Raw genomic sequence first — 144179 nt, forward strand, 5'->3', positions numbered from 1 at the left:
TAGCCAATATGAATCCATTGAATAAAGAACCTAATGGTTTTCATAGTGATTATGACTACCCTTAAGGGATACCTCTTAAACAGATCCAAAATAATATGTAATTAGCTATAAATCTTTTCAATGTTTATAAAATCAAAGATTTCAAACCTTCATGTGCTACCATGTCTATCATGCAAAGACAAGATTTTCCATCATCCTTATAAGTGGCTCCATGTCAAGAGGACTATTCAAATGTTGAAGAACCAAGTATCAATAAATATAAAGACCAAGATCCCTCCATCCCCTTTCATTTTTTCCAATATGTTACCCATCCATCTCAATAACAACATATCTTTCTATGTCCTATATCTTATTCACCTTCCAAGCAAGATCAAGATATTGTTTCTAGTGATATTATTTAAATTAAAGCAGAAAGTACTCTTCCTATGCTATCCCAAGATCAAAGTATCCCCTCATTATATTTTTATACCCCACTCCACATCAATCTAAAAATCCCCTATTCTCCCTTACCATTGGCATAAGAATAAATACCCCCAAGCTTCAACTAATCCTATGTAAGCTATTCATGAGCCTATTGAAATATATATGTTTCCTAAAGATGAGAGCCTTGGTTATGTTTCCCTCTCTAAATATGTTGATATACCTATCCATTATCCATTTGTATCTTTTGAATCCACCCTAGGTCCTTATATCTCAAATCTAGAACTTTCAAAGCTTCCATCTATACTGTGACCTTATATCCCTCCATCTCCTACACCTCAAGTTCAACAAATACATTTAACTATGAAAAATATTCATCCAACCATCCATTTAAATTCATCATATGAACCACGTCCACCCTCAAATCCCAAGTCTTGTAGAAGCAATTTGGATGTACAACATAAAATGAAGAAATACAAGAATCTATTTATAAATGAAGATCATCATTTCCTATCTAACCAACATGTGAATATAAATAGAAAATAAATATTCAAGAGACCACAAAGATCCACTAAGAAAAGAAGAAAATCAAAGAAAATATGGGTTTCTAAATCCATCATTGAAGAAATGATTCCTAAAGCATCCAAAAGATAATAAAAATCAAAAGCTATATTGATTCCCAAATCTCTATTGAAGGACTTTCATATTAAGTACAAATAGTAGTTTCCATACAAGCATCCAAAGGATTTCATTCCATCTTCTTCCAAAAATATTCCATTACCTCATGTGTCAAAACCTTGAGCTATTCTATCTATTGTTCCTCCATCATTTCACCACCCTTCAAAGCGTATGCCAATTTTGATCTTGCCTACTTTCCCATATACCCTTGAAAAATCCTTTCAATACCTTATTCACTATCCTACACTTACCTATTAGCCTTCTACCCTCTATCCTTTCATCCCATTTATCTCATCCAATGCATAAAATCTTGTCCCCCATATACCTTTAGCATCTTCTTTCCATCACCTTTTCAGCATCTTTGAGCATACCTTTTAGTCCTCTCAGCCCATTATAACATATCCTTTCAAGAGGAGCATTATAAAAGGATAAAAAGGCTTGAAGTCCTTCCAAAAATCATTAAAAAAATGAAAGATTTGAAAAAGAGAGAGAGAAAATATCTTGGTGAAAACCTAGTAAACATGCACCTTGGTAGAAAAAGTAAAGAGAAATGAATATATCATGTGGAAAAACCACTTCTATGGAACCTTGGATAAGTACCATGATGAAAACTTGGTAAAAAGGCATCACTTTTAATCCTCCATCATCCAAATATTCCCTCTTTCATCTTTGATCTTGAAAAAGTTAAGTATTTGAGAGTATTGGCTATCTTATCTATCAACTACCCTATCATGATCTTGCTTATTCCAAATTATTCACTCATAGCCTCCATAACTAGCTCCATCCTAATCTATTTATCCTATTCCAATTGACCCATTGGTCTTGATTATAAAGAACAAGAAAGAAGAAGAAGAAAAATATGGTTTTTAGAAGCCTCATCACATGACCACATTTTTGGACCACATGTTTGCATAACATCAGGTAATTCTCCTATACATTATCTAGCTCCTTGACTTCCATTGCCTATCAAAAACATGCTTCATACGACTATAGTTTACCTTTCCCTAGCTTGGATAGTCTTGAGGAGATGGTCCTTAAGGACCACATCCTGCTTCATGCATCATTGCATGTCCATCTCACCCTCTAACTTGTTAATCCATCATTTCCTACACCTTACTAGACACTAGGGAGAAATAATGTGATTGTTCTTGAGAATCGGTAATCTCTAAAAAATTAGAAAAAATATGGAAAATATTCTTCAAGAGATTCAAAAATATGTAAATATCTTAGAAATCCAAAAAAATATAAGATATCTAAAAAACCAAACAAACTAGGAATTCTAAAAGCTCAAAAAATGCAAATCTCTAGGTTAGTCTTGAATTTATTAGTTGTGTTAGACCTTTTATAAACCTACATCTCATCCTTTGGACAATCATATCTTGCTAGTGACAAGTTTCTAGTCAGTCTAGAGAGGTTGACTCTATTCAACAACTCATTAGTCATCCTATTAAGGTTGACTCTAATCCAAAACTTTCTAGTCATCTTATAGAGCTTGACTCTAATTGTCAATAATCATTACCTTGATGCAAGTCAATCAAGTCTCACATGTTAGTATTTTCACCAAACTTTGTCAACCTAGGTCATTTTCTTATGCCAACCCAGTTACCAGGAAAATTGAGACACCACTGAGCTTAACATAAATTTTGAAATGTATTATTCAGATAGTCTAGAATATTTATATAGCTAAGTCCTAGGATGGTCATGCCTCATTGGGGAACCTCCCCTAGAAAGTCTAGTTATCAAATCTATTATATTATTTTTGGTTGATCCAACAAACTTTTTTAGCCTAAGTTGTGGTCTAGGGAAGTTTACCACTAACATTAAACAAGTGTTTCTTAACACTCAAATAAAATTGTCGTAACTAATATCAAAACTAAAGGTGTTTCTTAACACCACCTACTTATAATGGATATCAAAATTAGTGTTTCACAACACTTTAATCAAAAAAAAAAAATCTTAACACTCTAATCAGATTGTAATTGACATTGAACCTAAACAAAAGTTTTTCTCAAAACTACTTACAAACAAATATTCACAATCAGACAAACAAACCTAAGACATGTCCAAATCATAATACAAAAAGTTGACACAAATTGAAATAATGATTTGTTTATATCTATTTGCTTGTCTCAACAATGTCTAATAGCCTTGAGAAATGAGATTGAACTTTTAAACTTTCTTTGTAGCATTGGTGATTTTTCCTTATCATAAACCATAAGAAATCTAAGTATGTCTAGATGACTAGAGTTGTAAAGATATGGAACATGATGCTTTCTTTTTTGTTTTTTTCTATGGTAATTGTTCCAATAATCCTAATGTTCCATACAATTTGGGTGTCTATTGTAAGTGCCTCCATCACTATTAGATGACCTCATGTACCTCAACCCTTTTTATGTAGAATATTTAGTGAGGCTAGATCATTCTCCCCATCTATTTGTTTTCTTGAAATCAACTTCCTAGTAAATGTGTCCATGTGATTATGATATGAACATAGAAATAAGGGTCATTACAGGTTACTGGTCATATTTTACACATGAACAAAAGGAGATTACTATATCAAAATTAATTAACCTACAAGTCATCCTAGCCTACATGCCTTGATGCTTAGGTTCACTTTTGAAATTGCATTTGATAAGGGGTACTCATATCTTTGTGATTTCTAAATCTATCAGTGAATATTGTACTTACCTATGGTGTCCATTACCAAAATTCTCTTTGAGGAAAATTTTATCCACTTTGGATAATCATTCACATGTCCTAGAGGTCTTAATTTAGCTGCATTCATAGTTAATCTAGCTACATACATTACTCACTTGCATAGGTTAATTGAGCTTCAAACTACTCCTATCATAAATGAGGGTTGAAAAAATCTAAAATTTAAAATTTAAAATCCAAGTTTGATGATTTTATCAAAGTCTAAATCAAACTATAAACAATGGCTAAATACTAAGCTCATTGATATTACCTACATAAGAGTGTCAGTACCATCATAATCATTTACATATACATAATAAAGGTTGCATTCATAGCATCACATTGCATATACATATATGAGAAATCTAAAAATCCTATTTATGCATTCACATAGATATGAATCTATACATACATTGTATACAAAAAGTATAAAACCATTCATTACATGTACACAATTAAATAGAGCCATACATTGCTTACATCTACATATCACTGAATCAAAACTTAACAAGATGTGAAGACAAGGAAAGCCATCTCAAAATCAAAATCTTCAAATATGATTAAGATAAATATCACAATGAGTGGAATCAAATCATATATATTGATATATAAAAATGGTAATATCAATGCAATAATATTAGTGAAATATCAATGGATTAATACACAAAAAAAACCATGATAGTAGAGTACATCAAAAGAAAATGAAAGTATCAAAATACATTAATAGATATTAGAGATAAAATAGTGAAAGGTCATATAAGAACATTAGGAGAAAGATCATATTTGACTTCCTCTCTCATCACCAAGAGGAGGAGGAGGTAGGACATCTTCTCTAGTAGGCATTGGTGGGGAAATGACTCTCTTTGAATGTTCTTCTACTATTGGCTAGGAAGGAGCTCTCTAATATAAATCAATAGCTACATTACACAAAGTAAAATAGTATGTATCCCACTAACTTTGATGAGTAGAAGTCCTTAGATGATAGTCTCTCTATAAGCATGACACCAAGCTCATAACATGCTCTGATCTCATGGAACCAATCTCATGCATATGCTCTACCCATAATGTTTCCAAATCTCTAACATGTTTTATATCTCTCTCAACAAGGATAGCCTCTAAAGAAGTAATTTAAGCTATTAACTAATTTTTCTCATGAAAATATCCACATGAAGACTCACTAGTCCTAACTCTTTCTCTAGGAGGCTCATGTGGACCATAACTTTCTCCACCTATACTACTCTCACTAGGATGTATCTAATACTACCTCTATGGCTTTTATCTGAAAGTAGGTCTAATTAGCATCTCTGGATGCACTAGACACATAGGTATTGCTCTTATCCTAGTATGGAATCCACTATGCCCACCACCATCTCCACCCTCATACTTATCATCATCATCATATCCTCTATCTTTACCAACATTATACCCAACTACACTCAATCCTCCAACCTCACCTCTCATACAATTTGTAGAATGACTCCTACTGTCACCTCTATCACCATGACCTTCATGTACTCTACCTCTAGTAGGTGAAGGGCCACCGTGTGTAGGATTATAGTCCAATACATCCTCAATACATGGTGTCAACTCATCAAGAGCAGTAAACCAAGGGAGTGGATGTCAAGCAAGGTGATCTTTGTAAGTAATTGTAACCCCACCATCCTCTACCTTTTGGAGTAAATCCCATGCAACATGCACCATCTATGTTATCTCTCCATGGGCAAGGCCATATGGTAAATAACAACCCCACTGCATCTCCTCCTCTTAAGTAAGAGCATACACTAGTACATCCTAGAGAATGCCCTAACATCTACCAAACTAATGTTGCTACCAAGTCACTGTGAATCTCTAAATAATATATGGAGTTTGACTAGTAAGCTAATAACTTTGAAAGAAGAAAGGTATATGTTGAGCACTGGTATAATATACATCGCAGTCCAAATAGGGTCTCCACACTACCTCAGTGAGGTCATTTAATACCCTCCTCCAATAGTAAACCTTGTCCATGTGAGGCTGCTAAATGGGTCCATAATATGGGTAGATATATGGCTCATTAGAATCCCTCTACTGCTCTACAATAAGTCTCGTAACAAGGAGAGGATCCTAATCCCGTACCTAAAGAATGATGATACCAAAAAACATACTACATGAATGGTGATATACAATCTCATGGAGCTCTTGATATATATGTGTCATTCACACACCCTACGCATTATGATGGAGATGGTCTAATATATGTCCCAAAGTATGCACCCAACCATAGTGGAAACTATGCTAACCATAGTTCTACATCATAATAAATCCCATGAGTTTTGCAAAGAGAGAGGGTAATTTTTCATAATGAGTAAGTATATAGTCCTAACTATTGAACTTATGGGATATAGTTGAATCCCAAAATAGTCTACATGTATATGTAATAGATCTACTAGAACTTTTCTCAAAGGCAACTCTATGTTCCAACAAGGGAATATGGGTGAATCTTCACGCAACCTTAGGGGTAATAGTAATCTCCCTAGTCATCAAATGGAATGTGTTGTGTTTTGAATGCCAACACACTACTAGAGATGTCAGGAGACCTGACGCAGGAGCATCCTGGGCATAAGGACAATCTTGCATCACCCAAAAATATTTATGTTTTTATCTTTTAAATAATGGTTATTTCAATTCAAATTGACTATTTTTGGAACTTACTATTTTTACTAAGTTGGTCATAAAAGCTTACAATGTTTTGATTTCATAGGTGGAGGTCCATCATAGATATATCAACCTACTAGTTGAGTTGAGTTTCCATAACATATGTATTGGTGAAGTTATTCAGGATTTTTAGTATAAATTATTCATATAAAACATAGAGCTCAATTTTGAAGGCCTTAGAGTCTCCAAAATGAAGTCAAACCCTAACTAACAATTTCTTGTACCATCAAGAGCTATCATTTTCAAAAAGTGGTTGTAATAGCCAATCGGGTCTATGGTTAAAATGTTATGCCCTCTAGAAGTTGGGTTACCTAAAAATATAATTTGTGATTGTTTTGAGCTGACTCAAATGTAATAAATATGATAATTTTAGGGCTAATTTCTATAATCTTCTTGGGTAGTTGAAAATTTCCTATATAAGAAAGACCAGTAGGGTTGTTTAGGATAGTTCTGAGTGGTTATTGGTAGCTTTGTCTTACAAAATATTGTAAGGAAAATGCACATGTGGCTTTGCATATTATATTTTTGAAATCTCTAATTCCATACTTTTGCAGATAATAAGAAGCCAATTTTTTATTCTTGCAAATGATTGTTGTTTCTTTATTTAAGTTATGTGTTTGTGGTATTAAGGTGATGAGGGCACAACCCAAGACAAAATGAACACAATAGGAAAAGAAGAATCTTATTATCATAAACGGTATGCTATTATATTCAATATAGTAAAAACAGAATCAACTACATGCCCTATGGGCTTATATTGTTATCAAATTATGGGAAAAACCCTTCTCACAGTACCTTCTCCCAAACTCTGCAAAAATTGTCTTCACAATCCAAGAAATGACCTTAAGTGACCTGAATTAGGTTTAGGGTTAGGAATATGTTTTATAATATGCCATTTGGCATCCACTTCCAAAGAAAAAAGTTCTAGAAGACATGTCAAAAGTCAGTGTAAAATTAGAAGAATCCAAAAATGGTAGTCCAACTTTCGAGAGGCATAACTTTTGATCTAAGACTCTGATTGACAAATCGTTTACATTTTTGGAAATATCTCCAAGCACTCTATAGTCTAATGAACCATATTTCCTCGTCCCCCATTTTTTGGACCTGTATGAGGTTATTTAGTGCCTCAAATATGACTTTGAAGCATTCTTAGGGGGTTTCTAGGCAACTTAAAACTATAATAACTTTCAAACTGTAAAGCCTTTTGATCTAATTTTTTTTTTCTAGAATGCTTTAAATTACAAGTACAAACATCCCTCCAACTTGCAACCTCTAACTTATAATTATGGCTCAATTAAAAAATAACCTATTTTCTACATTGGTGCATATCCCAAGGTGCTCGAAAACACTAACCTAGAAAGCCAATAGTGGAAATATGAGAGTTGGAATCTCTATTTTGTCCAAATGGATATCTAGAAATACAAACACATTAAATAGAAATTAACACTAAGAATTTTTTTGGGTGATACAAGATTGTCCTTACACCACTGGATGCTCCTACATCATAAGGGAGCACCTTGTTAGGATTAAAGAGACATAAATAATAATTACATGAAACTATAACCAATATCAAAAAATAATAAAGCACTCAAAATAAATATTTAATGTGGTTCACCCAATCTCTAGGCTATGTCCACCAAACATATAGTCCAATATTCTTATTTTCAATTATTACAAGTTGATTTCAATCTGTAATCTCTTGCATCTCAATATTGTCGCAAGAAGCTACTAAATCATCATACATCATAAAATCCCTAACCTTAAGCCATTTTATACAAGTTTTTTCTGCTTACAAAATTAGAGCTGGAATAAGTTGTCCAATAGAAAAATTAACTCAAAACACCTTTTGCAATAGTAAATTCATTTCCAGCTTTGGGGGTGTTGCCCCTCAACCCCACCCTATATCATGACAAAGAGTGTGCCTAGGGCCACTAAACCCAAGACCTCACAAGAGGCTCTGCCTCTTGACCCATCCCAAGGCACTACCTTAAGATCCTACAAGGGGTGTTGACCCTTGACCCCTAGCATGGGATTGCTGACCCCAAACCCCCCATAGTAAAAAGATGGTTGGAAACTATGTCAAATGAAGTGGGGAAAATCAACTTATGAGTCTAATTAGGCTCCACAAAATAGCACACTTATCAAGAACCTAACTCACCTGAATATATAGCATATCAAGGATGTATGAAAACCATAATTGGGCTATAAATATTCTCCCATCCTCATAAAGATGACACACAAGTGCATAGATACATGTAGGACGTACCTCCTAAAATTAAAAAACTCCTAACTCAACCTATAAACATAAAATAATACTCAATCAAGGATTAGGCAAGGAGTATTGACTTTAGCCTTCATGAAGACTACAAACCCTTGAAGACCTATTCAATTTGCAATTGAAAAGTGTCAAAATCTAAGAGAATAAGTTTTTTTGGTCCAAAAAATGAGTCAGTTCCCATAAATGACCTTCTAGGTTCATTGAAACAAGCTTATTCCTAGAAATGAGCTTACTAGGAATGATTAAGTCCCCAAAAATGACTTTCTAGATCCCTAGAAATGATCAAATCCTCTTGGAAATGAGAAAATCCTAGAAAGTGCCCAAAAAAAATGAAAAAATACATAAACAAAAGTATAGCAAAAAAACTTGAGAAGGATATCATATACTCCCCAGGGGGTATAATATGTTGATTTTTGATAATACCTATTGAGATAAAAATAATGATCATGGATTGGGACTACATCTTTAGCTCTAGAATAAAAAAGTAGAAAAGTTCAAATGACAAGGAATTTTCCTTTTAGGGCTTTTCTGACCTAAAACTGCAAATGAACTCAAAATGTAGAATCAAGCTCATAATCACACGTCAAGATCAAAATAGAAATGAGAATACATCAAACAAATCACATATTAATTTGTCTACTAAAAGTCAAACCATAATCAAGACAAGTCAACTTTGGTCAAATAGTTGACTAGGGGCAAAATGAAGGAGTAGAAATGCAAAATTGATTCAAAAACATATCAAAAGGTTTTAAAATATCATAATGTCATTGAAAGTCACCTAACACATAATATTGAGTCAACCCATGGTTAGAGATGGTCAATGCTAGTCAAAATAGCATGAATAAGCTACAAAAGTTTACTGGAAGGTGTTAGTTTGTGGTGACTAATCAGGGAAGTACTATACTTACTCTATTTTTTGGGGGCTATTTTATCAACATTTTTGGGCTGACATGTTGTAACTAATTTTAACCCTAACAGGGAAAAAATACTTGTATAAAAAGGGCTTTGGGTTAGGGATTTTTATAAGGTGTGATACGATAATTACTTATTGTAGTGATATTGAGTTGTAGGGGATTACATATTGTAATCAAGTTGTAATCATTAGATTGTAATAATATTGGACTCTTTGTTTGGTGGACATAGCCCAGGGATTGGGTGAACTATGTTAAATCTTGGTGTCTTGTGTTCTCTTCTATGTGATTTATTATTTTATGATATTGGCTATATTTACATGTAATTTTTATTTCTATCTGTGGTTAATCCTAACAAGTGGTATCAGAGCAAGGTTATTTTTTTCAATTATCCTCTACAGTAAAGTCTCACGGTTGAGTGAGAGTCTCATGGTTGAGTGGAAGAAATGGAAGATGAGGGTAAGCTAAAGGTGGATAAGTTTAATGGGTAGAACTTTCAGTTATGAAAAATGCAAATAGAGGACTATCTTTATCAGAATGATTTATGGAATCCATTAGAAGAAAAAACCAAGAAATGGGAAACTATGACAGATGAGGACTAAGAGATTTTAGACAAAAAGGCACTTGGAAGAATTTGATTATGCATGTTACCATCGATGACATTTAACATTACAAAAGAAAAGATGATGGAAGATTTGATGCAAACCCTAGTGAAATCGTATAAAAAAACCCTCCACTCAAATAAAGTATTTCTCATGAAGCATTTATTTAATATAAAGATGCTAGAAGGTGGATCTATTAAAGATTATTTAAATGAGTTTAATACTATTACTAGTCAATTATCTTCTTAAATGTCAATTTTGATAAAGAAATCAGGGCTCTCTTGGATTTGTGTTCTTTGTCAGAAAGTTGAAATGACTTGGTAATGATTGTGAGTAATTATGTTTCTAGATCTAACATCCTAAATTTTAATGATGTGATTAGTGTTATTCTAAGAGAGGAAACTCATAGGAAAACCTCAAGTGGGTCTACATCAGGAAGTTCTTTAAATGCACAAAGTAGAGGTAAAACAAATGAGAGAGGAAGTAATTTTGGAAATCATGAAAAATCAAGAGGAAATTCAAAGGGAAAGAGGTCTCAATTCAGAGGACCAAAAGATTGTTGGTAATGTGGGAAGCCAGGGCATAAGAAGAAAGATTGTTGGACTTGAAAGAATAATGAAGGAGATAAACCAAAAGGGAACAAGGAGGCAAATGTGGTAAGTAACAAATCTGAAGAGGATGCTTTGCTTCTTTCTTTAGAAAGTGTTGATGACTCTTGGGTTTTAGATTATGGAGCTTCATTTCATGCTACACCTTATAGAGATTATTTTATTGATTATGTCCAAGGGGATATTGGGGTTGTTTATTTGGGGGATAATGAACCCTGTGAGATTGTTGAAAAGAGAAAAGTTAAGATAAAGTTGCAGAATGGGAATCATTGGCTGCTGCATAAGGTAAGACATGTTCCAAGGCTGAGTGGGAATTTAATTTTAGAAGGGAAACTTGCTGATGAGGGTCATGTAGTTACTTTTAATGAAAAAAATTGGAAGATTTCAAAAGGTTCTCTTGTAGTAGAAAAGGGTGTGAAAGTAGGCACCTTATATCTTTGTAAACCTCACACTGTTCCTTCTACTTTAATTATTTTAGAGAAAAATTAATGTTTAGGAATAGTTGCTACAGTTGAGCAAGGAGAACAAGTAGTTGTTATAGATTCTGATACAGTGATGTGGTGCTACAAACTTGGGTACATGAGTGAGAAAGGTATGAAATTAATTCATTCAAAGAAAGTTTTATCAGGTCTGGAATATGTCAATATGGATTTTTGTGAAAGTTGTGTGTATGGAAAACAAAAGAGAGTGAGTTTTGTGAAGAGTGGGAAAGAAAAGAAAATTGAGAAATTAGAGCTTGTGTATATAGATGTATGGAAATGAATGTCTAGAAATAGTTGTTGTAGTTGAGTAGGGAGAACAAGTAGTTGTTGTAGATTCTGATACAGTCATGTGGCACAATAGACTTGGGCACATGAGTGAGAAAGGTATGAATTAATTCATTCAAAGAAATTTTTATCAGGTTTGGAATATGTCAATATGGATTTCTGTGAAAGTTGTGTGTATGGAAAACAAAAGAGAGTGAGTTTTGTGAAGAGTGGGAAGGAAAAGAAAAATGAGAAATTAGAGCTTGTGTATATAGATGTATGGGGACCAGCTCAGGTATCTTCCCTTGGTGGCTCTCATTATTATGTTACATTTATTGATGATGAAACTAGAAAAGTATGAGTCTATTTCCTTAGACATAAATCTAATGTATTTCAAACTTTTAAGAAATGGAAATGCTTGTTTGAAAATGAGACTCTTAAGAAATTAAAATGTCACATATCTTATAATAGTGGTGAGTATTGTAGTCATGAATTTGAAGATTATTTCTCCACTAATGGTATTTATGGATAGAAAATTGTTCCAGGGACTCCACAAGAAAATGAAGTGGTCAAACGCATGAACATGAAATTAATGGAGTGTACAAGGAGCACAAGGTTGCATGTTGGGTTACCCTTAAACATGTGGGTGGAGACTATCAATATTGTTGTATATTTGATTAATAGAGGTCCCTCTACTCCTTTGGGTCATGGTATTCTAGAGGAAGCATGGAATGGTAAGAATGTGAGTTATTCTTTTCTCAAAACCCTCAGTTGTGAAGCACTTGCACATATAGATTTTGAAAATAGAACCAAGCTGGAAACTAAGTCAAAAAAATGTATATTGATTGCATATGACATTGATGAATTTGATTATAAGCTTTGGGAATTTAAAAATCCTAAAATTGTAAGAAGTATGGATGTCATATTCAATGAGAAAGTGTTGTACAAAGATCTACTGTAGCAACATGAGAAGAAAGAAGATGATTATGTAGTGCTAGATGATACTCCAAAAGATGATGTTATAGAAATTTCTAATGATTTGCACAACCACAACAACAAATACCATACCCCCCAGGGAATGTTAGATGGTCAACAAGGCTAAGTAGACCTCCAAACAGATCTTCTCCCTCTTTGTACTCTATTTTACTAACAGATGCTGGTGAACCCAAATATTATGATGAAGTTGTGTAGGTGGATACTAAGATTTAGTGAGAGCCTACAATGAAAGAAGAAATGGGCTCCTTTATGAAAAATAAGACTTGGGATTAAAATATTTAAAGCTAGGTTAGTTGTAAAAGGATTTTTACTGAAAGGGGCATTGATCTTGATGAGATATTTTCTCTTATTGTTAAAATGACTTTTATTTGCACTATTTTACGTATTATGGTTGTTGAAGGTTTTCATTTAGAGCAACTTGATGTTAAAACAACCTTTCTTCATGGTGATTTGGATGAAGAGATATATATGGCAGAACCAAAGGAATTTGAGGTCTAAGGTAAGGAGAGCTTAGTGTGCATATTGAAGAAAAGTCTATATGGCTTGAAGCAAGCACCTCAACAATGGTATCTGGAATTTGATAGTTTTATGCATGATCATGGATATAATAGGTGTCATTTGGATCATTTTGTTTAGTTTAAGAGGTTGGATGATGATAACTACATTATTCTATGTTTATATGTTGATGATATCCTTGTAGTTGGGTTTAACATAGATCACATTAAGGGGTTGAAAAACCAGTTAGCACATTCATTTTCTATGAATGATTTGGTGGCAACAAAACAAATCCTTGGTATGAAAATTTGCAGAGATAAGAAGAACCAAAAATTGACATTATCTCAGGTTGATTATATTGTGAAGGTGTTGCAAAGTTTCTCTATGGAGAATGCTAAAGTTGTAGCACACATTTACTTGGCCTTTTGAAGTTGACTAAGGAGATGTGTCCAAAGACACAAGAAGAGGAGGATAAGATGTCCAAGGTAGCTTATGCTTCATCTATAGGAAGCTTGATGTATGTTATGCTATGTACAAGGTTAGATATTACACATGCACTGGGAGTCATTAGCAGGTATATGATTCATACAAGGCTTGAGCATTGGAATGTGGTTAAATAGATTCTCAGATATTTGAGAGGAACATCTAGTAAGTGTTTACATCTTGGGGGCTTTACTAATTTATAGGGCTATGTTGAATCATATTTGGCAAGGGATATTGATACCATGTGAAGTACTACAAGTTATGTATTTATTGTTGGTGGGGCAATAGTGAGCTAGGTTTCTATTGGGCAGTCATTTTACACAAGGTCAACGGCAGGAATCCATTGCACAATTCCTCTCTTGAAAAGCTAATCCTTTTGGGATCAAATCCAAGGTTCAGTATTTGTCTTGCGACATACCAAAATCCACTCAGTTGAAGATAAATGTGATTGTTCACAAAGAGGCCTTTGCTGGTTCTACTATGATCTCAAAATGAAGTAAATCTATTTTTTGTCTCAAAATAACACACAAAAGAACAATATTTTTTGTGTTTTCTAGTTTTTCAATGAATGCAATTCTAATAGTGCAACTAAAATGAGTTCTTATTCTAACAAGGGGTTAGCAAAGAAAATAACTAAAGTAAAAGAAAATAACTTGAAATTGAAATCCTAAATGGACATAAGATATAGAAAAAAATATGCTATGAGTTAAACTTTCGAAGAAATCAGTAGGAAACCAATGAAAATAGGAGTAGCGCTTCCTAGAATCCACTGATGCAATCGTCGGTGAGAAACTTTAATAATTGAATGATGTTTCACTCTTCATCAAATTGCAAGGCCACAGAAAGTGTGCTCATGTAAGACAAAGAGTTATGCAAGCACAATTAGATGATCTCTTCTCAAGCTCGTTACGTTAGTGGAATTTGTAAATCTGTAGCAAACACCAAAACTAAAAGATCACACAACCAAAAACAACACAATAAACCTTTGTCTCAATCACAATTCCATGAATAAAATTCACAAAACAATGACACATTTAGGCAAGAATCACTACACTCCAAATGTGAGCACCAAAAGCATAATTTTATTGCATAATAACGGCAACCCTTGTTACATTTTACAATGGGGTATTTATAAGAAATTGTCTCCTCAATTTGTGTTGAGAGTGAGAGATATCTTCATGCAATAAAATCTTTTTAAAACAAACTAAATATATCTACAGACTAATAATTAATCTGGTGCTTAGAGGGACTCCATCCATATTTTATTCATTAATTGGATGCATGAACCAAAGAAAGCATGAGAGAGAAAGTAGGAGGAAACCATTAGTTAAAGTGGAAGTGCATGGAGGCACCAAAAATAGAAGCTGGTCCTTCACTAGGTATGTGTTATAGTTAAACTGTCGTCAGAATGTGCACCCGATGCATGGAAGGCATTATTTTTGGAACTGGTAGTTAACTGTCGACACACCTTTGAATTGTAGAGCTGCGTACCTATGAACTTGCAAACCTACATGAAAATGTAAATTTGCATACCTACGGAGCTGCGGACCTCGACTGGGTGAAAAAACTCAAAATTTTAATGAGTGTCAAAATTGAAATTTTGGCATCTGGGTTTTGTTCTTCTTCATCCCAAAGCTATGTTTGGGTGTTTTCCCTTGAATTTCTCTATCATCTCAATAATTTTAGCCCCATATAGAAGATATAAAGCCTCATATTTATCCTTCACCTCCTGTCTATAGTTGTCCACCTCAATTCAAGTCTCTGCAAAGTCTCTGAGCTTGGTGTCCAACTCTAACAGTGCTTCTTTTGTTATGAAGGCTTGTCTAATATCTTCATCACTAGATGCTTCCTCTAATGTCTTCTTGAAATTCTCTACTAATACCTCAACTGGCAATAGCTTCTCTCATTCTTCATCTTTAAAAATGTTCAAGCATGCATCACTGTACAACTTTTCTACTTCCAAAATTCACTCTCAGGCTCAGTCCTTGAGCCGATGGATCTCCTCGTGTAATGTTTCCATCACTTTATTGACATTCGCTATCTTCTCTATCCAATCATCAATCAAGTCTAGCTCTTCTCTAGTATATACGTCGATCAAAGTGCGGTATCTTTGCCCTTTTATGGCTTGTAGAGTCTGCAAATCCTTGCTCCATGCTCATACTTCATCCATGATACTGAAGTCCTGCCTCAAAATTTCTATGATCTTATTCACGTTCTCTTGCATAGCATGTAGTAACTTCAAATTCCCTATGATTGTAGTAACACCTCTATCCTTAAGGCTTTCTCGCCATTCCTGACAAGCTCTCAAAAATGGATTGGGTCGTACACCTTCCCATTCTCTAAGAATGGTATTTAGAGTCTCCTTGGGGTGCTCAAGATCAAGAGGACCAACAACATTGGCTAGATATCCCTTTAAGATCTCAACTTGCCTTCGAAGTGTTCAGAGTTCAATCTCATCTTGCTCCATGTGCTTGAGAACCTCTTTGACTCCCATAGTCATCATTTGTCAGGCTGAATCCCATGTAGGCCTTCCTAACATAACATCCTTTACTTCATAATCCTCAAGGCTAATGACTTCTGCATCTGTACCTTTAGGAGGGAGAGGCACTTGTGCAAATAAACCTTGGTTCTATATGGTAGTGACAAATGCGAATGGCATTACATCATGTAATGGAGACTCAGGTTTGTTCAATATCTCTACAATATCACAAATATCATCTTCCAAAGCATGAAACTGAGGTTTAACACTCCTCATTATCTCCTTTCAGAACCATCTCAAAATGTATCTCTCTACGACCTTGGCCCTTGATGATGAAGGGTTGTGTTCAACTACCATCTTCCCTTTATCGCTCTTGCTTGGAGTCATCTCCTATAGTGAGGACTCTTTTTCTATAACTTCAGTCTTCGTAGACCCTGTAGCTTGCTCCTTAGCATCTTGGGAAGGTTTTTATGCCTATTCTACCATTTTTCCCTCCTTTGATGCTTCATCAATAGCCCTCAACTCTGGTTGATCTTATCATGATGGTTCCTTTTGAACTTGTTCCTCTTTTGAACTCAGAAGGTGGGGGAGTTACTGAACCCTTATCAACCACCATAATTTGTGGTGGGGATGGGGGAGTAAGATCAGGACCCTATGTATCTAGCAGTATCTACATCCAGTCTTCTTGTTGGAGTTCACCTATAGGGGTGTCTCTGATCTTATCTCCAACCAACTCTATACCCACAGGCATGAAATCAAAATCTGTCATGGAGAAAACATCCTCACCTCCTTCCCTTTGCTCATTCACCTAGTGTTGCACTTCATCTTCTGAAGAAGAGAGTTCTAATGGTTCTACTTGAGTGGATGGCAGGGTTCTTGTGGCACTCTTTCTTCTTTCTAACTCTACAACTTTTGCTAACTGAGTTCTTCTTTGTTGGGGTACCTATTCCTCCTCCTCTTCTAACTTTGTTTCTTCCTCATCTTCTTCTTCCTCTAGGATATTTTTAGGAATAGATGGATTAGGTACTAATCTCTTACTAATTATTTTCCTTTTCTTCATCTTAATCTTGATCCTCTTATGTTTCTTGGAGATAGAAGGAGAAGGGGACTCTTCTTGTATAGGAGGAATGGAGGCTTCTAGAATCTCTCCCTCTTCTAATTGGCTTGGCACAATAGGAGGAAACTAAGGTTCATCCTAGATTTGAGTAGCTCTAATAGCTTGGGGCTCTTGTGAGCTCTATTCCTACTGCTAAGGAGACACATGTTCTGCAACCTGTTCTATCTGAATCCTCTGAGGAGATGTTTTCTTCCTCTTTCCCTTCCTTTCTAGAGGGTGATAATATCCAACTAGGTGATCAAGCTGGTTGACTCTCTCTAGCCTAATAGAAGACTAGAGTGCAAAGATAGGAACTATGACTTACCTTCCTTTACCCCTTTCTAGATGAGCCTATGCATGGAAGATTACAGTATCAAGAATTGGATCAAGTGGAAAAGGTTTCTTGATCTAATCCTTTGTCATTCTAATGACATGTCTAGTTTGATGATTGATGTCATCTCCTTCCTCTCTATCAACCTCTGCATTCAGAATGAGTCTTTCATTAACTTTATCTACATTGAATAGGGGATCCAGTAATTCTTTAGAGTCTTGTAGCCTTATCTCATTAGGGATATTCAAATGGAGAGCCTTTTTTGCTAGATACAAAGTCATCCTACAATAGTTCCTGATGTGAACATCATAGTCATTTGTGGTGTTCATCCAATGATCTTCAATGGCATCCTCATGATGAAAGTCCTCTCCTACCAGGCTTTCCACTTTACTAACATTGTCAAAGTATGGCCAAGGAGAGTTGTATTCTTCAAGAGGATAGTTCTCCCATTCCCACTTGAAGGTCATAATATCTTGTTTCTACTTCACCTGATACGACCCAATGACCAATGGCCATTCCTAATAGGGTCTTCATTGCCCCTTTATCTTCTCATAGGCCAACTCAATTTGCCTAAAGATCTCTAATAGTACCAACTTGCCACTTGGGTATCTTGAAAGCTTCTTAGGATTGATGGATGCACCACCTACCTAAAGATACCTGAATGTCTTGAACTAAATCAAGTAGGTTCCGAGAGCCATGATCTGTGCTTTTGCTTCATCAGATAACCTCTTCTCATAGTCTCCCTCATATGATCGCAAAGATAAATGCATCATTCATGATTCTATACTCCTTGCTTTGTGCTAAGAGTTTCTTCTTCACCAACTAAGGGTAGACTATGTATGGCCAAGCATTGGGGTCTTGCATACTGCCTTTCTTGTACAAACCAGGATAGTTTTTTGCATTCACTATAAGTAGGTACACCATATAAGAAGTCATATAAAACTTCTTCTTGTTCTTCACCATCCTCAGTTTCTCACACGAGTTTTCACTTAGTGTGGTGGCCCAATCCAATAGTTTCCTTGCATGTTTGATGGTCTCAATGAAGTTGACCATGAATGTAGTGAGATGACCCACTGTAGGTAAGCCCATGACTTTTCTTAGGAGAATGATAAAGTATCTAATTTCATCCTTCATGTATCCTCGAATCATATCCACTTTGTTGGTTATCTTTCCCTAATGAGGCTTCTCAATGAGGTACAAGGATTGTATAATGTCAATGGCATCTTTCTGATGCTCCCTGTACCATCTCTCAGCCACTTCATAGGAAATTTAGATGAACTGGTCTTCTTTTGGTAGGTGGAAAACCTTCTCAATGTTATTAGGTCACAAATCCAATACCAATTCCCTTGTGACGCTTTTGACCACCCTCTCATCAGACACAAAGTGTTGTGATAGGGCCATGATTAATTCAGCTGACTGTATTGGCACGAGATGTGACGCTTCCATAGATAGCATAAAAAGTTTAAACAAAAACATAAGTAAACAAAAGGTCCCCTTTGGTTTTTTTTTTTTTTTTTTAATTTAAATTTTTTTTTTTAAATTTATATTATCATTTTTTTAACATTTCATATTTTTTTTCATTTTTAAACACATTTAACAAAATAAAATAACAAAAATAAAAAATCGCGCGCGCACGGCACGTGGTGCCAAGGCTCATGCGCAGAGGCGTGCGCAACACCGAGGGCATGCGCAGGTGTGCGGCGCCTGCAGCGTCGAGTGCACGGCCTAGCCGCAAAGACATGAAGGGGAGGGATGAGGGGCTCACCACGTCACGAGAAGAAGTGAAAAAAAAAATGATGGAGGGAAGGGGGAAAGAGGGGTTTTATAACCCCTCCCTCTCTGCGCACCAAGTAAAAAGGGCGCGATGCCTTGCTCGCATGTGTGCGGGGTTGAGCACACACACATTTTCTTTTTTTTTTCTTTTTTTTTGAAATTTGCATTTCAAATTTTTGAGTTTTCTAATTTTTTGATTTTTCAATTTCTAATTTTTTGTGATTTTTCAATTTTATTTTTTTTTTTGTGTGTTTTCAATTTTTGACTCTAAAATTCTAACTTTTAACCAAATTTTCTTCTTCTGACTCTCGAACTATGAGTCCATGAATTGAAAAAATAGGGGTTCCCCATTCCTAGTGAGGAATGGGGCCTGTGTTGTGGACACTACAACAGTTTCTAGGTTATAGAAGTGAATGCATTATCCACTACAGAGGCAAACTATGTTACTACTACAAAGGTAGCCAAGGAGATGATATGGCTTCAATTCTTGGAAGAATTGGGACATCCACAAAAGGATAATTATTTGTTTATAGATAGTCAAAGTGTCATTCATCTTGTGAAGAATTCTACTCTGCATTCAAAGACAAAACACATATAGTTGTGGTACCATTTCATCTGGTCAGTTTTGGATGATGAACAGTTACAACTAGACAAGATACATACAAATGAAATTCCAAAAAATATGTTTACAAAGGTAGTGACAAGGGAGAAGCTGAACTCCTCTTCAACTTTGGTTGGTCTTCTAGACTAAACAAAATAAAAGAATAGCAGAGTCCTGGGTGATTTGATCTAGTGGGAGCCTCATGGAGTAGCAGAATAGTTACAAGATTAGTCTCCAAGTGGGAGATTGTTGTCTAGTATGGAGCCTGATTAGTCCCCAACTGGGAGATTGTTAGTTTGCGGTGAATGATAAGGGAAGTACTATACATACACCATTTTTGGGGGCTATTTTGTCAATATTTTTGAGCTGACATGTTGTAACTAATTTTATCCCTAAAGAGACAAAAATACTTGTATAAAAGGGCTTAGGGTTAGGGATATTTATGAGCTATGATGTGATAATTATTTCTTGTGGCAATATTGAGCTATAAGGGATTACAGATTGTAACCAAGTTGTAATCATTGCATCATAATAATATTGGACTCGTTGTTTGGTGGACATAGCCCAAGGATTGGCTAAACCATGTTAAATCTTAGTGTCTTGTGTTCTCTTATGTGTGATTTATTATTTTATGATATTGTTTATATTTGCATGTATTTGTTATTTATGTATGTGTTTAATCCTAACAGAAGGTAGAAAATGATATATCTCATGAAATGAAGTTGGTGAACTCACTAAAATCATGGTTAACCATTAACAAGTCACACTATTTAAGTGATCGAACTTGGTCAAGTGTTATTTTATCAACACTAGATCAATTCAAAATAGATTCTAATTGATTCAAAACATCTCTAATGGATCTTCAAAGCATCTTCAAATGATTAAAAACATCTTTTAGGTTATTCTAATCATCCTCAAATCAATCATAATCACATTTATATCAATTGCATATCATAAAATTTGTTTGAAATTAGGACTTCATCGAGTTTTAATTTTGATTTTGCTTTGGAGGGGGCATGATCATACTGAAATCAAATAAAGTTTTGAGCAATTCACTTAAGGATTGTATCAAGATCTATAAATCAGTTAGATTTTGAGAAATTCAATCAAAGATGGTATCAAGATCTATGAATCAAATCATTTATCAACACTAGGGACATGTTAATTCTCTTCGAACAAGTTGGCATTGTCAAGCAATTGACTTCATCACATCATATCAAGTTGATTATCTATGTCTAAATCAAATAAATGTTATAGTTGATCAATTTCATTGCACCACATGAAACTATTGGTTTTGTCATATCAAACATCATTTCTTTTGATATCTTTTGACTTTGCTCAATTTTAACACTATGACTCAAGTTGGTTATTTGTCAATAAATCATGATATCATATATTTAGTTTCAACACTGTGAATCCAATGAGATTATTAAGTTAAACTCTTATTGGCCTTCATTCTATCAAATTTTGAGTTAGTATGGTACTTGATGCAAAATAAAGTTAAAGTTATTGATAAAGATGATAAAACAGAGGGGAATTACAATGACCTCTTTAAATTCCTCTAAAATGAGTGGAGTGTGACATTCCTTAGCCACTACTTCACTAGCTACTATTTTTTGGTTTTAAAATATATATTCTAAAGAATTTCTATATTAAGTTTTGATATTATGATCTCTTACTTTTAGTGTATTGTTAATGCTCCATTAATAACTTGTTAAAGCTACAGTCAAATGTTTTTCTAAATATCAACGACCAAGTTTTAGTACTTTCATTTAATGTCTAGAAAATATTTTAACCTCATTGGCAATGTTTTCATGACAAACCCTCCACCTCCACCTCAAACAATATTGACTCAAAAATATGAGTAGGTGTGAATAGGAATAGAGAACCTCATCACCATATTTCACTTGTTCAAACCCACAAGCTCAATGATCTAGATGCTCTCAATGACCTAACATAAATTTAACCCTAGGATAAGAACTTAAAATATTAAAATATTAGGATAACAACATTTTTGCTCTGCAATTCTTTCACTCATTTCTTGCTCCTTTGAAATTTTGAATTTAGATGTGTGGGAATAGTCCCCAGGGTTCAAGCCTAGTCTAGGATTCCTTCCTAGATGTACAACTTGTTTTGACCTCGTCTGGGGTAACCCAAGGAAGTGTTAATGTTGGTAGTGTTGATGGTGGGGTGTGGGTGGAGTCAACAGTGGCACCAATTGTGGGCCAGGAGGATAAAACGAGTCCTTCCATAGCTCATGGATGGAAGGATGTGGTGCCTAGTGAGAAGATAGCTCATGTCCCACTGGAAGCCCCCAAGGTGATCAGTGGTGATGAGGGAGTGGAAATCATTGTTTTGGATAGCCTGGTTTATAGTGTGCTTGCCAACTTGAAACTTTTTCTGATTGGTAGGTTCGTAGCCTTTTGCCCATCAATTGAGATGGTCAGGAAGTGGGTAAACCAAAGATGGAAGTTAAAGGGGAGTGTGACAACTTCAAAAATGTTAGGGGGTCTATTTTACTTTAAATTCATGGTTGCTAAAGACATGACAATGGTGATGGTCGGGTCTCGGACATATGGAAAACATAGTTTGGAAATGGCTAAGTGGCACCCAATTTTGGATTCAGCAAAAGAATTGAACAAGATGACTCTAGTTTGGGTTAGATTTCTGAGACTGCCCTAGAGTTTTGGGATGAAAGGATCCTGAAATCTATTGGGAACTTTTTTGAACATTTTGTTCTTGCAGATGCAGTTACACTTCAAAAGTCTAGGTTGGTGTTTGCCAAATTTAGTGTGAATGTGGTTGTGGGTATTTCCTTACCTGAGTCCATTACTCTGAACTCAAATTGGGGTAAAAAAGTGCAACCCATCATTTATCAAAATGTGGGGTTGTTTTTCGATAAATGTTAATCGTTCGAGTGTTTGATCGTTGACTGCAAAAAAAATTAATAAGGTAGTTGAGGAGGAGATGTCAAGGGAGAAGGAAGTTGTGATTGTCCCTTTGGACATGGGGGAGGAGGGAGTTGTGGCTTTGGAAAAAGGGAGTAGAGAACAGGAAGAGAACGTGAAGATTTCTTCACTTAGGAAGGAGCTAGAGGATAAGAAAGCCACCCATCTAGGTGAGGTGGAGAGTTGTAGGATAGACAATATTAACATGTCTGGTGTTAGTGACGCCATCTGTTGCAACATGCTTTTTTTTGTTCCAATACCTAGACTTATCATTGGAATGTGATTGATTTTGGTTGGCTTCCTTGTAAATCTTGACCACACCATCTTTAATGAGTCCTTGCTCAAGGATCATTCCTTTCTCTTTGATATCTTTATAGGTTTGCAAACAATTCATGGTCATGTGGTGAGCCAAGCTGGGATGGGCATTATCAATAAACATTTTCACCACATGGCGCTCTGGCAAGGTGCAGGATATGTGGGTGGTAAGGGTTTTCCATCTTTGCGGGTATTCAGCAAGGCTTTCTCCACCTTTTTGCTTAGTGTGGACAAGGTCAACTATTGATAGCTCTGTTTCAACAAGATGGGCATATTGGGCTACGAATGCCTCAAATAATTCAGCAAAGTTTTTAATTGTGCCATAGGGGATTCTGTAAAACCATTCAAGAGCTGGTCCAGCCAAGATTTTGGGAAAAAGGCGCAAGAGGAAGACATCATTGTATGCCACGTCCTGGCAGTGCATGTAAAATTCTTTGATATGTGTGGCAGGGTCTCCTTTTCCTCTAAATTTGTCAAATTTGGGTACCTCAAAGTGTTTGGGAAATGGTGTCATGGTAATGGCTCTGTCAAATGGGTAAGGACACACATTCTCAAACTTGAATGTCTTCGGATCATTCCCTTCTTGGATGGCTTTCAGAGCTGTCTTCATTTCCTCCCATTCTGAATTGATAGGTGATGGCTGGGGTGCCCCCAATGTAGGAGTGCCTTGAGGTAGGTATGCGCTAGATGGGGCCACTGAATATGGATGGCTGTGATGGATTTGCTTATAGGGATTGTACATTGTTTGGGCAGCTGCATGGTGGATGACAAGTTGTTGAGGGGGATGTGGCGCATATTGTTGCATGTGCTGCGAGGCTTGCTGTTGATATGGGATTTGAGGTTGGGATTGAGGAACATAAGTTGGTTGTGGGATAAATGAATGGCTTTGTGGAGATAAGGTATAAGATGGTTGTGAAGCTTGGGGAAAGGATCGTGGGGCTTGTGGGGTTTGACCAAGGTATGTGGGCTGCGCCCCCATTTGGGATGGTACCTACAAATAATTGGTGGTTGGCTGGATTGGTGGGTTACCTCCTAGAAGTGGCATTGAAAAGTAGTTGGTAAGAGGAGGTAATGGATTAGTTGGTGGTGGAGGTGGTGGGAAAATAAAGCTAGGAAATGGAATTGATGGGGTTTGATAGCTTGGTGGCTAGATTTGGAAGCTTGGTAGAGTGGTGGTGGGAGCTTGGGTCACTTGAGAGCTAGGCAGAACATTGGTAGTAGCTTGTGGGGTTTAATAGCTTTGTGGAGTGAGGGTAGTAGCTTGTGGATTTGTGGCTAATGGCATTGAGCTTCCAAGGCCTAATAGAAATGATGGGATTGTACTTTGGGCTGTAGTGAACAAGCTGGGGTGATGAAAGGTTGATTACTTGGCCCCATGGGTGGCATCCCTGTTGTATATTGTTGAGATTGGCCAAAGATGCTAGCACTGATTTGGGAGATGGGTGGTTTTGGAAGGCTGGGTTGGGGAGCAGCAGCAGCAATAGTGAAGGGGGTGAATGGTGAGCTGTTTTGGGTAAAGGGGGTTTGGAGCGAAGAGGTATGAACCAAGGATGGAGTGGTGGTGGCTGGGTTGTCTTGCGGCAAGGAGATTTCAACTTGGGTGGATGATGGTATGTTTGGGTCTGTTGGATCATATGGATTGGCTGGAGGCTCTTCTTTTGGCATATATTGAGGATAATTTGGATCATAAGAGCCTATGGGTGGTGGTAGCTGCCCAAACAATGGGTGAGATGGATCTGATAATGGAGGGGGTCTTCCAAAGTCATAGGTTCCTACATTGTCCCTTCAAAAATTAGCCATGATTGTCTCTTTGTTCTTGTCTATAATGGCATTTACCAATACTGCATTTTCTGGTTGGTTCATGAAAGCTTCAATGTCAGTACATGATGGCATAGCTTTCTCTGGGCTGAAGGATGGCTGAGTGCTCAAGGGGGGTGAGGTTGTTCGATCCAAATGATAGGGCTCCATTGTTTCTTTCTTCTTGGCTAAGCGAGTGACGGGTGGCATGAAAAATGCTCCTAGGGATGAGATACAATAATGCTGATGGATGCAAAAGGGGGAAGGCTTCTCTATGAAAATGATTTCCTAGGTTAAGGCAAAGCTATATGAAAAAACCTAAGGAGGATTGGGTTGGAGATTCTAACTTCAAAGTTATGTTGCCAAAGCACGAAAGGATCTGCTTTCCTATGTGCAAGCTTGGTGGTGATTGTGTCAACTTAAGGATAGACTGATGATCCTTTAGGAAGAACACGAGATTGACCACTTGTGGATCCCAACCTTTAGCTCAAGGTGATGAGGGATAACAAGTGACAAAGCTGGATTACCCTAGACAAAGCTCTGTCAAAGGGATAACCTTGGTGAGATTGATGGATTTGGAAGATTTTAGGAGTGGCAAACTTTTGGAAAAAGTGACAACAATTTTGAAGGCTTGGATGTGAGGTTTTGATTGCTGGCTAGATGGTTTCGTTCTAAATGAGATGGATGAGCTAATAATGCTTAAGGGGATAACCTAAAATGGCTGGCTTTTCTACAAAGATGACTCTAAAGTGAAGCTTATCCAAGAAGATGTGGAGAAACAAGGGGGTCTAATCATAGAAATCATGCCTAGTTGGTAAGGCATAAGCAGGATTAACTCCTGGATTTTGGCTAAATTTGATGGTGCGCTCTAACTAGGCCTCTTGAAGTGCTTTTTCGATAGCTTTGTCCTCTACTTTGTGGAGTTTGGCAATTTGAGGACTTGGTGTTAGTTCCCTTCTCTTGGCTGAAAGTTCTTGGTATGCCTGAGATGGTTTGAGTTTAACTTTGTGGAACTTCTGTTTGGTTTGGGTTGCTCTGACATCAATTCTTGAATCTGCTTGGCTTTGAGAGACCTCGGTTATTTTGCTTCAACTTGTTCAACTTCTGGAATAGGCAGTGACTACGCTAAGTGTACCCTAAGCTAGGATTGACCAAGTTTGGCAAACATTCATTCAATAAGTAAAAGACCAAGAAATAGATAGAAACAACCAGATAGAAGTTTTGATTCCCAGAATGTGATACTTGCGCCAAGGAGTGTGTGTGTTCTACAAATGTTTCGATCAGTCACTTCAAGCACATTAACATCCTAGATGGTTGTCTACAAGGCTAACAGTTGGTTTAGTTAGGGAGTCCTCGATATACCCAAGGTACATGAGGCCCAAATCCATAGATGAAACCAAAAATATGTCACACAGCCGAGAGGAGTGGTAACCCACTTCTCCTCTTTCACTTCTCAAGGGTATAAAGTTCCTTGAGGCTTAGCTTGAGTGACAAAATCTTGATCCCAAGAGAGGTGTCTTTCGATTCACCTCCCGGTTCTTATACTTTGCCGAAATGCAGGAGTTGAGGTCGTCCAAGGGGTGATGAAATCCCCAAGTAGGCCTCCTAAAAAGAAACAAGGTTTTGGATCCTAATCTTATGCACCCAAGATGGCCTCGAAAGACAACAAGGGGAGAGAAGACTTGGATGACCTTGGGCTAAAAAAAACATGCTTGTTCTTTTACCAACTGACTCTTATGTGTGCTAATCTAGAATTTGCAAGCACTCATGTTTAAGAGACAATGTTCAATTCCAACTTGAAGCGCCAACAAAAGTAAATTGATCGAAGAATGCAAACAAGAAGAAGAGTTAGGGTCAACAAAAGCAAACTCGCATGCCCGGAGGCCCTCCACGTCAAGTATCGATTAATTTCCTTTAAAGCATTCAAGAGTTGGTGTGATTTTGTTTTAAGCCCAAAGCAAAGATGTGTGAGACTCAATTTTTCAAGCGCGCGCCCGGACGCCCTCCACATCAATAGTTGTTCAATTTTAGTGCCCAAACTTGAAGTGTGATCGATTTAATCTAGAGTTTTGGTCATTTAAAAACTTTGATAAAGTTAAAGCAAACGTTCAAAGACCAAGTGAGTGAGTTAGATTGTGGAACATTTAACACCTTTTTCAAGTAGACCCATCCCCATAAATGGCGCTGAGATTGCAACCAATGGTTGAATTGATGGGTGATTAGAAAAGAGGTGAGTCCAAGGAACTACTCAAATTGATTTTTTCAAATTTGTATTTAACTTTAAAAAGTTTCTTAAGTGTCCAAAAATCAAACTTTACCTAAATTGCATGTGGAAAAGAGATTTGTTTTGTTCAATTTTAAAAGCTCCAGATGAAGTGTTTGATATTGCAATGGTTAAGTGATCCTTGGAATTCAAGATTGGATTTGTTGTTTTAATCATGCATTCAAGGAAAATTTGATTTTAATCCATGACATTCAACAGTGTGTTTAGCAACATGCATTCAAAGACAAGTGATTAAACATTCAAGTTTTTTTCCTTTGAGCATTCAAGATTGAGATTTTGTGTGTTGTTTTAAGAACTTTGAAGTGATTTGTTTTAACCTTAGATCATTCAAGATTGTTTTGGACTCAAAAGTGAAAATGACTCTTTGGACTTTGGTTTTCATTCAATATTTTGTGTTCTAGTTTGCATATTTTAAGCCCAAAAATGATATTCCTAGATTGTTTTGATGCATGAAAAACCTAAGAAACATTCAAGATTTTGCAACAAGAAATTTGTTTGGAACAAATAACAAAGCTTTTAGGACAATTTTTGGCAACCATTTAGGACTCTTAGTTTTCATGAGATTTTTAAAAGAACTTTAAAATATTTGCAAATGAGGTTCATTTTATCCTTGATTGATGCTTTGAGTTTGATTTAGATTTTAGTGTGCACTTAGTGTTGATTTTGAACCTTTTGAAATGGAAACTTGAAGTTCTTTTTAAATTCCAAAAAATGAAGTGTTCCTAACTTTACATGAATGCATCTAAAACCTTGATGTTGCAAGGATGCAAATGATTGGATTGGTTTAGTTTCACTTGTTAAAAGATTTTTTCTTTTTTGCAAATTTTAATTTTTTAATGGATTTAAGTATGATTTGGGGGTTCATTTTAAGCACTAAAAAGAAGTGTGTATGATTTTGCTTCCTTAAAAAAAAAATGGCCAAGATCTCCCACAAGAAGAAGAAGAAGAAGTAGATGGAATAAGAAGAATATAGACAAGAAGAGAAAGAAGAATTCCAAGTTCTTTGTCCACCTATAAGCTTGAAAAATCTGTAAACACTATGAGATATACTATGAGTTCCTTTGTCTTCTTCATGCTCATGTGGACCTACAAAACCAATTTATACAATCCTACCAATCACAAAAACAAGCAAAATTAGCCAAAATCAGCAAATGACATACAAAACTTGACTAAAAAAGCTAATGAAGATGACCCATGCGGGGTCCCACCGGGCGTGCCAAAATGTTTATGAGAAATGTTAGTATGCTAATAGAAACCAAATTTAAATAAAGCTTCTACAAACTAAACAAAATTCATAAACTTCAAGATAGACTAAGATGAGCTCTCAATTGAGAATATGAGCCATTAATGGGATCTCTCAATAAGAAGCTCTCTTGTTGGGTGGCTTTGTCTAAATAGATACTATGTATGCTCAATCTTATGCTTCAAAAAGGGCTTCAAATGGAGTTGGAATTTGGGTGTGAGTGTATGGTTTTGATGTAAAATGGCTTCTTAAAATGGAATTATGACTTTACTTCATGGATTGTGTTATTTTGCAAAGGGGAAGGATCCAATTTATAGGCAAGAGGCTTGAGGGATTGAGGGCTAAGATGCAAGGATGGGAAAAAGCTCATGGAGGGCTCAGATTGCATGAGAGGAGAGCACATGGATTGTGCTTCCTTACAGCCAATCAAGGAGTGACACATGTCACATGGTGAGAGGATGGAGGAAAGGGGAAGGATGAGTCAACAAAGGAGGCTCAAGGGATAAAATCTTCATAAAGACCCTCATAATGACTTGTAAGAGCAATAAAAGGGCTTGGAAGAGTCATTTATGGCCTAGTGGGCTTCATAAAGTTTTATGGTTGAGATATTTTGAGGAAGATGAGAGCAATTTCGACTTGGGCTTGATTAGGAGGGTTTTAAGCTTTCTTAGGCTTGTGCAAATTATTAGAGGATGGATTAGGATGGTTTAGGATTAGCTTAGGGATAGGCAAGTGGATGGCATTTAATGAGGGTGGGTGAAGGAGGAGATATTTGTTAACTTTGGCTTGGGTTAGTAAGTCTTAACCCATTTTTAGGGAATGTGACAAGGTTAGGAGGGGATTAGGATTAGGTTTAAAGACATCTTCTAGAAGAGTCTAGACTTTGGATGAGGATAAAGACTTTTTAGAATAGTCTAGAATTTCCTAGGATGAGGATGAAGACTTTCTAGAAGAGTCTAGAACTTCTTAGGATGAGGATAAATTAGATTTTTAGGAAATAAATAAAGTTTTATTTATTACAAGGGTTTGGGTTGAGGAGATATTTATTAAAACCTTGTTAATAAACATGAGGATTAATATTTAATCTTAATTAAATATTTTGAGTTGGGATTAGGGGTAGGAAATGATGGGATTAGCCTTTAATCAAAATTAAAGAAGGATTAGAAGATTTTGGAAGAGGTTAGTGGTCTTAAGGAAATTGGCTAAGTTTTGGGCAAAAAATAAATTTTTTATTTATTTTGGGTTTTTTGGTCAATTTATTAATTAAATAATTAATAAATAAGGAAATAATGTTTAAATAAGATTTAAACATTTTTGGGAGGGATTCCTTAATTAAATATTTTTAATTAAGATAAAGGGATTTAATGGCATAAAAATAAATTAATTAATTAAATAATTAATTAATTAATTAATGATGATGTCATCAGGACTTTTTCAGAAAATAAAAATACTTTATTTTCTAAAGGTTTTTAGGTGTCTATAGGTCTAACCTCCTCCTCGCTCACAAGCTTACCTAGGACGGTCTCAGATTATGCTCCCATATTTTTTAATTGGAAAGAAGAGTCCCAGAGGGGCCCAATATCTTTTAGATATGAAATTATGTAGCAATCCCATCCTGATTTTAGTACTAAGGTGGTGAAGTGGTGGGGGATTTGTGTGGAAGGAACTCTTATGTACAACCTTTTTGCTAAACTGGAGAATGTAAGAAGAAATATACGGCCCTAGAAGAAAAGATACTTTGGTGATATCTTTAAGACTAAGGCAAAGGTGGAAGAGAAGTTAGAAAAGCTACAAAAAGTGATGGGGGAAGGCCTCACATCGAAAGATATGATTCAAGAGGAGTATACTTGTAGAAAGGTCTGGAAGGAAACAATGATAAGAGAGGAGACCTTCTGGAAGCAGAGATCCAAGGTGTTATGGCTTAAGGTGGCTGATAGGAATAATGCATTTTTTCATAGATCGGCCTCAATCCATAAAAGGAGAAATATGATAGATAATGTCAAAAATTATAACAACATGAAACTCACTAAAACTAATGAAATAGGAAACTTTGCAACTAATTATTTCAAGAACTCCTATTTGGAAGAGCAGAGAAATATTAGGGAAGAAGATAGATGATGGTTGATTAATTCCATGCCTACTGTGATCTCAGTTGAAGAGAATGAGGAGCTTGTACAGTTGGTCACTGAGGAGGAAGTCTGTAGAGTTTTCTTCTCTATGAAAGCCTAAAAATCTTTGGGGCTTGATGGTTTCCCCTCGGCTTTCTTCCAACACTTCTAGGATATAGTTAAATTAGATCTACTATGGGCTGCTCGTGACTTTTTCAAGATAGGGAAGCTTCTCAAGAAGCTTAATATAACGTTCATTGTCCTGATCTCGAAAGCTAAAGACCTAGGGGCCCTCTCTGATTTCAGGTTGATTAGCCTCTGTAACACTACTTATAAGATTTTCTCTAAAATTATGGTGAACATGTTGAAACTGTTGTTGCATAAATTCATTGGAAAAACCTAGAATGGATTTGTCCTGGGTAACCAAATCCTTAATGCTGCCACAACAACTCATGAGGTGTTGCACTATATGGAGAAGAGTGGTAATCTAGGTATGGCCTTGAAACTTGATATCTCTAAAGCTTATGATAGAATCAATTGGATTTTGTTGTATGAAGTTATGGGGAAAATTGGTTTTAGTCAAAATACTATAAGGATGGTGAAATCGATGGTTGAAACTATTAGTTACTCAGTGATGGTGAATGGTTTGCCCTAGGGGAACTTTGGTGGGGAGAGGGGACTAAGACAGGGTGACCCTATCTCACCCTACTTGTTTATTATGGTTTTTGAAGTTCTAGGAAGGGCCTTCTTGATAAGGATGGAAGGAGTGATTAAAGGCATTAAGCTTGCTTCCATGCTTCCATCGGAAGTGATCCAACAGTTTGTGGATGACACATTCCTAAGTGGGAAATCTTCCATGGGAGAAGTTAGAGCTTAGAAGTTTTTCCTGGAGATATATGGGGTCAATGCAGGATAAAAAAAATTAATTTAGATAAAAGTAAGGTGTTCTTCTTCAACACCCCCTTGATATACAACAAAGAATCATTTCCATTTTGGGGTGCAATATTACTATGTTACTATGGACACGTATCTGGGCCTTCCCTTGATAGTGAGAGATGTAAGTAACAACTTTTGGAATAGCATACTGGAGAGGATGGAAAAGAAGTTGATAGGGTGAAAAGGAAAAACTTTGAGTAGTGTGGATAAGCTTCAGCTTCTGATTTCTTCCCTCTAGGGTTTACTTATGTATTTCCTTTCATTGTTCAAAATTACTCAGTGTATGGCGGAGAAATTAGAAAACAATCCAATGTAACTTCCCTTGGTCAAGAGGAAGTGAGAAGAATAGGCTAAGTTTGGTAAATTAGGATATGGTTTGTAAATTGAAGAGTAGAGGAGGGTTGAGAGTAAGAAAGATATTTGATTCGAATAATGTGTTACTCACCAAAATTGGGTGGAACTTAATGAAGGAGGAAGCCAATTAGTGCAATATTCTGAAAGCCAAGTATCTAGGGAATCTAAATTTCTCTCACTACACCTAGAGAAATGATCTCCCTATGGGATCTCAGATTTGGGGAAATATTGTGAAAAAAATAGAACCCTTTTGAAAGATGGTGTAAGGTGGTTGGTAGGTAATGGTAACCAGATTAACTTCTGAGAGGATCCCTGGGTTACTGATAAACTGTTAACAAGAACGAAGAATGGGTCCCTTCAGAATCACCTCAAGGAGCATGGAGGGAGTAAGGTTGTTGATTTTATTGGTCTAGGGAGGAAGTGGAAAAAGGTGGAGTTGCATCAGAATGCACCAAATGGAGGGGAACTCATAAAAGAGCTAAATGTTATGCTTGAAGGGTACAAAATCCTGGGTATGGAACAAAATGATGAGTTCATTTGGAAGGCCACTTTGATGAGGGAATTCATTGTCAAATCTACCTACAAATTATTGTTTGATAGATCCTTGGAACCCAATAACTGGGGGAATATATGGTTAAATCATTTAATCCCAAAGATTAATATATTTTGGTGGACCACCATCCATTGGAAAATACTCACTATTGATAACCTTATAAAAAGGGGTTTTCAATTATCCAATATGTGCTATTTGTGTAAGAAAGTGAAGGAGAATATTACCCTTTTGTTCGTTCATTGTAGTTATGCTTCTATTGTTTGGGGGAGGTTATTGCAGAAGCTAGAGGTGAACTAGGTGGTTAACAAGGATCTAGAACAATTTGTTATGAGTTGGTAGGGTCCTTTTACCCACCCCCTCATTGTCAGTATGTGGAAGATTATCCCCCCTCCCCTCGCCCCCCCTCCCCCATGCCTGTTGGGGTATTTGGAAGGAGAGAAATAATAGGGTGTTCAGGATCAGGAATGAAGAAAGAAGTGAGGAAGTTATTGTGGATAAGATTTATAAACTTATGGTTGAAAATATGAGATGTAGCAGGTGGAGAAGATTGAAATTCTTCCCATGCTAGCTAGAGGTTAGGGTGGCCAAGGGTTGGAATTTGGTGGAGGGGATAATGGAGACTGATAACTCTAATCTATTGGCAAGGAAAAGGACTCGATGGAAACCCTCACCTGTGAATTGGGTTAAGCTCAATTTTGATGGTGCTACCAAAAAGGAGGGTTTGGTGGGAGGAGGTATAGTTAGGGAAAGTAAAGGCAGGATTCTTTTGGCATATTATGGATAGCTAGGGAGAGTGTTTAACAATACTGTGGAAGTGATGGCTCTTTATTGGGGTTTAAAATTGGTGATTAGTGTGGGGTGGTTAAATGTGGAGATAGAAGGAGACTCAAAAATCATAATAGAAACTGTTAAAGGTAATATAAAGGAAGGATGGGCTATTAAACATGTGATAGAAGATATCAGACACTTATTAGTCTTTTTAAACAAGTTTGATTTGAATCATATTTTTTAGGAAGGAAATAGAGTGGCAGATGGTATCGTGGCTTGAATGCAAAGGGGCTAAGATCTTGGAGGGAATTTAGTGCCTTACCAAATTTGGTAAGAGATTTAGTGAACCAAGAAATTAAGCGTGATGAATCCTAGCTAGAGAATTATTTTAAATTTTAGTGATCTGCTACTAAGCTGGTAGATGAGACAGAGAAACGAAAGACAGATGACAAGAATAGATGGAAATGGTACTTGTCATAATAAATTTGCATGGCCTGAAAAAGAAAGATTTCTGAAGTCTACGATGAAAGGTTTTTTAATGATTTTCCTATGTATGTTCTCATACATTGGGATGAGTAAAAGTTCAAATTTTAAATGGTTGAAGAGTATTGGGAATGATGAAAAAGATTGGGAGAGAGATAGAGGCGGTTGACACATGACTTTTATTTCCACAAGGGACACTACTATTATTAATAATAATAATAGCATTTATGTTCGTTTAAGGGATATTTTTTTGGCCTAAGTGTGAAGTCATTTTTAGCAAGTGCTTCTGGGTTTGGAAGGGGATCAGAGTTCTAGGGAAAGTTGCAGAGATGGGTGGTGACCTTATGCGAATTCAGCCTTCAACAATTGAGGAGACTGCTAGGAAGCCACTGGTGTGGTACATGCTGAAGGAAGGTGGTTTCATTCCATTTATGGATACAATGAAAATTGTTCCTTATAGCTTGTTAATTCATGGGAGGACCGAAGAGTCATGATTAATGGAATCTCATTTCATATCTTTGAGGAAGTCATCTCTCTGGTGATGAACCTTGCTATGAAGGGAAGGAAATGGAAAAAGGTGACTAGGGTGGCCAACAAAGTGAGTTTGTAGTGTCTTCTTGGAGGGGGAAGAACCCATTCGATACAAAGTTGGTTTCATGTGGGAGAAGTTCCCTGAGCCATGGAATGAGGTGTGCTTGATTTTGATGACGTACCTAACTTTAGAAGGAAGCTATGGTGTTTGTTATTACTACCACTTTCCTCTCCTAAACCATTTTCGCCACCATGATTTTATTTCTATTCCATTCTTTTTGCTGCATGGTTTAGTTGATACGGTTATTGATGTCAAGGAAACAGTGAGGAAGGGTGTTAATTTTAATTTATTTATTTATTATAATTATTAATTTTAAACTATTTCATTTCAATTTTTAAAATTATTTTCTTTTTCAAAATCAATTAGAAATCTTAAATATGTTAAATATAACTATGTAAAAATATTATTTTATTTTTTAATGTACTAAATTATTAATTGAATTTCATAATATAATTAATATAATAATCAATTGATTTAATCTTATCTTTCAAGCAACTAATTTTTCTTTAAAAAACTTATTACTTCTATAAAATAAACAACATTTATTTTATTTCTATATTACTATATATTTAAAACAAAAAAATTAATTGCATAAGTTTTGTCATTTATGAGTTTGGTTGATATTAATTGCAAAAAGCTGGCGGGATATATTGCTTGTTGGACAAGCTGGATGGCGGAGGGGATGGCGGATATCATACGGCGCAGTAGAAGAGACATTTGTACTTGCGCCTGCCCATTTGTACCTGTGCCTGCAAAGTCAGGATGGAGTCGGAGGATGGAGGAGGGGCCCGGCCGGTGCTAATCTCCATCCAAAATGCACTAAAGACAAAGCAAAGTGAAACTTTTTTTTTCCAAATTCACTAAAGCGTAATGATGTTTTTCAAATTTTTTGTTGTTTTCCACTATACTATGCAAATAATAAAGATCATTGATGAAGATAGCTGTGTCCCTTTTAAAGCTAGTTTTTATTAAAGAGAGTTAAATACCAAAAAGCAAAATCATTGCCATTTTTTTTGTTTTCCACTATAAACTATGCAAATTATAAAGATCATTGATGAAAATAACCGCGTCCCTTTTAAAGCAAGTTTTTATTAAAGAGAGTTAAATACCAAAAAGAAAAATCATTGCCATTTTTGTTGTTTTCCACTATAAACTATGCAAATCATAAAGATCATTGATGAAGATAGCCTCGTCCCTTTTAAAACTAGTTTTTATTAAAGAGAGTTAAATACCAAAAAGCAAAATCATTGCCATTTTTGTTATTTTCCACTATAAACTATGCAAATCATAAAGATCATTGATGATGATAGCCGCGTCCCTTTTAAAACTAATTTTTATTAAAGAGAGTGAAATACCAAAAGGCAAAATCATTGCCTAGTTTTACGCAAGAGTCGTGTTTGTTTCAGCTTTTTCTCCAAATTCGACGAAGCCGAGACAAGCTCGCCATTTTCATTGCTTTTTATTTTGGACTTATGTTGCTTTGCAATTTAATGAGCCTTTCATTTGGTAAAAATGATTTGGGCACCAATAGAATGCCACGCCTGTCAAATTATTATCATCGGCCACATACAAATTCTACAAGTAGAGTCCCAATTTCCTTGGCACCGGCTACGGTGCAACATATTTGCACCGGTCGGGCCCCTCCTCCATCCTCCGACTCCATCCTAACTTTGCAGGCGCAGGTACAAATGGGCAGGCGCAAGTACAAACGTCTCTTCTACTACGTTGTATGTTATCCGCTATCACCTCCGCCATCCAGCTTGTCCAACAAGCAATATATCCCGCCAGCTTTTTGCAATTAATATCAACCAAACTCATAAATGCTTGTCCCGCCATTTTTCTCATGGAGTCTGTATCAACGGAGCCAAAGTCATTTTCATATCATATTTGTTCGGTGAATTTTCGTTTGTCTCGTTGTTGCTGAGTTTTGGCATCATCGTTCTCGCCGTTGGGTGAATTTTATCGCTTGTCGCTGGGTTCTTTGCATTCATAGGTAAGTCTTTGTTCATTTAAATTTTCATTCGCCTTTGTTCATCTGAATTTGGTACATGGAAGTTCTACATTTAGTGTGAAAGGTGAAAGAAATTTCAAAGTTTTCCTTGTTACCAAGTGTTACGATTCAAATTTTTGCAACTACAATTTTAGTTGAAAGTTTTCTAATTCATATAAATTGTTAATATTATTATATACATATATGTTTTGAGACTTCGGATTTCATTGTTTTATAGATAAAAAGTAAAAGGGCCTGCGAATCATTTATCATATACTGTTACCTCGTATTGTGCTGAATGTTGTTTAGGAAATTGGAAAAAAGGGTATTTTTGTATTAAAGAAATGAAGAAAACATTACATTTCAGAGAAAAACATCATAGTTTATTAACATCTATCATGTGAAACAAAAATAAAATAGAAATATTTGTACATAAAAAATACAATAAATTACTATAAAGTAATATTTGTACATAAAAAATTCAATACTCATTAAAAAAATTATCAAGTAAAATCAAATTTTTATAGTACATTTATTTAAACTTTTTTCCTCTTCTCTTATTTGTATAAATAATTATAATTGTAAACTTTTTTTTTTTTTAAAGGTAAAAAATATTGTGGAGGATTCTTCTATTTAATTTTGTGAGATGTTAATCTTAATTTATTTATTTATTTTTAATATATACATTGTAAATAAGATTAAATAGTTTTTATAATTTTAACTTATATAAATATTAAAAAAGAGAAAATTAATTTATATAATTTTATATCTATTTATTTTATAATTTTTATAAGTGAGATTTCTATAATTAGATTTATTTTCTATAATTGTTACAATTTTGATTTTTAGTCTCTCTCGATGAATTAGAATTAAGTTCTAATATAATTTTTAAACTTAACAAGAAGAAGTGTGAAGAGTGAAGAAAAAGAAGACTATTACAAAATTATTACTATACAATATATGTCTGAAATACATTAAATTAGTAAAACCTTCTTTGTTGAATAATTTATAAAGATAATCTGGAAAATAATAGAATTGATAAAATTATAAAAGATAGCATAAACATTAAATAAATTCATTCAAATAAAAATTATTTTAATTTCAAACAATAAATGCTCATTTTAATTAAACAAAGAAATGTGTTGTTTCTTAAGCAAAAAGAGGGGTAAAAATTTATTAAGACAGAAAGGAATACAACAAGGAGAGCTCGATCCTGAGCAACAAGATCATCAAATTCTTGCACCATCTCAAAGGACAATTGCCTCCTATCCCTAATATTCCAACCCGGATCATGACTAGATGCCCATTTGGCTAAACAATCAGCAATTCTATTCCATTCACGAGGAATATACGTGAACCTAATGAACTGAAAAGAGGAAGAGAAGAAAAGAATCTTCTTAACAATAGTGGCCAGCTGCCAACTAACATCCTCAGGCTCTTGCGAAGAAAGCATGTTCACCACCACCTGGGAATCAGACTCACAGATAATCTTACTCCATCCCCGCAAGCAACATTGTTCCACAGCATATAAAATAGCCTGAGCTTCCATGAGATTGTTAGTATAATCACCCTTATGAACTGAGAAGAAAAATTTAACATCCCCACAACTACAACGAGCCACTCCGCCAATACCATCCGGACTAGGATTCCCACGGGAAGAACTATCAGTGTTAATTTTTAGAACTCCACAGGGAGGATGAGTCCAGTGCCCATCCCGATTAACCCAACCCTTCCTCTATTGGTGAAGCTGCCTGGATATAGAAGGAAACCTATGAGTTGCAGCCCCATCCTGTAGATGAAAATTGAGGCGATTACAGATAGCAAGATCAACCGGATTCATACCCCCATCAAGCTCACGCTTCACAAGAATAGTTTCCTGAAGAGAATGTGATATTTTCCACCAAAGATGCAAAACACCAAGCCAAACATCTTGGAATATGCGACGATTCCTCTCCAACCAGATATGACAAAGCATAAAAGATGGGCCAGCAATCCAAGCAGCATGGAGAAAAGAAGACTTGGAGGGAGCAGTACCCAAGCGGGCCCAGAACTCAGGCAAAGAGGAAGCATGCCGACAAGAGCAACCCTAAGCGCTCCACCAAAGGTTCCATATCTGAGTAGAATAGGAGCAATTGAAGAACAGATGGGAGACAGACTCCTCTCCATTACGACACAAAACACAATAAGAGGGGCCCTGAAATCCACGTTTATAAATATTATCCCAGGTAAGACAACGGTTGTGAGCCACTAGCCACATGAAAAAATTGCACTTGGACCAAGAAACTTTATTCCAAACTTGCTTCCACCAAGGGACCTCAGCATCCCCAAATAATTGTCTAGTTATCTCTTGATACCCAGTAGAGACATGATATTTACCAGACAAGGTACCGCCCCAAGCCAAAACATCTGGACCAAGCAAAGAAGAACACTCTCTAGAGGCCAAAATTTGAGAAAGCTCCTGACGATCCATGTTTGTACCTCCAAGAGGCCAATCAGAAGAATGCTTCCATCTGTAACCAACAACAGGTCCCAATTGATAAGGAGTCTTGTAATGAGCCACTTTATCCCATCCAGCGGCAAGAAAAGAGTCACAAAGAGGCTGAAGATGAGGGTATATGGATAAAATGGAAGGGAATCCATCCCAAGCATCAGACCAAAACAAAGCCTGAGAACCTCCTTTACATATCCAAAATAGACCCCTCTTTACCAACATCGCACCTGTCTTCAAAGTATGCCAAACCATTGAGCCACGACCTTCAAGAGGAAGTGTAGAAATAGAGCAAGGATTAGCACCATGAAAATATTTATGAGTGATAATACGAGTTCAAAGTTGATGTTGCCCAGAGCACCAATGCCAATAAAGTTTAGCAGCCAAAGCTTGACTACTCAATAGAGCAGATCGAAGACCAAGACCACCCTCCTTTTTAGGCCTACAAACAGTTGCCCAATTAACCAAGCTCCATTTAGTACTACACAAATTACCACTCCAAAGGAATTGCCAAGAAAGAGCATCAAACTCCTTGAGAAAGTAAATAGGTGCAGCGTGAACCATGCTTCGATAAGTAGGAAGAGCTTGGATAACAGCTTGAAGAAGAGTAACCCGGGCAGCAGTAGAAAGCCATCTATGAGTCCAATGATTTACCTTATCCTGAAGCTTGGTAATCAAATTTTACCAGAAGAGACGTGGTTGCCTGGAAACAGCAATAGGGATGCCAAGATAAGTCAAAGGAAGTGATCCTATCTGAAACCGTAGGATACCAACAATCCTGTGCTGAATAGAATCAGGAGTGTTAAAAAAGTAAATGGAAGATTTGTGCTCATTAAATTTTTGGCCTGAAGCTGCCAAATAAACGTCCAAAGCATGTCGAAAGGATTCAGCTTCCTTGATCCTAGCAAGACCAACAAGAGCAGAATCATCAACAAATTGAAGATGGGAAAGAGAAGGTAAGCCATTACCCCACCACCAGCCTTGAATAGAATTATGGGACACCTGATGCTTAATGAATTTGCCCAAGCCTTCAGCCATGATGATGAATAGATATGGGGAGAGAGGGTCACCTTGGCAGAGGCCTCTAGAAGCACCAAATAGTTGAGAAGGTTGACCATTAATAAGAACAAAAAAAGAGGCAGAAGTAACACAACTCATAATCCAACTCACCCAGTCAGAGCTAAATGCAAAAGAAAGAAGAATACTCCTTAGGAAGCTCCATTTAACTCTATTGTAAGCCTTAGCCATATCTAGCTTAACAAACATGGCTCTCTCCCTTGAAGTAGCCATAGAGTGAATAGCCTCAGTAGCAATAACCACCCCATCCAAAATTTGTCTGCCAGCAACAAAACCACCTTGTTCTTCTGAGATAATAATGGGAAGCCACCTTTTCAATCTCTCAGCAATTAGCTTAGTAATAACTTTGTAAACCACATTACATAAGGCAATTGGTCTAAAAAACTCCAATTGATTAGCACCCTCTCTCTTAGGAATAAGAGTCAAGAATGTAGAGTTCAAAGCTCGAAGCATCTGCTTGCTAGCATAGGATTCTTTAACCACCTCCAACAAATAATGATTAATGATGTCCCAAAATTATTGAAAGAATTTAACTGGAAAGCCATCAGGACCAAGAGCCTTCCCCTTAGGCATGCCAAAGACCACCTCCTCCAGCTCTTCCAAAGAAATAGGACGCATGAGATAATCATTCATTTCCTGAGTAATAAGGGAAGGAATAGAGGACAAAATAAGATTTTCTTCATTATCAGCAGGAGGAGAGTCCTCAGAGAAGAGGGTAGAGAAGTACCAAATAGCCTCCTGGAACAAAGCTGGCAAGGAATTCAATTGGATACCTTGAGAATTAACCAAAGAAGAGATAGTGCTCTGATTCCTACAAGATTGCACTGTTTTATGGAAAAAGGAAGTGTTACAATCACCTTCCTGGAGCCAATCAACTCTAGCCTTTTGCTTCCAAAAAATTTCCTCTCGAAGTTTCCATTCTTCTAGAGCTCTAGAAGCAAGGGATTCAGCCTTGCCAAGATCCTCTAAGAAACCTCGATCTCTAATCTCCCTTGTGATGACATCAAGATCTTCTTGAGCAAGCCTCTTCATAAAGTGAAGGTTCCCAAAGCATTCCCTATTCCATTTCTTGAGCTGCCTTTTAACATATTGAAGCCTTTTAGAAAATGAGAACATTGCAGTACCATATGCAGGAGCACCATCTTTCCACCAACATAAAACACAATCATGAAGAGAGGAGTCCCAAAGCCACATCAACTGGAACTTAAAAGGAGGATGCTTCAGAACATAAGCCCCTATAGCGGAAAATTTGATTGGCCAATGATCTAAACCCCTCCAATCAAGGATTTCTGAAGAGATAGTAAGGGTGCCACTAATCCAGAAGCAAGAAACAAGAAATCTATCCAGACGTTCTGAGATAGCAGCAACACCAGTCCTGCAATTATTCCAGGTATAGAGACCATTAGAAGGCTTAACATCAGAGAGATGCAAAAGAGATATATGTTGCCGAAGAAGAGCAAAAGAAGGCCCCAATCTAGCCAAACCACCATGCTTCTCTTCCAGACTTAAAACTGAATTGATGTCCCCTGCTAACACCCAAGGATGATAAGGATGACAATTTCTAACATATTGAATATGTTCCCAAAGTTCCTCCTTTCCCACAAGATCAACAGGTGCATACACATTAGTAACCATGATCACCTCTCCTGAGTCTAGAGCAGAAGCTACCATAGAGAGAGTTGAGTGAGAAGACATCCAGCCAAGAGGAGAAATTTTTTGAGGATCCCAAAATATAGCTAAACTACCCACACTTCATGTTGCCCCAACACACTGGCATTGGCCACGAGACCAAATACTAGAGGCATGTTGGACCATAGACTCCACAGAGAGCTTAGTCTCTTGGATACAAAAAACATCAGGGCTATGATCAACCACCAAGTTATGAATAACCTTTTGTCTAGGGATGCTATTCAACCCCCTTACATTCCATGAGAGAATAATCATCATTGGGTAGAATTGGGAAAATGAGAATCCAAAGGTTTCATTGAACCAAACTCAATCAATATATCTCCTATGAGTTTAATCTTCTCTTGGTCTGTTTTGCGCCCACTCCTTAGAGGAGGAGTAGAAGAAGCTTGTTTAAAGGGTCGAGACATCAACCCCAAGGGGAGAGGAGAACCCTTGCCCTTACCTGATGGTAGCACATCCTTAACCAAGTCAGCTAAAACAACATCATTATCCTCCAACACTACAGGAGTCACGAGAGCCTCTGTCATAGGAGCTATAGGAACCTCACAGTTCTGATATACTACAACTTGGGATGCCCCACAAGCATCATTAGGAATAGATCTCTCATTTGGGCAAACTAGATCAGAAGAGATAGGAGGAGGAATACCCTCCTCTAGAACCATACTATCCAGCACCTCAAAGCGGTTAAAACCTAAATCAGATAATCTTTCTTTCAAAGGCCTCTTTTGACCACAGCCCTTAGCACGAGGACGAACAGGGGTAAATCTATCCTTATCCTGCATTTGAGCCTTACCCTTACCTGTAGCATCTTGCGGATTCATCCCCTTGGTAGTATTAGCCATTTGAGATTGTCCTTTCCCTGTAGTATCTGCCAAACCACCAGTATTGCCAGCTGTAGAACCATCCACTCCTTTGAAACTTGAGTTACGGGGGCACTGATGTAGTAAATGACCATACTTATGATAAATCCGGCAATGGAAAGGGAGAGATTCATAATCTAACTGTTGCAGCCAAGAAAAATCCCCCATACAAATTTCCAAAGAATCTGGTAATGGGTTATTCAAATTAATTTCAACACAAATTCTAGCATAAGAAATAACCTTTTTATCGAGGGATTGATGTGCGATCGCAGCCGGCTTCCCCAACAAAGCAGCAATTTTTTGAAGGATGTCTTCACGCCAAAATTCCAAGGGAAGACGAGGCAAGCGAACCCAAACTGGCACTGTTGAAGGGAGATCCTCAGCAAAATTAAAACCTGAATGCCAAGGTTTGACAAATAACCCCACGTGATTGTAGAAATAAGGGCCTCCTTCAAAAACACGATCCCGATCAAACATGCAAGAGAATACAACAAAAAAATAACTATTCCCTGCCAACATAATCTCCATATTGCCTTCCACCTGCCATGAGCGATGGATCCATGCCTCAAGAGCGGATAGGGAAATTCGGATTCCAAGAAATTTACATATCAAAGCATGCTTGGTCCAATAATCAATGTCCTCCATTACAACCGTTGGAAGAATAACCAGAACAGGGCGATCATGGCTACGCGAAAAACAACCATTAACTTTTTTCAACTTGGAGCTCTCCCCTGAATAAAACGATTCAAATCGCATTGCATGCATAGTTGGAGAAGAACCATATGTTCTCACCAATGGAGAAGAAATCCCAAGCCCTGCCATGCAAACAATAAAACCCCAATCCAAAATTGACTGCAGAAGATTTCCAAAAACACCGACGCAAATTATTTCCAGTAGCTAGCAATCCAAACAGAACAGAAAAATAGTAAAGATCAAACACCAAGAACAAGCTAGGGGAAAAACCCTAGCCCAGCCGATAGCCAACGCTTCTCCACATTCTCTCGAATTTCAAGAAATGTGTTGTTTCTAAATTCCTTTAAAAGAAGACTATTACAAGATTATTAATATACAATATATGTCTAAAATACATTAAAATAGTAAAAACATCTTTGTTGAATAATTTATAAAGATAATCTAGAAAATAATAGAATTGATAAAATAATAAAAGATAGCATAAACATTAAATAAATTCACTTAAATAAAAATTATTTTAATTTCAAACAATAAATGCTCATTTTAATTAAACAAAGAAATGTGTTGTTTCTGAATTCATTTAAATTAAATATAAAAAGATAAAATAGTTTTATCAAATTAGTTTTATCAAATTATGTAAATAAAATAATTAAATTAAATCAAATAATTGTTGTGGATACTTTAGGCATCTTAAATAAAAGTGTCACCTAAATAGTAATATCAAGTCAAAACTTTCTTAACATAATACAACAAGGCTTCGGAGGATTGAGTGAAGATTTAGATGTAATTTTATATATTTAATGGTTATTAATAATTTATGATTGTTGATTTTTATAGTTTTTTTTCTATTTTTCAAATAATAAAATAAATGAACTTTATAAATAAAAGTTCAATTTGCATAATAAAACAGAAATAAAATAATCTTATTTAATATTTATAAATTTAATTTCATATATAACATCATTTTAGTCTTATAAGAAATAATAATTGATTTCATTAGTTTTAGTTTAAAAATAAAATTATTAAATAATATAAATAGCCAAAAAAAAATTATTTTTAGTAAATAAGATATTAAAAAAATTTGATAGATTTATAAAAAATTAAAATTATTTAGATTAAAAAAATTAATACATTTATCAAAAATTTAAATTACATATAATATTACTTTAGTATAAAAGAAATAATAATTAATTTTATTAGTTTTGATTTAAAAATATAATTGTAAAATAATATGCTTTTAGCTTAGGTGAATGTTTTTTTTTAAAAAATTATGGAACAAACAAATCGGAAAAGCATAGAGAAAGAAAGTTTGGAAAAGATATTAAATATAGATTTTAATTTTCTTTTTAGATGATGAGCGAACGAGGGAGTTTGTCAGTACCTGTTGAACAGACTGAGGAGTGCGTACAATAAAGACTGACACTGACACTATTCATGCCCATGGGATGGGATGCCATGCAAATGGTGAAGGCTGCCAATGCAAATAGGTTGCACCGTAGCCAAAGCCAACTAGAAGTTATCTTTCCCAATGAAAATTTTAGATCTCAACATTTTCGAGAAAATTTAGTCTTTATTTTCTAGCAAACACCACTAGACATTACAATTTGTGCAAAATATTCACTGTTTCTGAGGCAAACAAATGCTCAAATATGAGGCAAAAACAATAGTCTTGCCTATAGATAAGCAGGATGAATAATATCACCTTTTACCTAAGCAATAAGATGATGTAATATAGGTCCAGAGATTTCCAAGTGTGAATATTCACCTGCCGAATAAAAGAGCTTCAAATAGAAATTTTGCAGTCTCAAAAACAAAAATTTGCAAAAGTACCCTTACTTTTGCAAAACTGGAAGAAATTATTATTATTACATGGGGACCAAAAACTATTAACGTCTCTTGTTTAAAGCTAAAAACATTAGAGGAAAAATGAAATGTCTTTTTCCTCCTCATTCAATAGGAATTTAGTTTTACTTAGATATTGATCAAACTGTTTTAGATATCGTTTTAGATATTTTTATTATACAATAATTTTTATATATATATATATATATATATATATATATATATATATATATATATCATTTATAATTTAATAAGAATGCATATGTAATAAAATAAATTTTATAACTAATAGAATATAATAAAGTTAATTTTTTATCTTCAATATTTTACTTTTTAACTTTCTGAAACATTAAAAATATAATATCCTAATTAAGTATAATTATATTAAAATATATATTTATTAAAGCACTTGATGATAATAAATTGAATTATTTTTTCATTCTTTTTCTTGTTGATATATTTAATTATGTCCATAATCTAAAGTCTTTCAGCTAATAATAAAACAATTTAAAGAACAATTTGTAATTAAACTAGGGGAAGAGTACCAAGAGCTACTATAGTAATTTTGAATCCTAAGCTACTTAATGATGCAATAGATTTTAACCATTTGCTTAGTCTCATATTTAACTCAAGTTGTTGATAAGTGATCTCTGAACTTATCTATCATGAGATTCTGGCTTGATCTCTAATTCAAAAACTTTAATGTAAATTAGAATGACACGTTTCAAAATTTAAAAATTGTAATGATTTTCTTTGCCATACTTATAGGTACATGACATTGTAAACATAATTCTTTTTTGAGTTACTTTTATATATATATATATATATATATATATATATATATATATATATATATATATATATGCACAAAAAATGTACCTTACCTACTACATGTTTTTTTAATGCACAACTTTTGATTTGACAACTTTGTATATAACTTAATTACTAATAACTATTGATTTAGCTTTTAGATGAATTTTGTAGAATCCTTCATGCGTGCAAATGTTAAAAGTGGTCATAATGCTATTTGAATTGTATTTTATATCGTTCTATTATCCACTTACTTTGAAGCCAAAATAAGTGGTACCATTGATCCAATACTTACATAAATGTCACATGCTTTATTTTATAAGAAAATATATTATTTTACATATACATTAAATAAAAAAACTCCTCATCTTATAATTTTTATAGAGTTTTACACCGAGAGTGGGTCACACCTTTTCATTTAATTTTCTCTAATTTGGAAATGCCTCTTGGCTTTGGTATATATATTGCATATCTTGTGTTTCCTTGTTTTGCTTGTTACTTTGTTCGTTGCGAGCGAGCGTTCAAGCATAAACGAAAGGTACAACAGAGAAAAATGTGTTGCAAGGATTACTAGGTATTTTGTTGGATCTCTATAACATTTTGATTTGGAACTAAAATGAACATCTCATGTGTTTGCCTTGAGTGTTTTTACATGCTTTCATAGATTCACACTTCATTTGGTGCTTTAAAATTGGATCTAGATTTGCTTTCACGCATATATGTTTCACATAGTAATTAGGCCCTATGAACACTATTTGGGAGATCTTGAGAGATTGAGCTTCATTCGTTTGCTTTACATGCGAAGCTCCTCTTGACAACGGATCCCCTTGTAGGTAGGGAAGGATATTTGTCATTGTCTCACTATTCTGCTTGGGTTTGTCCTCAACATCCATTAGTACTTTCTCTTTTGAGACTAGTGGTGTTTGTTGTTGGATTTTTCAAAAAGTTAGTGAGGTGATTTCAAATTAGCATGTCAAAAAATCTTGTTTGCTATGTTTGGGTAAGGTGAAGAGGCTAGAGGAGTATGCTCTGTTCCCTTTTGGGCACATCAGAAACTTGGAACCCTTGAATCCAAACTAAGTCTCCATGTGGTACAACTTTGTGAGTCTTCTTTGATTAGAGAGGGTTAAATCATAGTGGACATTCCCTTTATTGGGTCAACCACGTGGATGGTACCTCAAGCGGTAATAGCCATTTTTGACGTGATAGTAGCAACCGCTATATAAATTTCCTTGTGGGGGAAATCCTCACGGGTGTAGTCTTTTGTTGGGTTGTCGGATCTCCTCAGTATCTTTGATTGATTAAATTCTTGGAATATGTCAAAACCCTAGTACGCCAGGATTGGATTTCACCCACTCTAGATTGCAAAAGCTGTAGAGTTGACCATTACTAAGAACCTTAGTGCTGCCAAATTTTCTTTTCTAAGACTATGTGCGTGATTGAAAAATATTTTGAGAACATACACAGTAGTGGTTTTAGGGATTAGATTCATACTACGACACTATTTTTGTTCATGTGCAAGGTTGCTTTGTCCCTTTCCCATTGCTTGTAGACGTTTGCTTGAAATCCCTGATTGTTGTTCTATGTGCCTGATTATTATTTATAAATATGAAATTGATCTTAGTTGGTTAAAAAAGGACAATTCATCAATCATCATTTGGACTCTAGGGTAACTGTGTTTTTTTTATTCTTGAGTTTATTTGACCATTGTGGACCTAATCTTGAGTGTCTAAAATTGTTGTCACTTTCGATCCTTGCATCATAGCTATCTTTGAGTTAGTAAGTGAAGAAAGTTATCTCATATTATTACATTTTATTATAGAACATTATAACTCTTAGATAATTCCACAATTGTGAGACCAACAATGGCATATTGTGTTAACCAATCATGAGACTTATATTAGCACATTATGTTAACAAGAGTGATAGACAATTACATTATTACACCTTATTAATTGGACAAGTGATTACTTTACTACCCAAGAGTGATACCAACGCTTTTTGGAGTCTTCCTATTTACTAGTGTTTTCCCTCTCATGCCGGTTATGACTAGGTTTCAAGTGAGTCACGGTAAACAACCTCAAGTTAACTTTAGTCAACTACCCTTAGTTCCAACTTGTCAAAGATGTAAAGGAAAAGAACCTATCATGATCAAACACCTAAAGAAAAAATAGAAATTGAGTTTACTCCTAGCAATCTTAGTAAATTGAACATACCTAGGCCCTCCTCACTTTTTAAGCAAGACATGTTATTCACTGGAAGCAAAGATAAAAGCATGGATGAGTTGATAATTGATAGATTATTAAGGCAACATGGGATTGAAACATTGAGATCTCACATAACTCATGAAGATATTGATGGAACTACTTCAGCAAATGATTTTTTTGGAAGAAATCAATACTGCTCTCCATTTCTTGCTCCTCCTAGATTATCACCTAAATACTCTCACCCAATGGATGATAAAAACAAAGAAGATGAATTGGAAAAGATAACATACTTGGAGAAGAAAATATTGTGTAAATTATGTGTACTTCAGAGATTTTTATCACATATTTGGAGATGTCTTGTCATTGATGCCAATACAATTCTTTCCTTTTGTCATTATTCTTGCCTCTCTTGGTCATCTCAAAATTATCCCATTGAGATTACATTCCATGTTAGTTGTACTCAAGTTCATTCAAAATTATTATAAGCTTAAATTAATGTACATACATAACACATTTCTAGTGATCAAAGGAGTACGGTTACACTGAGATTATCAAATGAATATAAATCTTATATTGAGTCATTGTTATTGATGGGTGTGGGGTTTCCACAATATGTGAGCAACATTATTTGGATCTTGGTTATGAAGTTAATGAATAAGAGGGACACATTTCTGTTAAGAAAAGATGTAATGAACACATTGAAAAGGGTGTGTTCCCTTCGATCACAAAATAATGAAATTGATGCCAAAAGTTTAAGTTTATGGCATGTAGAGGAAAAAGACAACTTCTTCTACTATAAAACACCCAATAGTGGAGAAAAATTTCCATTTATTATAGGTTTTCAAACACCATAGATGCGAGAGATGATGGTGAGATATTCACATAACTCTATAATAGCACTGGATTCCACCTTTTCAACAAACAAATATGTTGTGAGTATACCAATTTCAACTATATTAATATATATTGATATCCAACTATACCAATGCCAACTATATTAATATTAATTTCTAACTTTTGGATCCATGCCTGTGCTGAATCTTTTTTTGTACCATCAAATGTTGCTAGTGTCAACCTAGACATCCTATTCTACAGATCCTTGTTGAAAAAATGGTTCATTTGACTTCTCATTGATCCATTCTTTAAGTTGTGAAACTGGATAAATGGGAGTTGTTGTCTTATTTTTGGATCAATCTTCATATAAGCCTCCATGTTGGCGTCAAGATCTCCTTTCACAAGCCTTAGTTCTTTGCCTCCATTACTAAGGACTTGTTTGGGTATGAATGAAGGTTGTGTACGGTGTGTGCCTCCTATCCTTGATAAATTCATTGTTGCCTTCTTTCATTCTCTTTCAAGAGCGCATTGATCTCTTTGAACTAATTAGCCAAATATTGTACAGAATGAGTAGGGGATTGAAATGGGAATTACTCATTCGATTACATGTCCAAGACATTCCAAAAAAAGGAAATCTTTTTTCAATGAATGATCTTGAATGGATACCTATCGGAAATGAAAATATCTAGGAGCTTGACTTATGTGTTGCTATCCTTCTTGGGAGACTTGTTCACTTTATCAAAGGAGAAGGTATATTGCAGGATGGCATGAAGACAACATTTCTACATAAAGCTCATAGAGAGCCCAAGTTGGAAAACCCTACTAACCATAGTACCATAATGTATTCAAAGTATGCTTAACATTTTCCACACACACACACACACACACACACACACACACACACACACACACACACACACACACACACATATATATATATAATTTATCATGTTGATTAATATATTGTTTTCTACATGTCCTTAAATAGATATCATTGTGCTTTTGGGCCCAAGGATAATAGGAAAAAATGTAAAGAGATTAAAAAGGTGAAAAAAATATGAAAGTTTATACAAAAAAGGGGTTGCCAAATGAAAATAATTAGAGCATAATAAAACATGAAATATGAAAATACATACAAAGTTTATTTCAAATTTTTTTTAACTATTTCATTTTGACACATGTTGGTATATTTACATCCATGTAGAATTACTAAGATACTTAAGATGTATATAAATTTTACATTCATTCTACTTTCATAAATTTGTACTTCCTTGAAGTAAGAAATGGAATTGAATACCTATGTTTTCAAAGTTTTTGTTTGATTTAGAATCATCTTGGTTTTTTTTTTAAATCTTCAAATTACATTTACTTTTGTGTACTTCAAAAAATTCATGTATTATAATATAGATTTAATGTTACCACTATAAAAACTTTTTAACATATTTAAACAATATTAAGGGTCACTAACAATATTAAAAAAATTCAGGATGGGTAGAAAGAATAAGTGGGAATCACTTATCAAGTTAGATGTGCAAGACATCCCAAATGAAGGAAATCATTTCTCAAGTTGTGAACTTGAATGGACACCTATTAGAGATTATAATAAACAACAAATAGATTGGTGTTCTGCTATCCCTCTTGAGAGGCTCCCTCACTTCGTCAAAGGGAAAGGTTTATTGGATAGTACTGAAACAACATTTGTGCGTAAAAGGATTTTGGAGAGTAATTTGATAGAACCTACTAATCATGCCACAAATATGTATTCAAGGTTTTTCTGCTTTAATAAATTGATTAAGCATGTCACTTTTTTTGATATCCATTAACTTATATTTTTTCACATGTTTAAACAGTTATCATTGTGCTTCTGGGCCACTAGATAAAAGAAATGCACCAACAAGCGAGGAAAGAAGTCACAATTTTATTCAAAAAAGGGGTTGTCAAACTCATTTTAATGTTAGGGTTATGTTTGGTAGACCAGATGTTGCAATAATTACATATAATGAATTTAGTCATCAAGATGCCAATGGTGAATTTTGTCATGGAAAAAATGACCCTTCTAGTTATCCAAGGAGTAGTTTTGCACCAAGGTTATCAACTGAATGTAAATCATATATTGAATCCTTACTATTGATGGGCGTAGGGATTGACACAATATGTCAACGACATTACCTAGATTCTAGTCAAACAAAGTTGATGAATAAGAGGGATACTTGTTTGCTAAGAAAGGATGTGTTAAATGCATGGAAAAGAGTGTGTTCCCTACATTCACAGAAAAATGAGGATGATGCAAAAAGTGTATGTTTGTGGCATATAGAGGAGAAAGATAACTTCTTTTTTTATAAAACACCAAAAAATAAAGAAAATATTCCATTTATCATAGGCATCCAAACACCATGGATGCAAGAGATGATGGTGAAACATTCACATGATTCAATTATTGCGATGGACTCCACATTCTCAACAAACAAATACTGTGTGAGTAGAACAATTTTAAATTTTTTTTATGGATTTTAATTTAGCCATTAGTTTTATTTGTCTAAAAAATTAATATAGTGTTGCTTTTTTCATGTGTAGTATCAACTTTATACTTTGCTTGTATTTGATGAACAAGAAGCTGGTGTACCGGTTGCATGGGCCATATCCTCAAGAAATAAAGTTGAGGATATAAATGAATGGCTAATGGAGATTTATAAAAGAGGGAAACAATATAGAGAAGATTGGCATGTCAACACATTCATGACAGATGATGCTAGCGCCAAGATTGAAGCAATAAGGTTTTCTCCAACCTTAGTTTATAGTTAGAAGAATGCAAATTTTTAATGTTTAGTTTATACATATATATGTTTTCCAATTTTTAGCATAAACAAGTTTCAATTTAAGAATTTTTTTTTTTAGAATACTACTTATGAACTTTGATAATTAATTATCTTGTAGATTATCCTTTAAGTGTCGAGTGTTGTTATGCATCCGGCATGTGCGTAGGGCATGGCTGAAGAATGTGTACAAGTAAGTTAATATTTTATTAGAATATATGAAAAATCACATACATAACATCATAACTCTATATTGTTGTATATAATCCAGATTTGTTAAAAATAAAGATGTTGGAACAAGAATATTTGATAGACTGGGTGAGATAATGTATGCAATGCATGAAAATGAAGATGCCATTACTGATTTGATAATGAAGTTCATAGAGGAATTCAAAGAAGAGAAGGAATTCATTAATTACTTTCAGAATTATTGGTGCCATGATGAGAGTCACATTGGTATGACCATCAAGATTATCTTTTATATTTTATTATGAATTTATATAATTTAAATTAATTATTCTATATGCTAAGATGTCATGTTTGTTTTTCTAGTGATGTGGGCAAAAAGCTTTCAGAGCTTCCCTCATGCAAATCAAGAAACTAATGCTTCGATAGAGTCATATCACTCCCACATCAAGAGTCAACATCTAAGTGATTGTTCTAAGAAATGCACAAGAAGAATGGATTGGCTCATCTATACACTTCTTCATAGGGTAGAGCCATTCTATAAAAATAAAAGATATTTGCAACAATCTGGATTTTTAACCAACTTCAAAAAGGAAAGATATTACATAACTGCATTAGAAAGATCAAAATTAATACCAGATACTGATTGCTATCAAGATTACTAGCTACCAAACACATATAAAGTTAGAAGTCAAACTATTCCAGCAAAATGGTATTTCGTAAGGAAATTTGGACCAAATTTGCATGTGTGTGATTGTGAATGGGCAAAAAGAGGAAACACATGCAAGCATGTGTTGAAGATCTTATATATTATAGAGAGAAACACACACGATAAAGTTGTTGGTAAGTATCATTTAAAATTTAGCATTAATTTATTTACATTTTATTAAAAAAAATCTATGTTAACTATATTAGTCTCATTTAAAATTACAGAAGCTTCTACTCCATTGGTCGTTGATGATGAGGAAGTCATAGGAAGATCGAGTCATGACATTAATGTCATTGGTAATGATCAATATGATCTCTATAGTTAAATATTAAATGATTTTATAATTCTCAACATTAATTACGTAATATTTCAATTGTAGATGATTGTATACTTTCTGGAAATCAAGATGTGCTTGAGGTTAACGTTGGTGAAGGTGACAAAACTGGTAAATTTCATAACTATCATTTTTAATGAAATTTCAATATTTATCAGTAATTTTGACTTTGTCATTACATTTGTATTGCAGATAGTTGGAATTTATCTACTACTATCAATGATAAGTTTCAAAAATTTGTTGATTATTTAAATTCATTGCTCGAAAATTTACCAACTAATGATTATGACAAAGACATCTTTAGTCAATCTATTTACAAATTTAGAGAAATTCATGCATCTCTTGCTTCATCTTCCAAATTTAAACCAATCCCTGGCTCAGATAACATATCTATGAGATGAATAGCACCATGGTTTAGTCCAAGTAAAATGAAAAAAAGTCATTCCATTCACAAAAAGTGTAAATCCCTCTCTAGAAACTTAAATAGTAGAGTTGAGGAGAATGAAAATTTCCAGTTCCCCTCTATAGGATGCAAAAAGAAAAAGAAAAAGAAAAAGGTCATAAATCGCTCAAATATAGCTATTCAAGAAGAAAGAGATATTATCAGGCAATAAGGTGAGTGTATTTTTAAGAAAAAGTATTTTTATAATTACATAGCAATAATTCTTATTTTCATTTCATGTATTAATCATATTTCATTATAGGTTTGGGTGATCGAGAAAGTATTCCACAGCGTCAATTACCTTTCTCCATTGATCTAAACCATACAACAATTGGTGAAGTGAAGTTTCCAAATGGTAAGCTTTTAGCTATTAAGTGTCTTTGTTACTTTTATAATAAAATACTTGGTTCATAGTTCTAACCACTTCTGTATGTACAAGATACAATTATTAGAGGTCAACCGTCAATGATCAATACTATCCCTATCCATACCTTTGAACAAGTTATTGTAGGTAGATAGTAATTTTAATATTGTTTAGATTATTTACATAAATTAATTTTATACTTGAACATTTTATATAAGTTAAAATGTTAAATATAAGTTTTTTATGTGGATTTCGATGATCAACAAGATGCTCAACGACTTACGTTGCCCTTCTCTATTGATCTTAACCAAACATTAACAACAATGGATGTGATAGATACTAGACAAGGTAATGACATTATATAAATCAATGAATTATGAGTCTTTAGTTTGTAAATTTATTTTGCCAAAGTTTACATACTAAATGTTCATATTATTGCAGGATTAGATGATGAACAGAAAAATCAAGAATACATGCAACCAGATTCCATTGAATCTAATCAGGCATCAACAAAAAATGATGCAATAGAAGCTAGATATGGTAATGAAGTTATGAAATAAACATAATCATGAGTATTAAATTGACAACTATATTTTAAATTTATTGATGATATATATTAAATGTTAATGCTTTTTTTGAATTAGATGATCAACAAAAAATTCAAAAAAGCATGCAACCATATTTTATTGATCTTAATCAAACAATAGCAAGAACAAACACAATGCAAAGTAGAGATGGTAAGGAAAATACGAAATGAACTTCAATCAATTGTGTCTTTAGTTTGAAAATGAATTTTATTATTAACACAATATATTTGCAGGTGTTGATGATGTTTATATGGAGGATGGTGATCAACACTTTTTTGTAAATTTATCGAAGTGATAAAATGGTTCCAATTAGAAGAGAGGTCAATATAAGTCAAGACTAAGAGCTTCACTATGAAAGATTTTCAAAACATATTGTATTATTTTATCATCCAAATATTACATCCTTGATTTTGTGCTTTTACAAGGGATTTGATTTTGTCTCGTAGTGAAAGCATTATGATGCTTTGAGTTATATTTTGGTAAAATAGTTGTTCATCATCTTCATATATTTATGTTGTCTTGAACTTTTCATGTGTTATTTGATTAAAGTTAGCATGCAACGTTTGATCCAACTTTAGTATTGCAATAACACAAATGTTGAAATAACATATGTGTATGGTTATGAATAACATGGTCAAATTAAGCAATTTTTTTGTAACATTTTATGTGGTTAAGAATCATGTAATTTTTCTCATTCTTACTTAGAAGAAAATAAGATGACAAGATATAGAATATATAAAATGAAACGATTAAGTAGGTTAACTATCTAAGAAATTATATTCAACATGGTTGTCTTATGAATTATTTTGTACAAAAAATTGATACTTGATAAGTAGGAGATCATTTCCATGGATGAAACTCCATAATTAAGCGCACTCAAGCTGGAGTAGTACTAGGATGGGTGACCTCTCAGAAAGTCTTGGTGCTTCACCCTTGTGAGCATCACCTAGATCCAATGAGTGCTAAGTGTTACATTTATACTCATGAGAGATGGATTCATGTTGAATCACTACTCATGAAACATGGGTCAATGAGTTTGACTCAAAATCACACACTTTAATCTTGAGAGGAATATCACAAATTGATACTTGCTTAGTTTGTTGTCATTAAATAAGTTTAATAAATAAATGAGGAACTATTAGTGTTACATGACAATGGAGACAACACATAAACATCTATGTTAAAAAATAAACAAGTTTGAAAACATATGTATTTTTATGTTGTATTTATAAAAGAAATAAAATATTGTTAAATTTAATTTATTTCTTTATTATAATTATAAATTTTAAACTATTTCATTTCAATTTTTAAAATTATTTTCTTTTTCAAAATCAATTAGAAATCTTAAATATGTTAAATATAACTATGTAAAAATATTATTTAATTTTTAATGTACTAAATTATTAATTGAATTTCATAATATAATTAATATAATAATCAATTGATTTAATCTTATCTTTCAAGCAACTAATTTTTCTTTAAAAAACTTATTACTTCTATAAAATAAACAACATTTATTTTATTTCTATATTACTATATATTTAAAACAAAAAAATTAATTGCATAAGTTTTGTCATTTATGAGTTTGGTTGATATTAATTGCAAAAAGCTAGCGGGATATATTGCTTGTTGGACAAGCTGGATGGCGGATATCATACGCCGCAGTAGAAGAGACATTTGTACTTGCGCCTGCCCATTTGTACCTGCGCCTGCAAAGTCAGGATAGAGTCGGAGGATGGAGGAGGGGCCCGGTCGGTGCTAATCTCCATCCAAAATGCACTAAAGACAAAGCAAAGTGAAACTTTTTTTTTTCCAAATTCACTAAAGCGTAATGATGTTTTTCAAATTTTTTGTTGTTTTCCACTATTCTATGCAAATAATAAAGATCATTGATGAAGATAGCTGTGTCCCTTTTAAAGCTAATTTTTATTAAAGATAGTTAAATACCAAAAAGTAAATCATTGCCATTTTTGTTGTTTTCCACTATAAACTATGCAAATTATAAAGATCATTGATGAAAATAGCTGTCCCTTTTAAAGCAAGTTTTTATTAAAGAGAGTTAAATACCAAAAAGCAAAATCATTGCCATTTTTGTTGTTTTCCACTATAAACTATGCAAATCATAAAGATCATTGATGAAGATAGCCGCGTCCCTTTTAAAGCAAGTTTTTATTAAAGAGAGTTAAATACCAAAAAGCAAAATCATTGCCATTTTTGTTGTTTTCCACTATAAACTATGCAAATCATAAAGATCATTGATGAAGATAGCCGCGTCCCTTTTAAAACTAGTTTTTATTAAAGAGAGTTAAATACCAAAAAGCAAAATCATTGCCATTTTTGTTATTTTCCACTATAAACTATGCAAATCATAAAGATCATTGATGAAGATAGCCGCGTCCCTTTTAAAACTAATTTTTATTAAAGAGAGTGAAATACCAAAAGCCAAAATCATTGCCTAGTTTTACGCAAGAGTCGTGTTTGTTTCAGCTTTTTCTCCAAATTCGGCGAAGCCGAGACAAGCTCGCCATTTTCATTGCTTTTTATTTCGGACTTCTGTTGCTTCGCAATTTAACGAGCCTTTCATTTGGTAAAAATGATTTGGGCCCCAATAGAATGCCACGCCTGTCAAATTGTTATCATCGGCCACATACAAATTCTACAAGTAGAGTCCCAATTTCCTTTGCTCACATCAATGTCTGTCAGAAAATAAAAAATAATTTGCTAAACAAGGTCCCACTGATTGCGCAGAGAAAAAATGAGGCCATCCTTATTAATCCCTGTGAACATGTTTTGTTTTTAGTGTATTGGAATGTATGGTGGAACTCTTTGAAGCCACATGTGCCTTATCAATTAATTATAGAAGAATGTTTTTATAAATAGGCATCAAATTTATAGCTCCCACGGTCAAACAAAGGCCGCATAGGCAATAATTTATGGCTTTAAATGCATTCAGTGCTTTACTTTCGAACAACCTACAGTTTCACGGATCTATGTCGCCGATAACACTACATATATTTACATACCCAGAAACTGCTTCTCTCTTTTTCTCTTCTCTTCATTTGGAATTACAATAAATGCATTCCTCTCCTCTTTTCGTGCGGTTTATGAAATATCCCCGACAGGATGACAACTCTTTAAGCACTAAAATTTTAAAACTTCAAGAGTTTGACATTTCGTCAAACAATTTGCAACCGACTCTTGAACTGCTGGAATGGCCTTTTTGAGATAACCCGTGCTGTCTTTAGCAATTCGTCTAACACTAATCATTCAACCATATATGCAGGCAAATATAATGTTTGAACAATTTCCCAAATGTTTCGGACCTTACAAGTACTATATTTTATTTGTAATCCAAAAGAGTAATTGAGTCTGAAAATTACAACTGGACAGCAGGGAGAGGAACCTGGTAAATTCTGGCAATAGGATCAGTCATGGGAACCTGAAATTAGCTTCCAAGATGAGGGCATTTGTTTTGATGGTAATCTTGCCAACAAATCTCGATCCTATGATTTACATCTTTTCTTTGTGCTATCACTCCAGTAGATCTGCACTTTATCCAGCTGCCAAGCATGAATCAGAATGATTGTCATCTTCCTATTATTACTCCGGGTGCAGGGACAAGCGTAGAACACAGACATTTAGAAAGCCATAAGGTTTTGCCGCTTCAATAGACTTCGCTAGACCTTCACTGCTCCTTGTTAACGCTGGATATCAAACGCGAAATCCGCGACCTCTACTTGCTGACGGTTTGCCGAATCGTGCTGGACGCCTTCTTTAACGATGATTAGGAGTTGGATGCAGTCTGTGGGTTCGCCCAATATCGACTTTGTCGAGCTCCAAAAAAAGTCTGCGGCTAATCTCCTGACCCACGTCGTTCCCTGCGTTCTCTTTAACTGACAGTCGTGTTGCAATGCGAATCCGCGAAGATGTGCAGTTTGTAAGGCCAACTGAGGGGGTTCTGGTTTCAGTGAATCTCACCCCTTGAATTTTCGTGTTAATGGGACCTCATTCCGTGACGGGAAGGGTCTTGAAGTAAGGTTGCCGACTTGTATAAACAGCCGCTTCTTCACATCCGATAATTATTTCCTGGATGCTAAAGGGGAATCACCGAGACTATTAACCATGAGGACGCTCTTTCAGCACAATCACTTTCAATGCTGAAGAATGGATGGATCTGAAACCTTTCAATCTTTTCCCCGATCTGCCCTTCTACAGCGATTCTTTAAATGTAAATCCAAACCTCCCGTTGCTATGTCACAACTGATGTAGATTGAGCCGTCTAGGTACAGGGAAAACTATGCGGCCATTCTCATGCAAATTCAACCAGATATGGGAAAAAGTGCTTCCAACTTCCCTTCGAATCTCTCCAGTTCTGCAATTAGTTAATCCTTTTCTAACTAAATCTCTAATAATCAATGAATCACAAGATTTGACCTTAGGCCACAGATTTGTTCCCGATGAAATGACTGCAGCGTCACCTCCAATCTGCAATAATTCGGATGATATTTCACACCCTCAAAATCGCGTACCAATTGAGAGTTATCGTTCTCAATGGCCAATTGTGACAATTGCGAAAACCCTAGGTTCCACAATGCACCTGTGATTGAATCACAATATGAAAATCAAAGAGAGATAATCAACTGCCTGATTCGAATGGAGCCCCGGGGTGCCTATTTATTCTTTTCCCTCCATCCTCTCCAGAGACTTCTAGAACTTTTTTGATCTTATCTCTTAAGTGACTTTATTAAATACTCCAAGTCACTTTATTAAATATAAAGTTACTTATTTAATAATTATTTATTTAATTAAAATAACTAATTAGTCGTCCTTGGACAACCATTAATTAAATTAATTAAATCGAACTGTCACCAGAAAATTGGGGACATGACAGTCCGCCCTTCCTGAAATTGCTTGTCCCCAAGCAATGGTTGAACCATGAACCAATCAGTATGCCTGGGTCCCAAATGTAAATCTGTGTATCATCCCAATCCTCATCATACTCCTGTGGAGAAATCATCAATGCCAGTATCTGAGAAACTGTACTCAACATCCAAACAACTGACAACTCTGATGAAATCATCTGTAAACCAACTGTAGATGTCAGTAGAAGAAACCATTCTGCGGAACTCAAGCCAACTGAAACATCAACTCTATCAAAACTCAAGCCCCCGTCAGAATGACACTTGCACCCAACTGCACTGTAGATATGACAACAGCTATAGGTACCTGAATTACTGCCATCAAATTCAATCTCTGAAAAACTGCTCCGAGTGTGTCGATGCTGCAGGCTGAATAACTTGCTACTACCACTTCTTTTTTCGAAAGAAGGTGCCAATCTATCCCCTAATGGATGATAAGAAACTGGAGCCAATCTACATCTGCGTGAAATAAAATCTTCTATTTCTATGTCAAAAGGAAAATGATGAGCGTACTCTAACGCATAACGCTGATAAGAACCTCCAAACTCTGCTGCTGGCTCATCATCACTGAACTGGGAATCAACAGATGGCTCCAATTTCTGACTTCGAGTGATTGTAGGCTGGATAGGATCCCGTGCATTCTACTCAACAAACCCTTCCTCGAGATCCTCGTGAAGTAGCATAGTAGAGAGGACCCCTATAATCTTCTCAACCAATCTGCAAATAACACTAGTATCTTGGATGAGAACACCTTCTGTCACTTTATGCGAGTCCAAATGAACACATGCACTATCCAGCAAATACTCCATGAACGGTTCAGTGGAGTAAAAATTATATGAGGAAACATTAACATACTCCCCGTTACACCACAACTAGTCCTCCTATAAGGGTGGCATACTCAACTGTACCACACTATCAACTATCTGAGAAGAATCAATCTGGAGACTTGACTCTACCGGTATCCCGAACTCATTAGAACCAGCTACTACCAAATCCTGAATATGTGTGTCAGTCTCAACAATAAGCTCCTCAAAAGCAACTGTAGGAGTGTACTTACCGTCATCTACCTCAATAGACAAATGAACTGGGTCTGGAGCTGGTTTTGACCGCAAATGCTCCAACTCCACGGTCACCTCCTTCAATTGAAACTGCGACTTCTGTAGATCCCACCGTGTGTCCTCTAAAGCCTCAGTAGTCGCTATGAGCTCCTGGGAAAGCTCACTCACCTCCTCTTCACGATCCAAGAGTGCCTCATAGGCTGTACTTCCCCACTCAACCAAGTGATCACGGTCGGCTACCAATCGTAAATAATCTTGCTTCAAAATCTGAACAGCTTCACGCAAGGCATGAATCTCTGCCAAAGAAAAGTAACCACCGCTGGACTCATCTGTCATAGAAGAACCCCAACCAGTAACAGCCAACAACTGACGAGTAGTATCAAAGTGCTCACAAGCGATAGCAATGTCTCGCTCACTAACTTTCAACTGGCTAACCACATGATGGCTCTGGCTGAACTGTCTCCAACAAGCTTCTTCTGGAGCTCTTAAAGGAGTATCCTCAATATTAACATCCATATCTCACGAATCATCTCCAAGGTCCATATCAATATCCAAATTGTCAAAAATTGTAGTACTGCTGTCAAGCTCTTCTGTACCCAAAGAAACTGTCAAAGAAGTTGTGTCTTCAAAACTGTCCATTTCATCCTCCTAGATGTCATCAAGGCCAAAATGATCCTGGGACTTATCCGTACACACTGGCAAATATGAAAAATCTTCAACACCTTTCAGCAAGAATGGTCGTCTACATATATAAACCAAACCTAACACCGGTGTATAAAAACTAATACCAACTTCGGATGTTCTGCTGGCACAAGGAAAGACAACACCGTGTATTCTGCTAATCAAATCCATGATAGCACTCAAACAAACATCGCTACTATTAAGTGTTAAAGATCTCCAGTTAACTGAACCCCAAATGCTGCTGAAACATTCTTGAGTCCATATTCGTAAACAAGGAACAGCTGGTAACTCAAGCAAACTCCTTACCTCAATACCAATTAACTTCACATACCTGTCTGCCATTGTCCTTGTATCCTGGATGTGAATGCAAGATGAACTCGTAACATTATCAGCTACCATATATGATCCTTCTGCTGCAGGAAGCTGAATGTCAGGCATGTAAGATGAAACTAAGCCCAGCTCCATGCCATGCTCATGCCTCTCCCAGTCCTGTAATGCCAAAGTTGCTCGAGTGTCCTCAAGCTCACAAGAAAGCTTGACAACTTCCTCCTCCTTCCTCCTCAAGGCATCTGAATAATCTTTGGTAAGGCTAAGAACATGGTCATGGTCTGATAGAAGATGTAAATAGTTCAACTTCGTCTTTCCCATTCCTTCACCAATTGCGTGTAAGTCACAGCAAGAAGAATTTGCCTGAACTCCCTTATGTCTTCCTTGTAACTGAATCATCTGGATGTGCTCTTCTATCATCTCCCGCATCCTGTCATGATGAGATAAAGAAGCCACAATACTATCTTTGCTTACCTTCAGCTGGCTGGACAAATCATGTGAAGTACTGCCATTCTCATCCTCATGTGACGAAGCATCTAACTGAGCCTGGTACTCTCTCTCAGTAAAATCATGAATACGCAGGGTTTGCTCATCTCTACCTGGTACCTCACCATCAACATCCTTATCATCATCTGAACTCACTTCACTGTAAACATTGACTGTCGGAACCAAACCACTTTGAGTATCTGAGACATCACCCTTGGGAACCCTTTATACAACTGTCTCAATCAAAGTATCAAGTTGACAGTAACTATCCATCAGCGTAATATCCTTCACCACTTCTTCCTGTGACCGAACTGAAACCTCTGACCGGTTGCACACTTGTTTCTCGAACTCCTCATTAAGGTTCCTAGTAACATCTCTCATTGTATCAGTCAACGCTTTGTGAGAAGATGTGCCAAAATGAAATCTAGTTGATTTATTCACCTTAGCTGGGACGGACAGCCTGTCAATCATATGGTGGTGCTTAACCAACAGTTCAGACATGTTATGTTTGATTTTTTTGAGCTCATCCTGAATGTCTGAATAGTCCTCCTTTCCACACTTTCGACTCTGAATACTGCGTCTATTACTTGTCCAAGATTGTGTCCTTGGAGACTTTGTGCTGTACCTGTCCATCTTGGTTGAAGTAGAGTGCTGATCACTCATGTAAGTCGGTTTTCACCCCACAGGATGGCAAGAAAACCGCTCTGATACCACTGAAATATCCCCGACAGGATGACAACTCTTTAAGCACTAAAATTTTAAAACTTCAAGAGTTTGACATTTCGTCAAACAATTTGCAACCGACTCTTGAACTGCTGGAATGGCCTTTTTGAGATAACCCGTGCTGTCTTTAGCAATTCGTCTAACACTAATCATTCAACCATATATGCAGGCAAATATAATGTTTGAACAATTTCCCAAATGTTTCGGACCTTACAAGTACTATATTTTATTTGTAATCCAAAAGAGTAATTGAGTCTGAAAATTACAACTGGAAAGCTGGGAGAGGAACCTGGTAAATTCTGGCAATAGGATCAGTCATGGGAACCTGAAATTAGCTTCCAAGATGAGGGCATTTGTTTTGATGGTAATCTTGCCAACAAATCTCGATCCTATGATTTACATCTTTTCTTTCTGCTATCACTCCAGTAGATCTGCACTTTATCCAGCTGCCAAGCATGAATCAGAATGATTGTCGTCTTCCTATTATTATTACTCCGGGTGCAGGGACAAGCGTAGAACACAGACATTTAGAAAGCCATAAGGTTTTGCCGCTTCAATAGACTTCGCTAGACCTTCACTGCTCCTTGTTAACATTGGATATCAAACGCGAAATCCGCGACCTCTGCTTGCTGACGGTTTGCCGAATCGTGCTGGACGCCTTCTTTAATGATGATTAGGAGTTGGATGCAGTCTGTGGGTTCGCCCAATATCGACTTTGCCGAGCTCCAAAAAAAGTCTGCGGCTAATCTCCTGACCCACGTCGTTCCCTGCGTTCTCTTTAACTGACAGTCGTGTTGCAATGCAAATCCGCGAAGATGTGCAGTTTGTAAGGCCGACTGAGGGGGTTCTGGTTTCAGTGAGTCTCACCCCTTGAATTTTCGTGTTAATGGGACCTCATTCCGTGACGGGAAGGGTCTTGAAGTAAGGTTGCCGACTTGTATAAACAGCCGCTTCTTCACATCCGATAATTATTTCCTGGATGCTAAAGGGGAATCACCGAGACTATTAACCATGAGGACGCTCTTTCAGCACAATCACTTTCAATGCTGAAGAATGGATGGATCTGAAACCTTTCAATCTTTTCCCCGATCTGCCCTTCTACAGCGATTCTTTAAATGTAAATCCAAACCTCCCGTTGCTATGTCACAACTGATGTAGATTGAGCCGTCTAGGTACAGGGAAAACTATGCGGCCATTCTCATGCAAATTCAACCAGATATGGGAAAAAGTGCTTCCAACTTCCCTTCGAATCTCTCCAGTTCTGCAATTAGTTAATCCTTTTCTAACTAAATCTCTAATAATCAATGAATCACAAGATTTGACCTTAGGCCACAGATTTGTTCCCGATGAAATGACTGCAGCGTCACCTCCAATCTGCAATAATTCGGATGATATTTCACACCCTCAAAATCGCGTACCAATTGAGAGTTATCGTTCTCAATGGCCAATTGTGACAATTGCAAAAACCCTAGGTTCCACAATGCACCTGTGATTGAATCACAATCTGAAAATCAAAGAAAGATAATCAACTGCCTGATTCGAATGGAGCCCCGGGGTGCCTATTTATTCTTTTCCCTCCATCCTCTCCAGAGACTTCTAGAACTTTTTTGATCTTATCTCTTAAGTGACTTTATTAAATACTCCAAGTCACTTTATTAAATATAAAGTTACTTATTTAATAATTATTTATTTAATTAAAATAACTAATTAGTCGTCCTTGGACAACCATTAATTAAATTAATTAAATCGAACTGTCACCAGAAAATTGGGGACATGACAGTTTATTGGTTAATCAGTCTTCAACAATGGCGGATTCACTCAGAACTCCATTCTTGAAGGGTTCTTTGAAGGAGGAGGAGGGCGAATCGTGTATTGTGAGCTTTCAGGAGAAGAGTGGAGAGGGTTTTTTGGATTCTGGAGATTTTTGCAGAAGGTATTTAACAGAGTCCAGAAAGCTATGGGAGATTGCAGGCCCTGCTATTTTTACACGGCTTACCATGTATGGGACTAACGTTATAACACAGGCTTTTGTTGGTCACTTGGGGGATTTGGAGCTTGCTGCAGTTTCTATTTCTATAACAGTTATTGTTGGTTTCAACTTTGGCTTGCTGGTTAGTACTGAGTGCTTTTTAAAATAAATTCATATTTCTGGGTTGCTTGTTTTGAAAACTTTTATATTGAGAAGGCTTATTTTTTCTGTTCATTTTCTATCTAGGTTCGTTGTTATCTGACATTTAGATTGAAATGATGTATGTCTTTAATTAATGATCATGAGCGAAAATAGTATTTAGGCTCTGTCATATTGTATATGTTGAGGACATAGTTTGTATGACCATTTGGTTATTATCTGAATATATTAGTTTCTAAAAAGTTTTGGTTTAAATTCTTGATTTGGAAACCTGTTAATGAATCAAAGCAAAATTGTTACTGAATGGGGTAGAGTATTCCCATCTCCGAGATGTGTTCCTAAATTTTTGGTTGAAATTTTCGAGGACTTATTTTTTTTATTGTATAGAGCATGATCTTGTCTAAGTTCACGGGAGTACCTTTATGTCAAAATTTATAAATGCTCATCAGATATCATGTGCGTTGAGTAGTGGGTAAAGCTAGCGAATTGCATGATTTGCAGAAATTTTGTTCCTATGAAAGTGTCACAGCCTACTCAGAGAGAATTAAGTTCAAGCTTTGTAATGTTGAAATCTGTCGCATGTCTAACGATGTATTTAGGTTTATCTAATTATTTGGGAGATTCGGGGCGTAATAAGATCTGCGAGATAGATTCTTGCCTATGGAATATTCAGATTTGCCATATAACAAAAAGCGTGTTTGGTTGGGTATGCATACCATGTCTACTGTGCAGTACTCGTTTTAAGGCATAGCTTTTGTAAGCTAATTTACTAGCATGGAGAAGATGGCTTCAGCCATTGTTACATGAATCAAACTTAGGGCTTTTACATCTTTCCTTATGGTCTCCTTTAGCTGATTTTCCTTGAGCATCAGCCAATGTTGCCTTGTAAGTTTGGCCAGTTCCATCTGTACATCATAATCTCTCATAAATTATAAGTTACAAATATTGTTTTCATTTTATAGCTCACAATGGCTGTTGCTGCCAGCAATGGCTGTTGCTGCCAGCTATTACTATCCATTTCAATTAATTTTATAAATAGGGAGAAATACTCTCTAGCCCTGATACCAGTTTCTTGAAAATGGGCAAGAAATCATAGAGACACAAGGAAGGAGGAACAGGGAAATACAACTATTAATCTCAACTATATATATTCAGTTTACAAAGTAAACATTGAGGATTCTGGTTTGTAACTTCTATTCCTGTTCTCTCCTGCTGTCTTGTATTCTGTTGCTATCCCATTCTTTACTTCTCCTCCTCGGCCTAGTTCATGCCACCAATGATGACGCTGCTACGTATCTTTTATTTCCTTTGTTCAAACTTCATACAAAGTCTAACCCCTGCCATGCATTCTCTTCTCTCTCTGGAGTTGCTCACATTTAAACCACTGACTCAAAATCTCAAAAAATACAACTACCAACATTTATATTTTAAATCACCCAGCAGTTCAAAGGAGGATATGCTTTCCAACAGTGAAGAAAAGACAATAATAAATGTCAGTAGTTCAAGACTAGGAGAGCGAAAAATATTGGCCTCAGAGAGATATGGTTGGAACAGTCCTGAATAGCTTCTTCTCTTGATTGTTTAAGCCTTTTCACCAGTGTCTATCCCGCATACAGGAAGTACTACTTATTAAAATATTATTTAATTTGTATAATGCCATGCATAATTTAATTGCTTATTAACAATCATTTGGTATGCTCCCATATTGTTAATTTGCAAAAAAAATTCCTAGTCTGTTTTGTTGTCCCCATGAAATTTGATTTCATGATTTCTGTTGCTTCTTTATATAACAAATACAGTTTTTTCCCAATCCTTCAAAAAGGAAAAAGAACTTCTAAGTCAATGTGGAAATAAACATGCAATATTTTTTCCATCAACATAAGGGATCCATTATCAATACGAGGATGAATGATCTAGTGCAATGTAATCCAAAATGTTAAAACAAACACCATTCACATAATTATCTCCAGAATCAAGTAAATTAACTTTAAGGAAAAGGAACACAAACTGCACGTTCATGTCCACAAATAAGTAATAGTTTAATGGGAACTAGAAAACAGGGCTAGCTTAGAATTGAGAAGACACATGTTCATTTCATGTGCTATAAGGTTTAAAAGATTAACACCTCAAAATCAGCAGCTAGAAGAACACAAACCACCATTTTCTATCTGCCGCTCTGTCAGTAAAAGGACACAAACCTCTATTGATCATTCTGCTGCGGCATCGGAAGAATCACTCTTAACTATCACATTGTTGTTTTGTAGCTCAGAGTGGCAAAGACAATTTTGTTGTGTAGCTCAGATTGGTAGTGTTATAAAGCTTCAACACAATGTTGTTTTATAGCTCAAAGTAGCAGTAGTGTAAGCTTCAGAAAACACAGAACCCCATATAGGCCTTTTTCCATATTATTCGTAGGTGTAAATTACTAAATAGTGACAAATAGCTCACTAGAACACTGATGTTTGAATACTCCACCAGTTTCCATGTTATATGACATCTATACTTTTCAACATGCACATTCTTGCACATTTACATAACATTCATGTTGTATCGAAACTACCCAAAATCTATATTTTCCCATGCTCTCTAAAACAAAAAGGTGACTGTCCTAGGCTAAAACCATAGCTACATCTTTAAGGCATGTTGGCAGAAGAAATATTACTTGAACTTCTATGATAAAGAAATGAGATTGGCCTATGGCGAAGATGTATGTACCTCACAATAGAATTATCATTTAAATGTTATTATTGCCTTGTAATTTTTGATTATGTGCTTTGAGATAGCCATGGGAGATAATGTAAATCTTGATTTTGTTATTTCTACTTCTGGATCCATCTTCAAGATATAATTGTTGTATTGTAATTGTTACATACTGCAAATGGATCTGTTAGCAAGCTTGAAACATTGTGTTGAAATTTAGTTACAAATCCATTGAATTGTCTTGCATTTGGGTATGGGTAGTGCCTTAGAGACATTATGTCAACAAGCCTTTGGGGCTAAAAAGTATCACATGATGGTAGTGTATTTGCAGCACTCATGGATTGTGCTTTTTGTGGTTTCACTCCTACTGCTACCAATGTACTTCTTTGCAACCCCTATTCTCAAATTGATGGGTCAGAGTGATGAAATAACTCAACTATCTGTGTCATGTCCCCTTTTCAAATAATTAAAAATAATAATCTTTGCTAAGGCAGGCATGCTCAAAAAGGTGATGTTTCAGCAAAAGGGGCTAATCTTTGGAAACCCATGGACTAATAAATGAAAATTATTATTAAAATATGTTTTATTAACCCCTCTTGGACGTGAGTTAGGGTTATGCCCTCTTTTAAGGGATTTGGAGGCATTTTGAGCTCATTCCAGAACTTGATTTTTGCTCATTGCTTTGTTGTTCTTTAGAGGCTGCCAAACCTGTGGAGAAGGAGACCCAAGGACGGGAGTTTGCAGGTTTCCAAGAAGGTTAAGGATGGGATTTTAAAGCCATTCCATGTGCAAGCTAATGCAGAGTTTGCCCTTGTGCTGAACAGTGCAAATTTGTGGGTTTTCGTGTGTGTTTTTTGTAAGAGTTTGGTATTTCCGGTTGAGTATTTCATATCGGTTTGGGTTGCTGTTGTATTTCAGACATTAAGATGTTGAAATAGAGCTGAATATATGTATGTGGTTGTGGTTATACTTCTGTGATATATTATTAGTGTTTTTGTGGTGTTTTCGGGCTATTTTGTGTTATTTTTGGGAGCCCGATGAGCATTGTTTCTGTCATCTGTTTGAGAGTTGTTGTGTAAATGCTATACAAATATGGAAATGTCATTTTGTAGGCCATTATGCTGGTGAAATTTCTGTAAAAATGCCCACTTTCAGATTTATTAATAATATGTGAAGCGGTGAAGTTTTTGGCACTATTTCGAGCATACTTGATTTGGGTTTTATTGAGAAACTGGTGGATCTTTGAAATATTGGTTGTTTGATTTTAAAAACCTGATTAGAGGCTTTAAATATCATATAAAATCACAAAGGGGACATTTCAGCGGTATCAGAGCTATGATCTTGCCAGCCTGAGGTTTTGTAGAAGTTTGCATGCAAGTGAAAGAAAAAATAGATATTCATAGCGAGAAAAGAATAAAGAAATTTTGATCAAACCTCCAGTTAAAAGTAAAAGTACAAAATCCAAGGAAGGAAAAAGTATGGCTGACCTAGATGAGATGGAAAAGAAATTCTTCCAAGACATCCAGAATACTCAGAAGCAAACAGTTGGATCGTTTGGCAGAAACTAGAGAGGTTTTGCGAATATTGACAGAAAAACTACAATGAGTTGTATCTACTAATGAGAAAGGGAGCACTTCAGAGGAGCCAAAAAATTTGAAACCCACACCCTCTAAATCAACAAAAACTATTTTTCTGCCTGCAGATGAGCCACCAGTACCAAATCCAGCCCTTAATCCTGTGGAAGAGGTTACAGGTAACTTGATTACATTAAGAGCTACTTACAATGGTTTAAATGATGACTTTTGCAGTTCGGTTCCTTTTAGAGAATATGTGGATATGATGAGCACTTTGATGCCCAAGAAAGAGTACAGGAGGGAGCATGACATAAGTGGAAGAGAGCTCAAAAATAAAATAAGCAAGTTTACAACACCTACTTTTGATGGAACAAATAAAATTTCAGTTAGAGCATGGCTACAAAAATTACAAACCTTCTTCACACTTAACCCCATGAAGGAGAGTGATGCTATTCAATTTGCAAGTCTACACTTGGAAGATGCAGCCTATGATTTGTGGTATCATGGAATGATTACTCAAGGTCATGATCAAGTAACTACATTTGATGATTTCAGTCAAAGAGTGATAGATAGATTTGACCTCAAGGATGATGAAGAGTATTTTAAAGAATTGTCAAAGTTGAAGCAAACCAAATCAGTTAATGAGTATATAGAAGAGTTTCAAAAAGTGGTTGTTATGGTACTTGATATGAGTGAAAAGAGGATTGTTTATCTTTTTCTTGATGGTTTGGAAGATTTTGTTAAGGGTTTGATTAATGCTTTCTCACCCTCAACCTTATAGGAAGCTATCAAAAGAAGCTTGCAACTTGAAACTTGCGTGCCTATGAAACCAGTCACTAATCAAAAACCCCCAAATCTTTGGCAACATAAGGGGAATTTTCAGAAAAAGACTTTTTCAACACTACCACCAAAAGATGTGATAAATGTGGCAAAAAAGAAGGTAGATGAAGAGACTAGGAGTGAATTACCAAGGAAAAAGCTTTGTTTCACTTGTAGAGAACCATGGGTTCCAGGACACAGATGTTTGGGGAAAGGTCAAGTGCACTATATTGAAGTTGCTTCAGAATCTGATTCAAATGAGCATGAGGAATTTTACAACACTAAGGAGGAAGAAGAAGAAGAGAAAGAAAAAGAAATCAGCAAGGATGGCACTTTAGCAGCATTATCAGGAGTCCCAAGATACCATCCCTTTCAAATTCGAGGGGTACTAGCAGGGCAAAGGTTGACAGTTCTTCTTGATAGTGGGGCAACTCACAATTTTATTGATGAGGGATTTGTCATGAAAAGAGGGCTTAAAGCAGAAGATTTTGAGGGATTCAATGTTACTGTAGCTGATGGATTCGCTATGCCTTGCACATGAGTGGTGAAACAACACAAGATGACCTTATGAGATTATGAGTTATGTGATGACTTCTATGTTGTTGGCATTAGGGAGACAGATCTTGTATTGGGTGTTCAATGGTTGCACTCTATTGGAGGCTATTACATGAACCATCAAACTATGGAGTTTAAATTTCATTCCAATGGGAAAGAAGTCTTCTTGAGAGGCTTATCGAATGGAGCACCTAAGGTAGTCTTTGCAAAGAGGATGGAGAGGACTTTTCGAAGAGGACAAGTAGCGTGGGCAGCAGAAGTCATAATCCATCCAACAAGCTCTCCAAAGAATCAAGGTAATTTCCATTTTGAAATTCAAAATATTCTTGATAAGCATAGTATAGTTTTCAATGACTTGCCTCTAGGATTACCACCAGATAGAGGTTTTGAGCATGTTATAGAGTTAGAACAAGGTGCCAAACTAGTTATAACAACTCCATACCACCATCCAAGAGGTTATAAGGAAGAAATTGAAAAAACTATTAAGGAACTCCTAGACATGGGATTCATAAGGCCTAGCTCTAGTCCATTTGCATCATTTGTGGTACTTGTCAAGAAAAAGGATGGTACAATGAGAATGTGTATGGACTATAGGGCTCTAAACAAGAAGACCATAAAAAATAGGTATCCCATACCACGCATAGATGAACTCATTGATGAGTTACATGGCGCTGTATACTTCTAAAAAATTGACTTAAGATCAGGGTACCATCAAATCCGAATGAGGAGTGAAGATGTGGAAAAGACTGCTTTCAGATGTCACTATGGGCACTTTGAATTTCTTGTTATGCCATTTGGCCTCACAAATGCACTTGCAACATTCCAATCTTGTATGAATAAGGTATTCAACCAGCATCTTCAAAAATTTGTTTTGGTATTTTTTGATGATATCTTGATTTACAGTAAAACATGGGAAGAGCATCTAAAGCACATAGACACTGTTTCTATCACCACCAGTCTAAAATTATAATAATTTTATTTAATTAATTCATTCATGCACAATTAATTTTCTTTTTTAATTAAGATATTCTTTTATTAATCCTTCATGCACTTTAAGTGAATTGTTAAATTACTTTATTTAACTTTCCACTTGACTTCTATTTTAATCAATTTATAACTTATAAATCTCATGCGTACTTAATGCGATTAAATATCTTTATTAATTTCACATGTTTAATCTTTTCAAGTAATTTCTTTTATTTTCAACTCATGCATAAATCATGCGAACTATAATCTTTATGATAATTAAATATCTTTTCACTTTTAATTTCATTTTTAGAAACTTAATTGATAAAATATTTATTAACTTAAATAACAATAATATTTAACATTTATTTAAAAATGCACTCTAAATATATTATTATTAAATTAAATAAATATAATCAATCACGTTCTAAATTTAAACTTTAACTTTTATCTCCAATATTTAATTCTTTATATTTAATTAATTTCTCTATTAATTAAATATAATTAAATATTCAAAATATCATAATAATCTTCCATTAAATTAAATAATTAATTTAATCTATTAATTAGACTTAATTAATAGAAATTCATCAAAGACTCACAAGAAAACATACGCACAAAATACTCACGGGTTTAAAAAGGGTAGACAGTTTGTTACGAGTCCTCCTTGCAGGACAAGTATTATAGGCTTATGGCTAGGATTGGACCTAATCATTATCTTCCCATTCTCACCATTTGAGTATTTGTAATAGGGCACGCTCATCCTGGCAATTCAGGGAAGTCGATGCCCGGTACCTGCATCCTGCATAAAAGACGAGCATGTACATGTATATAATATATCTAAACTAAACAGACAATGGCGGGGAGTGGTTCATCGTGTAGATCCCGACTAGCAGGTGACTACGACTCCCTCCCCTAACCACATCAAACACGTCAGACAGAAAGATAAAATAAACACGCACACCATACACATGCAAGTATGGGGTAAGTATAAAAATCACAAATCTAAGATCAAATGTGTACATATAATAATGCATCTCTATCAATACAACATAATCATCATTAAAGACATCCTGTTAACATTTTTATGAAAGAAACCACATTTACTGACTAGGATCATCAAAATATCATTAACAACACATGAATGAAATCAACTAAGCAATAATAACTGATACATTTGTAATCAAAGTCATGAATTAATATCATAGTATTGTAAATCCAGTATCTCTAAAACTAATCAATGCATAAAATCAGCCTAAGGAATTTGACAATGATAACATAAATGCGAACTAGGGGCAGGCACTACAGAAAGTTGTTAGATCTCGTAGCATGAGTCAACCCAACCAAGAACAAACTAAGCCATTTGGGTCAATGAAGAAACTCAACCATCATGAAATGTTAGCCTCCAACTTTAGCAATGTTAACCCTCTACAAAGAACCTAGCCCATTGAAGGTCTCTCGAATGGAAAATCATTCATGGGTTGAATGGGAGGGGAGAAAATGGCCAACATGAACCTCCATTGCATGATATAAATAGATGGAAAATCCATTTTTTAATTCAAACACAAAACACCTAACAAGCTTTGACGAAAATGATAGAAAACCCAAAGTTTAATATAAAATATTTACCTTGGAGACCCTAGAGAGATCTGGAAGAACATAATACCATACGTCCTACTGATCATCATTAATAATTATGACTTTTGCTAAGTGTCTAGTACATAATTACAAGTCCAGATCTATATCATGATCTTAGTTATTAATGTGATTTTTATGTTATATTACTATGCTTTGTTAGATTTTAAAATGATCCTAACAATGCTTATACTTATGAAAAGGGAAACAAAACCACATTAATCTTATAGGCTATGAATTAACCTAACAATAAATTTATATATAACCCAAATAGTTCTATAAAATAATGACCATTGTCTAATGTTTAAAATATAATTAAAAGCTAGAGTCGAGAAAATATCAAAGAAGATTATCTAAAGCTTGAGTGATGAAGTCCTCTCCTTCTACACCTTTGTTTGCTAGAAGATCTACTTTTGTGTTTCCTTCCTGATAAATGTGTTGTATTCTAGTTTCTTCAAATTTATCATCGATGCTAAGAATATTCTCTAGCTTTGAGTTCATAATCCAATTAGGAGTTATTCTATTTCTTAGAGCATTTAGAATAATCTGTGAATCTCATTCTATGATTAGTCTCCTTATTCCAGATTGAAGACTCAACTTCAATCCTTCCGGTAAAGCTTCTAGTTTTGCCATATTAGTGGTTTCAATTTCTAATGGTTTGGCTCTCTTAATGAATTTAAATTACAAATTACCAAGTTTTTTTTTTTTTTAAACATTTTAAATTATAATAGATATTAGATTTCATTAAACCAATTTATATTCCTTGCTAACTTAAAATATTCCACCTGCTCTAATGGTGAAATATAAGGCCAGGGAAATCTTTTTTTAAATGTAAGTAAATTAATACAAAACAAAGTCGTAGGTTGGTCATTGAATAATATTAAAGAATAATTATTCCCTGAAAATATAGGAAGCTTATTTAGATGGGTTGAAAAGACTCTTTTTTTTTTGCTTTTAATTAAAATATTTATTTAAGGAGAAGATAAACTATGACCATAATTTTTTGCATAGCCAATAAAGTAAACTTTATAAAGTTATTTATTTAATTTTAATTTTAGAAGATTAAGAAAATTATAATAGTAAAAGTTTATGTGGCAGGGTGTAACACACTATTTATAAAACAGATTTTTTTATTTTTTAAAAAAGAGAGTGAACCACTTATAGAGATAAATAAATATTATTTTATTTTTCTTGTGAATTTTTTCATTTTGTAAATTTTCTTTTCTTTTAGAATAAATAATAAAAATTAAAATATTTTTCGTTACCTTGTTTATTAAAGTAATTTATTTATTAATTTTACTTCCTCAAACAAATATCAATATTTTTTATAATATATAATTTACAAACAAATCCCTCTTTTCTCACTATTATATGTTACTTCCAAAAATAAGAATTCTATTTTCTTTTTCCTAATAAAATGACATGCATGCTTCCCTATAAAATATATCTTTTTTATATTTTTATTTTTAACAAGTGATGTATTTTCTTCAATTATAGAATCTAATTTTTCAATTGCATGATAATATTGTGATCTTCAATTTGGTATAATCTCAACAATTTTTACCTAGATTTCTATTCAAAACCCTAGTTCGTAGAATTTTACAATTCCTAATTGTTTGTGTTTAATAACATTTTTTAAAAAGGAAAACCTAAGGTTTTAAATAACATGTGTTTAAATATAATTTTCTCTAAAATGAATTCTATGGTTTCTATATCTATTCTTTTATGAGAATTTTTCACATGAAGGCATCAAACAATTTTACTCTCTCCAATTTCTTAGGAACACATAAAAGAAACACCAAATTAGTCATTTTCTTTGAATAATTTAGGAAAAGACCAAACTATAATTTCAACACCATAAACTCATGCACAACCTAGCAGGCATGATGAAGACAATCTTTTCAAAAGGAAAAATTACAAAGGGGTAACCCTAACTCAATCCCATGGGTTGAATTAGAACAACAAAGGCTAAATTGAAGATTTCTAAAAATTCCAACTTTAAACTAATCTTTAACTTCAACAATCTAGAAAAAACATGTAGCGTGCTAAATGTGTCTCCCAAATTCTAGAAAAGTTCTTCCAATAGAAAAGAAAATCCCCCTAAACTAACATCCCCCACAAATATAAAGAGAACAAAAAACCTAGGGTTTTGGGATAGAGAACCCCTAAAAATAAAATTAATTAATTAGCTCAACTCCTAAAAACTCAGTTAAAATGATTTATTACTAATTTTTTAACTCAACTTGAGTTACTCAACTTAATTTTCTAATTAAAATTCAAAGATTCCCTTTATGAAAAATATGTGCACTCCAACACATGTTTTGATTTTCATTTAAATATAATAATATAATAGAAGTATGATTAAAAATATGCAACCCTTAAATATAAAATACATATTAAAGTAATATATTACTAATTAAAAAGGAAAGAGCTTACAACACATCGGTAACATGTGAGCCTCTCATGTGGGAGGTCTTGGGTTTGAATTCACTTAACGCATAAAAATAATTAATTATAATAAATAACAATAATTAATCTAGGCTTCGATCATCTACTGATCCAAAAAAATTACTAATTAAATATCTAATATCAATTTTTATTTGATATTAATTAAATATTTAATTACTATTCTTTTATATTTATAATTTCATTAATTAATTAATATAGGTGTTTAATTAACATATATAAATTAAATAATTGTATGCCAATATTCTATTATTCAAGAATATTTAATTATTTAATATTAATGATGATTCTTCAATTAGTATTTTAATAAATCTTTTACTAACATCACAACAACATACCACATGGGTCCACTTACATCAAGCACACTAAAATCTAACCTAAACAACATATGGAAAAATGTGCAACAACATAAGCATGCTCAAACAAGGGTTTACAAATTCATGTCACCTTGATGAATTCATAGAAGGTATTCAATCAAATACTTGTCTACCATTTTAGGAAAAATGATAGGTTAGGTTAGGATGTGGGCTTGTATGTCATCTCCCCTTTCTTACCATTGAAATAATGTGATAGGGCATGCTCATCCTAACAATTCAGGGAAGTAAATGTCTAGTACCTGGAAGCCTACATAAGAGATGAGCATGTATATGCACATATATATCTAAACTAAATAGGAAATGGTGAGGAGTGGTACATCGTATAGATCCTAACTCACATGTGACTATGATTCCCTCCCTCAACCATATTTGACAGAAATGTAAAACACACACACACACACACACACACACACACACACACACACACACCATACACATGTCAATATGGAATAAGTATAATAAATAAATCATGAGTATAAATGATATCATATGCTAACATAAACATCTCATCATCATGAATATAATAGTTAACCTTATTTGAAGACACATAATGCAACATCATCATGAAAGTAATCAAAATCACCAATTGGAAGCACACTGTATGTCATTCTTGTAAGCAAGTAGTTATCACTATCCATACTATCATGATATAATCAAATAATTCATTTATCATAGTACTGCATTGATGTAGGAGCATCCTGGGTGTAAGAGAAATTTTGCATCATCCAAAAATATTTCCTTTCAATTATTTCAATAAGGTTTGTCTTAATGAAGAGTTGTAGTCTCTGGAGGCTTGCTACTTAGTAATTTAGTCATATGAGCTCAAAATGTTCTAATTTCAAAGGTGGAGGTTCATTTTAGATATATCAACTTGTTGATGGAGTTTCATGGCCAAATTGTATGTCTTTGTAAAGTTATTGCAGAATTTTGGTTTGCAGTTTTGGTATATAAGCTTCAAGCTCACCATTGGAGGCCTCAAAGTTCTTGGATAAGGTTTGAAAACTCAATGGATGGGTGCTTTCACACATATGAGCCTATAGATCATGAGCTAAAGTTTCTAAAAAGTGGTTATAATAGCTAATCAGAGCAACAGTTCAAGAGTTATGGTCTTCTGAAGTTTGTCTAACCAAAATATCTAAAATAAATGTCAAAAGTGTATTTGGCTAACTTTATATGTACTATTAGGGTCTGTCAGCCCTAGGTATTAAGTTTCAGTGCCTAGAACTTTCTCAAGTGGTGTGAAATTTCCTATTTAAAATATGCCCAAACATTGTCTAAGACAACTCTAGGTGATAGTTCACAACTTTGTCTTGTAGACTACTGTAATGAAGGCACCCATGTGGGTTAGCATATTGTAATTATGAATTATGTAATTCTACACTTGCGGTGATAATAAGAAGCCCATATTTTTTTCTCACAATTTGAGTTGTTTCTTTGTTTATGGTATTAAGGGAGCACCCTTCATCAAGTGGTATCAGAGCTAGAGTTCCTAAGAAGAAGGGCATAGAGAATTTGAGTGTTCCCAATGCCAAGGAAGGAAAAATCAAAGAGAAGAAGGTCAAGCCAGAGTTGCACATTTTGATAAAGATGCTAGATTATCACATTCTAAAGATGTTGAAAGGGGAGAAGTCCTAGTTAATAAAAAATTCTTTCTGAGTGGTGAGAATGAACCTGATCAAAGAAGGAGCTTGTTTCACACAACGTGCAAATGTGAAGATAAGTGTTGTGATGTGATCATTGATGGTGGAAGTACTAATAATCTAGTGTCAAAAGTGATGGTCACAAAATTGAAGTTGAAGAGGTGGAAACACCAGTGTCTATATTGCATTTCTTGGGTACAAGATAACCACAAGGTCATGGTCAGTAAGCAATGCTTAGTGAAGTTCAAGATTGGAAGCTACTAGGATGAAGTGCTTTGTAATATTATACCTATGGACATAGGTCATATGTTGTTGGGTAGGCCATGGAAATTTGACAAACATGTTGTATATCATGGGAAAGCAAATACCTCACTCTGATAAAGGATGGATTGAAACATAAGTTGAAGCCGTTGAAGGAGAAAGAAGAAAAGGTATATAGTGCTACTAGAATATGTTTTGTTGATGGAAAGGAGTTTCTCCAAGGTATGAAGCATAAGAATATGGTATTTTTCTATAATCCCAAAAGATGATAAAGAATAAGTAGAGGAGGAACCTACAAATGTTGTAGATTTGTTGGGAAAGTTTCCTAATATTGTGTCAAATAATGTACTTGATCGATTACCCATAGTGAGGAAGATTAGTCACTAGATGGATTTGATTCCAGGACCCAGTTTGCCAAACAAGGTAGTGCATAGAATGACACCAGCAAAAATTGAAGAGTTGAATAGACAAGTGCATGAGTTATTAAACAAGGGTTGAATGAATAGAAGACTACCTTCAAGACAAGGGAAGGATTGTATGAGTGGTTCATCATGTCTTTGGGTTAACCAATGCACCAAGTACTTTCATGAGGCTCGTGAATGAGGTACTAGTAATTTTCTAGGTAAGTTTTTCATTGTTTACCTAGATGATATATTAATCTTTAGCAAGATATTGGAGGAGCATTTGATGCATATTTGAAAGGTGTTTCATAAGTTGAGCAAATAAAAGTTACTGATAAACCTAAAGAAATGTAGTCTTGTAAAGAAGGATTTGGTGTACCTAGGATTTTTAGTCTTAGCAAAAGGTCTAACAAAAGACCCAGAGAAAGTCAGGGCTATCCTTGAATGGCCTATTCCAAAGCATTCTATAGAGGTAAGATCTTTTCATAGATTGGCTAGTTTTCACAGAAAGTTCATAACAAGTTTTAGCAGTATTTGTGGACCTTTGATTGAAACAATGAGAGAGGATAAGAAAGAATCTAAGTGGACTATAGGAGCAGATAAGAGTTTCAATCTATTGAAATAGAAAGTTGTATAAAATCCTATTTTAGCACTTCCAAATTTTAACAAGTTGTTTCAAGTAGACTATGATGCTAGTGGTACTATAATAGGAGTTGTTTTTAGCTAAGAAGGTAGACTGTTGCTTACTTTAGTGAGAAATTGAATGAGATTCCAAAATAAAATTATTTAGTTTATGATTAGGAATTTTATTCTATAGTTCAAGCTTGAAGAAGTGGAGCCACTATCTTCTTCCTAAGGAGTTTATTTTGTAAACTGATCATCAAGATTTTCAATATTTGAAGTGGGTTGAGTTTTTGGAGAGTTGTACATTTGTTTTGAAACACAGGATTGGGAAGTCTAATAGAGTTGCATACGGTCTTAGTAGAAGACAACTTTTACTAATAGAGATGTATATTGAGGTGGTTGGGTTCAAGAAACTTAGTAATTTGTATCTAGAGGATCTTAATTTTGGTGAAATGTGGAAGGCTTGTATAAAACATGTTACTCTTGACATGACAAAGTGGTTTGATTTCATAATCCAAGATGGTATGTTGTTCAAATAAAACCACATATGCATTCCAATAAGTTCAATGAGAGAGAATCTCATCAAGAAGAAGCATAGTGGAGGATTGGTTGGACACATTGGTAGAGATAAAACCATTGAATTGGTTGTTGAGAACTATTATTGGCCACAATTTTAGTAAGATGTGAAGAAGTTTGTACAGAGTTGTAGAGTATGTCAAATGGAAAATGGAGTAAAATAGAATACAAGGTTGTACATATCATCCATTACCTATTCTAGAGAAGTTGTGGGAGGATGTTAGCATGAATTTTGTTGAATTATCGTGGACTTAGTGAGGGCATGATTCTTATTTTGTGGTGGTTGAAAATTTTTCAAATATGGCACATTTCATTCCCTATAAGAAGACTAGTGATGTTGTTCATGTGGTAGAGTTATTTTTCAGAGAAGTGGTGAGACTACATGGTCTGCTAAAGAGTATAGTTTCATATCAAGATACCAAATTTGTTGGGTATTTATGGTATAAATTATGAAAAAAATTGAAGATAGATTTGAAGATCAGTTCATCACATCATCCATAGACTGGTGGGTAGACAAAAGTTGTGAATCGCATTTTGGGAAACTTGCTAAGATGTTTGGTTAGTGGTAAACCAAAAGGTTGGGATCTAATTTTACCACAGGTAGAATTTGCATATAATAATGCTATCAATAAGAGTACTAGTAAATCAACATTCTAAATTGTATATGGGAGTAGTCCCATAAATTTTTCTGAATTGAGGTAGTTGGATAAAGGATCAATAAGTAGTGCTGAAGTAGAAGAATTTGCTAAACATTTGAAGAACACCCATGAGGAGGTGAGGAAGCACATTATAAAGATGAATACATAGTACAAGGCTAAGGTAGATGTGAAAAGGAGGTATAAGGAATTTTAGATTGGAGATGAAGTCATGGTTTATTTGAGAAAGGAACATTTTCCAGTGGGTGCATATAATAAGCTAAAAATGAAAAAGTTTGGATAGTGCAAGATTAGTAAAAAGGCATGATTTTGGAAATGCCTATGAGGTGGAGTTGCCTGCTGAATTGAATATTTCACTAGCATTCAACATTTTAGATTTGATAGAGTATTGTGAAGGAGGTGATGAGGATGAAGTTGTAGAAGCACAATGCAATATTCCAGTAGCTAATTCATCTACAAAGGAGATTGAGGAGATATTGGACAATCATGTTGGAAAAAGTACATTGAACAAAAATTATAAATAATACATTGTCAAATGGAAAGGGAGGCCAGTAGAAGATTCATCATGGCTAGCAAGGGAGGAGGTTAATCATCTTGATTTTCCTCTAAACACCTCAGACGTGATGGGGTCAGTTCTCAAATTACCCTAGTTGTTTGATGCAAGAGCATCTTGGTGTAAGAGCAATCTTGCATCACCTAAAAATATTTCCTTTCAGTTTTTTCAATAAGGGTTGTTTTAATGTGAAGTTTTAGTCCATGGAGGCTTTTTACTTAGTAAATTAGTCATACAAGCTCAAAATATTCTAATTTCAAAGCTGAAGGTTCATTTTAGATATATCAACTTGTTAGTGGATTTTCATGGCTAGATTGTATGTATTTGTGAAGTAATTGTAGAATTTTGGTTTGTAATTTTTGTATATAAACTTTAGGCTTATTGTTGGAGGCCTAAAAGTGCTAGGATGAGGCCCAAAAACTTGATAAATGGGTGCTTGCACAGATCCAAGCTTGTAGATCATGGGTTAAGGTTTCTGAAAAGTGATATAATAGCCAATTGAAGCAACAGTTTGAGAGTTATGGTCTTCCAAAGTTGAGTCAACCAAAACATCCAAAATAAATGTCAAATGCGTATTTGGCCGACTTTATATGTATTGTTAGGGTATGTTAGGCTTAGGTATTAAGTTTAGGTATCTAGAACCTTCTTGGGTGGCATAAATTTTTCTATTTAAGAAATGCCCAACCATTGTTTAGGATAGCTATAGGTGATAGTTTGTAGCTTTATCTTGCAAATTATTATAATGAAGATGCCAATGTGGGTTAGCATATTGTAATTGTGAATTCTATAATTTTGCACTTGCGGCGATAATAAGAAGCCCATATTTTGCTCTCACAATTTGAGTTGTTTCTTTTTTTCTATTATGTGTTTATAGTATTAACAAGAGCACCCTTTATCACAAATCATCAATATAACTTGAGAACTAACATGCCCATGGAAAGTGTATGGTAGATTTTGACACCATAATCTACAATAATAGCAAAAAGGTGGGGTATTACATCCTCCCCCACCTTAAATTAGGCTTACTCCTAGAAGCCAACAATTATGATTATGATGAATTGAAAGTCAAAATATACTATGTACAAATGTCAAACAAGGAATCATACAAATGGACAAAGAAAAACAAGTTTTGTAAATACTTGTATATATATAAATAACTACTAGGTGCTAAAACACAACTAGATTGGGCTAAACAACAAAAGTACAAATGACATTATTAACACTATGAGAATAACATACAAGTGAAATATATGGACATAACAAACACTCAATCACACTTCACATGAAAACTAATACAAATCATCTTATTTATCCATTCTCACTAGAATTTGTATTTACATCTTATAGTGATTTAAAAAGGCTCATGTAATTTTAGTTAATGAGACACTTGTGCAGACATAAATGATACACAAAACATCACTTTACAAAAAAATGCAATAAAAGTCTCTACAATGTCCTCCCTTACACATACTATTAGAGGTCAAAAATGAACATGATAGAAACGATATTTATCACAACATTGAGCTAACAATATTAAACATTTAGACACCCAAGAAAATTCAAAAAGGAAGAACCCAAGTGGGGGAATCCCAAGTTCAACATTAAATCATAAGATGCTCGAACAATTTTAATAGTAAATAAAGTGTGAACAATATCACAAAATAGATAGCAAAAGGAGAGTTAGGTGACTAGTCTAGACATAAGAATTTTTTTTAAAAGTTCGCACTAGCCCAACACAACACAAAAAAATTCATCAATAACCAAAAATAAATAAATCTATTAATCATAACACATTTCACATAACAAAGTGACTAGTACTAGCCATAGTCAAGGGAGTAACTACTTCATGACATCGAAAGGTACCTCATGTTGGATGTTTTAGAGAATGTAGCGGAACACAATAGGTAGACATATATTTATGCTTTGTTATAAATATCTTTTATGTAATCATATGTGATTATAAATTCTTCTTGCAAATATTTAGCACTTATTGAATGTTTCAAGCTTTATGACAATATGCATGATGCATTTAATGCAATGTAGTTGATAAGATATTTTAAAATGTCACAAATAGGCTATAAGTTATATGGTTCTCCTATGATTGCAATACACAACTAAATTTGGGACTTAGGTCCTTGACCCAATTATTCTACTATGACATGGCACACATCTAATTATATATGTGCACATCCCATAATAAACAATAACTTATTTTATATTGATGCACAATGAATTCCAATGTAAATTAAAATGTTTTCAGTTAGTTTCTAGTTTTTGCAATTAACCTAATCCTTTCATATTTCATTACAACATCACACAATGTAGTATGAAGGACTAAAATAAGATATAATCAAAAACTCAAAATTCTAGTCATTTTCTAACAATAAGATCATACCATACTATATATATGAGCAATGGGTTAAACAAGGAACATAGAAAGCTCAAGTAGGTAAGGATCATCAAATAATGATCTCTTAAACTAGGATAATCAACACCAAAAAGGATCGAGTAAATTCTAAACAATAACTCCAATCAAACATCGTGCTAATTCAAACTATAAAATCCAACTGTGATCACTAAAAATGTACACACACAAATCACACAAGGGATGCAAGAAGAAAGTTGACTAATCACCCATGAATAAAAAACATTCACATAAAGAGTAACCAATTCCATGGGCATTAATCTAAAAATTAATCCCATTATCATCTAGCATAATATCCATTGATAGAGCAAGCCTCAGTAAGCACTTTTCTATAACAACCAATACACAAAACAACATCTTAAAGCCAAAGAAGAGAAATGAATACAAGATAGCTTAGTTGTAATACAATATTTTTCAAAAATATAAATTTATGTTTCTATGTTTTTGTTTCTAAGTTTCAAGTATCAGACAAATAATGGACACATAGATTTCGAAAGTTCCTAGTGTAGAAACTCGGGCTTTGATACTAGATGTAATAGCCTGCCCTGGAAACCATGAAAAATAACCTAAATTTCTACTATGTTGATGCAATAAATATTTTTCTTCAATGTTTAACATATATTACACATACAAATATGGAAGAAAGTACTACTATAAGTTATGACAACATCATTAACATATGATGAGGCATTATATCAATGTTCTCTGAGACTAGTTAACTATCTCAAAGGATCTAAGATGTAGTACATTTTAACCACACTAACTATACTATTAGATCAACCATACATATTCACATGATAAATTTAAAGTTCATTTTAGAACCCAAATGATATATTTGTACTCCTTTAATTAGTTAGAATGAAATGAGAAAATATCAAGAAGTAGACTATAGCATATACATGACATAGAAGAAACCAAGATACATTTAGCATATCCACATAAGAAAAGAACAATTTATAAAATACAATGATACATCATGGGAGATACAATAATCCATCTTCCACTGCACTTATTGCAAGGATGACAATAATGAATCGAGTCATGGTAAAGTACAAATATACATATCATAACTTAATGTCACATAACAATATGTCATAGAATACATGATAACATCTCATGATGAACAATATGAAAGTCTTCAAGAAATAAACAAGAAGATAGAAGCACCAAGGATCATCTAATGGAAAAAGTATCACTACTACTTGACTACGTAGAAACGATAGGTCCACTCCCACCATGTTGAGGAGATAACACCAAGCCTCACACAAATAAACAACCAAATAAGAAAGACTAATGCAAATGGTACATTGTATAAAATGATAATAAATGGTTTAAAGGTTAACAAGTATAAATGATCAAGATATAAATTAGGTGTACCAAATACAATGTAGCAACCTAGAATACATATGGGGAACTGTTATCACATAAGTCAACTCTTCAGTTACCCTAGTAGTCTCTCTAGACCTCGAGCCCCTAGTGATGCTATGTAGTAATCTTCTTATACAAACAAGGAAAAACCAATTATGGAAGACCTCAATGAAGCATCTTCTCCCACTCCCATACTAGCTTCTACTAGCACTCAAGGCATGGGTGAGGAACAATATTATCTTACTAATATTTTATACCAACAAAAATTTTCTTAAGTTATCACTTATTAAGTCAGCTTACAATGAATTACCCTAGCAACCACTTAAGGCCCAAGTGTAGTGGAATATGTGGTGTTGTATCTTCCATGATGTATCATTGTATCTCATAGATTGCACTTTTCTTATGTGTATATTTTAAATGCAGATCTTTATTTCTTCTATGTCATGTATATGCTACAATCTACTTCTTGATTTTTTTCTTTCATTCTAACTAATTAAAGGAGTAAAAATATATCATTTGGGTTCTAAAATGAACTTTGGAGCAGCAATCCTTCTATGCTAAGCTATCTAAATGTGATTTTGGTTTGATAGAGATCCTATATTTGGGACATATTATAAGTTATAAAGGAGTACAGGTTGATTAACAAAAAATCCACGCAATTTTGAATTGGCCTCCACCCACTAATCTTACATAGTTGAGAGGTTTCTTCGGGTTGTGTAGCTACTATAGGAGATTTGCCAAGGGATTTTCTCAGCTTGCTGCCCCCTTGACTGATTTGACAAAGAAAGGAGCTTTTGTTTGGACAAAAGAGGCACAAAAAACATTTGATAAGCTTAAGGAGGTAATGAGTTCATGCCCTATGCTTGCAATTCCAAATTTCTTTTTACCTTTTGTTGTTGAATGTGATGCTTCTGGAGAAGGTATAGGGGTTGTCCTAACTCAAAGGGGACATCCAATAGCATTTGAGAGTAGAAAAATAAATCAATCAGAGAAAGGTTACTCCATCTATGATAAGGAAATGTTGGCAATCATGCATGCATTTCATAAGTTTAGACAATATTTGGTATGTGGGAGATTCATTGTAAAGACAGACCATAATAGCCTCAGGTTGTTCTTGAACCAAAGGGATTTGAATGATCGCCAACAAAAATGGGTGAGCAAATTGCAAGCTTATGATTTTGATATTGAATACATGAAAGGAAAGAACAATGTGGTTGCTGATGCTCTCTCAAGAAAGCCCACTTTGTGTTCCTTAACATCTATTTCTGCTGATTGGAAAGTCTCCATAATTTCAGAGTATGCTAAAGATTCCTTTGCCACCAAGATTTTGGATAAGTTAGTGGATGATAACAGGTACAAGGTTGTTGATGAATTGATTTACTACAAGAACGAGACCTTCTTAGTGCCAGGATCAAAAACTAAGGAGAGGATATTGAGGGCCTTTCATGACACACATTTGGTTGGTCATCAAGGATACTTCAAGACATACAGACAAATTCAAGAGCGGTTTTCATGGGAGGGTGTGAAGGAGGATGTCCTTAAACACATTAAGGAATGTATGGTATGCCAACAAAGCAAGAGTGAGCAAAATTTTCCTGCAGGGTTGTTGCAGCCACTTCCTATTCCTGAACAAAAACGGGAAAGTATTTCCATGAACTTCATCACTGGGTTGCCCAAGGTTCAAGGTAAGGATTGCATATATGTGTTGGTAGATAGACTAACTAAGTATGCATATTTCTTTCCTATCACATCTGATTTCAAGGCATCACAAGTGGCTGAATTGTTCTTCAAGGAAATTTTTAGATTACATGGCTTGCCTAGAAACATTGTCAGTGACCGGGACACTAGATTCGTCAGCTCTTTTTGGAAGGAGCTCTTTCATTTGGCAGGAACTGAACTCACTCCTAGTACTAGCTATCACCCTCAAATAGATAGACAAACAGAGATAGTTAATAAATGGATAGAAGGATATTTGAGGAACTATGTTTCAAATCAACAACATACTTGGGTGAAATGGTTGCACCTAGGGGAGTATTGTTACAATACATCTCATCACATGTCTATTGGTATGCCTCCTTTTTGTGCTCTTTATGGTTATGATGCCCTTTCCTTTATTGATCTAGAACTTTTAGATAGTAGAGTACTTGTAGCAAGTGATTTCGTCAAGTAAAGCCAAGACATAATAAGGTCCCTCAAGGATAATCTACAACATGCACAGAACCAACATAAGTTGTATGCTGATAGGAAAAGGACTGAAAGATCTTTTGAGGTGGGTGATTTGGTATTTGTCAGGTTGCACCCATATAAGCAAAGCACCTTGAAGAGGAGTGGGGCAGAGAAACTCAAGCCAAGGTTCTATGGTCCTTATAAGATCATCAAGAAGGTAGGAGAGGTAGCTTATGAATTGGAGCTCCCACCAAACAACAAAATACATAATGTTTTCCATGTATCTTGCCTGAAGAAGGTTCTAGGCCAGCAAACCATAGTATCTACAAAATTACCACCTCTTGATGATGAAGGGAAATCAGTTTTGATACCAAAAGAGATTTTGGATACAAGAGAGAAAAGATTGAGAAATAGGAGCATCATAGAGCATTTGGTCAAATGGAAAGGATTACCATTAGAGGATGCAACTTGGAAAGGAGCACATATTCTTGAGCATTCCAACCTTCATTACTTGAGGACAAGCAATATTTGGGAGGGGAGGACTTGTCCTGTCCCCTTTTCAAATATTTAAAAGAAATAATCTTTGCTAAGGCAGGCAGGCTCAAAAAGGTGAAGTTTCGGCAAAAGGGGCTAATCTTTGGAAACCCATAGACTAATAAATGAAAATTATTATTAAAATATATTTTATTAACCCCTCTTGGACGTGAGTTAGGGTTATGCCCTCTTTTAAGGGATTTGGAGGCATATTGGGCTCATTCCAGAACTTGATTTTTGCTTATTGCTTTGTTGTTCTTCAGAGGTTGCCAAACCTGTGAAGAAGGAGACCCAAGGATGGGAGTTTGCAGGTTTCCAAGAAGGCTAAGGATGGGAGTTTAAAGTCATTCCATGTGCAAGCTCATGTAGAGTTTTCCCTTGTGTTGAACAGTGCAAATTTGTGAGTTTTCGGGTGTGTTTTTTGTAAGAGTTTGGTGTTTCTGGTTGAGTATTTCATATCAGTTTGGGTTGCTACTGTATTTTAGATATTAAGATGTTAAAATAGAGCTGAATATATGTATTTGGTTGTGGTTATACTTCTGTGATATATTATTAGTGTTTTTGTGGTGTTTCCGAGCTATTTTGTGTTATTTCGAGAGCTCGATGAGCATTGTTTTGTGTTATTTTCGAGAGCTTGATGAGCATTGTTTTTGTCCTCCGTTTGGGAGCTGTTGTGTAAAGGCTATAAAGATTTGAAAATGTCATTTTGTAGGACATTATGCTGGTGAAATTTCTGTAAAAATGCCCACTTTTAGATTTATTAATAATATGTGAAGTTGTGAAGTAAATGACACTATTTCAGGCATACCCGATTTGGGTTTTATTGAGAAACTGGTGGATCTTTGAAATATTGGTTGTTTGATTTTAAAAACCTGATTAGAGGCTTTAAATATCATATAAAATCATAAAGGGGACATTTCAATCTGGCACCCTCTCTATCTGGTTCATTCCTCGGCATATTGGATATGCTTTCTCTCTATCGCTTCAGAGATATTTGCAATCACAACTTAAAAATGCAATTATTACATGGCTCTCTGGAGTAGCCTTCATTGTTCATCTATTTTTGAGCTGGCTCCTAATTTCACAACTCCAAATGGTGATTGTGGGAGCTGCAATAACATTGAACTTTTCTTTATGGTTGCCTCTCATTGGTCAATTTATCTATGTCATCTACGGGGGCTTCCCGCTCACTTGGAGAGGATTTTCGCAAGAGGCTATGTTATATGAACTTTTTTTCTATGTGTTGAAATTTAGTTACAAATCCATTGAATTGTCTTGTAGTTGGCTATGGGTAGTGCCTTAGAGACATTATGTGGACAAGCCTTTGGGGCTAAAAAGTATCACATGATGGGAGTGTATCTGCAACGCCCATGGGTTGTGCTTTTTATGGTTTCACTCCTGCTGCTACCAATGTACTTCTTTGCAACCCCTGTTCTCAAATTGACGGGTCAGAGTGATGAAATAGCTCAACTATCTGGCACTCTCTCTATCTGGTTCATTCCTCAGCACATTGGATATGCTTTCTCTCTACCACTTCAGAGATATTTGCAGTCATAGCTTAAAAATACAATTATTGCATGGCTCTCTGGAGCAGCCTTCATTGTTCATCTATTTTTGAGCTAGCTCCTAATTTCATAGCTCCAAATGGGGATTGTGGGAGCTACAATAACATTGAACTTGTTCTTATGGTTGCCTCTCATTGGTTAATTTATATATGTCATCTATGGGGGTTGCCCACTCACTTGGAGAGTATTTTTGCGAGAGGCTATGTCATATGAACTTTTTTCTCTGTGTTGAAATTTAGGTACAAATCCATTGAATTGTCTTGCAGTTGGGTATGGATAGTGCCTTAGAGACATTATGTGGACAAGCCTTTGGGGATAAAAAGTATCACGTGATGGGAGTGTATCTGCAGTGCTCGTGGATTGTGCTTTTTGTGGTTTCACTCCTGCTGCTACCAATGTACTTCTTTGCAACCCCTATTCTCAAATTGATGGGTCCGAGTGATGAAATAGCTCAACTATTTGGCACCCTCTCTATCTGATTCATTCCTCAACACATTGGATATGCTTTCTCTCTACCGCTTCAGAGATAACCGCAGTAACAACTAAAAAATGCAATTATTACAAGGCTTTCATTGTTCATTTGTTTTTGAGCTGGCTCCTAATTTCACAGCTCCAAATGGGGATTGTGGGAGCCACAATAACATGAACTTGTCTATATGGTTGCATCTCATTGGTCAATTTATCTATGTCATCTATGGGGGCTTCCCACTCACTTGGAGAGGATTTTTGCGAGAGGCTATGTCATATGAATTTTCTTTATATCTAGACCTATCTGAAAATGCATGTTATTTTGCACAACTTGAAGAAAATTAGTTATGGCATAAGAGGCTATGTCATATGAACTTTGATAATTTGGTAAGCATTAGTAAGATGCAAACAGGAGGATTACAAAGATTAAGAAAACTTGATAAGGTAATGTGCAAACAACGTCAAATGGGAAAATGACAAAATCTAGTTTTAAGAGCAAGGCCTTTTTTTTCTGATGATATTTTGGAGAGGTATTTGGCTAGATTTTAAATTTGGTAGTCTCTCTACCAATTTGGCTTTGATACCATATAAATTTGAATGATCGTTTATTGGTGGAGACTAGCCAACCTTATAATTTATCAGTATAAATATCTTGAAAAGTCTTCAATTCAATTCTGAATGTTTATGGATACATATGTATGACTTGAACTGGAAATAATGAGTCTTATATGAAGATTAAAAATCTTCCTTTTAATATCTTTGTTCTGATTTTATTCAAGTATATATAAAATATGCAGATCTGAATATGACTAAAATGTTATGCCCCTTTTGATATATTTTAGAATTCACAAATTCATATAATATATGTGTGTGTGTGCGTGTTGAGATATGTTTACATAGGGGTATGACCCTACGCAACCATACCTCAATACATAAATAATATCCTTTAACTTGATTTTCATTTAGGATTATAATGTTATATATATATATATATATATATATATATATATATATATATATATATATATATATATATATATATATATATATATATATATATATATATATATATATATATATATATATATATATATATAAAATTTGGTTTCAATTTCCATGAAGCTAATATTCATAACACTTTATTTTCTAACAACCTATAGTTATACAGAGAAATGTCGTTGATAACTCTATATATATTTGCATACCCAGAAGTTGTTTCTTTCCCTTTCGCTTCTCTTCATTCAAGATTACAATAAATGCATTCCTCTACTCTTTTCCTTTCAGTTTATTGGTTAATTAGTCTTCATGAATGATGGATTCACTCATAACTTCATTTTTGAAAGGTTATTTGAAGGAGAGTGAATTGTGTATTATGAACTTTCAGGGGAAGAGTGAAGAGGGCTTTTCAAAATCTAGAGATTTTTGCAGAAGGTATTTAACAGAGTTAGAAAACTATGGGATTTTGCATGCCTTGCTATATTTACACGACATACCATGTATGACACTAATGTTATAACACAAGCTTTGGTTGGTCACTTGGGTGATTTGGAGCTTGCTACAATTTTTATTTCTATAACACTTATTGTTGGTTTCAACTTTGGCTTGTTGGTTAGTACAAAATGCTTTTTAGACTGTAGTTTTTATTTCTATAACACTTATTGTTGGTTTCAACTTTGGCTTGTTGGTTAGTACAAAATGCTATTTAGAATAAATGCTTGTTGAATGCAAATTACTGGGCTTCTTGGTTTGAAAACTCTTATGAAATTAGTACATCATTTTGTGGGTACCATCCCCACTAGGATTTTCTCTTTGATCAAAGGTTTCCCTAGTTAACAAATATGGTGTTATTGTGTATGGTGATCTTTTTGTGATTATTGCATCTGCTGTTTACATGCTCTAGATTTAATAAAGATATTGAAAGTTGTTTTAATAAGATAACAAATTCACCCCCACCCTCTCAATTATCTTGGTGGACTTTACATTCTAACTATAGGTATTAGAGCATCAAGTCCTTGAAGAAAATTTTTAACAGCTCAAGGACATCTATGACGAATCATTTCTTAAAAGAAAGTTTGAAGTTTGATGGATTTAACTATGACAATTGGAAGGAGAAGATGAAGACACATTTTCCATGCATGGGTCTAGGATATTGGTTGATAATTAAGAGTAAGAAGCAAGTGGTTGAAGAAGATAAGCTTGAAGAATGTACTGAAGGTTAGAGAGATCTGTTTATGTGTAATATGCTTGCTAGAGAAGCACTTTTGATGGCTCTTCTTGAAAATGAGTATAGTCAAGTAAAATCTTTGGATCTAGCTCATGAAATTTGGAAAGCTTTGGAATCTACATTTGAAGGTGATAAGTATGCTAGAAAGGTTAGAGTGCAGAATTGGATATGTTTGTTTTAAAAAGCTAAATTGATGGAAGATGAATCTATAAGAAGCTAGGTAGAATATCATATGTTGTAGAAATTAAGGCTTGTGATGGAAAGAAGGATAAATATGAAACTATATTGAAGATCTTGAAAAGTTGGACACCTACATATAAGAAGATAACACAGATAATTGAACATGTTATACCTTGCACATAGAATTTCACAAGAGATACTCTTCCTGGGAAATTGGAATTAGCTTAGATAGGAATGAGACAAAGTAGAGAATTGCATAGAATTGAGATTGCTTTTAGTGCACTAAATGTTTGACCTACATTGACAAGAAGTGTGAGTACAAGTGAAGATTATGCTAGTAGAAATAGAGTAAAATTAGAAGAAGGCAAGAAGATTGAGGAAGGACTAGCCCTACTTATCTAGAGTGAACCTAAAGGTACAAAAATCTTTAAATATTGGACATATAATTAGTGTGGTCATTATTCTTCTAAATGTCATGAGAGAGAAAGAAAGTATGAGAAGAAACCATATAAACAAGGAAATGTCTATTTGCTAATGATGAGGAATTAGATGCTTGTGTGGAAATATTTTTTAGTGAAATTGATGAAACACGATTTCTTGCTATTAAGGAAGAAAGGCCTAAAAAAGAAGAAGTTAGGGAACAAAGAACATTAGTATCGCAAGTTGAAAAGAAGAAATTTGAGTGGATTATTGATAGTGATTGTTCTCATCATACACTGGAGACATGAACAAATTCATTGAATTCAATAGCTATGATGGTGGAATTGTTAAATTTGGAAACAATGAAACTTGTCATATAAAGGGAAAATGATCTATCATTCTCGATGGAAAGACTAACACTGATGATGTTTACTTTGTTGATGGTTTGAAACATAATATTTTGAGTGTTGGGCAACTAGTTGACAAGGGAGATCAAATGCAATTCACATAGAAAACATGTATTATCAAAGATAAAGATGGTAAGTTGATTGGTATTGGTACAAGGAGAGGAAGTAATATTTTTTAGTTGAATCCTACTGAGATGACATGCTTAGTTGCTAAGGTTGATAAAAGTTGGTTATGGAATAAGAGATTTTACGATATAAACTTTGGTAACATTATGAAGAACAATACTGCATTTTCTATTAGAGATCTGCCTAAAATTGTTAAACCTACTAACATGATATGCAAGGAATATCTTATGGAAAAAGAGAAGAAATTTCATTTCCAAGCAAGAATTTTATTACATCTGAGAAATTCTAGATTGTACACACATACTTGAGTGGTCCTACAAAGACAAGATACATTTATGGTGAAAGGTATTTCATGATTCTTGTTGATGATTTCACTAGAATGATGTGGGTAGTATTTCTTTGAGAAAAATCTAAAGCATTTGAGAAATTTTAAGTATTTAATTATAGGGTTGAAAATGAATGTGCATTAAAGATTAAATTTTTGAGATCTGATAGAGGTGGAGAGTTTACTTTGAACGAGTTTAACAATTTTGTAAAGTAAATGGCATTAAGAGACAACTTTCCACCCCTAAGACACCTAAATAGAATTGTATAGTAGAGAGGAGAAACAAATATTTAGCAGAGGCAACAAGAGCTCTGATACTTGGAAATAATGTGGCAAAGATATTCTAGAGAGAAGCATTAAATACAAGAGTATACACTACAAACAAAGTAAAATAGACAAGGTACTAGTAAGACACCCTATGAACTTTGGCTTGGGCATGCACCATCAATTAAGTATTTCAAAATTATGGACGTAAGTGTTACATTAAGACACACGATGACATTGAAAACTTTGATTCAAGAAGTGATGAATGTTTGTTTCTTGGTTATTTATTGAAAAACAAAGCCTACAACTATTGTAATCAGAGAACTAAACTATTGTTAAGAGTGAAAATGTTAGAGTGGACGAGAAGTTTAGAATTTAGAAAAGAATTCTTGATTACAATTCTGATGAAGAGACTAATCCAAGGGTTAACCAAGGGAATGTTGAGTTATTTAATGAGACTGAAGCTGATTTGAAAAATGAGATACAAGTAGTGGAACAGAGAGAAGAACCTAGGAATGAACCAATTGTTGAAATTAGAGTTAAATTGGTGACACCTAATAAGAATTTGATAAAGAAACATCTTCCTGATCGAGTTATTGGAACAAAAGACAAAGGATTTATGATAGGGAATAAGGTACACGAAGAATTGTGCTTGATTTCTCAATATGAACCTAAAAGTATTGATGAAGCTAATAAAGATGACTTTTGGATTAAAACTATGAGAGAAGAACAAGATCACATTGAAAAGAATAATACAATGGGAAATGGTTCCTAGACCTAAGGATAATAATGTTATTAGAACTAAGTGGGCATTCAGAAATAAGATGAATGGACAAGGTGAGGTTGTGAGGAAAAAAGCAATAATGGTATGTAATGGTTATTCTCAACAAGAAGGTATTGATTATGAGGAAAAATTTGCACCTGTTACTAGAATAGTAGTTAGAAATTTTTTAGCATATGCAACTAACAAGAAATTCAAAGTATATTAGAGGAATGTCAAATCAACTTGAAGAAGAAGTTTACATTGAGCATCTTGAAGGTTTCCTTTGACACTAGAAGGAGATATGGTTTATAAGTTGAAGAAAGCATTGTATAGATTGAAACAAGCCCATAGAGTATGGTATACGAGATTGGACAAGTATATGGAAAAATTGGTATTTGCTAAAACTAATGTAAATAGTAATTTATATTTGAAGTAAATTGAAAATGGATTACTAATCATTGAAGTGTTTGTGGATGACATGATCTTTGGAGGTGATGATAAATAAAGTGAAGCATTTGTAGTAGAAATGAGAAAGGAATTTGAGATGAGCATGATTGGTGACATGAAACATTTCTTGGGATTGCGGATTGTTCATAATAATGATGGTATTTTTTTATCACAAACTAAGTATTTGAAAGACATGTTGAAAAGATTTGGTTTGGAAAGTTATAAACCTATTGTAACACGTATGGTAACTAGTCAAAAGTTATCTTGCAAATATGAAACTCCTACTATTGAATAAAAAACATAAAGGTCGATAATTGGAGGATTGCAATATCTAACACACACTAGACCCAATATAGCTAATCCAGTTGGTATTGTGGAAAGACTTCAATATGATCCTAAAGAATTACATTATGTATCAGTGAAAAGAATTTTCAGATATTTGAAGGGGTACACCTTGTTTTGCATTTGAATATCCTTTTCTTTATATACTCATCATTTAGACTAAAATACATTCATTTAGTTTCACTTACTTTTCATTGTTCTTAGATTAATTTGAAATTCATTTAGATTAATCTAAATATCTTTGCATTCAAAAATATCAAAAACATATATTAGATTGCATTTGCATTCATAAATCCTTCGTACTAGTTTGGTTTGGTTACTAAGCTCTCAATTCTGAGAGTGAATAGTAAAACCCCATCCAGTTAGAAGGCAACATATCGCCTTGTGAAGACATACTGAATTGACAATCCCATGTTCTTTTCGAGGTTTTTCTAACATATAATGATCATCTTGAAGTGTGTGTGGATTTAGAGGCCCATAATTAACACTAACACATATAAGGTTGTGAAGAAGAACATGTCTTTTTACCTCCTTGAGCTTTAGATCATCCAGTTGAGCAAGAACATGGAGAGCATTCAAACCTCTAAGAACAATTCATGTAAGTTTGGTTCACTCTTGGTCTATTTGTTCTTTTGTGCAAAAATTATTTCCATCAAAAGGAACAATTGTATAGAAGAAAGACACCCTCCTGCTATATTAGATAAATGAGTTCATAGATGAAATGGGTGAGAATTTTGAAGGCATCATGGATGTATATTTTGAAAACTTTAAGTAGAGGATGTAAAATAGGTTTAGGATCCCTAAACAATTAGTAGATGATTACAAGCAAGACATATGCTTCTTGATTGACTGTGATAAAGTATATATTCAGGTAGTCAAACCTAGGATTGCATGGGTGAAACCTTTGGCAGGTGAGGTAAACACTGATGAAACTAGATATATCATTGAGGCTCTCATCAATGAGCCTAGTATTTTGGAACATATGAAGAAGCAAAAACCAAGATCTCACTTGAGTTTAGATTCCTCAAATCTTGAAGAGAGGAAAGAAAAGGTTTGAAAACATTAAGAAGAAGCTTGCCATTAGAAAACATTGAGAAGAAGCTTGCCAGTTAGATTCCCCTCTCATGCTTACTGTAGGGAAAGGCGACAATGTAGAAGATGAAGAAGAAGATGAAGCTAATCAAGAATAAGAAGAGGCAAAGGAACCTCCTAGGAAGAAGGTAAAGAATCCTTCAAAGACACCATTAAAGAAACCAACAAGGTCCTCTACTCATGTGATCATTGCCATAGAGCCGAGGAAGTCAAAGAGAAAAATGAAGCTAGATGAAAGTGATGATGATGATGAAGAAGATTATACTCCAATCATCTCACTAAAAAGGCCCCTACTTACCTTTGAACAAAGACTAGAAATAGTAAGGAAAGGTAATGGCATGACATACTTCAAGTACCTAAAGTATGATTCTAGAAGCAAGGATGAGCATAAGCAAATTGAAGATGCATTGGTTGAGAGGATTGCAAAGTGGAAGTATGATCCTACTGAACTCAAAGGGAAAGCTCTTGAAGCCCTACTAAAGGTTGTCTCTCATCATTGGGCCAATGCACTCAAGATAGAAAAATACATTAGAGAGTAGACTCTAAGGAAATTAATGCCAAATCTCTCCAAGAAGGAAATTAAGGAGGCAATGTCTAAGCATGAAAGAAGACATACTCCTAGATTTAAAAGTTTTTCAAAATTTCTCAAATAAAATAGAGGATGTTTTGTAGTGCACAACCAATATGTGGAAAACTATTTTTGATATCAAAGAAGAGGGAGATCTACCAGAGGTTCAGACAATTGAAGAGTTTGATCCTAAGAAGATTGTTGCAGAGGTCATAGCATCACTACCATCTACACCTCCTAAGTCAGCACTGTTGGAAATGAGAATAGAGTAACTGATAGGGGGAGGGGGTGAATCAGTTACTACAAAAATTTCCACAGTCCCTAAGATGTCTGAATATACCCTTGATCTGATTAATATAAAATGCTGAAACTTGATAATGCAGCAAATGATAAATATTAAGAACTGATATGTTATCATGCACAAAGCAATTCAACAATTAAGAACACAAGAGACACCAGTTTTAACGTGGAAACCCAATATGGAAAAAACCACCAATGTAACTAGATATTGTTTTTCACTCTTCTGAAGTGAGCCCTGTTAGGAGCCAACCCTGTTAAAGGTTACAAAAACACACTGTTAGGTGTGACCCTGTTAAAAGATTTAATCACCCTGTTAGGAGTGGCCTTGCTAGAGGTCTTTAGAACAATTCAACTAAACTGTCACCTTGTTAGAGGATTTATTGAATGGCTATTAAACCAACTCTGTTAAGAGATTTTGAATTCACTATTACAATGGTTAGAAAGCAACAATGAAGTGACCTGATATAATGTGCAACTTATCTTTGCTGATTACAGATCTCTGTTATGCTTGACTGGATCCTTACTGATCAAATACAACTTTACAGCTCCTTCAACACATCTGATCCTTCATCAAACTTTGCTCAACATTCGCCTTTTCATTTCATACTATAATTCGCATTCATAACTTCTTTTTCACACACACACCTTTTAATTCATAACTTGAATGACCATATATACCTTTCAGATTATCTTAGTCAGCTCAAATCACTGACTAAACAAACAATTACAACAGTCGGCTAGAAGTAATTAATTAGCAAATCCCTATACTGGCCGACCCTGCATGGTGAACTTTGTTCAAAAAATAATTCCTGTGTTAACCGACTAAGCTCGGTTAATACAACGAACTTCGTGAAAATCCTTCAATCGCCAGGAGAACTCAGTAAGTACTGAGTTTCCTGAGATATCCGAGTGAGCTCGGTGGAAACTACCCTTTGTAGACTGAGTGAAGCTCGGTTAACATTGACTTCTCCATGATTCCTTTGATGATCGAGTGAGCTCGGTGGAAACTACCCTTTGGAGACCGAGTGAAGCTCAGTTAACACTGACTTCCACATTTCCTTCGTTGACCGAGTGAGCTCAGTGAACACTGTCTTTCACCTTTCCTTTGTTGATCGAGTTAGCTCGGTTAACACTGTCTTCCACATTTCCTTCGATGACCGAGTGAGCTCGGTTGGCACTATAGATTGCATTGCAGACTATTTGAGCTCGGTGAACTTGAGACTAATGACTGATATGACATTTGTGTGACATCAAGGACAACATTATCCAACAATCTCCCTCTTTGACATTGATGGCAACACAACATGTCATAACATAATGAAATTTTGAAAACAAGTCCAACAAGATAACAAACTTCTCCCTACTTTAATAATCTCCCTCTGTTAAGGGACTTCATGGCAAACTTTTCAAATCTCACAAATTTCAGAAGGATATGACAGTAAATCTCTCCCTCTTTGACAACACATGCCAAGGACAACAGAAGTTAAGTGAATTGTAATGTACCTTTAGTATTGATTCATATGCAATGATTTCTGATTAAACTACATCAACAGATAAATCTTCAATCTTGTATGCGTTGATGCATTACTAGAACTTATTTTTAGTGGACTTCAGATAGGGGAATGACCCCTAACTTACCTCTGAGATACAAAAATGCATCCTTAGGTAAAGGCTTTGTGAATATGTTAGCAATTTGTTCCTTTGTATGGACATATTCCAATCTGATCTCCTTGTCTTGCACCAATTCTCTGACAAAATGATATTTTATTGCAATATGCTTGGTCTTGGAATGCATCACTGGATTCTTAGATATGTTGATTGCACTAGTATTGTCACAGAACATGACAACTGGTTCTTTGATTTCTATCTTCATTCCTTGCAATAACTGCTTAAACCAAACAATATTTGAACAGTTTACTACTGCAGCAACATACTCTGCCTCTGCTGTAGATTGGGATGTACAATTCTGCTTTTTGCTTGTCCAAGAAACCAATCTTTTTCCAAGAAAGAATGCTCCTCCACTTGTGTTTTTTCTGTCATCAAGGTTTCCTGCCCAATTAGCATCAGTAAACACTTTCAAATCCAAATTACCTCCAAATTTGTACCATAAGCCATAATCTTTAGTTCCTTTCAAATATCTCATTATTCTTTTGATTGCCATCAGGTGAATTTCTCTTGGCTTTGCTGAAAATCTTGCAACAATACTAACTGCAAGGGCAATATCTGGCCTGGTATGAACTATGTATTGCAACTCTCCAATTATAAATCTATACAATGTTTGATCTACCTTTTTGGATTCATCATCTTTGGTAAGTTTCAATCCAGTACACATAGGAGTTCCAATAAGTTTACAATCCTCCATACCAAAGTTTTTCAATATCTCCTTGATGTATTTTGATTGAGTGATGTAGATGCCATTCTTATTTTGTTGAATTTGAAGACCAACAAATAATTTTATTTCACCAAACATAGACATTTCAAATTCCTTGTTCATTTGTTCTGAAAATTCTTTGCAAAGATCATCATGCCCTGTGAAAACAGTATCATCTACAAATATTTCTGCCAAGACAATCTTATTATTTGGTCCTTCCTTTATATACAAGCTACTATTATCATTGGTTCTTTGAAAACCAATCTGAATAAGATAGTTATGCAATCTTTCATACCATGCTCTAGGGGCTTGTTTCAGACCATACAATGCCTTGTGTAATTTGCAGACCATGTTCTTTTTATCTGGATCAATAAAACCTTTAGGTTGTTCAATGTAAACCTCTTCATCCAGTATTCCATTGAGGAATGCTGACTTGACATCCATCTGATAAACTTTGAATCCTTTGCGAGAAGCATATGCAAGTAAGGTTCTGACTCCTTCCAATCTTGCAACAGGAGCAAAGGTTTCTCCATAATCTATGCCTTCTTCTTGAGAGTATCCTTTGCATACCAATCTGGCTTTGTTTCTGGATACCTTACCATCTTCAGTCAACTTGTTTCTGAATACCCACTTGGTTCCAATTACATTCTTATTTTTAGGCCTGGGCACAAGAGTCCATGTCTTGTTCTTCTCTATCTGTTCTATTTCCTCATTCATTGCCTCAATCCAACTATCATTTTCCAATGCATCTTTAATGCTTCTAGGTTCAAAATTAGCAAGTAAACAAGTATTTTTCAGCTTGCTTCTTGTCAAGGTTCCTTCAGATTTGTCTCCAATGATCTGATCTGATGCATGATGTCTTCTGACATATTTAGCTAATACAGGTTCTTTGCCTCTTGAATGAGTTTCATTGCTATCTCCTTGTGCTTCAATTTCATGTTTAGGCTGTTCTGGCTCGGTAAGAATTGGCTCGGGCGCTTCAGACTTGGTAGACACTTGCTCGGTAAAGTCTGAATGTTGTTGTGGCTCGGTTTGAACTTTTTGCAACTCGGTTACTGATGACTCAGGAGTTGAGGATTCTTGAGTGAATGGTATGCTTGGTATAGTATCTGGTTCAATGTAAACAAATCTTCTGTAATCTTCAGGTACCTTTTTTTTTTCTTCTTCAGATTTGTTTGCAAACTCATCAACTTTCACATGTGCACTTTCTATGACTTTGTGAGTGGATAGATTTAACCATCTATATGCTTTGCTTTTGCAAGAATATCCTAAAAATATTCCTTCATCACCTTTTACATCAAATTTTCCTTTTCTAGATTCTTTCAAAATATAACATTTGCTTCCAAATACTTTTAGATAACTTACATTGGGTTTGTAGCCATACCATAATTCATAGGGAGTTTTGAATGAGTCCTTCTTCAACTGTACTCAGTTTAAGGTATGAACTGCAGTGTTGATGGCTTCCTTCCAATATTTGATAGCAATGTTCTTTTCTATCATTAGGGTTCTTGCACAATCCATGATGGATCTGTTTCTTCTTTCATCTATTCCATTTTGTTCAGGAGTTCCTAGTGCTGAGACCTGTCTTTTAATACCTTTTTCAATGCAGAAGTTGTTGAATTCATGTGAGATGAATTCACCACCTCTATCTGACCTTAAGCATTTTAGTCTTTTTCCTATTTCTTTTTCTACTCTTGCCAAATACCATTTGAATTTCTCAAATGCTTCTGATTTATTCTTTAGATACATGACAGTCATCATTCTTGAGTAGTCATCAACAAAAAGAATGAAATTTTTTTCTCTAGTATAGCTTTCTATTCCAATGGGTCCACATAAATCAGTATGCACAATTTCTAATATATCTTCAGACTTATAGTTCTTACCTTTAAAACTAGTCTTTCCCATTTTACCAATCTGACAATTCTTGCATAGACCAACCTCAGGTTTCTTAATGTTAGGAATGCCTCTTACTTTCTTGAATTTGCTTATTTTTACCAGATTATCAAAATTTACATGACACAACCTTTTATGCCATAACCAACTTTCTTCAATTTGAGCAATAAAACATGAGCATTCACCAAGTTCTAGATAGAACAAGTTACCTTTAGTTTGGGTGCCAGATCCTATCAGCTTTCCTTGCTCATTCAACAGTCTTGCCTTTCCATGCATGAATTCCACCATGAATCCAGTATTGAGTAACTCTGCCACACTTAGCAAATTATGTTTAAGACCTTCAACCCAATAGGCATTATTACATACAAGTTCTTTGGTTAGACAGATTCTTCCTCTTCCTTTTATGAAACGAGGTTCATTATTACCAAACCTTACACTGCCACCATCATAGTCTTCAAACTGATCAAATTTAGTTTTATCACCAGTCATATGATGTGAGCAACCACTATCTATAATCCATGTATCATTCTTACTTATATGAGAAACAAGTGCCATTTTATCTTCCTCATCACTGTCAGAATCATCTTTAACGGCAATATAAACAATTTCATTCTCACTATTATTAGAATCTTTAGAATTTTCAGCCATGAAGCATGATTTCTTATCTTTGTTCTTGGATGATTTGAAGTCTTTCTTGCCATTCCATTTGTAATCTTTCTTTTCATCATTGTTTTGCTTGTTTGAACACCTTGCTACAATATGACCAATTTCTTCACAAGAAAAACAGATTAGAGGAACTTTACCTTTGTATTTTCCTCCACCTCTAGAATATTTCCTTGCTAGTAGAGCTTCAATCACTTCGAGGTCACTGTCTGAACTTTGGCTTGATTCATTTTCACTTTCTGACTGAGATTCTTTCTCCTTTTTGTTTTTCTCCTTGAGTGAGAGCTTGGCTTGAAATGTTGATTCAATGTTCTTGGAGGCTGGAACATAGTTGTCAAAGTTATCTAGTTCAAATGTAGTTACTCTTCCAACTATGGCCTCAAGATTTATCTGATGATTTGCTTCACACCTTCTTTCCTGAATTGCGGAAACTCTGATTGCATAAACGAGAAGCAAGGTTTTGAGAATTTTGCTTATAACTGTTTCTCCTTTGATATCACCTCCAAATGCTCTGATTGCACTCACACATGCTTTAACTCTTTCAACATACTTTGCAATGTTTTCATCCTCTCTCATCCTCATTTGATCAAATTGTCCTCTTAGACTTTCTGCTTTTGCTCTTCTCACATTATCATCTCCTCCATAGATCTCTTTTAGCTTGTTCCACATCTCAAAGGCAGTTTTGTAGTCCTTAATGTCATCAAATTCTTCATAACTAAGAGCAGATGCTATGTCTATCATCATATTGTTGTGAGTCTTCTTTTCAACAATGTCATTGACAGACAATGTGCCAGAAGGTTCTTCATATTTTTCTTCAAGGTATTTCAGTCCAGTATCACCAACAGTAGCCAGATGAAGTCTCATCAATCCTTGCCATGCGGAGAAGTTATCTCTGTTGAGTTTTGGAATTTCTCTTTTGTAAGACATCTTGATCTTTGGCTTAAATCCTTGAAATCTTTTCTTGCAAGCACCAAAAGCTCTGATACCAATTGTTGGAAATGAGAATAGAGTAACTGAGAGGGGGAGGGGGTGAATCAGTTACTACAAAACTTTCCACAGTCCCTAAGATGTCTGAATATACCCTTGATCTGATTAATATAAAATGCTGAAACTTGATAATGCAACAAATGATAAATATTAAGAACTGATATGCTATCATGCACAAAGCAATTCAGCAATTAAGAACACAAGAGACACCAATTTTAACATGGAAACCCAATATGGAAAAAACCACCAATGTAACTAGATACTGTTTTTCACTCTTCTGAAGTGAGCCCTGTTAGGAGCCAACCCTGTTACAGGTTACAAAACCACACTGTTAGGTGTGACCCTGTTAAAGGATTTAATCACCCTGTTAGGAGTGGCCTTGCTAGAGGTCTTTAGAAAAATTCAACTGAACTGTCACCTTGTTAGAGGATTTATTGAATGACTGTTAAACCAACTCTGTTAAGAGATTTTGAATTCATTGTTACAATGGTTAGAAAGCAACAATGAAGTGACTTGATATAATGTGCAACTTATCTTTGCTGATTACAGATCTCTGTTATGCTTGATTGGATCCTTACTGATCAAATACAACTTTACAACTCCTTCAACACATTTGATACTTCATCAGACTTTGTTCAACATTCGCCTTTTCATTTCATACTATAATTCGCATTCATAACTTCTTTTTCACAATCACACACACCTTTTAATTCATAACTTGAATGACCATATATACCTTTCAGATTATCTTAGTTGGCTCAAATCACTGACTAAACAAACAATTACAACAGTCGGCTAGAAGTAATTAATTAGCAAATCCCTATACTGGTCGACCCTGCACGGTGAACTTTGTTCATAAAATAATTCCTGTGTTAACCGAGTGAGCTCGGTTAATACAACGAACTTCATGACAATCCTTCAATCGCCGAGAGAACTCGGTAAGTACTGAGTTTCCTGAGATATCCGAGTGAGCTCGATGGAAACTACCCTTTGGAGACCGAGTGAAGCTCGGTTAACACTGACTTCTCCATGATTCCTTTGATGACCGAGTGAGCTCGGTGGAAACTACCCTTTGGAGACTGAGTGAAGCTCGGTTAACACTGACTTCCACATTTCCTTCGTTGATTGAGTGAGCTCGGTGAACACTGTCTTTCACCTTTCCTTTGTTGACCGAGTTAGCTCGGTTAACACTGTCTTCCACATTTCCTTCGATGACCGAGTGAGCTCGGTTGGCACTGTAGATTGCATTGCAGACTGTCTGAGCTCGGTGAACTTGAGACTAATGACTGATATGACATTTGTGTGACATCAAGGACAACATTATCCAACAAGCACATGAGAAATAGTCTATTGAGTTGAACCTAGTTCAACTGAGCAGTGAAGTGAAGACCATTTCATCTTCAACAAGTTCTCTTCCAGTGGTAATCGAGCATCAGGTTCCCATAGTATTAACCAAGTAGCAACCAAAGAAGGATTTAGTTGGCAAAGGAAAGAAGATCATACCTTCACCATTTGTCAAGGGAAAAGAAAAAGAAAAGATTGTTGATGAAATTCATATGGATGAAGAGATTGTGATCCCAAATTGGGACCAATCTAATCTGTCTACTGAGAAAATGGACAGATTGGGAGAACTATGGAAGAAAGAAAAAGTGCAAAGAACTTCAGAATAACGAAGAATTACACCTTAGAGAACTAGATTACTATAGATTAGATGGAGAATTATGTACATTAGGTTCTTGCAAGTGTATCTGACATTGTATTGTTGGGGAAGGATCTAGTGATTAGATCTAAAACTAAGAAATAATTGGTCATGGATAAGAATATAATGGTGTTTGCAAACACTCCTAACATAGTACATACTTAATTGTGTTGCATAAATCCTTTCACTAGGTGAACCTAACAATCCTTCTTACTCTTAACCAAGTAGATCACCATAAGTGATCAATTGTAAGCCTTAATAGACCAACTTTATTACTACAGTAGCGAAACATTGTGGGGGTCATCCCCACCCCAATTTTACCTTCTACTTGGAGGGTTTTTGGGTTACCAATTCTTTTGTCAAAGTGTTATGATGTTGTTACTTTATTGATTTATGTTTCATGCATGCAAGTAATATAATAAAGTGGATTATGAGAAAGAAGATTTCAATGGTTCCTAATTCACCCCCCTCCCCTCTCAGTCACCTAACATTCATTACATTTCCAACACCTTCTATGGTTGTTGCATCTACTGTTTACATGCTTTGGATTTATTAATTATATTAAAAGTTGTTTTAATAAGATAACTAATTCACCCCCCTCTCAGTTATCTTGGTGGACTTTACTTTCTAACACTATTCTCAACATCCTTTCTACGCTACTCTTATTATTCTCTTTTATCCTCCTATTTCTGCTATTTCCCAACCCTCTTATCCTCTTCTCTCTTCCTCTTCACTTCAATAATAGGGTTCTCATTTTGCCTACCCATAAGGTAATTCTCAATGTGATCCATACAAGCCCCTTGCTGCTGCAAGATATCCTCCTACTATGTCAAGAGAGAAAGAATCTGGTCCAACCTCTGATACATAGTCTCTTTCTGTGGACCATTGTTGCTTCCTTCCCTTTTACCCCTACAAGCATTCATGATGTCAAACCATTTCTGCACCAATCAAACCACATAACTTCAACAATAAGTGGACCACAAGCTCGTGTTAAATACAACTTTTATACCACAGGTAAAGACTAGATTATACTAACAATGCCACATGAGTAATCACCTTTAAAATGTAGACAAAGTCAATTGACAAGTCAATGTCAAAGACCATAGTGTCAAAATAAATAAAAATCCATTGATTCAAATAAGACAAAATGCTTACAATCTAACCACTTATTGAAATTGAAATGTATACATCATAGATAATATGTGATTTAAATACATCAAATAGTCAACCAGTTTGTCCAACTTTGATCTCATCCATACATGAAGACCCATAATAGTTAAAGTTTATACATGAGATGTCGACCTTCACATCGAACATTATGAATATATAATTAGTTACAAAGTTTACAACATAATGAAATAGTAACACCTTCGAAGAAAAAATCCATTTGCAAGCTCTTGTCTCCAAAACCCTAAATCAGAGTCCATCTGCTATTACGAGATGAGATTATGGCCCAAGCGCTTCTACCACCTAACCACTTAGCTCCCACGAGGTTCTTCCTACCATGAAGACCTCCTCCACCCTAGCCAAGATTCTACACTCATCTGATTTTTTTTATATCTTCGTAAATATTAAATGAATCACTCAAGAATTTTAGTAACTTAGTTACATTTTGTAATTATATTTATTTAATTACTTTCTCAAATTATTCATTCCTTTTTGTATACAAAACATATATTTTTTCTCTCAAGAAATGTAGATTAAACATTTAATTTCCTTTCTTGAATTCAAAAGTTCAAATTAATAACATGATCATTTAAGAGAAAGGTTAGAGACAAATAGTGCAAACACCAATAATGCATATAATGCCTAAAGTGTGTGTATAAACCAAATGATTCGGTACCAACCCTATCAAGGAGCTAACCTCCTCTACTAACTACACCCCCAACAAAATCCAAACACTTGCAACAACCTAATGAGTGAATATTGCATAATATGCCATAATCTTTTAACTCGAGGTTAATATTTTTTAATAGTAGCTTTTTGACAAGTATTTATTGAATACAAGGATTAGTAAATAATGAAAATACACAACAACCTATATAGACAGTTTAACACTTCAACTAGACAACAAAAAAACTAGATAAAGCCAAATTAGAAACTTGACTTGAAAGATATTTGCATTTTGACACTCAAATTTACTCTTTATTTTTAATACAATGAAACATAGACCACAATGGTTTTGTACAAAGAAACGTTAAACTAAATATGGAAGAAGATAATTTTGTATTATTAAACTTGATATTGGAAATGATGAAACTTTATGAAGAGAACAATAAAGTTTAGGAACTTATTTACTCGTACAGTGTGATGTTCACAAGAGGTACAATGAGATGCAAAATTAGGAATTATTGCTTGTTGTTGAGAATTTTATTATATGTGCAACTCTTTACCTATGCATCCACAAAAGAGATTAGAGGTAAAAAAATGAAGAGCTTGAATTTAATTCTAGCCCACGATGGGTACCAAATGTGTATCACCAGAAATGCATTAGTAAACTAAACATGATACTTCTATAAGAAATTCTATTGAAGACCAAAAAAACTTCTAATCTATGAAAATCAACTTATAGCTCTCTATCCATAATGTGCAATAATCTATGCTATTAAGAATGCTACCAAATCAAGTGATGAAATTGTGCAAGTTGCATTATGAAATGAGAGATTCAAGGAGAGATGATGCAATAGATTTGCAAGACTATCAAGAACTCTTATTGATGCATGAATGCAAGATGATGGGATATTAAGTTACAAATGTAAGGTTCAAACCAAAATATGAGAGGATGATATTTAAGCTAGGTAATTTAAACTAACACGGAGACGCGAAATGATTGAAATAAACAAAAATGTATTAACTAGATGATATGCCTATATTAATGATAAGAGAATAATGGATAAAATATGCCTATAGTGATAATGAAACAATTGCGGATCCCCCTCTTGCTCTTGGAATGCCTAGTATTTATAGATTTACTCCTTGAGGTACAAGTTAAGTTTGGGTCTTACCATAATTACAAGAGGCGGGGGGAGGTTAATGATTATTTAAATCAAAGTTATAAGGAGCATTATGATGAGGTGTAAGAGGCATTATGACACCAATATTATTTAATCACGCTACTTGGACTATTTAATGATTTATTGACCCTCTTGATATCAAAAATAACTTAAGGGTTCAGTTGGCTTTAATTTAATCATTTTAATTGACCTCAAAATGATTATTCATGCCTAATAAATAAATAGGTTCAGATATTTAGACATTAGGTTATTTTTATGAATTTGATTGATTTGATGACACAACCTAACCATCAATAACTAGGATCAAGGGCTCATAATTTAGAAGGCCAAATTTGGGTGATTATAATTATTAATAAAAAAAAAACACAAAAAGGAAGAATGTTGTGTACCTAGTATGTGAGATGTTTGAAGAAGGCCAAAAATATAGTGGGGACACTAATGTAAGTTGCTAATACCAAAGTTCACTCCAAGGTGTGGCTCCAACAATTCACCAACTTGCAATGGTGAAAATGGAAGAAGATGTTGGAATATAAAAAAATTGGCAGGGGTTCCTTCGAGGGAAGACCCCCTTTGTGCAAAGCCCCTGCCCATTGGTCTTTGCATGAAGGGGGGGTCTTCGTTTGAAGACCCCTAGAAGGAGTCTTCGAGCAAAGGTTCTTGGAACCTTCAAGAAAAGAGTCATCTGTGCTCAAAGACCCCTAAAATGGGATCTTTTCAATTGCCCAACTTTTCTTTGTGACAAAAATTGTGAACCACTTTTGTGGGTTCACCCAAGACCTTGACAATATTATAAGTGCTATTCATGGTTGCAGAAGTAATGTGATTTCTATTATGATGAATGAGAGGAAGTTCACTTCAATTCCTTTGGAGGAAGAAAGAAACAGTGCAAAGAACTTGAGAATAAAGAAGAATTACACCTTAGGGAACTGGACTACTATAGATCAGATGGAGAATTATGTACATTAGGTGCTTGCAAGTGTATTTGAGGTTTTACTGTTGGGGGAGGATGTAGTGATTGGATGTAAAACTAAGAAATTATTGGTGATGGATAACATTAGAATGGTGTTGCAAGCACTAGAAAATATAGACAATGATTGTTAATCAGTTGAAAATTAGTGGCAAAGACAATTTGCATGAGTTTGGTGATAAAAACATGAGTGGTGAAAGAAACAATAAAGTGTTAACTAATGAGAAAAGGTATATTACTGGGTTTGAGAGATTTGAATACAACAATAGTTGGAATAGTCATTTGCAAACTATGACTATTGCACATAAGGAGGATATTTATATTAAAATTAACATGTGATTTATCTCATGAATCCTACAAGATGTTCATAAGTTCCTCTTATATTATATCTTCTATTCACCTAAGGTGTATGATGCAAGGTCATCCTTGGGTAGCTGAGAATCTTGCATCAATAAAAAATATTTCCTTTATATTTCTATTCGTATTTGCTAGTTTCTATGTTTTGTGTGGCAATCTCCTAGTTGACTCATTATTCTATGTAATCATTATGATGTGCTCTAGGCATCATAATAAATCTATGTCTAGTATCACATTATGACTGGTTCATTCCCAATGAGGTTATCTAAAGATTAGTCTAGTCCTATTTGTTCTTCGTATTCTTGTGTAGTTGTTCCACAATTAACGAAGCTTTAATGGTGAATATCTAAATGTTCATGGATCTCAACTGGACTTATGTCTATAATCACATAGGCTCACATAGTTTATTTGATGAGACTTATATGATTTGGGTCCTAATCTATATGTTGCAATACATTTCCTTCTTTATAAGTGAATGTGATAAGTCTAGTCAACTTGTGGCTTGCAATCTTGTATAGGTAGGTGTTTGAGAGTAGTCTAATAGATAAGAGTTGGAGAAGCTAAATTGATATATTTCCTTTGTGATCAGGCAAACGTGCTAAAGGAATGCAAACTAAATGTTGTAGACATGTACTTGATGTAAATCCTTGGTTCTATGATAATGAGAGTATTAATTTAGCTTTTTCATTATATTATTTTATTTTTGAGATTGTTATTTTTGTTTTATTGACTCTAGCTACATGGTTTGGACCATTTACATTGGGGAAAATCTTGATAAGACCACGCTAGTTAATTTTGACATAATATTTAACAAAACTTCAATGGTCTTCATTTCCTTATATTGAAAACATGATTTGAACATAAAATCATTAAACTATTTAGGAACAAATAATTAAATCAACTCAACCTTTTTTCCCAATAAAACTAAATTATGTTTCTCTTATTATTTTTAAGAACATGATCTTTCGATGCCATGATCTTCTTATAACCGTATTCTAATAAAATCATTATGCTTTTTAAATTATCTTGAAAAACACAATCTAATTATATCAATAATCTTGGCTAGTTAATTGGTTTGGAAATCAATTTTAAAAACTACTTTTTTCAATATCAAGATAAATCTACATTACAAAATACAAAATGTTGGATTATTAGCATATACATAAAATACAATTATCATTCATATGATAAAAATTTATGACAAAAATATTTTTAAAAAAATAAATAAATACAATAATTCAAGATGAAGAGGACACCCAACACAATGGAGAAGTTAGTACTTGTCCAAACTACCAGTTCATAGTAGCACACTTAGAGACCTTGGAGAAGAAGGTTTTGGAAATGAAGAAGAAAATGGTGAGCATTTCCCATTTCAGTTCGAGAATCATGACTGAGTTTGCTGCTACATTGTACTTGAGCATAAGAAAGTTCTTGGCAAAGATGTTGAACAAGAGGGGAATTACAACATCCACTTCAAATTCCTCAAAAATGAGTGGAGTGTGATGCTCTCTTAGCCACTACTTCTAGCTACCGATTTTTTGGTTTTACAATACATATTCTAAAGACTTTCTATACAAAGTATTGATATTATAAGTTCTTACTTTTAACGTGTTGTTATTGTTCCATTAGTAATTTGTTAATGTCTATTTAAATATTAACACCCTAGTTTTACTACTTTTTATTTAATGTTTATTTTAACTTCATTGGTGACCCTTGCATGACATGCCCTCCTCCTCGCAACAATTTTGACTTAAAACTATGAACTAATATGAACACAAACAAAAGACATCATCCCTATAGTTGTTCAAACCCTAAACTTAATGATATAGTTAAAACACAAGACCTACCTATAACTTGACGTAACAAAGATTTGAAAAATAGCTGTCTATTTTATTTATTTTTATATTCAATATAACCTCACTTTTAAAGCTATGCTTTTTAAAATGAGTGTTGATTCCAAAAGCAAAATCAGTACCTATTCTTGCGCTAAGATTTGTGTTCGTTCCGGCTTTTCTTCCAGATTCGTCGAGGCTGGGACAAGTTCGCCATTGTCATTGCTTTTTTATTTCGTACTTTCGTCGCCTCGCAATTTAATGAGCTCTTCATTATTAACTCAAAATGATTTTGGGCCCCTCAAGAAGCGAATGTCTATGCATCAAAACGGCATTTTACTGTTTTTCAAATGCGACGCCCACTAAATTATTAACACCGTCCAGATCCACATACAACTGCTAGGAGTAGAGTCCCAATTTCATTTGCTCACTTCAATCTCTGGCAGAAAATACAAAATAATTTGCTTGTTTAAAAGCTCAAACTGATTGCTCAGAGTAAAAAAGGCATTCTCATTCAGCCCTGTGGGTATATTTGTTTTCTAGTGTGTTGGAATGGATGGCGGATCTCTTCAAAGCCACATGTGGCTTGTCAATTAATTTGAGGAGAATGTTTTTTTAATAGGCATCAAATTTACAGCTGCCGCGGTCAAACATAGGCCGCATAGGCAATAATTTATGGCTTTAAATGCATTCGGTGCTTTATCTTCTAACAACCTACAGTTCTCCACAGCAATGTCCCCGGCAACACTATATATATCTACATACCCGTGAGGTTCTTTTTCCTCTTTCTATTCTCTTAATTTGGGATTACAATAAATGCATTCCTCTCCTCTTTGCCTGCGGTTTATTGATTAATCAGTCTTCAACAATGGCGGATTCACTTAGAGCTCCATTTTTGAAGGGTTCTTTGGAGGAGGAGGGCGAATCGTGTATTGTGAGCTTTCAGGAGAAGAGTGAAGAGGGTTTTTCGGATTCTGGAGATTTTTACAGAAGGTATTTAACAGAGTCCAGAAAGTTATGGGAGATTGCAGGCCCTGCTATTTTTACACGGCTTACCATGTATGGGACTAACGTTATAACTCAGGCTTTTGTTGGTCACTTGGGTGATTTGGAGCTTGCTGCAGTTTCTATTTCTATAACAGTTATTGTTGGTTTCAACTTTGGCTTGCTGGTTAGTACAGAGTGCTTTTTAAAATAAATGCTTGTTGAATGCAAATTACTGGGCTGCTTGGTTTAAAAACTCTTATATTGAAAAGGCTGTTCATTTTTAAAAAAATCTGGGTTTGTTGTTTAGCTGACATTTAGATTGAAATAATATATGTCTTTAATGATCCGGTAGGAGAAAATAGTATATAGGGTCTGTCATATTGTATGTATGTTTAGGATATAGTTTTAATGGTCATTTGGTTCTTATCTGAATATATTGTCTGTAAGATTGTGTTGAGTTGATAATGTTTTCGTTTAAATTCTTGATTTGAAACCTGTAAATGAATGAAAGAAGCAGAAGCCATTAGTGATATAATTTGTTACTGAATAAGGTAGTGTATTCCCATATACTGAGATATGGGCTCCTAAAGTATTGATTTAAACTCCCGAGGACTTATTTTTATTTATGGAGCGTGATGTAATCTAAGGTCACGGAATACCTTTTTTTTTTGTCAGAAGTCATAAATGCTCATCAGATATTGCGTGCAATGGGTAGCAGGTAAATTTAGCGAATCGCATGACTTGCAGGCATTTTGTTCCTGTGCGAAAGTATCACAGCTTAAAAATGGAAGGAAGTATAATCTTTGTAATATTGAGATCAGTCGCACGCCTGGCGGTATATTTAGGGTTTATCTAATTATTTGGGAGATTTTGCTCGTAATTAAATGTGCTCGTTAGATTCTTGCTTATGGAAGATTCGGATTTGGCACACAACAAAAGGCGTGTTTGGTTGGGTAGATATACCATATTCACCTTGCGGTTCTTGTTTTCAAGTGTAACTTTTATAAGTTAATTTATTCTTCGTAATGTTAGGATGTTCCATCGATAAAAAGACCATTTCGACATGTCTGCTCAATTTATTTGTAGTCCGTATAATTTTTAGAGGGCAGAACATTTAATCAGGAGCGGTGGTGGCGTCCTCACTGTACATACAAACTATTATCAGTCTTTACAGTACAATTAGCGTTTGAAGTGCATAATTACCTTTTTAACATGTTCCTTTAAATATTGACTATTTGTTCACTTCAAATTCATAATTTGAATCGTATTAAGTATGATCATATTGGTATTAAACTTTCAAGGACCAGATAGGAGTTCTAAAGATACCCCTACGCCTCGGTGGAGTAATTAGCTGCTACTATGAGGGGGAAGATGGCTTCAGCAAACATCAGTCAAACTTAGGGATCTTGAGCATCTGTCAATGCTGCATAGTAAATTTGGTCAGTTCCATCAGTAAATTAGTTCTCATAAATCATAAATTACAAATATTGTCTTCATTTTTAGCACACAATTGTGGTTGCTGCCAACTCTTACTATTAATTGCAGCCATGTTTCAAAATTAGAGAAATATTGTCTAGCCCTGGTACCAGTCTCTTGAAAATGGGCAAGAAACCAAACAAACACAAGGAAGAAAGAAAAGCAGGGGAATACAAATAAAGAAGGATATATATGTGTGTGTTAAAAAAATTATATTCAGTTTACAAAGTAAACATTAAAGATTCTGCTTTGTATCTTCCATTGCTGTTCTCTAATGTGATTTGCATTCTGTTGCTATCCTATTCTTAGCTTCTCCTCCTCAGCCTTGTTCATGCCACCAATGATGTTGCTGCTATGCATCCTTTCTTTCCATTGTTCATACAAATTCTTACCCCTGCTGTTAGCATTCTCTTTTCCTCTCTCAGCAGATGCTCACATTTTTACTAGTGACTCAAAATGTCAAATAAAACAACTACCAGCATTTAATATTTTAAATGGCCAGCAGTTCGAAGGAGGATAGGATTTCCAACAGTGAAAAATTACAGTATAAATGTTAGTAGTTCAAGACTAGAAAAGCCAAAAAAATTGGTCACTGAGAGAGTGTTGCCTGGAACAGTTCTGAATAGCTGGAAGAAACTGAAAGGACAGCTGTTAAAGCCTTTTCACCAGTGTCAATCCAGCTTACTGGACGCACTTCTTATTAAAATATTATTTAAATTGTTAAATGCTATGAATAATTTTTAAATACTTATTAACTATTATTTTGATATACTGACATATTATTAATCTGCGAAAAAAAGTCCTATCCTGTTTTGTTGTCCCCATTGGATGAAATATGTTTTCATGATTTCTGTTGCTTCTATTATATAACAAATACACTTTTATCTTGGTCTTTCAAGAAGGTTAAACAACTCCAATGTCAATGTAAATGATTTTATATGTTTGTGGAAATAGACATGCAATCAACATATGGGATCAATTATCAATATGAGGAAAACTGATCAAGGATAGTGCAGTGTAATCTGAATTGTTAATACTAAAACTATTCACATAATTATCTCCAGAATCATAGTAAATGAAGGAAAAGGAAGACCAACGTCTCATTTCTGTCCAGAAACGACTAATAAATTGATGGGAACTAGAAGCAGGGCTAGCTTAGAATTGACAAGACAAGTGTTTATTTTATGTGCAATAAGCTCTAAAAGAGTACCACTTTAAAATAGGCAACTAGAAGATCACAAACTATCGTTCAGTGTCTGCTATTCTGTCAGAAAAGGGCACAACCCTCTATTGATCATTCTCCTGTAGTAGCAGAAGAATCACTTTTAAGTATCACCTTTGTTGTTTTATAGCTGAGAGTGGTAAATGCAATTTTGTTGTGTAGCTCGGATTGGTACTGTTGTAAGGCTTCAACACAATATTGTTTTGTAGCTCAAAGTGGCTCTGTTGTAAGCTTCAGAACACACAGAACCCCATATAGGCTTTTATCATATCATTCACAGGTGTAATTGGTGACAAATAGCTTACAAGGACACGTTTGAATACTCCAACGGTTTCCATGTTATATAGCATCTATACATTTCAACATGCGCATTCTGGAACATTTGCATACCATTGATGTTGTATAGAAAACTACACAAAATGCATACTCTACCATGCCCTCTAAAACAAAACGATGATTGCCCTAGGTTAAAAACCTTAAGTCACATTTAAGGCATGTTGTTAATGGTGAAGATATATGTACTTCATTATGAAATTCTTATTTATATGTTATTATTGCTCTCTAAATCTTTTATTATATGCTTCGAGATCACCATGGGCAATAATGTAAATCTTGAATTTTTTTAATTTCTACTTCTGGCTCCATCTTCAGGATATAATTGTTGTATTGTAATTGTTACATACTGCAAATGGATCTGTTAGAAAGCTTGAAACATTGTGTTGAAATTTAGTTACAAATCCATTGAATTGTCTTGCAGTTGGGTATGGGTAGTGCCTTAGAGACATTATGCGGACAAGCCTTTGGGGCTAAAAAGTATCACATGATGGGAGTGTATCTGCAGCGCTCATGGATTGTGCTTTTTGTGGTTTCACTCCTGCTGCTACCAATGTACTTCTTTGCAACCCCTATTCTCAAATTGATGGGTCAGAGTGATGAAATAGCTCAACTATCTGGCACCCTCTCTATCTGGTTCATTCCTCAGCACATTGGATATGCTTTCTCTCTACCGCTTCAGAGATATTTGCAGTCACAGCTTAAAAATGCAATTATTGCATGGCTCTCTGGAGCAGCCTTCATTGTTCATCTGTTTTTGAGCTGGCTCCTAATTTCACAGCTCCAAATGGGGATTGTGGGAGCTGCAATAACATTGAACTTGTCTTTATGGTTGCCTCTCATTGGTCAATTTATCTATGTCATCTATGGGGGCTGCCCACTCACTTGGAGAGGATTTTCGCGAGAGGCATTTGCGGACCTCTGGCCTTTCATCAAGCTGTCTGTGGCTTCAGGAGTAATGCTTGTGTGAGTATCATGCACTTGCTTTTGGGGTGACTTCATATTTACAATTAAATGATTTGAGCAACTTAATGTTCTGTCTGGTCAAGATTGGCAGCCTCCCTTATACTAAATCTCAGCATTTCCTGTGTTTTTATGAACAGTTTAGAAATATGGTATTACAGAGTATTGATTCTCCTAACTGGGCACCTCAAAAATGCACAGGTTGCATTGGATTCACTAGCCATCTGGTATATAGTCTGATACATCCCACCCTATATTTACCAAGCAATAGTGTTGCATATTCTGGAGGCCTTTTTCTGACTTTTTTCTGTGTTCCTCATTTAGCATGAACATCAATGGAGTTGAGGTGATGATACCACTGGGATTTCTAGCTGCCACTGGGTAAGTTTCTACTTCCATGAATTTTATACAGCAACTGATAAGAAGTTCCAATTCTCATAATTAGATAATTGTTAACCATATTTTATTTACAGGGTGAGGGTTGCGAATGAGCTTGGGAGTGGAAATGGAAAAGGTGCAAAATTTGCCGTGATTGTGGCAGTAACAACCTCCATGGCAATCGGTCTTCTCTTTTGGGTTCTCATTTTGACACTTCGCAATGACTTTGCTCTGATTTTCACGCAGAGTGCAATCATTATTGAGGCAGTATCCAAATTGGCATACTTGCTGGCATTTACTATTCTCCTAAACAGTGTGCAACCAGTTCTCTCAGGTTATAAATTCTTTCTTTAGAGAAGTATTGATCTTATCAATACACAAATCCTAGATTTCAAAAGGATTGTACATTGTTCATTGTCACTGACAGTTGTATGTAACACTTATTTCTTTGCAGGAGTGGCCATTGGATCAGGATGGCAGTCGATTGTTGCTTATGTTAACATTGGTTGTTATTATGTAATTGGTGTTCCGCTTGGTGTGGTTCTTGGTTGGGTGTTTCACCTCAGAGTTTTGGTGAGTGACTATCCCCTGCTAAAAAATAATCACATTGTGGGGTTAAGGGTTTAAAACGTATTACTATGATTCTGGATGACTCTGCATTTCACAAAATTTATGGCCTAAATTTTATAGTGCCACTTTTATTCTCCAAGGTTCTTCCATTTCATGTCATAGAAAGCTGCTTTTACCCCTATGTATGCAACACAACTCACCCATATGAATGTCCATCTCTGTGGCTCTAACTGTTTGTGCTCATATGTAAATTTTCAGGGGATATGGGCTGGAATGATAAGTGGGACTGCGGTCCAGACACTTGTTTTAATTATAATTACATACCGCTGTGATTGGGATCAAGAAGTAAGTACATTATGCAACTTCATGAGAATATTTGTTAATAGAAAACTGTAAAGCGATCGCAGCAAATTATGTCTTTTATCATCTAACTTAGTTTTCTTGTACGATTGGTAGGCTGCGAAAGCAATAGAACGTGTAAATACGTGGTCTCCGGATGCTCTTCCCAAGACTCTTCTGAAATAGTTGTATGTTACTAAAATTTTAGTTTGCTGATTGGGCTTGTAAACTATCAAAATATTCATATGGTAAGAGACATTATTGGTGAAAGTGAGCTCACTGGAACCAAAGAAAATTAAATCAGGACAGAAGTAGCCATCGCAGGTGGAGTTTTAGGAGGATTTCTGGTCTGCCAGTTTGTTAAGGGTTATCGGAGTTTCGAATTCATCTCTATATTCTTTCATCCCTTATTGTTTGTCTAGTTTGGGTCATCCATCTCTCCTAGATGCTGGTAATTGGTACTCTCCTAGTTTGGCTATTTCGGTAATTCTATCCCACTGAGTCGGCATTACGAATTGTATGCCACTTGGTGGCCAATACCAATTGTTATATCAATGAAAACCTTCAAAGGGGGTTAATTGAGAGGTTTTAGTTTCACCGAAGTATGTAGAGCATATTTTCATTATTATATTTTTAGAATTTTTATGGACAGTTAGTTCAAATATAATCAATCAACTACTACATTGTAACGAGACTTAATCTTGACAACACGAACAATACTACAATTTAACCATTAAACAAGACCAACAATACCATGCCTATACAAGTTTGAATCTTATTGGAAGACATGGTTAAAAATCATACCATGAATTGTATTACAAAGTTTAACTATGATAATATCCTTTGAAATAGCTTCATATGAAATTTCTTAAATTTTGTTACTCTACTGTATTATACTATGAATTGTATTACAAACTTCAACTATGAGAATATCTTTTGAAATAACTTCATATGAAATCTCTTAAATTTTGTTACTCTATTGTGTTGAACCTTTAACATGAAAGCAACATGTTTTAATAGGTTCTATTGTGGTCTCTTGCATTTATTTTAAATAATTTGTTTGCTATGCACATCACAAAATGAAAAACATATATTTGCACAAACCATAGGAGCAATGTGCATTACAAAGTGATAAAAAAAATAAAAATCCATAGGGAAACCACGAGACCAAGTATTGACTCAAAATCACACAGTTAAATCTTGATAGCAATATCACAAGATGACTTGCTGTGGAAATTATCTCCTACTTATCAATTGATGAGCCTAAGGGGCTTTCTAATGAATGATTCATAAGGCACAACACTTGGTGAAGGTTTTGCAAATGGGGTTGCAAGCTTTGGGTTTAACCATGGAGGAAACTTCGTAGTTAAGCGCGCTTAGGCTGGAGTAGTATTGGGATGGGTGACCTCCCGGGAAGTCTCGGTGCTTCACCCCTATGAGCATCACCTAGATCCAATGAGTGCTAAGTGTTCCATTTATTGTCATGAGAGATAGATTCATGTTGAATCACTACTCATAAAACATGGGTCAATGAATTTGACTCAAAATCACAAAGTTAAATCCTGATAGCAATATCACTAGTCTAGAGTGGTTATTTTAATATCGTTTAAGTGTCGTTCATTGATAGTATAGAGTGGTCTTTTAACACCAAATAATTGTAAGTATGGTATTTATCTAAATACCTAGTGAACTTTTTAGGACTTGTGTTTGACAATTTGTAAATATTGCATTATACCAGTAATGCTATATAAACAATCACAATTAAAATGTGTACAAAGTCAATTCATAAGTCAAAGTTCAAAGAAAATAGTGTCGAAACACATTTTTTTCCATTGAGGTAAATAATAGAAAATGCTTACAATCCAACCACTTGTTGAAATAGGAAAATATACATCATAGATAGCATGTGATTAAAATACATCAAATAATTGATCAATCTGTTGAGCTTCGATTTTTTCATCCATACATCAAGATCCATAATAGTTAAAGTTTATATATGAGATGTTGATCTTCACATTGAACATCTTGAATACATACCTAGTTACAAATTTTACAACTTAATAAAATAGTGATGCCTTTGAAAAAAAAAAGTCCACTTGTAGGCTCCCAACTTCAAAGCCCCCGGGTCGGAGCCCATTTGCTATCACGAGACATGAGTGTCGACCAGTTTGTTTTACACCCAATCACAGAGTGGTTAGCCCTCCTCGGTGTTCTTCTTGAGATGAGGAGCTCCCCAACCTTGCCCAGAAATTGTACACATCCAAATTTTATTGTCTTCACAAATACTAAATGTATTATTCAAGAATTTTAGATACTTATTTATATTTAGTAAATAATTTTATTTAATTACTTTCTCAAATTATTCATTCCTTTTTGTAAAGAAAACATTATTGTTTCCTCTCTAAGCAAGATAAATTAAACATCTAATTTTGTTTCTTAAATTTACACATTAAATTAATCACATGATCATTCAAGAGTAAGGTTAGAGACAAATAATGCAAACACCAATAATGTATATAATGTCTAAAGTGTGTGAACTAGACAATCTGATAACAATCCTACCAAGGAGCTAACCTCCTCTATCCCAATCACACCCCTTGCAAAAACTTGAACACTCGCAACAAGCCAATGAGTCAATATTGCATAAGATGTTGTAATGTTTTAACATTAGATCTCACCTACATTTAAAATGCATAACATAAATGTAAAAATGCATCATTAAATACCCAACATCAAAACACCATAATAATGAGATCATCAATAATCACAACAAATGAAATTATATCACATCTCATATATATTTTAAATTATGACATATATTCATCATTTTGCCTTGACATCAAAATGTACCATCATTATAATGCATCATTTAAATATAACATCATTATCAACTTGTATCAATCTAACATGAAAGACAAATGAAAGATAATCAAGATCACATAGTTGGTCAATATATCGACAAAATAAAATCTCATCAAAGTTCACGAATACCAAAAACACATAACCACATAGTCAAACTACACTTTGACTATAGTCTAAGTTGAACATTATCTTGACCAAAAGTCCAACATAGGCAACTAAAGACGACCAATACAAATAGTTTCCAATCGATGCTCACCGACCAAGTTGACCGAGTCAAAGTGTGTTGACAACTTTCTACCAAATAGGAGTCACACAAGGTGGGTCATGACATCCTTCTCCACTAGAAAGAGACATCATCCTGATGTCACAAAAACATCCACATCAAAAAGATCACATCACATAGAATATATATACATGACAATGAAGCATACGATATCTATGAAGAACATATAAGAGAAGGATGTATGCACATCCTCTACATTCTCACATGAATTCTAATCAACAAGATGGATAGGTTCCATGAACACTATCCCCAGATCCTTAACCATCTACTTGTGGCATTTTTCCACCTTGGGAACCTGAACACTAAGGACAACTGAAAGAAAAGTGATTACCACTACACACAAATCAACCATTGCGGGGTCCCTACCTTCCCTTAGGTCTATTCATTTCATTCATTTTCTTGTTATGATGCCAATTCTCATTTTGAGAATTTTGGTTGGAATTCCTTACCAGATTCCTTCAATTTTCCTCTTTCCTATTCCAATTCGGTGAACACTCACCACTTTCATGTTCATCATCTTCAAATTTCCTCTTGAATTCCTTGGAGGAACTAGGTTTCTGATATGGTGTCCCTGAAGACATACTCTATAGTTTTTGCTCTTGTCTAAGAGCCTTCTGACGAGATTTATCCATGGTCTTAGCTTCATCAATTTCAACTTCAGTTGAAATCTCAAGACGTAAATGTTGGCAGTGGACCAACATACCTCGCATGATTTGTGACATGGCTTAAGTGTCTCCTGTGGTTCTATAAGACTATTGGTTGTATTGGGCACTAATAGGTCGATTGTTTGGTGCAATGACAATCCTACCCTTTCTAACAATTGGTATTAGAGCTTGGTCACATGTTCAAATCTTGCAAGCCATGACAAGTGACACTAGGAGGGGGATTGTTGGTAGTGGGCCAACATCCCTCACATAATTTGTGACATGGCTTAACTGTGTCTTGTGGTTCTATAAGACTATTGGTTGTATTGGGTATTAATAGATTGATCTTTTGGTGCAGTGACAATCCTGTCCTTTCTAATAGTAAACCTGTGATGAACTTACAAGTTCAAAACTGCTCATCGGCACTGTGGCACATATTTGACCAGATGCCAAAACTTAGCATGTACTATGTAATTGCCATGTTCCCTTGAACCAAATGCTGATATTCAGATACCTTTCAATCATAATATAACTATGGAAGCCACCTCTAACAAAACTATGAAGAAACTTCTCTCACAACTTGTCTCTCTTGGTTGCAATTTCTTTTTAACCACAATATCATCCCACCATGTGGTTGCTTCTCCAATCAACTGAAAAGTACTCCACATGGTCCTAGAAGCACCAGAGAAATTCCTAACATGAAACTATTGTTCCATAATGACTATCCAAGCCTCTGCATCCTCTTTTTAGGTCCTTACTCAATTCTTTGGATATCTTAATCCGAGTGTTTGCCATTTTGACAGTCCTAAGTGTTAGCATGAATGTTGATGGTATTCCTATGGGGGAGTATCCTAGCATTGTTGGAGAGATGATACAATGATCATATGTTGCATTCATGAGAGTGTTTGTCATTGATGTCAACATACATGTTATTTCGTGATGATAGGTAGAGAAACAAGCATATATTGTGGTTGCACAATTTGATGTGGGCTTGGGATAATATTCTACAGAGTGTCCTAATAATGTGGTTCAGAGTGCATGCAGAAATATAAAGACAATGGATTGCTAGTCAAGATTTATGAAGGACAATGTTTAGAAAAAGTTCTTGTGTAGTAGTTGCTAATGTTTTGATTGTATCTCCTAATAGAGATAGAATCTGGTTAAGCGAAGTTGTACAAAGGTAGAAGACATGATGAAGATGTTGTGGTCAAATGTGCACATCCAAATGAGTATTGAGTGAATAGTTATGAAGACTGTGAGCCAATAGTTTGGTTATAATTGTGAAAAGATGTAATATTGTAATGTAATGTATAAATGTAATATCTTAAGATGGTCTTATATTATCATTGTAAATTGAGAAATCCCCAAGGCTAACTTAATAACTTATTCTAGGACTTGGTATAAAGGAATGATTATTTCCTTGTGGTAGAGTGTGATTGTGTGGTTGTGAATGAATTATGTGTAATGCGAGTAAGCGAACTTGTATGTGAGATCCAATGAACCTGATATTGAATATCCGTCGATCAGAGAAGTGTTTGGTGTAGTTGAGGATGGTGAGTTGACAAAGAGACTGTAGTTGGAAAAGAAGTTGCTGTGGATAATTGTTTAGTGGTATTAGTCTGAGAAGGATAGTACTAAGGCCAGTTGGATAGTGAGTTTGATGGTCTTGCCCTTGAAGCTATTTGGACAGTGGGTCCTTCTGCCTCCCACAACTCCTAAAAGTGTTGGCACAACTCCTAATAGGGTCGGCACAAATCCTAGCAGGGACTCAAAGTCTCCTAACAGGGACTAATATGTACTGAATTTATTTCATTGACTCCTAACAAGGTCTATCCTCTTAAAAGGAACTTATATATTAGTAAATCATTTTGTGGGTACCATCCCCACCAAGGTTTTCCTTGTGATCAAGGGTTTCCCTAGCTAACAAATATGATGTTATTGTGTATGGTGATCTTTTCATGGTTGTTGCATCCACTATTTACATGCTTTGGATTTAATAAAGATATTGAAATTTGTTTTAATTAGATAACTAATTCGCCCCCCCTCTCACTTATCTTGGTGGACTTTACATTCTAACAATTAGTAGTATAGCACCAGGCCCTTTAAGCAAAATATTAACAACTCAAGTAGATCTATGGTGAATCATTTCAGAAAAGAAAGTCTGAAGTTTGGTGGAGTTAACTATGACAATTGGAAGGAGAAGATGAAGACACATTTTCTATGCATGGGTCGAGGATATTGGTTGATAACTAAGAGTAAGAAGAAAGTGGTTGAAGAAGATAAGAATGAAGAATGTACCAAAGGTCAGAGAAATCTGTTTATGTGTAATATGCTTGCTAGAGGAGCACTTTTCACAACTCTACCTGAGAGTGAGTATAGTCAGGTAAAATCTTTAGATCTAGCTCATGAAATTTGGAAAGCTTTGAAATCTACATTTGAAGGTGATAAGCATGCTAGAAAGGTTAGAGTGTATAATTGGATATGTTTATTTCAAGAAGCTAAAATGATGGAAGATGAATCTATACGAAGTTACTTTGGTAGAATATCATAGATTGTTGTAGAAATTAAGGCTTGTAATGGAAAGAAGGATAAAGATGAAATTATATGGAAGATATTGAAAAACTTTGACAGCTTTATATAAGAAGATAAAACAAATGATTAAACATGTTATACCTCGCACTTAGAATTTCACAAGAGAGACTCTTCTTGCGTGATTGGAATCATCTTAGACAAGAATGAGACAAAGTGGAGAATTGCCTAGAATTAAGACTAGTTTTAGTGCACTAATGTTTGACTTGCATCGAAAAGAAGTGAGAGTACAAGTGAAGATTATGCTAGTAGGAATAGAGGAAAATCAAAAGAAGACAAGCAGATTAAGGAAGGACTTGCCCTGCTTATCCAAAGAGAACCTAAAGGTATGAAAATCTTTAAATATTGGACATGTAATGAGTATGGTCATTATTCATCTAAATGTCCTAAGAGAGAAAGAAAGTATAAGAAGAAGCCTTATAACCCATGGAAATGTCTATTTGCTAATAATGAGGAATTAGATGCTTGTTTGGAAATATTTTTGAGTGAAATTGATGAAATAGGATTTGTTGCTATTAAGGAAGAAAGGCTTAAAAAAGAAAAAGTTAGGGAAGAAAGAGCACTAGTATTGCAAGTTGAAAAGAAGAAATCTGATTGGATTATTGATAGTAGTTGTTCTCATCATATGACTAGAGATATGCATTTTTTTTATTGAATTCAATAGCTATGATGGTGGAATTGTTAGAGTTCAAAACAATATAACTTGTCATATAAAGGGGAAATGATCTATCACTCTTGATGGAAACACTAACACTGATGATTTTTACTTTGTTGATGGTTTGAAACATAATCTTTTGAGTATTGGACAACTAGTTAACAAGGGAGATTAGTTGCAATTCACATAGAAGCCATGTATTATCAAAGATAAAGATGGTAAGCTGATTGGTACTAGTGCAAGGACAAGAGGTAATGTTTTTCAGTTGAATCCCACTGAAATGACATGCTTAGTTGCTAAGGTTGATGACAGTTGGTTATGACATAAGAGATTTTTTCATATAAACTTTGATAACATTACAAAGAACTATACTAATTTTTTTATTAGATATTTTCCTAAAAAATTGTGAAGCCTACTAACATGATATGTAAGGAATGTGTTATGGAAAAATAGAAGAAAATTTCATTTCCAAGCAAGAAGTTTACTACATCTGCGAAGTTAGAGATTGGACACACAACTTGAGTGGTCCTACAAAGACAATATCTTTTTATGGTGAAAGTTATTTCATGATTCTTGTTGATGATTTCACTAGAATGATGTGGGTAGCATTTCTTTGAGAAAAATATGAAGCATTTGAGAAGTTTAAGTTGTTTAAGAATAGAATTGAAAATGAATGTGGATTAAAGATTAAATATTTGAGATTTGATAGAGGTGGAGAGTTTACTTCGAATGAGTTTAACAATTTTGTGCAGTAAATGGCATTAAGAGAAATCTTTCCACTTCTAAGACACCTAAACATAATGGTATAGCAGAGAGGAGAAACAAATCTCTAAAAGAGGCAACTACAACTATGATGTTTGAGGATAATGTGGTGAAGATATTATGGAGAGAAGCAATAAATATAGTAGTATATGCTATAAAAAAAGTACAAATTAGAAAAGGTATTGGTAAGACACCCTATGAACTTTGGTTTGGATATGCACCATCAGTTAAGTATTTCAGAATCTTTGGAAGTAAGTGTTACATTAAGAGAGAAGTTGACACTGGAAAGTTTGATTCAAGAAGTGATGAATGCATTTTTCTTGTTTATTCATTGGAAAGAAAATCCTACGATGTTGTAATCAGAGAACTAAAACAATTGTTGAGAGCGCAAATGTTAGAGTGGATGAGAAGTTTAGAATTTAAGAAAGAATGCTTGATTAAAATTATGATGAAGAGACTAATCCAAGGGTTAACCAAGAGAATGTTAAGTTGTTTTATGAGATTGACATTGATTTGCAAAATGAGATACAAGTAGAGGAACAGAAAGAAGAACCTATGACTTAATCTAGTGCTAAAATTAGAGCTAAAGTAGTGACACCTAATAAGAATTTGATAAATAATCACCTTGCTGATTAGATTATTGGAAGCAAAGACAAAGGAGTTATGACAAGGAATAAGGTACATGAAGAATTATGTTTGATTTCTCAAGTTGAACCCAAAAGTACTAATGAAGCTAATAAAGATGACTTTTGGATTAAAGCTATGAGAGAAGAACTAGATTAGATTGAAAAGAATAATTTACATGGGAATTGGTTCCTAGACCTAAGGATAATAATGTTATTGGAACTAAGTGGGTATTAAAAAATAAGATGAATAAACAAGATGAGGTCATAAGAAACAAAGCAAGAATGGTATGTTAAGGTTATTCTTAGCAAGAAGGTATTGATTATTAGGAAAAATTTGCACCTGTTACTAGAATAGAAGTAGTTAGAATATTTTTTGCATATGTAGCTAACAAAAAATTCAAAGTATATCAAATAGATGTCAAATCAACATTTCGAAATGGAGAACTTGAAGAAGAAATTTACATTGAGAATCCTAAAGGTTTTCCTTTGACACAAGAAGGATATATGGTTTGTAAGTTGAAGAAATCATTGTATGGATTGAAACAATCCCCCAAAGCATGGTATGTGAGATTGGTCAAGTATATTGAAAAGTCAAGATTTGCTAAAGGAAACACAAATAGTAATTTATATTTGGAGGAAATTGAAAATGGATTACTAATCATTGAAGTGTTTATGGATGACATAATCTTTGGAGGTGATGATAAAGCAAGTGAAGGATTTGCAACATAAATGAAAAAGAAATTTGAGATGAGCATGATTGGTGAGATGAAATATTTCTTGAGATTGCAAATTGTTCATAATAATGATGGTTTTTTTATATCACAAACTAAGTATTTGAAAGACTTGTTGAAAAAATTTGGTTTGGAGAAGAGTAAACCTGTTGGTACATCTATGGTAACTGGTCACAAGTTATCTAGCAAAGATGAAATTCCTATTGTTGACCAAAAAAAGTATAGGTCTATGATTATAGGATTGCAATATCTAACACACACTAGACCTGATATAGGTAATGCATTTGGTATTGTGATAGGATTTCAATCTAATCCTAAAGAATCACATTATGCATCAATGGAAATAATTTTTAGATATCCGAAGGGTACATCTTATTTTCGATTGAGGTATGATAGATTAAATGAATTTACCTTGTGTCCATACACTAATGTAGATTGGGTAGGTAGTGTGGATGACATAAAGAGTACAAGTGTTGGAGCATTCTTCGTAGGAGGAATATTGGTTTCTTGGCTAAGCAAGAAACATGTTTGTGTTTCACAAAGCATGATAAAAATAGAGTATGTAGAAGTAACAAACAACTGCAATCATATCCATTGGATGAAATAAATATTGAAGGACATTGGGATGGAGTTTAGAGTGTATTATCATACATTATGATAACAAAAGTACAAGTATTTCAAAGAATTCTATTTTACAGTCAAAGACAAAGCATATATCTATCAAGTATCACTTTTTGAGAGAGAAAGCTATAGAAACAAAAATAAGACTGGAGTATATAAGTACAAAGGAGCATATAGAAAATATATTTACAAAACCTTTGCAGTGTTGGTCTCAGATTGGTTTTGACAACTAAGTGTCAACACACTTAACCACTTTTCATATAGAAGCTGAGTACACTATATATGTCGAGCTACAGTATGTGTCGAGCCAAAATTTCTATAGGTGCTGAGTCACAGTTGATGCCGAGAAAGTCAGAATGTAACATGTGCCGAGAAAGCTAGAATCATACATGCGCCAAGCAAGACAGAATGCAATAGGTGCCGAGCAAAGTAGAATAATATATGTGCTGAGCACTAGTAATCTAGTATGTGCCAAGTAACACAGAATCAACATATGAGTTTGTACCTTCATGAACTCAAAAGTAAACCATTTCTTGAGCCAACATAGAAGGATCACAAAGGAATATTAAAGTTAAGAATGAATCTTTTATATTTCGTATGCAATCATCATGTAGGCAATAAGAAAAATGGAGAAGGCATGCAACCAATAAGAGAAGTGCAAGAAATGAGCGGGAAATGAAGATTCAATATAGATCGTAGATCCATACCTAACTCTAAGTCTTCAAAATCTTTAAAAGGAGGATGAAAACCAATTGTATGTATGGAAGAGAGAAGTGTAAGGGTGAACTATAGCGAAATTCAGTGGGAAGTGTGAAAGACTTAGAGGAAAAGAGCAACATTGTAGTATTCAGTTGATCAGAACAGAGCAAGGGAATCAAATAGATATCAGATCTCAGAGGATCAAGATCAGAATGAGCAGATCAAGTGCCTAAATTCATCAATCAAGGATTGTAAGCTATTAGTTTTATTTAGTCTAATACTCTCTAGCAATTGTATTAGAAGGAAAATCCTATGTTGATAGGTTAGCTTAATAGCTAGGTTGTAGATCCTTTGAAGAGGTGATAAAATTCTTTAACAGGGTGACACTTCATGTAAAGTGTTTGTAAATATTTTAAATAGGTCACTATTGATACTGTGTAAAGCCTTTAATAGGGCAGGCTTTTAATAGGGCAGATCATCAGAAGTGGTCAAACATTATTGCTGCAGTGATTTTGTGGGTATCATCCCCACCCCAGTTTTACCTTCTCATTTTGGAGGGTTTCTAGGTTATCAAATTTGGTGTTATGTGTTGTGATGCATATTTTTACTTTATAGTTGTTTGATATGTTTACATGCATGATGTTTATTTTTAGTTAAAAGTTTTCAAGGTTAAAGTGTAATATTTCTAATTCACCCCGCCTTAGAAATATTCTTCCCATTTAATTATTCCAAAATTGGTATCAGAGCCCAATTCTCACAATGAGAAGCCTAATAGCTTAGAGAAAAGATCTGAAGATGGAAGTCTTCAAACTTGGGAAGATTATAGAGAATCAGGTGATTGATATGCACCTCACCCTACACAATTTGGAGGAAGCTAGAGAATAATTGAGAAAATCCTTGAAAAGAAGGAAGGATATAGCCATAGCTGAAAATGACACACATTACAAGGAGATTGATACCCCAAAATTGTTTTCTAATGGAGATTCCAAAGAGTTTGATGCAGCAATAGCAGAATTGATGGAGAAGAATAGAGCTCAAGTAGAAGAAATCAAAATACTCAAGCTTGAACAAGAATCACAAGCCATAATGCTTTGTGAAGTAATTGAAGAGAAGAAGAAAGCCATTGAAGACAAGGCCATGATAGAAGATGACAAGAGAAATTTTACCAATAGATTGGAGGAAAAGACAATTGAGTTTGAAAGAATCTCAAACATGTAGCTGGACACCTTAAGCCAAATGATGAATGCACATCATAAGCTGAATATGAAAGACATTGAGATCTCTACACTGAAGATACAAAATAAACAATTGTAAAATGACCTAAAAAAAGAAGGAAGTTGCATAAAGCTTCAACAAACCCAATGAGGCAATCAAACACTTTGAGCAGCTACTAAAATCACCAAGGGCCAGTAATGATACTTTAGGACTTGGTTACATTAGCACTAAACAAGGAGAATTATCCAAGACTGCAGAAGAAAGGAGCAACAAAGGTAAGAACACTAAACCCACTTGTCATTTCTGTGGTAAAAAGGGACACACTTCTAATGTATGTAGAAGCAAGAATGCCTGATAGCATGATAAGCCTAAGAATGCAAGCTATTGTCACAAGTGCAAGAAGCAATGCAATCAAGCACATGAATGTAGGACTAAGATTATCAGGACACCAAAATTTGATAGTCACCGCTACAATTGCTAGAAGTATTGACATAGAGCTTTTGAGTGTAGATCAAAGCCTATGTGGACATCAAATCAGGCAACAAGAGAAGGCAACCATGCTCATCACTACAATTGGGACTATAACACTAGGTATAGCTGTCACTACTGTCAAGAATATGGACACATTCCTAAAAATTTCATAAGGACACATTTTAGAGGGAACTACAACAAATGGTTAAGTCAAACCACATGTTTTAGTTGCTTGAAGACTAGTCATATTAGCAGGAATTGCCCAACAAAGTCAAAGGAACCCAAGTCAGAAGTCAACAAAGGAAAAGTGAAGGTAGATGTTGAACAAATTAGAGGAGAAATGAACAAGACTTGGAAGAAGAAAGATGAATGTACTTCATCAAATGGAGGCCAGATCAATTCACCTAATAGGTCAAGTGGTCACATCTCATCCAACTAAGCAAGGACAGGTGTATGGGACTGATATACAAAGTTATATCATACATTAGTCCTAAGATAAACAAGCACTACAAAGAATAAAATAGCATGAGAAAAGATGCCAAGTCAAAAACTTGAAGTTTTTGCAAACACTGCCGAGTTTTCCTCAGATGCCGAGTAAATGTCAATGAATGTTAAGTTGCCAGTAGCGACCGAGTTGATAGTTAGTGCTGAGTTGAGAAATGTCAATGGAAGCCGAGTGAAGTGGAAATCTATTTAGTGCCAGTTAATGGAAAACTAATCGAAGCCAAGTCATGTTGACACCTTCAAGAGCCAAGTGTACAACTGTATGCACTAAGCATTTAATGCTAGGTTTTGAAAGGTATAAGGATGATTTTTGATCATTTCACACGATTCAAACAGAGAAAAAAGATGAGAAGAGTACAAAAGAGATCAAAGAGCAGCATTGAAGCCATTTGCATGGATTTCAATAGTGATCAAGTACAAATTTCGTCAATCTAAGGTATTCTTCAAGTGCCAAGTTGTGTAGTGTTAAAGTTTAAATCTTTTAAAACCCTAGATCAACGAAATGGCTTCTAGTTCTAAAAACCCTAAGGATAAGGAAGGTCACGAGGTCCAGTTAGTCAGTAATGAGGTCAAATAGCCCAAGTTTAGGTCAATCCTAGAAGTCACTTATAAAAATGACCCTGCTAGCGCACTCTCCATTATTCCACCCAGAGTTGTCATGGTACAGGATGTCATAAAGTGTTAAAATTGCAAGATAGGTGCAATAGGAGACTTGGGAAATTTTTCAAGCATATGATAAACTGTGTGATAACAAAATATTGAAGGATGAATTCCAAATTGTTGAGAAAAAGGGTTTAACTAGTGCCCTAGTTTTCCCCATACTTTTCAAGATTGAGTGGATACAGATTGTCTTGTGTTGAATTTGTGATGGATGTTTGTGGTTGGAAGGAGGACTGGTTAAAATAACAAATAGGATAGTGCATAGGGTTATGGGCTTTCCAACCCTAGATCAACATAAGACCCTAAGAAGTGATTCAAAAGAGGCCATTGAAAGAAACATAGGGGAAAAATGGAATAAAAGGGGCATGACCATTAACACAGTCACAAATCCCCTTTTGGATTTTGCAATGAGAGTCATCTCTCACAAGTTCTATCAATCTAGTAGATTGAATAGTGTACCATGTATTGCTGTGGATGTAGCCTATAAACTTGTCAAAAGAGATCATACATATGATCTAGCATAACTAATGTTGCAATAGATAAATGAGAACCTAGGAGCAATCAGAATATCTAAAGGAGCTCAGTGCAAGTTTGGTTTAGTCCCTGTCTGCATATTCTTCAATGTTTTGGAAGAATTTCCCTCAATTGGTAAAGTGAACTAGAAATCAAACAAATCTGCAATTACTCAAATCAATGAGTATATTGAGCAAATGAGTGACAACTTTGAAGCACAAATGACAAACTACTTTGAAGATTTTAAGAAATCTATGAAACAAAGATTGAGAATACTAGTTTCCATAGTGGAACAACATTTCAGTGACATCTGCTTCTTAGTTGATATTGATTACACCTACATCCAAGAAACAGTTCCAACGGTGAGATAGCTAAGGCCATTAGGTTATGAACTAGATGTGGATGAAGCATTAGCAACAATAACTGCATTGCTTGCAGAAGAAATAGACAAGACTACCAAATCTTTTGCCAGATATGATGTTGTAAAGTCTAAATTTGAAATAGAGTTGAAGACAACCTCTATGATTAAGAGGAAAGATAAATTGGTGAAGAAGATAAAGAAGAAATTGGGTGTAGAAATTGAAGGGACAACATGTGTTGAAGATGAAGAAGAAGAAGAGGGTTAGAGTGAAGAAGAAGAACAAGGGCAAGGCCCAATGGAATTAACTCAAGGCTTAGGTGAAGATAAGGAGGAAGGTGTCGAGGAAGCAGCACCACAAGTTGAGTCAAAGAAAAGAAAGGCCAAAGTACAACCTCCAGCCCAACCCAAAGAAGAGAAAGGTACAAAGCCTACACAAGCCAAACAGACACCTATGACAAGAGCTACCACAAGGACATCTACTCAAAAGGCCAAAGAGAAAACCAAAGAGAAGAAGGCCACTGAGAAGACTGGTGAAGTGCAAAAGAAAAGGATAAAGTATGTAGCACAACTAGATCCTGATGATGAGGAGAAGGTTGAATTAGAGGACATCAGCTCGTATAAAGTGGTAAGCCATCCTCCTAAGTCACACATAGATAAAATCTGTGAAAATATTAAGAATAAAAATTTTACTGATTTGAAAAATATTGATTTCAATAAGTTAAGTAGAGAGGATCAAAACAAGATAAAAGAGTCAGTGTATGGCATGATGGTAGAATTCAAGTACACACCTCTTGAGTTAGACAAGACTATGCCTAGGGAGTTATATGAGATTATTGAAAATAATTGGCATTATTGTTTTAAGAGAATCAACACTAGCACAAGTGATGCCTGATTTGACTAGAGGTCAAATAACTAAGGCTAACATGAAACATGGTGGCAAATCTACACCAAAGTATAGAGCCTTTAGCATTTTACAAAATAAAATTGAAGAAGTTGTTCAGAAATCAATAAGATTGTGGAAATCAATGTATAACTTGACAAATGACAAGAATGGAGAAAAAGAGGAGGATGCAGAAGAAAATAAGGCAAAGGCCAATGAGAAGGAGAGAGAAGACAAAACAAAAGAAGAGGAAACAAGAAAAGGAGAAGAAGAGAAGAGAGAAGAAGAAAATAAAGAAGAAGAGAAGAGAGAAGAAGAAAAGAAAGAAGAAGAGGAGAAAGATGAAGAGGAGAAAGAAAAAGGTGAGGAGGAGGAGACACAAAGACGAGATCAAATGACAACAGCTAAGCAGGAGCAACAATAAGACCATAGTATGCAAGACACACAATTGCCACCCCCTAGCCCTCCTCATGTAACCATCACACCTGTAGATACTATAACTGTAAAGGATGTTCCTGACACTTTTGCTCAAAACATCAATCCTTTAACTATAGAGGATCTCAAGAAGATCCTTCACCAATCAACACTACATGCCCAATTATGCACAAATCCTGTATTGGTGAGTGTGGATGAGTTATAGAAAGTAGTAGCAAATCCAATTAGAGACAAGGTGAATCCATAAGAACCACCTTCTACCATCTTTACAACTACTAGTGGTCAACTCCTAATGCTTCCACCAGCAATTGCAACAGTTGATACCATAGTGTAGAAGCCAAGTGTAGAGGTAGTGAAACACATAGAACAAACATGATAGATTGCTACATCTGATCCTACAATATAGTCAACAGGTACACCTCAAATTATTGTGATTGATCAGGGAAGAACAAATGAGGAAAAGGAGGATAAATCAAAAGAAGAGGAGCAAGTTGCAATACAAACATTGGTAGAGTTACCAAAAATAGGCATTCCTATAAAAAATCTTCAAAATCCGAGCGCTGATGACATACCTTTGCAAATCTCTACACCAGGCTTGAGCTCAACCAAAGTGACCAGGGTACTTCACTATGGAGACACTGAGTTAGATGAAGAAATTGTCATACCTACCTATGACTCCAAGACAATCAACATTGAGTAGATCACAAAGATGCAGGATGAATTGAATAGGAGAAAGAGGCAAGAAATACTCATGAAGGAGTATAAACATAAGCAAGCATTGCATGAGATTAAGGACATCTTTCTAGATGTCTTTAGCTTGTAGTTACTAGATGAGACAAAGCCTATAATGGAACAATTGTCAAATATTGTTGACCAGGTGACAAGTGAAGACCAACAGACAAATGTGAAACTCAAGTAATGGTTTGAAAGGAAGTTTCAAGGAATAGTAAACAAGAAAATATCTAGTGCAATAGCACTTCAACAAGTTGAATTGGCCAAGAAGATTGAAAAGGTCAAAATTGTACTTGAGAATATCTTCTCATTGCACAACAAGCTATGTAATTTTTCCAATTTTACACAAGAGACAAGCGAAAGAATATTGAGCTTGGAGAGAAATCTAAGGATTTCTAGCATGCAGCTACCAAGAGATCTAGTTCAAAGTGAAGCATTTTATCGAATCGCTTCACACCCAAAAGGAGTTAGCTACACTCACAAGTGAAGAGAGCAATATAAAGGCCAAATTAATGTAGATTCAATCTTCCATAACCCCACATTTGGAAGACTCCAGAAAGAGGAAGTCTATGCTAAAACTGTTTTAAAGAAAGATCCTAAGCTTTCTACATTAGATGGACTTGTACATCTTGCTGCAAAGACTACCATCCAACATAAGTCACTAGAAATTGCTTTGGAGAATTGGGATGCTGCTCTTAAGATGATAATGGAGGTCAACAATACATTTTTGGTGAAATATGGTATTACTCCTTAGCATCCTTTGACATAAGTGTCAAAAAGGGGGGAGAAATAAAATAAAGGGGGAGATATAATAAGTGATATATAACAAAGGGGGAGAATAATAAGTATTTTTTTTCTTTCATTCATAGAGCCTAAAAGGGGAGATAATAGATAAGACATAGTGCAGGGGAGATACAATGTTTTGGGAATTGTATGGAAGGTAATACAGGTACAGAGTACAGAAATAGGGCAAAGGAAAAGAGTATTAGATACATTAGCACAAGAATTTTGGTTACAAGAATAGAAATGACACATAGACTCAGGGGGAGTTATAAGAATTTTAAGGTATATTGTTCCTTACAAAATTTTGAACAAGTTTTTGAAATTTTGTACATATGCCAAATAGATTGGATAATGTACATGTAAGACCAAGTATAATGCTTAATTAAGTGTTTTTGACACTTATGTGTTGGAATATTCAAATAGGAAGAATGCTTCTGAGAGAGGGAGGGGGGGGGGGGGGGGGGGGGTTGAATTAGAAGTACTATGTTTTGACCATTAAAACCTTTTAACTGAAAGTAGATTGCATGCATATGAACATATCAGACAATTATGAGAAACACATAAGCATCACCACATAACACTTGAGATTTTGGTAACCCAGAAACCCTCCAGAAATAAGAAGGTAAAACTGGGGTGGGGATGATACCCACAAAATCACTGCAATAATAATATTTAACCACTTCTGATGGTTTGCCCTGTTAAAGGCCTGCCTTGTTAAAGGCTTTACACTATATCAATAGTGACCTGGTTAAAAGATTTACAAACACTTTACATGAAGTGTCACCTTGTTAAAGGATTTAATCACCTATTTAAAGGATCTACAAAATAGCTGTTAAGCTAACCTATCACCATAGGGTTTTTCATTCTAATACAATTGCTAGAGAGTATTAGGTACAATAAACCTGATAGCTTACAATCCTTCGTTTGCTGAATACAGGCACTTGATCTGCTTTCTCTAATTTTGATCCTCTGAGATCTGATACTCTTTACTCTGAAATAGTGTTCCTTCCACACTCTTGTACATCCACTTTCTTCTTTTCTAACCTTATAAAGACATTCGAAGACTCAGGGTTAGGCATGGATCTACGATCCATATTGAATCTTTGCTTCCCGCTCATTCCTTGCACTTTTCTTATTGGTTGCATGCCTTCTCCATTTTTCTTATTGGCTGCATGTAGATTGCATAGAAAATAAAAAATATTCGATCTTATCATTTAATCGTTCAAGATTCGTCATATGTCGGCCATGAAACTAGTTTACATATGAATCAATGAAGTTACAAACTCATATGTACATTCTGTGTTACTCGACACTTGCTGATTCCAGATGCTCGACACTAATATCAAACTGGCTTACTCGACTCTTGTTGCATTTCTGTATTGCTCGGCATCACTTGTATCTCGGCACTTAAATATCACTCGACACTTGTATCATGCTGGGCACCTAAAGTCATTCGGCACTTGAACTTCACTCGACACCTAATCTTCACTTGGTACCTAAAGATCACTCGGCACTTGAAGTCTTTCCTGACTCGACTCATGTTGTGGCTCGACATACATGGTGTACTCGGCTCCAATATAGAAAGTGGTTAAGTGTATTGGCACTCAAGTGTCAAAAACCATTATTAGGTTAACATTATGTCAAAGGGGGACATTTTTGGTCTTAGATTGGTTTTGACAACTGAGTGTCAACACACTTAACCACTTTTCATTTAGAAGCCGAGTACACTATATATGCCAAGCTACAGTATGTGCCGAGCCAAAATTTCTACAGGTGCCGAGTCACAGTTGATGCCAAGCAAGTTAGAATGTAACATGTGTTGAGCAAGCTAGAATCATACATGTGCTGAGCAAGACAGAATGCAATAGGTGCCGAGCAAAGTAGAATCATATATGTGCTGAGCACTAGTAATCTAGTATGTGTTGAGTAACATAGAATCAACATATGAGTTTGTGCCTTCACAAACTTAGATGCAAACCATTTTTTGAGCCGACATAGAAGGATCATGAAGGGATATTAAAGTTAAGAATGAATCTTTTATATTTCCTATGCAATTAACATGTAGCCAATAAGAAAAATGGAGAAGGCATGCAACCAATAAGAGAAGTGCAAGGAATGAGTGGGAAATGTAGATTCAATATGGATTGTAGATCCATACCTAACTCTAAGTCTTTGAAATCTTTAAAAGGAGGATGAAAACCTATTGTATGCATGGAAGAAAGTAGTGGAAGGGTAAACTATAGCAAAATTTAGTGGGAAGTGTGAAAGACTTAGAGGAACAGAGTAGCATTGTAGTATCCAATTGATCGAAATAGAGCAAGGGAATCAAATAGATATTAGATCTCAAAGGATCAAGATTAGAATGAGCAGATCAAGTGCTTGAATTCAGCAATCAAGGATTGCAAGCTATTAGGTTTATTTAGTCTAATACTCTCTAGCAATTGTATTTGAAGGAAAATTCTATGTTGATAGATTAGCTTAACAACTAGGTTTTAGATCCTTTGAAGAGGTGATAAAATCCTTTAACAGGGTGACACTTCATGTAAAGTATTTGTAAATCCTTTAAACAGGTCACTATTGATATAGTGTAAAGCCTTTAACAGGGCAGGCCTTTGATAGGGTAGACCATCAGAAGTGGTCAAACATTATTGCTGCAATGATTTTGTGAGTATCATCCCCACCCCAATTTTACCTTCTCATTTTGGAGGGTTTCTAGGTTACCAAATTTGGTGTTATGTGTTGTGATGTACATGTTTACTTTATAGTTGTTTGATATGTTTACATGCATGTTGTTTATTTTCAGTTAAAAGTTTTTAAGGTTAAAGTGTGATACTTCTGATTCACCCCCCTCTCAGAAGTATTCTTCCAATTTAATTATTCCAACATGTAGAAGGATACATTTGAGTACTTGAGAGGTATGCTTGGGGTTATGACCTGTTGAGATAATGGGTGTTGCACACATTGCATAATATTGTTATTTTATTATTTTATTTTTATTATGTAATGTTGTACCTAGATGGACGTGCAACATGTAAAGATTCCCATGGAATATTCTTGATGAGTTGTATTGTAACATTGTGATAATATTTCATGTAATTATTTAATATTGGGGAAAAGAATTAAATGCCCAATATTAAATGTGGGGTCAGTGGGTTAGGTAGCACATGGTTTTAGCACATGGTTTATGTAATACCACTTAGTGGTTTTGTGGGACTTGCTACTATATAAGCAGCCACAAGGGTAGTTGTTGTAGAGTGACAAGGAGAAGACAAAAGGCAAGAGTCAAGCGGGACAAGGCTTGACAGGTTAGCCAAGGGAGCATTTGTGAAGGTTGAAAGCATGGCATGGGATGTGTGGATTCATGCTTGTTCACATAGTTTGCTCGGTTGTGGCTATGGCCATGAAGGCTTCCATGGTTGTATGGCAGTGGTTATTTTGCTGAATAATACATGATGATGGATGCTTTTGGAGGCTAAGTTTTTCCCTCAATGAGGGTTTCCCAGGGTATATCTTGTGTCACAATTTTGTGGGTATGTTGTCTATTCTCTTGCATGTGGATTTTAATTTCGTGTTTATTTCAGATCTATTATGGGTTATGTGGAAATGGTTATATTCTTTATTGCCAAGTTTCCTTACATGACCTAACCTACTTTTGAGTAGTTGATGCATAGATTGCATCAATCCAGTGGTAGAAGAGCACTATTTATTTTATCCAAACTAGATGCTTGATGCTTCCTCTATGGGAGAGTATCTGTATTTGAGCCAAGTCATGAAGGACTCTTGGTAACTAGTATTTAATAGTGTCTTTGGACACCTGATCTTATTATATATCTTATGTATTTGAATTGACATAATCATGCCTTTGTCATTGATGTCAATGGGGGATAATATCACATGAAAAGATCCTTTGCATATGTATGTTTGGGAAGAGATATATATGTTTGAGGGAGAGTAGTAGGCATATTATAGGGGAAAGTAACACATGATTGTATATTGATTGATGTCAATGGGTGAAGAATATGTGTATGATAGAGATTTTATTGATGTAGGGGATTTGAAAATATGATCATAGAACAATGGACACTCATGGGCAACATGAATAGGGGAATAGTTACAACAAAGATATTTGGTATTCATGGAATTTAGATATTTTTCATGTATGTTGCCGTCAATGCCAAAGGGGGAGATTGTTAGCATGAATTTTGATGGTATTCCTATGATGGAGTATCTTTGCATTATTGAAGAGATGATACAATGATTGTATGTTGTATTCATGGCAGTTTTTGTCATTCATGTCAACATACATGTTACTATGTGATGGCTAGCACACAATTTGAGGATATATATAAGTCTATGCAGGCTTGGGATAATATTCTACAAAGTGTCCTGATGATGTGGTGAAGAGCATATGCAGAAATATAATGGCAGTGGAAAGCTATTCAAGATTTATCAAAGACAACATTTAGACATAGTTCCTATGTAGTAGTTCTTGATATTTTGATTTTATCTCCTAATAGAGATAGAATATAGTTAAGAAAAGTTGTACAGAGCTAGAAGACATGATGAAGATGTTGTGGTCAAGCACACACATCCAAATGAGCATCGAGTGAATAGTTATGAATACTGTGAACTGATAATTTGGTTATAGTTGGAAGAAGATGTAATATTGTAATGTAACATGCAAATTATAATATTTTAAGATGGTCATATATTATCATAGTAAATAAAGAAAGCCCCAAGGACAAATCAATAACTTATTCTAGGACTTGGTATAAAGGAAATATTATTTCCTTGTGGTAGAGTGTGATTGTGAATGAATTATGTGTAATGCAAGTAACAAAACTTGTATGTGAGATTTAATGAACTTGATATTGAATATCTTTTGATTAGAGAAGTGTTTGGTTTAGTTGAGGCACAGTGATTGAACAAAGAGACTATATTTAGAAAATAAGTTATTATAGACAATTGTTTATTGGTATAATTCTAAAAAGGATAGTAATAAGACCAGCTGGATAGTGAGCTCGGTGGTGTATGCCTAAAATGTGAGCACACTTCTATGAGTCATTATATTCAAGATTACTCAAAAATGAGGTCTCAAATGGTGACTCATAGCTCTCTATTCATGGAGTGCAAGGGTTTTTAATGGAGGCCCTCAGCTTGACCTAGTTTGTGTCCATGCAAGTACACCATGAAACAAGAGATTCAACTATCCAAATATGCATGCAAATGAAAATAAAAACTAATCTAAATGATAACAATGCAAAACAAAAAAAATCTAATCTATGAAAGCAAATATGACTCTAAACTAATATGCAAATGCAATGATAAAAGCCCATGATAAAAGCCATGGGTGTAAGAGAGAATGAGACAAGAAGATAGAAGTTCTCCACAAAAGCTTTAGCATTCAAAACTTCTTCTTCAAAATTTTTTCTCCAATCCTATAGCATAACAATAGCATCATCCTGGGTCTTCAAAATGAGGAGAGGACTCTCCCTTATAAAGAAGATTGGACGATCTAGATTGAGAGGAAAACGATTTAATCAAGGGTGGAGAAATAATGATCCATGTGAAATAAGGATCCACCAATGAGAAAAGAGGAGTGGTTGAGAAGAAAGTGGAAAGATAAGTCTCACTTATAAATATGTGCATTTAAGTGTAGAGAAATTAAATAAAAGAATTTATTTAATTTATTTCTTTTTTAAAGTGGGTTTAATTTATTTAATTAAAAGGGAGCAAGTTCTTTTAATTAAATAGGAAATATTTAATTAAATTAAAAGAGGGTTTTTCTCTTAATTAATTAAACGTGGATGAATTTAATTAAAAGAGAGGTTTTCTTTTAATTAAATGAGGACTTATTTTATTTAATTAAAAGGGAGATTTTCTTTTAATTAGATAAGACTTAGGATAAAATGATCAACATTAGAAATGAAATAATCGAATTTGATTAAGGAAATTGATTTAAATTGATTTAATAAAATATTGCAAACCATTGATTCAAGAAATTTGATAAATTGATAAATTGAATAATGGGGGCCCATAGTCTAGGAGACCATTTTAGGGTGCACACATTTTCCCCTCTTTGACTAATGTGTGATTGATTTGGGAACACATGTAGTCAAAGAAAGAAATTGAAGTGTGAGGTCGATTTGGGATCACAAAACAACCCAGATGTGTGGTCGAATCAGGAACACATCGGGACAAAGAATAAATTTTGACTTGAAAAAGTCAAGGATAAAATTGATATAATTGAATCAAAGATTGAATTTGATAAATACTGCTCCCTCGTGATCGAAATCGAAATGAGATAGAGGAGAAACAACAAATTGATAAATTTGATCAAATCGAACAAAAGATAAGGTTCTTGATGTAAGATGAAAGATATAAGAATCATAGAACCAAGGTAGATCATCAAGCATGAAATATTATGCCCCAAAGGTGATTTAGAAGAAAAGAAGTGGGGAAAAAGAAAATGGAAGATAGAAGTTTGAAAGATATAGAAAGAAATAGAAAGAAGAAAAGAAAATGCCCCATAATCAATCAACTATTTAAGATAAATATTTTGATTGAGATCACGAAAGAAGATAAGGAAATGAAGATCAAAACATGACCACAGTTGATTAAAAGTCCACAAGAAAGATGAAGGGAGAACCCTCTCAAACTCATAATGCAGCCTAAAAATGCAAACTAACATGAAGTCTAATAATGCAAGCTACATGAAAATGCAAAGGTGTACTTGCAAAAGAGCAACTGTAACATAGGATTTTTGTGTTCATCATTCATTAAAGAATGTAAAAGAACTTATTTTCATCATTGGGCAATTATTAACGGACATCAAAAATCACACAATCATCACTAGTCACAAGTGCAACTATGAAGATATGAATGCAATTTATATCGGATTGGAATGTGGAAAGATTCTAACATAAGCATCAAAGACATAAAGGTCAAGATGACTTCAATGTTAGCTTACCCAATTTAATGTAGCAAAACCATGCTCGCATCAAGGCATAGATGCCAAGATGACCATAAGAACGGTTGTGCAAAAACAATCAAGGATGATGCCTCAAATCTCTGAAGTGTTTCAAGGGGACATCAAGAGACACTCTAGAGTTTCAAGACCACACCCGCAAGCAAAAAATAAATAAAAACATGTCCCATGCCCCAAGTCCTCTAGTGATGCATCATGGAGAGACTTATCAAACAAGGACACTCAACAAAAATTAATAATAGTCAGCACACAAAGAAAAAATATGACATAAGTCAAGCATTAAGTGTTGTGTTTAAATTTTAAGTGTGTTAACTGATACTGAGTTTCGAGGATAAGGATCAAATGCTTGTAGGAAGGGAAGATCACATGATGATGCTGGGTAAGACCAAACCAATACGTGTTGAAAAACACTCGATTTCAATGTTTGTATTGAAAAATACAATTGGGGTGGTGTTGAAAAACATGGTTTGCAAGGTGTCCAAAAGACCAACACATCCACGAGACCAAAGCTAACATAGTTATGCCCCCTAGACAAAGACCAATTCCAAACCAAGGCAACAAGGACAAGGCATGATGGAGAAAGGCTAAGTGTCAAGGATATGCGCTAAGAAATAGGGGTGCAAAGGCCTCAAGTAGTGCACGTTTCCAGGTTTTCACCACTTGGATTATTATTATTATTTTTTATTTTTTTAGGACTTTTTATAATTTTTTTGTATTTTTGCTACCATGATGCCTGTTTCTAGGTTTTCACCAAGGCACTTTTTCTTTTCTTTTTTTTGAATTTTTGTTATTTTGGATTTTTTTTTTTTTGAAATACATCAAAGCACTTATTACTAAGATGATCATTTTTTCAGGACATTTTCCAATTTTTATAATTTTCATAGTATATTATTTTTTTAGATTTTTGGAATATATCAATTTTTTTGATTTTTGAAATATATCATTTTTTTGTATTTTTTTAGGATCAGTAAATATGTACAAAGATGCCCCTAGACAAAATGGGCATCAAACTCTCAAGCAAGATCACATCATTTAGTCAAATGTCTAGCAAGGTAGAGGACATGATGGAACAACAAACTAGTGGATATGATGGATAAGCAAGGAGTGTATGAAGCAAGTGGAAGTGATCTTCAAGGACTGACTCCTTAAGAGTACCCAAGCTAGGGAAAAATTGTCATGTAAAGCATATTTGAACAAGAAATGGAAGGCCAACATAGGATAATTCATGAAAGCAAAATGTAAAAGTGGAAAAGATGCAATCCAAAGGAGTAGACATGTCAAGAGACTTTATAGCATCATATTTTACTCTTTTTTTATTAGATCAAGACCAAACGGGTAAATGAGAAAAGGGTAGCGAAAGACTAGAATGAATGGAAGAAAATAGATATGAAGGCTAAACATGAAAGGAATGAAAACAAGATCATCATAAGATATCTCACAAGATAGCCAAATGTTTGTCTATAGGTTAACATTGTCAAGATCAAAGAGAGAAGACATAATGAATGAAAGATGTAGAAGAACTACGCATGATGCCTAATTGTTAGGTTTTCATCATGGTGCTTATCCAAGGCACCACAAGGGAGTGGTTTTCACCATAGGATGAAATTTTTTCTATTTAATTTTGCTACCAAGGTGCTTGATTACCAGGTTTTCACCAAGGCACATTTTCAATTTTTTTCATTTTTTCTTTTTTCAATTTTTTTTTTCATTTTTTTGGAAGAAGTCAAGCTTTTTAGATAATGCTCCTTGAAATTTTAAACCATGACATACAAAGGAATTCAAATGATATGCTCAAAGATGCTAATAGGGAAAGGAAGATGGGAGACAAAAAGGAGGATATGGCTTTATGCAAAGCAAGTGAAATAGGAAGATGGAAATGAAGGCAAGATCAACATCAACAAACACCTTGAAGGATGGTGTGAGGATGTAGAAAATGTGAATGAAGGAAAACATGAAGGAACATTGTAAGTGGATAGAAGAGGTTGCGGTTTAGGCACATGAAATGGGATAATTCTTTTGGAAGAAGATGAAGTGAAATTCTTTGAAAGCTTGAATGTCAACTTCAATTGTTGTTCAACATTGAACTCTCTCAAGAGAGACTTTGGAATCCATATAGCCTTAGGCCTCTTTAAATCTCTTTTTGATGATTTAGAAATAATATCTTTAATGATTGATTTTGGACCCCATACTTGTCTTATAATTTTTTTCTTAGATATCTCTTTTGACTTTATGCCCCCATGTCGATTAGAGGAGACGTGGTGGTCTTCCTTTTTATATGGATTCTTGAATTGCTTCTTTTTTTTTTATTGAACATTTAAGTTACTTTCAAAAGACTTGGGACTTTTGGAAGAAGAAGAATGATATGACTAGTTTAGGTGAGTGGGTGGATGAAAAGGATTCAAGGATATGCATCTATGTTGATTTTGAGGAAAGATAGGAGAGGGAGGGATGTAAGGACCCAAGATGGATGAAGAATTAGGAGAGTTGGGAGGGGAAAGTGAAGGGACATAAGGACCCAAGATGGAAGGAAGATGTGAAGTCATTAGCTTAGATGGAGGAGGTCCAAGAATGGATGTGGAAGATGCAAAAGGGTAATCAATAAGTTCACCAACATCTATATCACAATCAAGGACATTAGCATCTTTAGAGTGAGCATTAGGATTTTCAACAGGATCATGAATATCTTGAATAGGAGAAACTTCTTTGATAGGATTACTTAAGGCTTGAGAAGACTTAGAAAGAGTAGAAAGTGGAAGAGAACATGGTGTGGTAGAACAAGAAGATGGAAGACTTTGATCTTGACAAGGATCTTTGGATAACATAAGCATAGAATTGTTCTCTTGATTTTCAATAGGCTCAACATTGGAAGTAACAACATCATTTTTAATAACCTTAATGAAAGTATCATCTTTGGAAGGAACAAGTATATTAAGGTCAATTTGGTTATCAATAAGCTTGCAGTATCTTGATTTTTCTTAGGAGAAGACTTAAGACATGGTGGAATGAATGAGAAAGGGCGTAAGGGATCAAAAAAACCATGAAACATATCAGAGACATCATGAAAATAATTGGATGACATTGAAGGTTCTTGATCTTGATCTTTTTTTATATTATTTTCTTTATCATTTTTAGAGTCCTCTTGACATGAAACCACTCCTAAGGAGAAAGAAGCATGTTGGAATTGTATGGAAGACTTTGGAATAGATGATGAAGGACTAGCTGAAGTAGGCATTATAATGCATGAAGGCTTATCCTCTTTAGGTTTAGTATTATCAAATGTATTTGTAGCCAAGTGAAGGTTAGCTTGAGTTTCTTTAAGAGGTAAACTTTGAGGATAACTATAGGGAACCACATGAAAAGCATTAGGATCTTTGTTGGATGAAGGATTGGTATAAGATTTGAGAGACTCAAAATCTTTAGGAGATGTATGGATAATGGAGGAAGTAGAAGATGAAAGGGGAGCATCAAAAGATAAAGGTTCAACATTAACATGATCTTGCTCAAGAGTGTAATATTTATTTTCAACATGAGGTTTCTTAGAAGAGGAACTCTTATCCCATTGATGTTGTATTTCAGCACAAAAAAAATCTTTCTCTTCCTCAAAAAATGCAGATTTATCATTTAGGTATTGTTCGCAAAATTTATCAATGTTGTTTTCAAGATTTGATTCATGTGGATTACCATCAATATCTTTTCGTGACTCATTCCCTTTAAGCACAAGCATAGGATTGGAAGGACTTTTAGGAACTGTAGGAATGTAATAATCATCATCATCATAATCATTGTCACTATAGGAATTATAAATAAGTGTATC

General features: G+C 34.8%; 2 protein-coding genes across 3 annotated transcripts; both read left to right on the forward strand.

The window, feature by feature from the left end:
- The first annotated feature begins 57092 nt into the window (after positions 1-57092).
- LOC149542119 (protein DETOXIFICATION 27-like) lies at positions 57093-77025 on the forward strand. 2 transcript variants are annotated; one of them, XM_089797162.1, is made up of 3 exons: positions 57093-57291; positions 64165-64496; positions 67910-68409. In XM_089797162.1, the coding sequence occupies exons 2-3, from the start codon at positions 64191-64193 to the stop codon at positions 68144-68146; spliced, it is 543 nt and encodes a 180-aa protein (XP_089653288.1). In that variant the 5' UTR covers positions 57093-57291; positions 64165-64190; the 3' UTR covers positions 68147-68409. The 2 variants fall into 2 exon arrangements, with proteins under 2 accessions (XP_089653288.1, XP_089653289.1); XM_089797163.1 differs by lacking the exon at positions 67910-68409 and adding an exon at positions 76544-77025 and having other exon boundaries at positions 57100-57291.
- A 33318-nt stretch (positions 77026-110343) lies between these two features.
- Positions 110344-116956, forward strand: LOC149542120 (protein DETOXIFICATION 27-like). Its single transcript, XM_089797164.1, has 8 exons — positions 110344-111254; positions 114526-115067; positions 115205-115291; positions 115389-115445; positions 115538-115776; positions 115897-116015; positions 116271-116357; positions 116469-116956. The coding sequence occupies exons 1-8, from the start codon at positions 110769-110771 to the stop codon at positions 116535-116537; spliced, it is 1686 nt and encodes a 561-aa protein (XP_089653290.1). The 5' UTR covers positions 110344-110768; the 3' UTR covers positions 116538-116956.
- Positions 116957-144179: the final 27223 nt, after the last annotated feature.

The sequence above is a fragment of the Cupressus sempervirens genome, chromosome 8 (genome assembly GCF_028749045.1).
Source record: "Cupressus sempervirens isolate cs-2001-9-10 chromosome 8, ASM2874904v1, whole genome shotgun sequence".
Taxonomy (NCBI): domain Eukaryota; kingdom Viridiplantae; phylum Streptophyta; class Pinopsida; order Cupressales; family Cupressaceae; genus Cupressus; species Cupressus sempervirens.

Bases quoted from the DNA above. Each gene is read 5' to 3' on its own strand.
- LOC149542119 (XM_089797162.1), top strand. From the start codon at position 64,191: ATGGCGGATTCACTCAGAACTCCATTCTTGAAGGGTTCTTTGAAGGAG. The intron at 64,497-67,909 runs GTTAGTACTGAG...GTTGTTCTTTAG, and splicing joins GTTTCAACTTTGGCTTGCTG to AGGCTGCCAAACCTGTGGAG.
- LOC149542120 (XM_089797164.1), top strand. From the start codon at position 110,769: ATGCATTCGGTGCTTTATCTTCTAACAACCTACAGTTCTCCACAGCAA. The intron at 115,292-115,388 runs GTATATAGTCTG...TTCCTCATTTAG, and splicing joins TTGGATTCACTAGCCATCTG to CATGAACATCAATGGAGTTG. The intron at 115,446-115,537 runs GTAAGTTTCTAC...TTTTATTTACAG, and splicing joins GGATTTCTAGCTGCCACTGG to GGTGAGGGTTGCGAATGAGC.